This window comes from Lepisosteus platostomus, chromosome 25, assembly GCF_059453375.1.
Source record: "Lepisosteus platostomus isolate fLepPlt1 chromosome 25, fLepPlt1.hap1, whole genome shotgun sequence".
Taxonomy (NCBI): domain Eukaryota; kingdom Metazoa; phylum Chordata; class Actinopteri; order Semionotiformes; family Lepisosteidae; genus Lepisosteus; species Lepisosteus platostomus.
The window spans coordinates 11,605,526-11,749,704 of record NC_142635.1 but is presented as its reverse complement, the minus strand read 5'-3'; the positions used below and the strand labels follow the sequence as shown (position 1 = coordinate 11,749,704).

Sequence of the window (144,179 nt, the reverse complement as noted above, 5' to 3'; positions counted from 1 at the left end):
CACTAATCCATCACACTTTCCAACAACTAATCTGGCGTATTTGCTGACAATTGCTCAAATAAATCATCTTCGTGGCTACACCCTGAGGGTGCATTTTTATGTTTCCCCTAGATTTTGGCTTATCTTTGTTACACTTAATGAAAGGCTCTGCGACATCTGAGTGCCCATTCAGCTCTCGCCTGTTCTTTACCACACAGACAAAATAACTGGACACTCTATTTAAGAAGTCAACAACTGAACAATAAAACAAAAAGAAACAAGGCAGAGAAATGCACTCTGTGTAGCAGTTATTTATAATGCAACACATTTTCAAGATTCTTTTTTTTTCAAATGGGGGACCCGATATTTTGTTCTTCTGTGTTCATACTGTATATCTTTCAGCTGCGATGCAGTTCTGGAGGATGCTTACTCACTCTCATTTCTTCAAAGAGGTAATGTGTTCCTTTTAAAATGAGCTACCAGCAGGTAGGCAGATATTTACTGTACTTGTCTGACACTTTCATCTTAAGCAACTTTGCACTCATTTATACAGCTGGCACCGATTCAGGTGAAGTTCTTTGTCTAAAGTGTCTGTCCTAGCATTTGAACCCATAACCTTCCAATTATAAGTCCAGAACCCCATCTGCGGCCCTAATACGATTGTACTGAACTTTTATGCAGAGGGCCAGGACTATATGTTCAGGTTTTCATGCTAGACTCCCATACAATGTTTATACAGTGCCACTGTACTATTCAGCAAAATCAGCAAGACCATTCTCAAGGAAAATAAAGATTGATCTTTAACTTGAACTGCTGATTGATCCATGTGCCTGAGAAACAGAGTGGAACTCATGTGAATTGTTGTCAGTGAATGCCACCAATCAAAAAATAAACTGATGTGTCTGCTAAGAGGTAGGTGTTACAAATTTGTTTTATTTGGCATAGCCAAATGGGTCACATAATGGCAGAAACTACTAGATGAATACTATGACAAATCTCATGCCATATTTCACTGTTGTTTTAATTATTTTCCTTTCTGGGGACCATGGAACCTGTTCACAGAAGTAAGCTTAAATACATTTATTATGTTTATTGTGCAAAAGATTTGTTTTTCAATCATGTTCTTGTGAAAAAGGAAAAGGAAATGAATTAATCATTTTATTAACTGCTGAATCAACAGACATAGACATTGGATAATTTTCCTATTCTTTTCTAACAAATTCCTTTACAGTTCAATGCTTCACATTTAAAATGATCTAAAGTCATTTGGAAGATAACAGAGATCAGATAAACAGGCATAAACTGACTAAAAAGTAAATGGGTCATTTTTCCAATTACTGTTTCCAACAACAACCAATGACAAAACTCAAGAGTGCTGAGAAATGAATGCTTTAAAGCAGCTAATCCTTTGAGGAAAAAATTCACAGCTCTTACACCCATAGCTATTTCACGCTGCAGCAGAAAGTATCTTATCTTTTTTTGCTTGGCAGCTCAAAATTGACCTTGGTGTTTCTGTCACGCAAGCATGTCTGGAATCTGGTGGGTATGGTTCTACTCTGTGCCAATTCTAGTACAGCCTCTGTCATACAGATGACTGCCAAAGTGTTTCAGGGGGCAACAGGGAGAAGAACAGACTAAAGTTTCTTCCATGGCACACAGACGGAAGACCTCTATTGTAGATTGTGTAGCTTATTCAAGAAAAGGCATTTTTAGGAAAGGACAAAATTGATGATCAAGTACATATTACAAAATACATATATTAAGAAATAAATATAAAGCGTTGAAAGATAAACTTGCAGAATCCCATATTAAAATCTGCATGACACTGAAGTACTATATCTTAGAGTCAAGTTGGTCTCTTGATTTACGATGAGCCTAGACAGAGTACCATGGTTCACACCACAGCGTTTCAGAGGCAAGTGAATGAAAGAGCCGACAGTGCAAAGTGCCCATGTGAGGTTCCCTGTTCGGAATGTCTAGCCTGCTCTTTGTAGGCCTTGTCATTCAGCCATGGACGTTTGACTTTTGCCCTGCAGAAGTTCTGTCTGGCCGCTCTGCTTTATGCCACCACACAGCACTAAAATAACTCGAGAAAACCACGGCAGGCCCTCCTTGCCGAGCTCAGGCTGATAGCATCAGAAAGCACTCTGCAGGCTGAGACATAATCCACTCCTCTTGGGCTTGCGCCAAGATGCAAAGAACACCATCCATTTCACTGCAGTGCACGTGGGATTCCGAGCCTTGGTGGAATTATTTTGCAACAGCACTTTGAACAGTGATAAAAAGATAACATCTTTAAGCTCAGCAGCTGATTAAAGAGCCGTGCCATCCCTTCAATTGCAATTAATTGTATATTGTATTCTCCAATCAGATGAAGGACCCATAAGTCCAGAGTTCATAAATGCCAGGGTCAAACGTACAAAGAACACTATCCCTACTGATGATTAAAGCATACAGAAGAATATACAGTGCACCACAGTGTAACAAACAAAGGCAAAAGCAGGAAACATTTATATTTCAGGTCACAAGACAGGAGAATGAATTGGCTGAAGTGTTCTTTTTATTTACGTTTTTTTTAAATAGAAGTCACACAAAGATTAGTTTCATTTATAAAAATGGAGCCAAAACACCCACCGACACAGGAACTATGTATTCCTCATAAAACAGCCAAAGTTAGGCCCAGTAGATTTGTCTTATTTGTAACTCTATGGCATATGGCATGTTTCTCTGTTTGAAGAGTGGGAGATAAGAGCAGATTGTTCAAGAATATATCCAGACAGAGGACATCATACAGTTTATAACCAAGCCGTAAGTTTATTATTATGTTGCCACAACAAAGGGACTATGAGAAACTAAGATGGAAAAGACTACACAGACAAGCCTACTTTCTGTTCAGCCTAATATAAGACGGAATATTTTTATCAACACTGTCAATCAAGGATGCCTTTCTGCTCTACAAAACTTTTTCTTCAAATCCACTTGTGTGCAAATTGGATTAAACATACAGATCAACAGATTTTGTACTTTAAAAAAAACAGTCTTTTATGACCCTAGGTCACATCTGTTATAGTTTTCCCTGGAGCACTTTTTTTCCTGTCAATACAGTGTGTGAGCAAAGCTGGATACTTCACTGGATATTTTTCTGTCAGTGATGATAACTAATTTTCCCAATTAAATTCAACAGTTTTCATTTTCACCCGGTTCCTTAATTAGGCTCAAAATAGACACTACAAGAAGCAACAGCTCAGAATTAACAAACTAGCAGCAGCATGTAACCAAACGAGAAAATGTATCTACACGTCTGGATGTGAGAAGAAAAAAAAATCAATAAGGGTGCCTCATTTTTATGTAAATTAAACAAGAACACCTGGCCCCAGTCAACCATTGCAAAAGCAGGAAACAATTGTGCGGAAAAAAAATTCTGAATGCATAATCACTATACCTAGCCATAGGGCAGCTGTGTTACCCATTTGTCTTGACTGTCATTCTAAATGAGTGAATGAGCAAATCTGAGTTTACTATTACACCAATGACCAAGATTTTCCACATTGTTTTCCTAAAATGTGACAGCTTGACTGTTTGCAACTTCTTGCATTAATGAAGTTCAACAAAAAAAAAACATTACGTGGGCACAGGGCTCTCTGACAAAATGCAGGTGTATTTACGCACGTACTCACAGACCCAGCTGTAAATGACCTAGAACAAATTAAACCATTTTCTTTACTGTGAAAGGACTAAACATAGGTTTTGTGTGTTACTGCCAGCAGCCATATCACCCTGCAACTCACAACTGGCAACCCACTGAAGCTAAGCAGGTGTGAGCCTGGTCAGTACCTGGATGGGAGACCTCCTGGGAAAAACTAAGGTTGCTGCTGGAAGAGGTGTTAGTGGGGTGAGCAGGGGGTGCTCACCCTGTGGGTCCTAATGCCCCAGTATAGTGACGGGGACACTATACTATAAACAAGCGCCATCTTTCAGATGAGACATAAAACCGAGGTCCTGACTCTCTGTGGTCATTAAAAATCCCAGGGCGTTTCTCGAAAAGAGTAGGGGTGTAACCCCGGCGTCCTGGCCAAATTTCCCATTGGCCCTTACCAATCATGGCCTCCTAATAATCCCCATCTATGAACTGGCTTCATTACTCTGCTCTCCTCCCCACTGATAGCTGGTGTGTGGTGAGCGTTCTGGCACACTATGGCTGCCGTCAAATCATCCAGGTGGATGCTGCACATTGGTGGTGGTGGAGGGGAGTCCCCATTACCTGTAAAGCACTTTGAGTGACGTGCCCAGATTGTAAGCAATTATTATTATTATTATTATTATTATTATTATTATTATTATTATTATTATTATTATTTATTACACAGTGCAGAATTAACCATTTACCATGATACAGCATGTCCAGAGACAAGGTGACCTGTCAGATTTGGACACTCTGGCCCTGACTGTGAATGTATACATTGTGCCTGTTTGTTAGGATTTGCAAATTCAAATAAAATTTTACCTATGAAAGAGAAAACCCAGAATTATTTTAGTTATTTCCTTAGCAGACAAGTTTATCCAAGGTGAATTACAAAATATAATACCTGAAGTATATTTAAAAACAAATTGACTTAGTAAAAATGAAACAAAGAACACACAAATAACAAAAAGATATCCACCGAGTGGTAAACAACATGCAATCATTGATTGTGAGCAGCAGGTTAGTGGTAACAGTTAATGGTGCTGTAAGAGACATCACAGGTTGTCTAAATCGATGAGTCTATGGGAGACATTGAATGGTGGTCAGGACTGAGCAGATCTGAGTTCAATGGTTAATTAATTCCAGCAATTCCAGAAAAAACAAGCAGAGAGGATGGGAGGAGTTACACGGAGAATTGAGGGACTAGATATTGAGAGACTGGGACAAAGTGGTTAAGTACAAAGACAGAAATCCACGGGACCACACACAGAGCCTTAGTGGACACCAGTGCAGAGTAAAGAGATTGGAAAAGTATAAGCAGTGCCAGAGTCCCAGGTCAGCAAGTATGGGCGTAAAGATAGTGTAATCCACAGTGTCAATGAGACTTTTGGAGGAGAAGAATAGAGCAAAGTCATCATCTGAGATAAATATTGAGAAGGAGGGTTGAGAAGGGATGAAAAGATGTAGAGAATCTTCCAAAGATAAAATGTTCAAGACTTCATGACAGATAATGGGAGAATGTGTCAGAGGAGTAACCTAAAAAAGAGATGCAAAAGTGGAGGCAATACAACTCTAATACAATAGAAGGTCTGGAAACAAACTGAGTAGTGAATATGTTTTTTCCATTTCAGAAACCGTAATATATATATATTCTAAATCTTTAATGCAATTCCCAAAACAGGGTTTGATTTTTGGCTTCAAAATATTACTGTGTAAAACAGACCCAGAAAGGGGCATCTGAATAGCCAACTAAAATAACATTTCTTGTGGACTTGCTGCAACAGTGTTGTAGTGTAAAGAATATGTCATTAAAAACAACATTTGACTTGTTCCTAATGGGTGCTTAAATGGTTCTGCCAGGAAGAAAATGTGAGAAATAGTGACATGTGCACACAAAAATAGAATAGATGAAAATAACAAATGATCCATTAAACTCCATTTTGTCATGCTGCTCTGTTTAATCAGTGATCTAGCCAATGCCTCAGAGAGAAGGAGAAAAGAGAAATAATTTTCCTGCAGGTGTGGTACATTTTCAGTTTCACCACAGCTGGCACAACATGACCAGTGCCAGTGTCCAGTGATTGTCACTTTAAATGTATTTATTTTTAACATTGGCGAGACATTCTTCTTTATATTATGTATACAACCTAACCAAATTCCAGTGCCAATATTTAGAAATGTATCATAGGTTGCTGGAATACATTAGCTAGCCCAGAACAAACACCCTTTCTTGAAAACTCACATTTCAGCAGGACACTCTGATATCTTTTTTCTTCTGTGGGGAAATTCCCCACTCCATACCAAATGGCTGAGATGGGCATAGTGCCCAAAGTTTGCCCACAACGGAAAATATGTCCATCTGTATCACAATTATTTTTTTATTTAGATGACAATAACATGGTTCAATGTAGAATATGAATTCATAAGCACAAATACTCTGCTTCTTTACTTAATCAGAAATACAGTACCATAGCCTACTCTCCCCAGAGGACAATTCATAAATTAAGGATATATTCCTCAGCTGGCAGTAAAGGCTGCTCTCTTTCATGTGTAGAATGATCACAAATGATTAAATCCAGCAAATGTTCTACCCTCAATTAAATATTAATGTGCACTGAGTAAAAAAAACATATGGCCTGATTTTTAAATAGCTATTTACCCAATGTTGTAACACTGCATAAAGTTTTATGTCAAACATCAATCCTGACATGTACACTTTATATCCACTGATGTTTAAAAAAAGACAACACTTCAAGAAAGTTTCAGCTACAGCTTATGAATAAAAGACCTGTAATCAAGTGGTCTGAAGCAAAGTCAGCCACTCTTTTCCAATTAAACACAACAGCAATACAAAGGTCTCAGATCAGAACATACTGAAATAATCTTTTTTTGATAGATCTGCTCTTGAGACGCATCTCAGGGGAGTGAAATCTCAGTAACTCAAAGGGCATCAAGTTCTACTACTTCATTAGAAAAATAACTTTTAAGCTCTTAATGTTTTCCACATGCAGATGTAAGCAAAATACACTTGTGCAGTCAAAAACACTTTTGCATAGGGAGTTTCTACAGTATGGGCTGACCATTTTAAATCAATGTATATTAGGATCTCAAGGAGAAAATGAAACTCTGCTGTATTCAAGTCACATTTTTAAAAAGCCAATTCTTTGTCTCAGGAATGACTCCATGCTGGTGCACAATATGCATCCCATCACCTCAGCATAATTGAACCAGATCTGATCAAATTCACCCTGTTAAAACAGAAAGTAAGCCATTAAAATACCCAGAGGCACAAGTCTTCATTTTTACTTTATTTTTTCATTTTCCTTCAGCAAAAACCATTTTCAAGTATTTAGTTATACTGTAGCTAGGCGCTGGACCGCATAAGATCGAACAAACTCATCTGGTCCAGACAGCTCTGTGACGTGGAGGGATTCCAATCTGAGCTGGAGAGAAAATCATCAGGTTTCAAGTAGGTGAGCTTTGCCAGTGTGGTCCACAGCTGCACAAACTGAAAACATCTCAGAAGGAACACCATCAGTTAAAACAAACCCATTATGTCACTGTGGATTAGGTCATTACTGTCCTAGCGCAAAAGTGACTGAGAACATCAGCCAGTGAGCTATACCACACAGCGCACAATATGTCAGCTCACAGGTGCACATTCTATTACGTTACAGCAGCTGCCTAAATAGACCAACCCGTAAACAATGCCGAAGATATTAGTGGTGCCATGGATCACTCTTTTCCAAAGAAAACAGCAGCCCAGCTTCAACATGTTTTACTTTCACTTAATCGTCATCATTTTCCCCAATTGAGCCTCACTGCCTTACTGCAGACTGAAAGAATTCTAAACTTGCGGTCGAGAACGTAATGGCGGGTGAAGGTTTTATTCACACGGAAGGAATATCAAATAGCAGCCGTCGCTTGGCTTGTGGTTTTTAGGAAAGAAAACACAAATTAAAAATTTTGAAATTAAGAAAGTTAAATGGTTCTTTTTTCAGGACAGCACTATCAGGACAGTTCAATATCACAGTAGCGTAGAGTCGTTTCTCTAACTATGAAGCTGCAAGTTTGTCAACATGATCTACAAGGACTGCCCTACCTGAGCTTCATGGAAGTTACTACTGTAGGTACTCAGTTCTTCATTTTGTGTACAAGATTATTATTCAATAAATTCCATAAAATCAGATTCTTGTTTCCCACCATATTTCCCTTAATTGGAAGACCTACATATGGCAAAAGAGCCCTTGTAATTAGTTACTACATTTTCATTTCTTGTCCCTTAAAAAAACTGGCTCAAAGATACCACATTAGGAGAATCTGGCTCTGTGTGTGTCCTCTGACAGGTCCAATAGCTGAACAGAATCACTACCCAATGTGACAATGTGCAGGTTTTTCCTGCTCGCCCTACTGAATTAACAAAGCACCAAAAGAGACTCCTAATCTGATCAATCAGCACTTCTTGTTGTCCTCTCTTAATGTCCCTATAAAATACTGTACATAAATTAAGAGAATTGTTTGTGATAAATGACTCAAAACATGATGTGCCTGAGAAAAACTGTTTCACTGGCACATCCAGTGATAACAGAGATTCACCCTTTTGATCCACAGGTGTGTAGCTATCACAGTGAGATCATTGCTTTGAAGCCTGAGAGCGTGTTTGTCAGTTATGCCTGCCAATGAATGCCATCATTCCTCATAAACCATCCAATGCTTAATGATGTATTGTCTCCGGGTTTGTTTGGCACATTGACTCTGCCTGCAGGAGCTATTCACCCTTGTCAGCATCGCTTATTATAAATCACAAGATTCAGTCTCCTCCAACACAATCACTCATTTATCAGCAGGATAATAACATCTTATACTGTTCGCTGCACACTGAGCAAAAAGGATACAGTGTACAGACATCCTCCCACTTACCATAGCCCAAGGCCTTAGCAGCATATTATTAAACTGGCAGCCAGATCTCTCCTATGGTGTGCAGAAGGGTGTGAAACCTTGCTAAAACATAAGCACCCAAGACAGAAGATGACTAGACTGAACAATTCAACGCACTCCCTCTTCTAGCTACTGTAGATATACTGTAGGAATAGGATTACCGTATAAGACGAATCATCTCTTTTTCATAGACGTTTTTCAGTTCTTACTAGTTAAGATTAAATCGGGCTCCCAAAATCCTGGAAAAGTACCAGGCATTCGGTGAAGAAAATGCAAAGAAAAAAACATTCTTTGTTTCATCAGTACTTTATAAAGCCTCGAATTATAAGATCCAAATTACAAAATAAACATCAATTTTTTCACAATCTACCTTTTACAAAACAATCTGAAGTTCTCTATTCCCTTTGTTTCTCTTGCCACGGGTTTAGTTAGCTAAACCTAAAAAGCAGCTTTCCATTTCTCTGATTTGCTATAAATCTTAGTTTTTTTCCATCTATTATTAAAGATTACATCTGCGTCTTTGCAAATAGAACTAAATGTGTATCTTTTCAAGAAACGTGGAAAATAACTAATCAGACTAAATTAGTTCTATTGATATGGTAATTTAGTTATGTATGGTTCCTTCATTGAATCAATATTGTGTATGTGTATTTTACGTACTACTACTAATTGGAGTATTGTTGTATAATGCACAAAATAACTAAATCCAGGCTGTACAGAAATTTTCTAAAACACTGTTTACACTTCTGTCATCCATTTTTTAAAAATAATAACCCTCTGTCTCCTTAATATTACAAAAAGGTTGTAATTTCATTTCTAAAAGATACGTCCCAAATGCTTTCCTTTGCTACCAGTTTTCATGTCAGATATGCATTTGGTTACAGCACATACTGTATAGCGTAGTAAATCACCATATGTGTTATGTAAAATATAAAGTAGTCAAGAAAAATGAAAAATGGTCAGACCCTGCCTACTTCATTTTCAATACAAAAGAACAGTTCAGCATTCTTGATAACTTATGGTAGAAAAAAAAATAAACCCTAACCACCCATTCAAGAAATGTACAGAATACTAAGAGAGGTCATTGTACACATGCCTTCAATTTGGCATTGTATAATTCTTAAAAAGGGGGAAAAATCCAATAACTGAACATTAGTGATATGGGTTACAGTATGGTTACACATCTGTCCTCTTTGCCCTGCAGGATCAGTGATTTGACTTGTTCTCAGCATTATGCTTGCTCTAAAAAGTAAGGTGAAAGTACAATGAGATCTGTAAAATTCCAATCGGCACTTAAAGACGCTTTTCGTCCATTTCCTGTGTCTCTCTGGGTAACTAGAGAGATGCAAGTGGAGACAAAGGTAAGTTAAGTAAAATTTGACACTTCTGAGTTCCTGACTTCTCTCGTCATCTTTTGGAAAATCTCAAGATTTGCCATGAAAGGAAAACTTCCTCAAACGTACGTTTGTTTTACTGAAAAGAAACACTTTAAATCTCCTTAATGGATGTCTATCAGCACGCTGCCGTTATCATCAACATTAAATGATAAAAATGGGTATTTGATACGGATTTCAAACACGTGTTGGCAGAAGAGTGCACGTCAGCTTCATCTCAACCCTTGGGGAAAAAACAAAACAAAACAAAACCTTCTCTTTAAAAAAGTATGGATTTCAAAGTTCACCATAATGGTGAGAAAAGAGATTGTATCTTTATGAATTCATCTTCTATATTTCCTGTTGGAGATTGATCAGTGTGGTCACAATAAGTTAGGCAGTATTAGAGGAAGAAAAAGATGAAATTGAATACAGTTCATTTAGAGATTTAATGCTCAATCAAATGTGTAGAAATCTATCTCATAAATTGTGTGGACCCACGTTAATCCTTGCTCCACTGCTGTGTTATGTTGAAGATAGATACCATTTGTTTCTCTTACATCTGTCACATTAAACCAAAGAAGTTTCAAAGTCTCCTTTTTATTGCCTATAAGTTTGTCAAATTCCAGCTGAACGATGCTGGAAGGCTTCAGCACTATTGCAGTTCCCTGAAGTTTTGTTTTGTTTATAGGGGCACAATAAACTGCAATATTGGGATAGGCCCTGATGGCAGCTAAGCTTTTGATTTATTTAAAAAACCTCATTTAGACTGAATCTTTATTCTGTACCTCCCTGCTGGTTCAAATTCTCTGTAATTTTTTATCCTTTTTATTATTCCAGTTTTATTGCAACTCTTCCTGTATTGCAGTACGCATTGAATGTAAAGGCTTCGTGGACGTGCCTCTCATGACTCAATGTTTCCTTCAAGAATTTTGTTGAAGAGACAACAATACACACAAGTGCAGCAGCAGTGCTCAGTAAGTCTTGGAGTGGCACCAAGGTCATCTGAACCTTCTTGGATTAGGGGTTTGTCATGAGAAACTTCACAGTCTGCATTTCACACACTGCAACAGCAGTTATGGATATAGGATTACCTTACAAATTCCTCACCCAGTTCTAACCAATGACAAACTGCTGGGTGGTTTACTGTCAAGTCTCTCCTTTAAAAAAACAGAATATGGATAATTGAGGACAAATACAAAAAGACTATAAGACTATATGACTAAATCATGTTAAAATCATACTATATAAAATAATCAATTACCAACTTTAATTCACATCTGAAAAATTTCTTAACTTGCGAAATGTCTGTGCTTTTTTTTTCCGAAAGATTTGTTTCTAGAAAACAGAGATTCCACATCGCAAGAATCGAAAGAACTTTTATTTCATTACATCAACATAGTAGGGTAACGAAGAAAAAAAGCCCAACAGGATGACGAATTCCACATCATCACCGAAATGAGCCAAGGAGTAGAAATTGGCCCCAGGAGAGGAGGCTAAAGCTATCGACTGTGGAAAACAGAAACTGTTCAGCGCACTAAGTAATGAGCCCAAGTTCTCAAGAGGGTGGGGAACTGTAGAGAGAAAACTGTAAACCCGGGGAATGGCTTAGCAAATTCTATAGGCATGCAAAATATATTTTTCAAATACTAAAATGATTTACTTTTGGTTGACTATTGCCATTTAAATTCATTAGCCACATACTACATGATATCATTATTACTATTATGATCATCACAAAAAGCAGCACAAGCAGTGTCATCAGTTCATATCTGTCATTTACATCATAAAACCAAATTTGACTAATAGTATAGATCTCAACTACTTTATACATGTATATCTTTTAGAAAGTACCCCCCAGGTGCAGATAAAAAAAAACTTTATTTGAAGGACTTTGGCTTCTTTAAAGAAAGTTTTCATTAACGGATTGTAAGCCATACTTACATAACTGCTACTGACCTTTAAACCATTCTGTTCCCACAAGACCCTGACAAAATCCGAAAGCATTTTCCCACCACTTGTACTCTGAGAATATTGAGCAGGTGCAGCCGATTTATAAATCCAAATCCACTAAGAATTGCTATTAGAAGGATAACTCTTCACTGCATTAAAGCACCCAGGGTCCCAGTGGGATAATTATCTTTTTCAATTGACATTGGGCTTAGACACTTGAAACTGGGAAAAGTCAGCTGTTTTCTACATTATTGATTGTTAATATCCAAGCCCTTTTCCTGAGCAATACACTTTGAAGGTGCATGTCTCTTAAAATACCTCTTCATTATGTTGCAATGATTTGGTGGAGAGAGAGAGAACAGTTCTGATCTAGAAAACTGAAAAGGTTTTAATGTTTATTTTGAAACAGCCAACAAACCGTGCATTTCATTACATACTTGTAATCTGTTCCACATGGATTCTTTCCAAAGCGTAATATTAATGTTTCTCTGTCTTCTGTCACTCATTCATTATTGAGAAAGTCAACTGTCAAGCATTCCTCATTTAAATGGATTCAATGATACAAGTGTATATCTCTTGATTTACTCTCAGTCTACTTCTGCTTACTGCTCTTACTGCTGTACTAATATATTGCTACCTCCAATGAACAAGTTGCTTGCTTGTGAATAGTAGCATACTTTCTTGTAAGATAAAAATAGCCCTTTGAATTATTAATTGGCTTTTAACATAATTCGTGTTACACTATGTACAAACCGCGCAGGAACTGCCAACAGTTTGCCTGACTTTGTACAATATTCCAGGACTGACTGAGCAATGAGATCATTTACGAGGTGTTAGAATGTCAAGCAGAATGTCATGTATCTAAGTAATTATGTTTTACCAGGCTAGGTCACCTCTTAGCTGAGTGCTGACATGACCTGGCGTACAGTAGTTGCACTAAGATTGACTGAATTTTCTTTTTCTTTGGATATTTGGGTAATATCCAAAATGTGGCAATTTGGGGAACCCAAAATTACAACTTTTTGCCAGTTCAATAAATCCGAGAAACCTCACTGTATGTAACCATGCTCAGCATGTCAACAATACAAAATACGACACGTCTCTTGCCTGCAGTATACTATACTGTCAATGCAGTTTCTAACATGCTTAACAAAGATACACAGGGTGTACAGCAGACTGCTGATTTTAAGATGCTTGTGCTTTTTTTTCTTTAACTTAATGGATATTAACAGACCTTTTTGTTTGAAGAAAAGACTACCTGTCCAGTGGTAACTTGGTTGTCCTGTGCTAGACAAATTCCTTGGTTCAAGACTCAACTCAAAGAATTTTCTTATCACCCCTTGGACTCTTTATGACATTTAGCCTGTTGTTTGTCAGCATCACCTATATAAACCTGTTATTGACATTTAGCTCCCAGAAAGATTATGTAGCACAGCACTGTATTCACTTCAATTACCCACAGAAATAGATGTTCAGGACAAGGAATGCTTAGAATGTGCTTTGCAATTACAGTATCTCTTTCCATTTCCCTTAACCTTTCAAAAAAACATTTGTTTTCCAGCACGGGTTCAATATCACCTTATTCAATATTCAGAATCTTTACTGCTGGGCAACAACCTGAGGGAAAGTAACAAACTTTATCATCCTACACTGACAGCATAATAACAAGAAACAAAAACAGGTGCACTGCAACTACTGTATATAGCAGCACCATTCCTTCGACAATCTCTTACTGTACATGTACTTTCAGCACATACAGTACCTTTCAAGGTCAAATAAAGATCATTAAAAGCTGCCTTTGTCTAAACCAATCTTCACCTCATAAATCCTGTTTGTACATCGATACATTGCCTGGCACTGAATCTCTCAATTGATTGTGGAGACCCTAATATGTTGGCTAGCAAGTGCATATGATCGGTTTTTAACCATAAAGACATTACTGTCGCCCTCTTCTTAATGACACATTTAACTAGACAATTCTGCCTTGAAGAAAACTGAATATTTTGGGATGTGAGGGTAAAACAAAAATTTTGATCAGTGGCTGTAGAAAAAGGAGAATAAAACATTAAGTTGTTGTCTGAGACCTGATGATATCATATCCCGCTGACATAAAAGCACGAAACCACATGCTCACTTAACACTGTCTAATGAGAGCTTTCGGTAATCACTTATTGTTCCCTCTCTGCAGCTTCCTAATCGGAAACACCATCATTATGTATTTACATAAACCGCCATGCACACCTGAACACACAAATGGTGTGGAAAACCTGTGCAGATAAGGAATATAAAATCTATATTTCAAACTATGTTCAATAAATGCACTTCTCGGGCTGACATAATCTGAGTCATGGCATCCTGCCCAATCTTTCTATTTCTATCCTTGATTACTTCGTTCCAAGTGTCTACAGCATGTGTGCCACCAGGCCAGCCTGTCAAAGAAAACGGGAAAACATGAACAGGCCCCGCTGAATCTTAATTCCACCTGACAAGGGCAGTAGAAGAACACTGATAAATGAGCAGTTTGCCACAGTCAGCTGACCACGGACGTAACACAGCTTTTGAACACATTCCCAGTGCTCCTTCATTTTTCACCACACGGTCTATGGCAGTGCTGCAATACAAATCGCCAATCCATGCGTCGTCTTATGCTTGAATTCCTAGCAATGAACTGTTGTTAAAAAAGGAGATCTCGCCTCCCATAAAAAGCCGTCCTTGCAAGAGCATTGTTACGTGATGTCCAGGAGCAACTCTAGTTGAAAGTGCAATGGACTGGCATCCCATCCAGGAATGGGAGTCCTGGGTTCTCTGTTCTGAACAAACCAAATTAATCTCTGGATCAGACTTGTCTCGACCACTGCGTCTCGAAATACAGAAAAACTACAAACTTCACCCTTGGCGATATTTCTCAGCAGCTCCTTGTTAAACCTTTCTGCTTCACAGAATGGAGCAGGTCAGTTTGGAGATGTGTCACTAACATACAGGAACCAAAACAGAGAATCTTGAAAAAAGGGGGTGTAACAAGAAAGGAGAAAATGAGGGATTAAAAACAGTTAGTTATTTTAACAGGAGCACATCTCTAAGTTCCGGTGCAGGAGAAAGGTTAAGAATTGTATTTAGCTTTTGGATTTATATTTATATTAAACACTTGCACACCACTGGTTAAACAAATCAGTGAAAACCACACACCTGTCAATGTTTTACATTACATTACAGTAGCTATGTAAAAAACCCTTTACAATTGTAACCAATTTAAATCCAATGTAAACACTCCATAAACAAGATTTCAAGGACGTGCACGTGATAGTTTCCTTTCCCATGATATCATGCTCCAATACTGGCTAAAGCACAGTTTCCCTCCAAGGGATCTTCAGAGGTTTAAAGTTAGTTCTAGTCAATTTACCAAACACCTGTTGCACTGAAGACAGCTCTACTTTAAAATGTTTTGGTCACAATCCATGGCAGGAACAGTGATAAAAAACAAAGGAAACCATCTGCCTGCATTTTGTGATGATACAACAGTGAAAACAAGTGTCTTGTAATATCATAAACAGCTGATAAAGTAATTGAAAGAGTACACTGAATTGGAATAATACAGTACGTCAAGCAAACATATAGGAGACAACTTGTGGAAAAAGTGCAATTTTAAAGAGCTCCATTGAGCAATGCCCATCGTTAGGTGGTGATGCTGTATTATCGGGCCAAAACTGGTGAATTCGGAAATTCATAAAAGGAGTTTACTCTAAGATTGTTTGTCTGCTCATTTGCATGTCTTATGAACAGATAAGGTGATAGCTGGCATTTGTGATTTATTGACTGAAAAAGCAAATATTATTTAGACTGCGAAATGCATGCATAAATCTTCCCAATGTTACATTTGGAAGCAGAAGGAGAACTTCATGCACTTTAAGTTCCATTACACGAGAGCCATGGCAAGCAACAAGTTCAGATCCTATTTATTCAGGCATCTATCACATAACATGCCTGAACTAAAACACCAGGGGGTAATGACAACATCGTGGGGGAGATTGACATTATATCTGAAGTGATGGTGATGTGGTTGGTGACTCAGTTTATTTTGGAAACTGAGATGTGCACATTTCGAGTGGCAGCAGAGTTTATAAATTATCCATACATTCTAAAAGCTGACACAGAAGTAAGATCTAATTTGAGTAAGATATAATAAGTCCAAAATAATTTGAGGCGTTTTGAAGGAGAGGAAAATATGTAAGGATATCATTTAAAAAAATCATTAACTTAATAGATGTCTAGAATGACAGAGACCTAATCAAATCAGCCTACTGATAATGATGTCAGTCACCTCGATTTCTTTTTATTCTGAAATTGCATTTCAAAATAAGCAATGACAGGACAGGGGTACAGTGAAAATCCCCCAAATCACAGAACCCTTTTCAATCCAGGTTAGGCCTTGCTTTAAGACTGCTTGGACCAAATCCCTTAAGTACTCCCCCCCCAAAAAAAAAAACATCCCTTAAAAATTTCTCTCAAAACCAATTCCCCCAATCTAGCAACAGGTTTAGGAGAATTCAATACCCTAGAAGATGGCTGACAGGAGAAAGAATGAATATTATGCATGTTCACAATTCAATTACACGGGAACACACCATGACAAAAAGCCACACAACTGAGAACACATATTTGGCAACATGGGTCTGTAATGCATCACAGATCCAGCATGAAGGCCCTGAGAAAAATAATATATTTTTTTACAATGTCAAAAATTAAGCTTTCAAAAAATGTCTAAACGGATTAAGTTTAAAGAAAGTAGAGTAAAAGTTCCATGACGTGCTCATAGATATACACAGCGCTCACATACTGTACAAATCTATAGCACATGTCTGCAAAAACCTGTAAACAGCACACAAATACACTGCATGTCTGCAAATGAAATGACAGGTCATTGAACATGCTTGCAGCTCATCTCACTACCACTCATCTATTTCCCCAGCCCGTTTTCCTGAAATATTGCAGCCGAATATTAAATGGAATTTCTACTTCTCGTGAATTGCCATCAAATACATTTACATACATGTACACACAAACACATAATGTAAGTGAATAGTGAATTCTATTTAATTACAATGACAAAAATACAAATTAACTGATAACTACTGCCAGAAACGTCTACATTTCACTGCCACTCTCGTGGCTGCAGCTGAGGTTTTTGAAAAATGTATAAACTTCAGCTGTAGAAAGTAGTGATGAGTCCTCATGTAACTGTTGATTTGAAAACGCTAATATATCATTAAATACTGTGCAGAGAAATACATGTCCGTAACATTGGTCTTAATACTATTTTATCATAAATACATGTTTGGGGCGGGTGATACAGTGGCACAGTGGTTCTTAATGTTCAAAAGATTAAGGTTAAGCTTAGAATTATTTTTTTTGGTCACAAGAATATGAATTAACCTCCCCTCTTACAAAGCAGTGTTTTCAGAGAAAAGCACTATATCAAAAATACGACAGCTGCAATTCTAGATTTCCTTTTTACCAATTACTTTAATTTTTTTTAAGTGGAAAAGATTTTTACAGTTATTTTCCTGATTGAATGCTTGGTATTTAATTCACTATGTGAAAAACACTTAATATCCTCAATAATATACAACACTCTATGCTATATATTGTTACACTCATTAATAATTCATATTTAAGTATAGATAGTATAGGGTGGCATAATTGCACAGTGGTTAGCATTGCTGCAGGGACTCTGGGTGCAATTCTGGACCTGAGGTGCTATCTACGTGGCTGTCTCAGATCCCACCATCCAAAAACATACTGTATTGGTAGGTTGATTGGCTTCTGGATAAACTGTCTCTGATGTGTGTGTGTCTGTATCTCTGATGTGTGGCGTCCTGCCCAGAGTGTAACCTGCCTTGTACAGTATCTGTTCCTTGCTGAGAAAGGCTCCAGCTCCCCCCTGACCCAAAAAGAAGCAGTTAGAAAATGGATATTTAAAATACCTCAGTTCTCTTATTCCACAGCACATTTTTGTTTATTTGTGTGTCCCTGATAAGCGATTTGCACATTTTCCCACAAAAGGCACAAACACTATCCCAGTGTTGTAATTTCATTGCCTCACTGTCCTAAAATGTGGAGCCAGGAGCCACTGTTCTTTGCTTGCAGGAGGTTGCTTCATCCCAGGCAGGAAAGACTGTGAAAGCTGAGGGCCAGCTGTCACCCTGGCTGCAGTACCACCAGTCAGGGAAAGAAGAGAGGAAACAGAGCTGGACTCCTACCTCCCCACTGTAAAGAGAAACACATCCCCTCTGACAGCTGGACTTCAAAACTATGTGCCAACAGAAAACCAGGAGGAGTAATCCAGGCAGCCACAGAGGCTCCACTGCCCAGAGAAGAAGCCGTGATATTGACCTGCATTTTTATTAGACACAAAGACAAAAGTGCAATGGAATGTTAATAAAAGTAAAAAATACTGTACAATAAAAAAATGCAACCTGAATAGGATAGTCAGAGAATGAAATTATTGCAGATGGCTGGCTGTAAGGTATCAAAAACAATTGGTTGATAAGGGAATAGGGCCACATGGCATGACAGCCAGATCTCATTTTCTTGTTTTTTCTCCCAAACACAAGAGATTTGTATACCGACCCTCAAAAATCTGCTCTCGTTGGTCTAATCCCTCAGGAATCACAAGGGTGCTACTGTCAGCCCAAGAATATTTCTTTTCCTCTGCCTCAATAAATCCGGTCTACCAACTAAGAAAGCTAAGAGCGAGTGCCTTGTTTCATTAAAAAGGGGAACAAACAAGCCAAATTAAGGCAAGCAAAACCTGTTTTTTTCCCCCTTCATATCTTGTGGAAAAAACATGTTTCTCTAAACCCTCCAGCCCCGGCTCTGTAATTCAAGGAATAGATGATTCATGCAGTTGCTGTTCAGTTTGTTGTGTTTAGGAAACAGAACATTTGCTGACTGAGCATAAAAAGGCTGAGAAAAGCCTTGTTTGCTGCCTTCAGTCTAAATCACATATATTGGAGACAGAAGGAGGAGGGAAGCACTAGGGGAAACTCAAGACAAGCTTTTCATGGTCCCGGAGGTACTGTGACAAGACCTTGAGACCTGATGGGACTGAAGCACAGAATGTCACAGAACAACATGTAATGTAAGTTACACTGTTCACATGCTCTCATGCTGTCACTATTACAGTAACTGCTTACAATCAGATCATTTGATTACACCAAGGCACTCTGGCCTGATATTCACCCCTGAGAAAACAAACACAAAGAGAAAGGCATTTTAGTAGGTGGTACATGTTAAATTAGAATCCAATAAACACATATCAGTTTCTCCAGATACACGGTTTACCAGATTTCTTCATTTGCACTCCTGTATATGAGGTGAATGTCTGAAATCACTCTTTGAGGAATGCTAGATAAAACAAAATTGATTCAAAACACTTTGCCTGGCATCAAAAACCTCTTCCCAGAACTACGTGCCAGAGGATTAAAGAGTTTCAGTGCAATCAAAACCAGGGGATATGAAAAGTTCCTCCAATTCCCAGTTATTTGTTTTTATTAATTTTAAAAAAATCGAACAGTGTAAACCATCGCAAAATTGCTGCTGCCAAAAAATCACGAATTTAACTTTAATTTTTATTTTTATTTAATCCAGCACTCTCAAAGCAATGAGAATTTCAGTTTAATCACGCAACTGCAAGTCATCAGCACCAACAGGCTATTCTGCTCAAAGCCTCATTTCTTGTATTAGTAAGAGTAGGTCAATAGCCTAATATATACATATGGTGTGCAGATGATTCCTGTAATGGACAAAATTCAACAACTAATATTGCAATTAATTTTTTACATTAAGTATGATCTCAAAGTGCTCTCCATACAGACTTGCGATTTGCATGTAACTGAACTGAGTTTGATCACAGATACAAGTATTTTTAGGTCAAGTTCTTTCTTTAAGCCATATTAACACGTATCAGAACATTATGCATTCAAAAGCAGCACCAGATGAAAATTAAGTCCTTTTTATCACTTGGCTTTGTTTAAATCTAGGAGCATACAGTATCAAAATATTGCTTGCATTTCTCTTCGCTGGCGGGTTATTTAGTAGATGCATCAGGAAAGCAGTTCCAGAATGAATATTTTGTAATCACATGATGATCTACATTTTAATATTAGTTCCGCTTAAAATAAATATCCCACAGTAATTTAGTCTGAGAAAATGGGTAAGCATTAAATAGGTAATGTATAAAGTGCCTAACTTAAAGCAAAATCAAATTAAATCTATTTTGGCTCCCTTAATTATTAATACATTTCTGTTGACTCTGCAGTGTAATAAGGCACTCTTCACCAGTTCTATGGATGTCATTACACCACATCTGCTCCAAATGCAATGTAATGACCACTGGATGTTGATGGCGAGATGTCAAAGCAATCTGAAGAGGGTATCTAAAAGACATGAGCATGACAGCAACTGCTCACAAATTCGCAAACATCACCTACCAAATCACCAGCAACATTTGCCTCTTTCCAGACACAGAATTTTAAAGCCAATCACGCAGCTTCAGTAGATTAAGTCTTTATCCAATTAGAGGGTAGAACAAACCCTGCAAAGGCAACATAGGTAGTGCTGCTGCTCCACCTCTAGAGTTTGATTTCCACCTAGAGTCTCTGTCCACCCTCACCGTGTTCATATGCATCTTCTCCTGGAACTGGACTCTGGTTTCCTCCCACCATTCAAAGACATGCTGGAAAGGTTTGACTTGTGACAACTGTTTGCTTGAATGACCCTGGAACATACCAACCTCAGAATCTTTCCAAGATACGGACAGGTGTTATTACAACATTGTTTTGTTTTCTAATTCCATCTGCTTTTACTAATTGTTTCCCTTTACTAATTGTACTAATTCCCTTTGCTAATTGTTTATATCTCTTTGATCATCACTGAGCTTGTTAATTAAATAGGAATTAAAGGAAATACAGCACTTCTGTAATTTCCAATAAAAAAATTGTCCCACTGTTTCCTGATTCATGATTTAGCTCATTCTCACTGGCTGTCAGATTTTATTAGAAAATGTTGTCCCTTTGAAAACCTCCTCAGAATACAACAATGGACAAACCTGAAAACAATAAATCATTGAACATTTTCTATGACTCTGGAAAGCAGAAGATGGTACAACAAGCACTCCTTTAATAAAGTTTACCTCATCACTGTATGATGCACTTGATGCATGAGGTACTTAAGTTCAATGGAAGTACAAATGACAGATGTTTAACTGTTCTTAGTTTCTGAAGTTAAAATAATGAGGTGGCACAGAAAAACGAGAATAAAACTTGAGGATTTGTTTCTTGTTACTATTGAAAATTATTAGCACAGAAGACAGTCAAATCGTTGAAGTGAATAAAGGATGAATGTTTGTTTCCAGAATGACAATACAAACTTAATATTACGATACCCAAATACTAAAATTAAACTGAATACAATATCGACAACACTTCCTCAAACAATATGTTCTTTCTTCCCTTTTTTTTTTTACTTCAAAGCACAGAATTAACCTTTGCTTGTTCTTTTTCAGCTCACACACTGACATACTGTAGCTCCATGCCGTAAACTCTTCATATTATAAGATGGTGAACACAACAAGACTGTTTCAGTGGAAATGCTGTAGTGAGAATACCAGGTTTTTCTGCCATGTGGTGTTCAGTGCTGTGAACATATCCAATTATAATAACAGACCAAAGTTAAACTGTACTACATCACTGTTTGAGGGTTTTATCTTGAGGACTGGCTTTTCAGCATCAAAATGCTGTAGTGGCACGTTCAAGCATGGATTGGACTCCTGTCCTCTTTTATCCTGACCTCTCTTATTCATTCCATTCTTTATTAATGGAATTGCATAAGGAAAAAGGCTGCCACCTCTCAGAAGACCAGTGACAGATGCCAGGGCTGACCAAGTGCCTACCGTGTTGATGTTGAGATGCCTACTCTGGAAATGATCCTGGCACAGTTCCACGGCTGAAACTGTCAACTTTGTCAGGAGGTGTGAAAGCCCTTTGGAAGACTCACAGTCGCCACAAACCTTCAGCATTTCAAATGTAGCATTCTGAATAAAAAAGGCTGCATTTCCAAAATAAGTTATTTTCCATTATTATTATTATTTCCAATGTTTCTGTTATTTTGTCCATTTCCATATGTAAAAGCAGTGGGTGATGTTTTGATGGAACAGATGAAATGTAATTTGCATTTGCATTGACAGAACAAGGTATTTGGTGAAGGTGATAATTAGTACCTCGCAGTTCATGTGCATTTTTGTAAGGTTTACACAAGCCCTCCCTCCCTACCAAAAACATAAGTAGATACGGTAGGTAGGTAATCGATTTGGAAATAATTCTGCTTGACTTCTTTAACAAGTCATACGATAATACCATATAAAGATTATAATGTATATAATTATGATTTAGTATTAATCCCCTAACCTCTTTGGCTTTGGAGTTCAAAACAATCCATTTTCAGTTTCATGTTGGTCTTTAAAACTTAAACTTAAACAAAAAATATAAACTCTTACATCAACAGAGTAATAACTAAAAACCTGTGTAGTTTTACACACACCATAGGCATCATATTCTAACCCAGATGTCTTTTTAATGCCATTATTAATGACACTTAATTTTCCTTTCATGTTCTTCAGCAGGAATATCTGCTTAAACAGATTCAAATGTTACTACTGCTATTAATACTTATACTGATAACTGTGTTACTTCTTCAGATACTTTGAAAACAAGTAATTAAAGACAGTTTAAACAAATCCATGAACTACTAACTAATCATTTTTTCCAAAACAGTAAAATGCTAAAAATTTACAGACAGAAGTAAATACCAAACCCAATTCCAGTACCAAAAATAAAACATTTTCCAGTCATGGGACAAATCTGTATTTTGGCAATTTCTTCAGACGTTTTGATGCACTCTTCTTAAAAGGGCTTTTCAGAGCCCATATTGTCCTGTGTAAAACATGTTTTTAGAACATCAAGGAATTTAGAAAAAGAAGCAAACTGCATGTATGTTATAACTTGATCAAACTGTTTGTATTATGTACAGCATTAGATGAATTACCAAACCTACAGTATTTATATATCTGAATGCCTGTGACATATTCAAATATACCACTATATCCTTGGTCTTGAGACATTTAGTAACATTTCCATATACAGTTAAATAAAGAGATTTTTTTCCAAACCATATGTGATTCACACGCAAATATCACTTTACAAATTATCACACAATTTTGCTGTTTTGAGTTAATACAGATGTGCAGGCAACTGCAACAGTATTAAAATACGTAACAAAACAGCAACACCTTGTCAGTCAGCACTGTAGTTCAGATGCTCTGAAATACCTTTTTATCTAGATTCCTCTCTAATGATTTATCAATCGGCAAATGGGAATACACACTTCATAGGCAAAGACATATTATGATCTTCCTCTGGTTTTCCATTACTCTTCTTGCAGAAGGAAATTAAATTCTGACTTGTCCTGTGTAATTTATTACAAGGGTAAACACCTTTTGTCATCACAGTTTTATTTATTTAAACAGAAACTGAAGAGCTCATTGCAAGACAAGGCAGACAGAGAAGGTCACACCTGATATTTATTTGCTCGATATCTAAGGATCCAACGTACAAAGGGTGGTTTGTGCCAAATTGTAATTGACTGTATAGGACATAAACACATAAAGAACTTTCACCCACAGCGAGTGACAGAAAATTGGCTAACACACTTACCAAAGCAACACCTTGTAGTAACTGTTGCTGTCAGATTTCTTAAGCTCTATAAAGACACAAAACTCTGCAGCAGATATAATTGCAACATCTAAAATCGAATTCATGTGACAAGTTGTGTACAAGGCTGATTTCAAGATGAACAATTAACTAAATAAACGGGCCAAATGGTAGCAGATCCATTTTTTTGTGGTTATTTCCTCTAAGATCCACCTATTAAACATGAAAGTGACATTGACCTATCAGTAGCAGTTTAGAAGACAGTTAAGTTCCATTCAATGGCTGTTCACAGACATGAGTCATCACAGCAGAAGAGCAGGGAAGACAAACGGAAAATCCGTGACCACAAACCATAGAGGAAGCAACCAAGGAAAAATAAGACTGGGCATCAGACTGGGGAAATAACAAGTGCTGACATATTTCACCCACATTGACCATTGCCTTAATCCTGCTGCAAATCCAAATTCAATACAGCCTGGCCAGTTTCAATTATGAGGTGCTTTCCTTCTAACGAAAGAAATACTGTATTACACATGCAAAAACATCCTTTTTTTGGTACTCGATACAACAATGTGGTGTAAAAGGAGCCAATAATCCATCACAATACCCTCTTCAGAATGATTCAAGAGGTACAAAATGCCAGAGGCGTGCTACAATACTGCCACATTACCTGAGACATCCTTATTCAAGATCGACAGCTAGAAAATGATAATTCAATCAAATTCATTGCAGGCTCAAAGGCCAGGACATTTCATCCAGGTGGGGCTGCACATTGGTGGTGGTGGAGTCCCCGTTACCTGTAAAGCGCTTTGAGTGGAGTGTCCAGAAAAGCCCTATATAAGTGTAAGGAATTATTATTATTATTTCATAGATGTACATGTTTTTTTCTTTTTTTTCCATATTATTGAGCCCGGTACATAATCCCATTAAATAATCTCAGAGGAACATCTAAAGCTACTGGAAACTTCATTGTGAAACACAAAAGCTCACTTCATGAGACTTTAAAAAAAAATGTTGGCATCTTGATTTGTTTAAGGACATCTCATGCACCGATTTGGATGGCCTCTGGTTTTTATCATTGAGTCCTAAAAAAGAAAAGAAAAATCAGACCTGCTTAGCTTCTTCGATGAGCCATAAATTAACCTCTGATAGCGAGATGCAAGTTCTAAAAACAGAAAGCTCCAGGGCGTCGACAGTTGCCTGTAAACACAGGACAGTTATCAAGAAACCAGAATCCCTTGTCAAGACACCGTCTTGCACAAAAGTTTTTTTCCCGCTTCATAACACACATTCATACAAATAAAATGTTTGAGCAGAAACAGATCTGCCACAAAATGTAAGTGGCATGCCACCTAATTTGTGTTTTTCAAGATATTGTATACTGGAAAGAAATCACATCATCAACCCAAGCCATAATGCATAATGTCATATAAAGGATTCCTTCATGAGGACTTTGTGTGTAGTATTTTTCTTCTTTTCTCTAGAGCTGGGAAGTTGTTCTTTTTTATCTTTAAACAGACCCATTATGCATCTGACTCACAGTGAGCTCTTTATGTGTTCACGCAAAGATCTCACAAGTTGACTTATGGAATGCCAGTGCTTCGTACAAGGCACACTGCTAGGACACAATCAAATGTCACAAATGACAGCAACAAATAAATGACTATAATTAAGAACACCCACACAGCGCTGTCCAGAAATATGAAATGCCTGGCTTGTTTGTCCTTTTCTGTAGGACACCCATTTGTATGCTTGGCGATGGTACTGCATCGCCTTGTGGAATGTCCCGAAATTAGAAATCCAATCTATCAGAATGTCTTGGCAGTGATGGCACGGTCACTGGTGTGAGCTTTGAAGCCGCCACACAGTTCAACTGCCAAGCTATTGTAGAGCGAAACAAAAGGGCCAGATTGCTGGAATCATTCTTTGCTCATCCAGCAGGGCTGAACCCTTGCACATCCACCGATGCTACCGCAAGTTCAAAATGCCAGAATGTGCAAATGGGGCGAATAGCATGAATATGATATATTAAGGACAAAGTATGAATGCTTCCCTGCAAAACCAGAAAAAGTAGTAGAATAAAATTAAGTGCTGCTCTCAAACATTCCCCTAAACTGATTTTCCCATGCCATCTTGAAATAATAGGGCTTGATCAGAAACAAATGCAACAGTGAAAGAGTTAGCTTTAAGCTTTCTTTATGTGTTGTTTTGTAAGAGAATTAAAAGGCAACCCACTGAAAGTCTTTCTGGTAAAGTGGTTATAGAAATCTTTGCTTCCATTAACACATTAAATGTGTCGCTATTGCACACTGTCCTCATTTGATTGTCTGGCAGTAATCATTTCTCTTCAACGTGTCTTTATTATAAAGATGTGTAGCACAATGTGGCTACCTGTGTACCCATCCACAAGGGAAAATACTGTACAATGGCATTTTCTGTACAAAATGAATATCACAGCAGCAATTACCAGTTAATGTTTTAGATTGAAACAAACTTGCTCAAGGTCAGTAAGGAGTCTTGGCCTAAAGGAAAAAAAAAAAGGAACACATTTCAGATAAAGAATAAATGTCTTGTGAGTGTACAGTACCTTCTCTCGTATAATGGATTCTTTAATTTTTATAATATAAGAGATGACATTTACCAAACATTCTGTTTCTAAAACATTTACAGTGTCTTTATTATATGCTCCCACAAAATCAGGGGCAATAATGTTTAATAAAATATCCAAATGTTTTATGCTCTCACTACCAAAACAGATCTGTCATCAAATAGTTTCAGAACTGCCTTAAATATAGTGAAAGGCCTTGGACCAACAGAGGGAAAAATAATTCACTTGATCAACCCGCTTCCTAAGGCTGAGCTCACATAAGGTGATATCCTGACATATAATTTGACTAAGAAATACAAGTCCAGAGAACCCCACCAAAAGCACACTATAACTCTATTGTTGGGCGGAGCGGTGGCACTATGACTAAAGATACTGTGGCCTGAAGGTTGCTGGTTCAAATCCCGCAGCAGGCAGAGGAATCCTACTCCGTTGGGCCCCTGAGCAAGGCCCTTAACCCCAACTGCTCCGGGGGTGCTGTACAATGGCTGATCCCTGCGCTCTGACCCCAAGCTTCTCTCCCTGTGTGTGTGTCTCATGGAGAGCAAGTTGGGGCATGTTAAAAGACAAATTCCTAATGCAAGAAATTATATATGGCTAATAAAGTGATCTTAATCTCTTATAATCCCTGTCATTAAAAAGATACCAGTAAGTTACCTGTAATGCTGGTTTGTTCCACTGACCTCTAGTGGTCCTTGCTTTCCCATGAGTTAACCATCAATGGAGAACTGCGAGACACTGGTGGATCACTGTGCATTTTAATTCAGTGGTTCTGCATTTGTTTGTGCCACTGTAAACACCAGTTACTTAAATGCAGCACTAGTATGGTAGTAATTTCAATAATATTAATGACTCTGGTATAATTAAATTTGCAATAAATAGCTAAATGGCAGCTGAACAACTACATCTGAGCTTACACTGCCACACTCTGGGACATTCTCAAACTTCTCCGCTTGGAAACAATATTGCAAAATGAGGTGAGAGCTCCCCCTGCAGATTTAACTACACTTAGAAAAGCCAGGATAACTGAAATCATCCCCGACAAAGAGCTTAAACTGGGGGGGAGAGAATCTATTTCCAAACAAAGGAACCAAGTTAAGAGATTTTTTGAATATTTCTGCTTAAACGCTATTTTACATGAGGCAGATCATTAATGATTCAATAAAGATCACTGCTTCTTGATGGGCAGGAATTATCAGAACCATAAACAGTGATTCCCAAGTCACAAAGCATGGCTGGAAAATGCCCACAATGGGAACACAGTGTTTGATACAGTTTGGCCACTACAGGATGATTCCACTGTTTTGTCGTGTACTTACAACAGAATACCATTAAACAAGAAAAGGAACACACTAGTAGGAATTAAACTACAGCATGAGAAGTGCCCCAAATTACCATATACTTATTTTTTATAAGTGTGCACTTCATAATGCAATTGCACCAAATGGAGCCAATTAACCAGTTTTTCCTACAGAAAAAAAGACATTAAAGAATGTAAATTGCAAAGAAATCTACACTATGCCTACCTACTCCCCACAGTAGTAGGTCATCTATAGGTTTATATAGAGACATCCCAGCAATATATTGCTTACTCAGGCTGTGATATCTCATATATACCTATAGAAGACCTACTGCTGCAGTCAGACAAGCACATTCACTGTAAATATGGATCAATGGATGCATTCTAGTTCGGATGCCATACCTTCAAATAATAATCACTGCTCCAGTCTCTTCAGATGTGACAAACCCAAATGACCCCTTAAACAGCAGGAAAACACTTCATTTCAGCATACAATTCTCTGGTTTAGCAAAATATGAATTCCATGTGCTATAAAAACATGGTCATCTCTACCACGGCCTTTACTATTACAGATAGTAACACATCCTGTATAGATTGATTGATAGGGGGAATGTTAAAAACAGATCATGACTTAGATTTGTTATTACTTGGTTTTGGAAAGCTTTAAAAGAGTTTATTCACATCTACTGGATGAAATAAATCACAGGAGCATGCCGAAAATGAATGAATGGCCAGCAAAAAAAGGTACAGTACAACCATCTGTTTACAGTTCTCCTTCATCATCTTAAATTGAAAAGAAATAAACTGTGAAGCTTTTCACAGCAGTCCCCTTAGATTTGTGCACTGAGGGTTTGATTTCCAGCCAGAACATAGCTGGGCTGTAAATTTCCAAAGACAGACAATTCTATTGCTTGCCTGGAATATACAGTCTTTTTGCACAGGCATGTTTTACACCAAAATCAAATAATGTTGAAAAGCAAGCAAATGGTTTGTTGGTCATGTATCGCAGATGAAGGGATTTTGGAACTCGGAAGCAATGAGAGTTTTCTTTACAAATTATACTGCGCTGACGTCACCGTTTGCTAAAGAAATTAAGACGTATAGGCAGATCATATTACATTTACATGACTCAGTTCAACAGATGTTAAACAGTTGTCCACTTATGCAATAAAAGAAGAAGAGGAGGAGGACATGTTTGCACCAGGATGTTTGAATGATTCAAGTTTTTGGAAATTACTGCATGACCACTCCAAAATGTTCGGGTACTTAGGGTAAACCTCGAAAGTGTGCAAACCAGGAAAAGAGGAAGGAAAAAGAGGTGAAGCAAAATGTTTAGATTTAGGGTTGATGTTTATTGGCTTGTAAAGGAGTGTACATGCCAGTCATTAGAAAAAGCAAAGGGGAGAAGATAAAAAGAAGAGGAAAGCTTTCCATTTCTCTTGCATTTGGGTAGTTAAGTACATGAAACTGCTCTTTAATTGAACCGCATAATTGCTGTACAATAGCTGCACAGCCTAGAGAGCTGCCAATCACTGCACATTCCCAGCAATTTGTACTTGGGCCTGTTAGCACACCAAACACAGCTGTCTTGGCCACATTAAAGCACAGAGGGAGGGCCAGCAGAAGCCACATAGGGCACGGTTTCTACCGCAGCCCAGCTCGAGACTAATTACTACAGTCTGACCGCGGGCCAGGAACCAGGACATCCGCTAAACTGCACTGTAGCGATCGCTGAGCAGGTTCGGAATGCCTCAGGAAAGGGGCTGCAAACTCGACCTATATCACGCTGCATAGTGTGGCAGAGATGCTCCAAACATCCATGACAAGAATTTGAAATAAAACTTCAAAAAAAGGAAGGTTTTCTCACAGAAAGACAAGCAAATTACAAATGCATGGACATCGGCACAGTGGGTCTTTTTCAAATCATGGGTAGCTGGCACATGACCTCCTGCGTTTATTTTCACTGCTTATCTGATAGGAGAGTTCTTTACTCTCAGATACTTTTTACTTGTACTGTATATAATGTTAACGCATGATTGTATCCAATCTCTAAGAGATTTGCACAGCATGTTTGCTTCTGGGTGTCCCAGTGCTCTTCTGAAAATACATTTTAGGTACAATGCAAGGCAGAGATTTCCAATTATGAGAGAAGACTGAACTCTGTTTATCAGCTTAAACATCTGCCACCCACAGCAAAACCCACAGCAAATGAGCACGGTCAAAGAAAGAGTCTTTGAGCTCGGAATGTTTTCCTAAACTGATAAAGAAGCCAAAAAAGACCAATTCACAGCATAATAAAAAAAAACTATGCGACACTTTGGAGCCAATTAAGAAATTAATTGAAACTTAAAAATACTATAATAGGCTGCTTTTTTACTGTACAGAAATAAAGAGAAGGTGGTTAGCCTTTTTGTGATCAAAAACAAACTTGAAAGAAATCTTGCCAGAGATGCTTTAAAAAAAGAACGAAAAGATTTAAACTCGTCTATATAACAACCTATCGTAGCACATTAATAACCCAATTAATTAAATTTAACTTCAGTTAAAACATGGTACCCCATTTTCACATATATTTAGATGCCTTGGCTGTTTTTGAAAGATGACGTTTTGAAGATGGACAAAAACCTGGAAAAATAATAAGCGGACTGCAACTATGCCAATGTAAGTTTTATTTTTTCCCCAAAAAAAGTCACCTTAATATATCCATGTCATAAACTTGAGAATAATGTAATACCAATGGTAATGTACAGCTTGAAGCTGTATTTAATATTTCTGTAAATGGCGAATAAGCAACAGATCATTTCCCTTCCTCTCGGAATACAGCATTTGTATCTGACACGTGTATTACTGTCCTAAAATAAAAACGTGTTTCTCAAGTCTGCCAAAAAAACAAAGTGCGTCTAATGGCTTTAGAGGATCATAGTTTAACGAGTGGTTAACATTGATTGTATAACCGCAGTGGGAACATGTGTTTTCGATGTAAATGAAGACACGAAAGCTTAGGTTCACTGCAAACTGGAACAATACTTTATTACTCTCCTTATCAGTACAGACTCTTTCCTCGCTCATACTAGCTAACACAAAACAGGGAAATACCGTACTATAGAATGATAACTAGTCCAATATATACACATTAGACTTTGATTTATGGCACTACAATACTTGTGGCATTTCAATCTTGCTCATAACATACAAAGTCAATTCTACAGTATAAACAGTCAGAAATAGACTAAACTGTTGCCTACTAAACTTGCTTGATTTTATTAGTACAAAGAGAAAGGTATACAAAACCAAGAACAAATAGCCATATTACAGAAAAACACAAAGGTTTAATCTACTCAAATATAATCCATTACAAACAAACCTAAAACTACTTATCTGTTGTACACTTTTTGTTCCTTACATTTTATCAACAGCACTAACAGAGAATAGACATCTATCAGGAGACTTTCATCGATCAGAACAGAGACTTCTGGACCATCATGTCCAGTCCAGTAGTCCCATGGATACTTTAATCAGAGATTTTGAAAGACACATTTGAGAGATTTTGTCCATTTTAGATATTGACAAAGGGTATTGTTGAAGCGGATTTCATTTTGAAGAGTACTCAGAAAAGCAAAGATAGAAGATAACTGGTTGCTTGCCTCATGTTCTGAAACATACGAAAATATGAAAATACACAGATGCGCATATTGCTATAAAGTAATTTTTTGTCATCTCAGTATTCAGGGAATTCCCATAATTTATGAAAGCAAAGGGATGAAATTAGCACAGATGAGGTAAGAAACAAAGCTAGACAGAAAATGGTTTACCAAGAAGGCTTGTCAGATATATCTGCATGCACATTACTGACAACTATCATTATAAAGAAATCATATGACATCACCTTATGCAATAGATCAATGTAAATTTCATGGTAATTAAAATAGCTTCAGATCCATACAGATTATATTTATTGCTTGTCTAAACAATTATGTGCTGCTAAACAATTCCACTGAGTTGAATTAACGATTAAAAAAAAAGAATTGTTCATGAAAAACAGAGATGGCACTATTGGAGACCTAATAACTAACATTCTTTCAATGCTCTGAGAGATTTGTAAAGAGGGGCATTTTTATGAAGCTGCTGGCCGAAACTAACTGCAATGATTTTTATTATGGGAACTTCTTTTTCAACTTTATTTTGCGTTCTGGGCCATGCGGTTTAGCTGTTCTTCAAATTTCCCTTCTCTGGTCTTGACGTTGGTCAAACTGTTTAATATCACGCATTTCCCAGGAAGCTGACGTTTCTCATCCTCACGGTGCCGAACTAGTAGCCGTGCGTTTTTTTTTCCCACCCATTATTACACCTTCCACTTCATCTTTGAAGAGCGGGAATAAAGACCCCCCCCCTTAACCAGGAGTAAGTCTGTCCCGAAGCCATTCCCCTCCCTCTTTCCGTCTCTCACCCTCTCCCAACTTCATCTGCCTCACTCTCCTTCCCTGTGGAGTTAAAAAGGCCTTTTCGCCCCAGCAACCAAAAGGTTCACGCTGGATATGTGCGCGCTAGATGGTCTTGGCTGCGAGCTGACGTCCTGGGGGGCTAGTTTTCAGTGACATTTTACCTCAGATTAGACATTCAGCTTCAGACAACATAGAGCGGAGACCTCCGCCGTTGCCAAGGTAACCCACTCTTCATAGTCTGCAAGCCTGAGGAGAAGCCTGCCATATCCATGAAACTGACTTTCACTGGGGCTTGAATCGCCACCCAGAGAACACTGACTTCTCTTTTCAGAACGAGGTTAATAATATTCTACATACTGTGTACGGGGGGGAAACCTCGAGGCGAAAGCAATGCTAATGCCCCCTTTCCTTCATTTGTTTGCTGCCTAATCCTAGTTATTTCATTCAACAAACCTCTGCGAAGTCGTTTTCATCACAAATATCCTATTATGGGGTGGACATGGTCAGTACAAAAGACCTTAACGTTCTGTAGCAAAGAACAAAGAACAGCCCCTGTGCTGGAGATGGGGAGTCAGAAACAGAAGTATGAATGCAGCACAGCAGACCTACAAGGTGAAACTTGTGGGTATGGTCCTGAAAGCAAATCCACCACAGCACTTTTGATGGGGCAGGCGAGTCACACAACTCAATGTGCCCGCAACAAAGGCGGAATAAAGGGTATAATTCACAGCTCCTGATGGCATAGCAATCGCTGCATAGAAGTGGTTAGTTTTCACTCCTCAGTCTCTAGACACATATTGTAGCCATCCATATGCAATAAAAGATTGTGAAAGACAGTTGGTTGTCTGTTTCACAGGAAACAGTTTTCATACGGAGAACAAAAGCAAAGACTGTCCCCTCAGCCGAGTTTCAGAGGCTTGAAAGCATGTGGTAGCAGTGTGGAGTAGTAGTCGGGGATCATGGACTCGTAACTAGAAAGCTGCGCATTCAAAGCCCAAGAGGGGATACGGCTGTCAAACCCATGAACAAGGTATTTTATATATATATTATATATATAATAAAAGTTGATTTGGATAAGCCCATCAGCCAAATAAAGAACACATATAATGAGCTCGGAATTTTACTATGCCCAGTTTAGATGCCAGTATTTTTTTATTTCAGAATCACGCACTGTTCTCAGCCTTATGCATGAATCCTGATTTGTTAACAACATTACCGGCGACTGACTGACTGACTGACTGACTGACTGACTGACTGACTGACTGACTGACTGACTGACTGACTGACTGACTGACTGACTGACTGACTGACTGACTGACTGACTGACTGACTGACTGACTGACTGACTGACTGACTGACTGACTGACTGACTGACTGACTGACTGACTGACTGACTGACTGACTGACTGACTGACTGACTGACTGACTGACTGACTGACTGACTGACTGACTGACTGACTGACTGACTGACTGACTGACACACACTGCTGTGTGACAACCCTTATGTGGTTAGATATCCAAGCAGACATCTCCTGGCAATCACTCATTTTTTCATGAACACTTTCACAGACCTCCCTCTACGAGATTAGATGTGCTGGTCCTTCTTAGAAAGTTTACCAGGCTAATCATACACAATGATTTGATACCAGAGACATAAAACTCCAAAATAAATTCTCTAATGTCTGGGATTATCCAACTTAATGAAACACTCCAATGGAATGTATACTAATATTCACATTTTATCCATAGAATGGGACATCTAACAGATTTTTTTATAACTACAGTATAATGCATCACATACAACTGTAATAAGTACTGTATGAGAAACCCACCTTATTTGAGGACCTCAACTTAGTGTTTATACCACATATTCGGGTATATGAGTATAATTAAAAACATGGAATAGCTTTTACTGATTTAAGCCTTTTTAAGTATTCTATGTCCCACATTTAGTGTTCAATTCGATTTATGTACACAGAACATTACAATCAATGACACTCAAACTGCATTTGCCTGAAATATACATGCCAGAGCTATTTCTGAGCAATCTGTAGTTTAAAAAAGCAAACATTGAAACACTTTAATTGAATAAACTTCTCTCCATCCCAACCTAAAAATAATGTCTGCTCTGAAATGCATTCAAGACACAAACAGCAAGTTCAGGATACTATTGGCTCCATCCCAATGTTAATCTGTTCATTAAAAACCCAAGTTGTTTGGCTTCTTTAGAGCAGACAGGCCAGAGCCTAACTGCACCAGATCATAAGTACACAACAGAAATCTTGAAGTGCCTGTTATTTTTGAAGGAGACAAAGATTAATTCTTTACGTCTGGCCCGTTGTAAAAACTCTGCCAATGATAACACTGTCTGCTGAGCAAATAATTAATAATTACTTGTATTTCTATAGTGCTTTTCATCCCAAAGCACTTCACTAATAAGAGGGGGCCTACTTCATCCCCCACACACCTGGGACACACATGGCAGAGATCATGCGCTAACGGCACCTCTCTACACACCATGTCAGGCAGAGAAGAGAGAGAAATTATTTCAACTCAATTAAAGGGAAAATTGAGGATGGCCAGACTAAACAAGCCCAAAAAGGAATGTAGCCATGGGACAGCCTTCATCTTAACAAACACTCCTACGATGTTGTGCCGATTCTTATTATTATAAAACAACAACACATCATGCTTTCAACATAGTACCACTGGTGCCGTAGTACCACTTGTTTGCAGTGTTAGAGAGGAACTGGCAAAAGGCCTCTTAACAAAATCAAAGTCCAAGTCTTTCTATACCTAACTTGTCTGTGTACACTCAGTTTGGACATTGACTGCTTACTTTCTATTCATAGTATTTACACCAGTCAGCAATGGCAATATATTTTTCTACAATTCATAGCCTGTCGCAGTAAAATGGCGGGTGAATAGGAGCAGTGGAAAGTTCAATGACGCTGCTGGGGGACACCTGCCAAGAGTTAATGGTTCAGAAAACTGGCTTTGAAACAACGAGCTCAAAACAGCACAGTCGGGCTAATTTACTTTTTCTTCTACACTTCACACAGCCATTAAGTTACCATTTATTTAAATCAACGCAGTTGGAGTCAAAGGGCACAAAAAAAACAATGGAAACTACATGGAGATGTATTGACATGAAATCTGATACTTCATGGAAACACTGACCAAAAGCTCAGCATAAAAGTTGCTGTGAGACCGAGACATGCAGAAAGAACTATAATGCTGTATGTCTGAACACTTCTAGAAATGTTTTAATCAAGGTAATGAATGGCAATGTCCAGGTATTAATAATCATGTGAAAGTCAATGGGCTGGATTTCCCTTACCTACTACAAAGGAAGGCATAATAGTACATCATATTATGACTTCAATTATTGTCCACACATGAGGAGCCTCAATCTGCTACACACTGGGCCATCACACATGCAGAAGAATTATAATAGCTCCATAATTACAGGACTGTAGGTGCTCCAATTTGTTATGATGATTAACCACCTAGTCTATTACAGGCATAAGAATGCATTTCGTATCAATGTGGAATTTTTCCTTCATATACCTTTTTTCATGCTCATTTGAATTGTATATTATGCAGAGCATAGATCTTGACAATTACTGGTGAATATATTTAGAACCACTTGGAACTCCTTTTCATGTTTTCGTAGCTATACAAATAACACAAAAGATTTGCAACTTTTTGTGAAACATTGTTTGGAATTCAGGCCAACGTTTGCGCGGATTTCTTTCTAGCTGTGCGTATTGAGTGCATCTTAAAGGCCTTAAATTATTTCTTGAAATTAGGCTGACAGTAATCTACTTCTCAGGCTTGTGGGTGCATACGTGTGCATCTGTGCATAAGCCCGAATTATGCTCCAAGCAGGCACTTGTTCGTTTAAAGGTCAAGCCAGCAAGTTAACAAACACCCACAGTGGTGCGCTCACTGCCGGCACTTCACAAAGTCACTGAGAAAGGCCAGTGTTAGACAGAACCGCATTAAGCTGCAGCTTAAAAGGATTACGTTTTAGTTCTCACAAGAAAATAGAAGAAGGAAGGTAAAAGACAAAAAAGTTAAGAAAACACTAAACATCATCAAGAACTCTGGGTCTATTATGAAGACGGAGCGGCAAAGGCATGAGGTTCTGGAGATGGCCAGGCCTTTCAGTCCGGAGTACACTCTCCATCCACTTTTAAATCCTTATTCCTGGTGTAAGGAGAAGCCCATTGTTTTCCTTTTCTGAAAGCCTCCTGAATCTAGCCAGCCTGCCTCTCTCCCTGATAATTGGGAGGCTCTTCTTTCTGATTTATGGTCTCAACTCCATTGAGTTGAAAGTGTCTTCCCTTGAAAGCCTCATTGAGTATTTTCAAGCATCGCATGACATCATGATGGGAACCACACTGAGGCCCTGGGAAATGATGTATAATTGATGGAGATGAATCAGCAAGCAATACATAGCAGTGAAAAAGTAATGGGGTGCACAGAGCTTTCAGAAATAATGGAACTTACTAGGCCTGCTTCTACTTAACCTCCTAGTATTAGAACAGAGTTTGTAAACAAGTAGATCCTAAGATTAAAAATATATGGTTCTATTCCTTCAATAAACTTCTTCACTGTCTAGATATTAGTATACTAGCTTAGCAATTTTTTTTTCATTCAGAAATGAGCTTTGTGTAAGACAAAACATTATTCTTTATTGAGTTCAATTTCAACACTTCAGGCATGGTCTCTGTAAATACTGTCATAATTTCTTGCTAAAGTTTTTTTAAAGTTATTATATCGATTGCCATTTGTGTGCTCTGCGTTCAAAAAATGATTGATTCAGAATATGGCGTTTTAAGATTAGTGTTAGGACTTTATCGTAATCAAGATGCAACAAGTTGTCTCAATAAGGGAATTCCTGTAACTCTCACAATAATTGGTGTTCAAAAGACTGCGTGTGAAAGTGGTACAACTTAGTCCCTCTGAAGGCATGTTTATGAAGGAATTTGAAGTGAGAATCACTTGCAAGGCTGTAAAGCAGAAGTAACATCCTTTCACAAAAGTGATAAGGACAAGGGTTGTCTGCAGTATGTAGTCAAGCTACTAAACAGCTTAGAAGGAAAATCAAACAATGGTATAATGATCCTTAAAATACTGAAGTTGTCCCAGTATGAGGCAAGAATTGACTGCAAAATGCCCCAGTTTGAGACCCATTCCCACATTCTTGTGTTTATCAAAAGAACTGATTTTAAAGTACACACCCTAACTTAAAACCACCCACGTGGGACCTGGGTTCTACCTTTTGCGCTTAGATTTCATGTCAGTTTCAAAATGGTTGTGGCAGGAAGTACAGTCTGAGCTGCTGTTTGTTTGCAATAATAACTTCCATATCAGGGTCACATAGAGTTATATCCCTCAGCTTTTCAGAAAATAAAGCCACAGGTCTTTCTTAGACAAGATTTGGTGGGAAAGCTTTGAAAAACAAATGTACAGCATCAGTATAATCACTGCAGACAGACCTGCAGACAATGTACTGGGTACAAGTTTATTAACATACAATAGACAACTCACACACAAAACATAGAAAGGTGTTTATTCTACTATAGTACAATCAGAAATTACTTTTCAGTCAACTTTACCAATTTCATATGTACCAAGTGAGATTGCAAATCTTACTGACGTGACATTTGTGGATAGCTTTGGTGTTCTTTTATCGCCCTTACATTATTCTTCAAGCAAGCAGTCATTCAGCCAAATCCCCCCCCCCCCCCCACCTCCTCTTTCGTCATACAAACACAAAGAGATTGGACCCAGATTTTGTCTGATGTTAATTATCAGAGGTCTTATAAAAGACATTTCCGTCATTTTGTTGATATTGGATGGGGCCTGTATTTTTTTGGCTCAGAGCTATATGTGGCACTTTTTTTCACAAGTGATCCATATGTTACAGAACACTGAGTGTTTTAGATCACAGTTGCTTACCGTTGCTCACCTTACTGCAGAAAAATCTCAATTTTCAATCTCAAATCTCACTCTCAACAAAGGACAAAATAGAATTGAAAAAACAATACAGACTGATAAAAAGCATACGTAAACAATTAAGTGGAACTGCAAACAAAAATCAATGATAATGAATTATAATACTTTTATTAAAATGATAAAAGCATCACAATTTCTTCCCGTAAAGATACTATAGTTAGATGGAAGGCAACCTTCTTCTGCTGATGGATATGTAAATCATGAGTAAAAACACTTGGGATTAAAGAACATCAAGATTCGGGAAAATCCTGATAATGGAAACTACGTCTAATGCCTAGGACACAAATCCAAATTTTGAACAAAGTGCTCGAAAATGAGCCAATTAAGATGTACTTGATTTAGTCCTTTGTCTAATCACATCTGTTTGGCGACTTCACAACAGAAACACGCTCGCTTGCACGGAGATGAGTCAAGGAGCTGCAGGAAGGAGTATTAAAAACTAATAAAACAAAGCCGGTGTTGCATTAATCATCACCCTCAGCGAGGTACTGCACCAAATCCACTCCCTAATAAAATCTAATGCACACAAACAAATGCTTTTTCTTTTGGTAGGATGCAATGAGAAGCAAATATAGAACCTAAATTTAGTTCCAATTTCTATGCGTCTGTTGATATTTTATCACACATCTTGGCAAGAACCGAATAGAATGGATTTTTTTCACATCATTATGAATACATAATTATGTAATAAGTATTAATTTGTTGCTTCTTGCTTGTAATACATCTCCTTTGCACTTGAACTCCATATAAAAAAAATATTTAAACTGTAAATCATCCTGGATATGGGTTAATGTAGAATCCTGGATATGTAGTCAATGGTAGAATCAGAAACTAAAGATAGAAAATTACACTACAGTATAAGACAAGTTTAGTGCGAAAGAGAACAGACATTTTCCTGGACAGACATGACTCCTGCAGACACAATAACAGAGTTAAGGATAATATAGTAGCATCATCCACCCTCCAGGAGAGACATTTCACGGCAATGTTGTTCTGTTGGGCACCCACAGTGACCAGAAGAAAAAAAAATGAATATCCAAATGCCTCTGAACCCAACACTTTCATGTGGGAAGGCTGAAGCCAAAAAGCACACAAATGGCCAACTTTTCCTAATCCCAGTGTTATCAAGTGGCCAAAATAATCAAATCCCCTGATGTCAGCACCATTCAGATCAAATCAATGTGTTTGGCTGAAAAGACAGTAAAACAATTTTTCTTGTTTTTTTTCCTACTGTTCAGCCAGATTGAGGTGCTGCCCATTAATTGATCATTCCCATGCAAAAATAAAAACATCTTAAATAGGGTGTCAAGGTAGCTACAATTTTTTCTTTATTCCTAACCTTAACAACTGAACCAGGAGCAATAAAGCAAAATCTCAGCAGGAAACCATTCAAATGTATCAGTTACTAAGTTGAGGACAACAATAACTTTACGAAAGAAATGTAAAATGTATCAGGCTGTTTTAACCTTATTAACTTTTTTTGCTTTGCAATAGACTCGTCTTTGCATTTTGTACACACAGTGCTTATATCAATGCAGGTTATGTTTGTACTTTTACATATTTTAAATAAATAAAAGGAATGTAACCTAAAATGACTTGAGGTAAAGATGTTTTATCAAAAAACAGTAGTTTAAAAACAAGGAAAGGGTGGATATGTGGTACTATTTAATGTACTGTATCTACATGCTCTCCATATAACGAGTACTCCCTAAGAAAGCTACAAAATGAAGACAGTTGTTTGCAATTAATAGTCCCCAACTTCTGTACCTTTTTTTATTTTACTTTCCCAACATTACACATGAGGAACACAATTGTATGATTAACACATAAAATAGAACTTTGACCCAAATTCCACAACCTGCACTACGAGCAAAGCAGGGATACAGTCATTAAGCTAGGCACACCCCTCAGTATTCTTTCCCAGGAGCTTAAATTAACTCTAAGCGAGCAATGTTCATATACAGCATTTTCATGACAAGCACAAGGCATTTATGATAGAAAATGCTGACAATCGGCCAAAGATCTGATGACATTGTCATCAGTGTGCAATTTCAAGTGTTACCATTGACCAAGATAAGTTAAAACAAGGTGCGACAAATCCTAACTTACTAGGGCAGCCTCCAGGTCTGCACACACTCATCTCACAATGGCAACAAGAAGAGGAAAGTTTCATTTTTTACCTTTTTAGGCCAAAACCAGCAAACAAAAAGTCAGCACAAGGCAAACAGACCCTGTTTTTGAGCAAACATGAACTTAATTACATCCATGTGAATATGTGCATTCCTAAACCCTTTACCAGCTATCTAATAATTACTTAATTAATCCCCACTGTGGGTATTTAAAAGGAGTTTACAGGCTATGTAGTAGCCTTTAGTAGTAGGTCAGTGGTAATTACTACAACTTTACCACAATTGGCCTGCCACACAAGGTTATAGGGCATTTGACATGAAAGAGTCATATCATTTATATATTTGTAAATACTGAAGCTGATTGCCCAGACAAAGCAATCTTGGCTAACAGCACCCAGTACAAAACACTGAGTGGTGTTCTTCTGCACTTTGTTTATCAAAGTCGCCCCATCATTTACAGCTGTGTTGTTTTTTTCCAAAGAGGCAGGAAATACAGGCCATTTTAAACTATTTAACTAAAGCACAAGACTTTATTGTGATGGTCTTAACTTGGAAGTAGTTATGAAATGTGAAAAAAATGAGGTGAGATTGGTTGCAATTAGTTGACAAGATGAAATCCTAATGTTAATATATGTCACTCTTGTTCTACTGGGCAGGCTCAGTTATGTAGATATGGAGAATGGTACACAAAAACGTACAGGAATTTCAAAAGAAAACATGCAAATCTAGGCCAGTTCTGAGTTTTATATAAACTTAAATATTTAATACTTAAATAAATATTTATATAAAGCCTTAAATAAAAAAAATAAACTATTAAAATGAGAATGAAAATTTAACAATAACATTTAGAAAAATAGTACCCCCCATGACATGAATCATGTTGTTTCTGAAAGTAGGCTATTACAATTCAAATTTCCTCCTTTCAGTGGAACAGTTTGAAGATGTGTTTCCAAACCCCAAGGCACAGTTTCTATTGCCTGTCAATTCAGAAACACAAAAAGGTTTTTAACAGCAATACAATTAAATGTCTAAAACATTCTCTATTACTCTGAAAAGTTTTTGCCAAGATCGTTATGTTCTTCATTGTGGTATGTAATAATTATAGTTTATAGCAAGTAAAGGTTTATCCCATGTTGAAAAGAGAAGAAAAGAAACAAAGTATTGGCTGACACACGGAGGAGTCTCCACACTGAAACATTGTGTTTTTCTTCTCTTTTCAGCATGGAATAAACCTTTACTTGTTCCTTTGCAGCCTACTTACGCTGACGCAGCTCCCTACTTGAAATAATTATAATTAACAGCATTTGGATATAGTTATTCATCCTAAAGCATCCCAAAGCACTTTTACTATATGAAAGAAACCACTTTACCCACCACTGAAGTGCAGTCTTACCCACATACTTGGTAATTCCAGGGTATTCCAATCGCCTGTATCCACACTACACAAAACTACTATGCAGTTTAAATTAAGGAGATTGTTCAAGGAGAGTGTAATTTAGCCAAGACACAGGGGATAACAGCCTTACCCTTGAAATGCCATGGGATTAATTAATCACAGTTGTGAGAAAAATGCTATTAATTTTTGTAAACCTGTCCAACAATCATGAAGAATTCAAGCATCACAAGATTTTTACAAAGGGCAAAATAAATATTACATTACTGTGCCATAAATCTTTTACATTACAAAATCCTTTCCAAATCAAACAGTAATAATAACAAGTTTAATTATTTTGCAATGCCTCACACATTGAAATACATTACATATTCTAGGACATTGAGACAAAAAGAAGCCATTGCAAACTTACAAATCTTACCAGAATTGTGAAATGGTTAATAGAAGCTAACCAATGGTTACAATTTCAGCAACATTGCTTCCTGCAAATCCAGATTTTTTTTATACCTACATTTACTTGAAGTACTCTATTTTATGGAAAAAGGCCAATGCAGTCTGAAAACAGTTGTAGATGTTGCTATATGACTCACCTTTTCATCATATTTTACATGGACAAATCTTTTAACTCTTAAAACATTCTGGCAAAACCCATATACTATAATAATTCTAAAGATGTCAAACAGAGCATAAACATATTTCGCTCTGCATTCACATATATACAACAGAAAATAATATATGGGTCAAAAGAAAAACAATAATAAGGGTTATACAGAGAGAACAAAGACAACTTGTAAAAACAGTATTTATCAGCTGGTGGAAAGGTTGTTTTTTTCTCTTTTGAGAACTACAGGAGTGTTAAGCAGATGTTTAGGAAAAAAGCCTTCAACTTGTCAAAAACATATTCACAGCATCTCAGATCACACCACTCTATCCAGAGGTGATGACAGTTTTATACTACTAATATTGCCGAAGCAGAAATAGCGCCAGTGGCTAATACCATATTGGAATATATCTAAGATGAAATTACCTTTGTCTTATACATAAAAAAAACATTTTTGACAATGTCTTATGAAATGAAATCACAAAAACCTACTTAAATTTAGGTAGCACATTAGCTTTTGCCTAAAATCAATATGTAACATTTTAACTTTGTGCAGTAGGGCAGTTTTTATTTACAGTTGAGGATTTTGAACAATCACTTGTCATTTTATTAGACCATGTGACATACACCTGTCTTATTAGGGCACCGTGTCTCTTCTGCATACATGCTTACATTTCTTCCACTATTCATTAATCTGGGCAAGTTACCTGCTTCAAGGAGTATCACCTCATCATTTCATTGCTCTTGACTTTAGATGAACATGACATCACCTCAAATCTAAGCACTTATTTCACAAGACATTACCAATTCCTAGTAAACCTGATTGCAAAATTTCAGTTGCAATGTAACCAAGGTTTTGCTTTGTGAAAACTAAATGTAAATAAAAAGCAGTATGCACTTCCACTCATGCTTGAGGCTATAATGGTGTAGTCCGGGCCTCCTTCACTCTGTAATTATCACACCGTTGTTGTTGGACTGCTGCGGCACCTGTAAGGCAATGGCATGCAAGCTGCTTTTCCCCTTTAATCTTTAAAATGAGAAGCTTTGGGCCTAATGCAGCCAGAGTGTTTGGCTCCTCTAAAATTGAAAGATATTGTCAATTTGAAAAGGAAAGGCCCAATTATACAAAGACAACGGAAAAACAGCTTCATAACTGTAACATAAAAGGTGACAGAGAGATGTAGATTGAGGTCACAGATAGCAAAAGCTGCTAATACTCTCCCTCACACACACACAGCCAGAACTTAATTCAACAAACGAAGAGTAGGTGCCTTTAACAGAATGTTCTTTATTGTTAGCAAACATTTTGACCACTGCAGGTCTTTATTCTATCTAGATCATGTTACTTCACAAGTCAATTTGGATGGAATGGATTGTTTCAGAGACTCCGAGCACAACCTAACCTGCACAATGAAACTGCATGCATTTTATTAATGTAATATTAAAGACACTTCATTGCGGGAGCAAAACTTCCAATTACAGAAGAGAAGAAACTTCACAAGTGGAAAACACACAACGTTACAGAATGCACGATAATAAAGTGAAAGAATTTGAATGCGTACACAGCTAAGACTTAAAGTGACATACCCGAAGTACCTAAATTAACTGTACTGGAGATACACTTCAATTGCACCGGCTCACACTTTCTTAAAAGGGTTGGCTATGTTAATAATTATCAAGGGACAAAAAAGCCAGAGAAGGTCTGGTTCTGTATAAGTTAACATTTTTAAGTCTAACAATGTTGTTATCCTGTCCATTATCCTGACTTATGCACTAATACCACTGCTACTGTAAGTACTACTACTACTACAAATGGCAGAAAAGTCATGGGCAGCGTTAACATTAAACACCATTCAAGCCTGGGAATGTAGTTACACCAACTAAATACAAGACCACAAAACCAGCAATCCAGAAGAAAAAAAATCAGATTCACATTTTATAACCACGATAGTCATATTCCTGTTCCTATGGAGATGCAGTAGAAGGTTTCACATTTTTTGTGACAAGGAATGGACAGAGGTCATATTGGAGTTTCAGTGTAATACATTGTATCTACAAATTAATATATCTTTATGTTGTAAACTCCCTTACAGTATCATTATTTTTAAATAAAAAGCATTTATAAATCACGTACATATGTATAAAGAAACTAATAAATAAAAATGTACACAACATTACAGTACACAAAACTCTTACTCCATCATATACATAATTCCATCAATCAATACTGTAGTAAATTAGAGGCTCACTATCCACTGTGTTTGTACTATTAAGATGTCTGGTCATTTTTAGATAAGGTAAATACACTGCTTATTGTAAGTATATTACTAGAATATTTGATCTTTTAGCTTTTCTTTTTTTCTTAGTCAATACAGACTTTCAAAATGCATTTTGCCATTTGGTTTTCTTGCATTCTCTTCTCTTCACTCTTTGAGAGTGAATGTCTGATATATTTTGAAGAATTCTCTCTGATGACGGCAACAAAACCTATATATGTCTGGAACGCAATGTATCACATATAACAGAACCAAGGATTCCAAAATGACATGTAGCAAAAGAAACATGCACTTATTACCACACTGATCAAGAACACAGATCATTTCCTCTACATAGCAAAAAGGAATCCCAAAAGCTCAAAGGACGTGTTTTTTTCAGACAGAGAGACAAGATAGGAGAAATACAATATTGGCAGTCTACAAACACTGGACTGTACTTAAAATGCGGTCAAACAGTGGCAGTGAGATTATTAAAGTGCAGTATTTGTCTTTTCAGAAACATGGTGTACCATTTAAGCCACAGGTCCTCAAAACAATTAGCAAATATATAAATATATGACATTCTGCACATTTGTTCTATTGCACATAGTGGAAAAACTTTGGTACAACTGGTAAAAGCTGAGCTCAATCTAAAACATGATCATGTTAAACTGTCATAAACCGCAGCTTAAACTAGAAGGGTACGCTAAAGCAGCAAGATGCAAAGGCAAGAAAGCACAAAACATGCACACACATTGATAAGTGTGGCAAAGAAGTAACAGGAAAGCATGTTTACAAAAGCTGAAAAAAAGCAGATTCACAGATCAAGCATGGGGTGTTGAACAGTGCAAAAACACACTGCAAACTTCCGTGAGACTTACAAACACCAGCTCTCTGTTAGTTCACAGCCAGGCCTTATCAGCATTGCAGACTTCAGTAAATTTTACTATTTCCACAAATGAGGAAATAAAAAAAACAGAAGGGATTATAATTGTGTCATATACATCTGAAAGTAGTTTGACTTAAGTTGGAGAGCAGGATAGGGGTGCTTTTCACAAAATCAGATCCGGTACACAGGGAAATCCAAGAGGTATTCAATAAAACACGAAACAGGTGGCTTTGTAATCAAAGCTCATAAGGACATGTGTATGTGTTGGAAACTGAACACACTAATCTAAATTCAATCCAGATCCAAATTACTTCAGACTGACAGCTCCAGAGGGGTCTTGTGCAACAAGAATGAGACACCAGAACTTTAATCCAAACGCAGAAGGTGAAGGTGGGGACATGATTGTAAACGCCACGCTGGTAAACACAGTTCCTGCATTGTTTTACTAGTGTTTGAATATTCTCACACTGCCGATTTGTCCATGTTCCTAGAAAGGTGGCTGAGGAGACATTTCTGAAAGTCCTGATCTGACGCCTCTGGAACCAGAAACTCCAGCAGGAGATCCCAGACACAGTAAACCAGATGCCTGCACAGAAATAGAAGATATGTCAATCAATACGTCCATGGCTAAGGACCATCGCACAAACACTTCCAACTTCAAAGGCACTTCTGTACACTGAAGGACAGCAATTGCTCAAGTTACACAATAAACCCATCTTCCCCAGAAGTTACGGGATCTATTAAAATTCACTTCTGGCAAACCTCTGAGTTCAAATGTGTTGACTGCTTTCAAATGTGCTTGCCATTCTCTAATACTGCAGGCACAAACACCAAGTTACTGCTTTAAAACGCAATGTATAAAAAGTCAAAACCTCTATTTTTTATCGGAGCGGAGCGGTTGCACTGTGGCTAAGGATCTGCGCCTGTGGCTGGAAGGTTACGGGTTTAAATCCCGCGGCCGGCAGAGGAATCCTACTCTGTTGGGCCCCTGAGCAAGGCCCTTAACTCCAACTGCTCCAGGGGCGCTGTACGATGGCTGACCCTGCACTTCTCTCCCTGTCTGTGTGTCTCATGGAGAGCAAGCTGGGGTATGAGAAAAGATGAATTCCTAATGCAAGAAATTGTATATGGCCAATAAAGTGATCTTATCTCATCTCTTATTATCTTATCTGTGTGTCAATACTTTAAAAAAGAAATGAGAATGTAATATGTTCCCAAAAATATTAAATAAACCAGAGATGCAATATGATAACATCTTTTCCTTAAGTTATTCACTTTAAGCAAATGAGCTTGCCAATGCAGCCAAATGTGCCAAATGTGGCAAATAGAAATGAACAAATAACAATAATTTATGTTTTTTTTTCTTAGGGCAACAGCTGGAACAAACAGGATATGACAAGGACTGATTTTCAAAGAACATACAAACCAAAGGCCACACAACGTGGTCAGACAAGAGATTCGATCTTTCATCAATCAAGAACCTCTGAGTGTGTGACACACGCAGCCCACACAGGCAGCATGCAAGGTCACTGTACCAAGAGCCTGGGATCCCACTGTGTGAGACTTAGGAAGCAACACCACCAACAAGATAAACGGACAGAACCTTTCCTATGTGCTTATATATGTCTCTATAATAGTCTCATTTTACAATCATTTGTCAAAGACTCAAGTGTGATTACATTATGATGTCAATGCTTCACCAGTTCAAGCACAAATATATTCAGCAATTCTGAACATTCCTCCGTCAGGTCAGACCTGATGTCCTTGTCTTTGTTTCAAAAAGAAACAACTGCCCCATATGGGGTTCTCAGTTTTGAAATGTTTTCCAAGGTAAGCAGTAAAGGCAATTTTTATGTAATGTTAAGATTGCTCTTGAATTGTAACATAATGTCAGGATTATATGAAATCAAGTGTATTCGTGCTTTCTGATAAGTAAAAATTAACACATGGGTATATTTTGAGCATAGTACGGAAACATCTGAGAACAGAACAATGTGCTGTGCACTTTCCTCATAGTACTTATGGTTATTTTTGTGAATTAACACTAATCACATTCCAGTCGAAACCTGTTCAAAGAGGATCACTTTGGGTTCTCAGCATAAAAACCTTTTAGCTTTTAACAAAAGAAGAATGATGACCAAAGATGTCAAATCCAACCCCTTTGGTGAATCACACATTTTAAATTATTTCTCAGTTCCTGTTTGTCACAAATTATAAGTTCGTGTGAGATCTGCATAAACAATTTTATGTTTTTGACGCTTTAGACCTATGACAGAGTTAATTTGCCCAGGTGAAAACAACATGCAGAATTAAAATTGTCTAGCTATTTCAAACGTGCCCATTTTCCATCACCTAACAGAAACATGAACTATGAAAAGGTCAAAGACAAGAATTCAATAGAACTAATCTCTGTAAGAAAATTCTCATAAGCAGACTGGTGTTTAATATACAGCTGGGTGACAAAAAATGGGAACATCTGGCTAATTAAGGACACTAATACTGAAAACAAAGGCTTCCACAGATGTTGGGTTCATGCGTTAATTAAGCAAACAACATCCCAGTATGCTTAGTGTATGGAGAACTGTATGGAGAGACTCCAGGGACTTTGAAAATGGGGTGATGGTTGAGTTGCGTTTGGCAGGAGTTTCAGTGATCAGGAAATGTTAGCTGGGTAGGTGAATCATCTTTCATCATGGTCTTGACAAATGAGTACGTGTGTGGTACCAGGCTAAAGAACCTGACATCCTCGAGTGCGCTGAGTGTTTCTGTGGGGCACATATTCCAAGTGTGGTTTAAGTGCGCTTATTTCCATAGAAAGCAAGGTCAGTGCTAATCACCGCTTCATGGTCCTGAGTGATTATCTTCACCCCACATTGCAGCATTTCTTTCCTGCTTTGAGTGGTGTCTCCAAGGATGACAATGGCAACATCCTCCAAGAATGTGTGGGAGCCCAGTGGTTTGATGAGAGTGACGGTAATGTCATCCTTATGTCGTGGTCTTCCCAGTCACCAGGTCTGGAGGCAACCGAGCATTTATGGGATATTCTGGAACAACACCTGAGAAAGCTTCTCCCATCTCCATCAGCCTGAGTTTATGGCTTTCCTCATGAAAAAAGTGTGCCATAACCCTCCTACAATGCCAGACACTGGTACACTATACAGTACGTCACAGTGCATACTGGCCATACTGGCCTTACTTAGTGGCCAAACGCCCCATTAAATGACTTTAATTCCATCTTTTAGTCCACTACTTGCAAATCTTTGCTAGCAGCAGGGAATCATAGGCAGTGCAGCGAATATTATACTACCACCCATTAACTAACAATTAAATATTTTGCAACACCTTATTAATCACTCCATCAGTACAGCTGGAGTAAAAAAAACACAACAAAAATAAAATAATACAAGGTTTTTTGGGCTTGGAATAGTCGTTGACTAAGTGCTGTAGTGTGGGTATGTATGGCAGGCGTCTGGAAAATGTGTCTCCCACCTGTTAATGTAGGGATCCTGCAGCGACTCCAAAACCACTTTCCAGCTCAGTTTGTATTTCTCAGAACCCAGCATATCTGCAGACAAGACAGAGAGCAGCATGAGCAACTGGACACCTTATCCACTCTACGTGCCCTCATTAAATGTTGTAATTTTCCATTAGGGCCCCGGTTATGAACTCTACTTACAGTAGCTGCATTTAATTGTAACACAACAAAATTTGCAGGATACCTTATTGCAAAGGTTTACACCCACCCTACAAAGTAGAAAGAAGAAACACAACATATCAGCTGTGGAGCCTGAGCCCCTAACACCTGAAGGCGGCTCAAGAGCCGATACGAATTGTTGTGTTTTGTTCTTCTACTTCTCAGTAGATGTAACGTGACTTCTTCCTTTGCAGCCAACACATCCTGATGGGGTCTCCTATCATACCATTTTGCAAGGGTGGAATAAACAAAATGACTGCAAAACCTGCAGACTGACATAGTGATATCATATGGGATGTGTGTATCAGGGAGTCAGTTGCTCCAAGGTTCCTACAGCTGTGGTTGCTGAGCAACAGATATCTCTCAGCAACATGAGCTCCGCCCCCCCGACAAACACACCCCATATTATATCTCAATATTATGTCAAAATAACCATTAAAGTAGACCTCCTAATGATCACCATGTAAGGAATTTCTTTAGTATTTTCCAGTGAGCATCATAAAATACTCAACACATCTTTGCAGACTTCATCAATAAAATGTCCAGTGTATAAATCAACCGCATCTGTATATTCTACATTTGTTTTAAAAGAAAGAATGGAGGCAAAAGTTAACTCAAAACCTTTCTGTTTCCCTTTTGCGTCCACTTTGAATCTGATGCATTATTTAGGTCATCATTTCAGTCTGGACTCATTTCAGACCTCCCTCTGTTGTTTCTAAATCTATCAGAAGCTCCAATTTGACTGACCTATTGATCTCTTTACATGACAGTAATGCTATGCAATACACTGAATGGGCAAAGCAGTTTAAGATAGCCATGTGGGTGGCCATTGGAGATAAATGAACCTGGATGAACCAAATGACATCGAACACCTCACTTTCAACATATGCAACAAAGCAGTGGGAAATTCTAGCAGCTTTTAAACGGAAAGATGCTAGCCTGACATTTTTCTACATCTAGTCGAGAGATTCTACACAATTTAAGGAAAGACACAAAACAGTAGCCTAAGACAAATTCCACCGTAAGAATAAAACAAAAGATTGGCCTGACAAACCAAACTGAGCTTGAACAGGAAAATAAGCACACTCCCCAGATGAATGCACTCACCAGGCAGGAGACTCATGAGGCACTGAAGAGACTCCTTCTTCGCCTCCTCCTTCTGCTCTGCGGTGCGGACAGGTCTGGGCCTGACTGGCAGGCAGCCCCCAGGCCAGATAGCTTCCTGCAGAAGTCGGAGGTAGATCACCCAGTACTGGGTGCAGGTGAAGTTGGTGAAATGTACATCCAGCCACCTAAAGACCGCATCAAACAAACAGAAGATGAGAAAAATGAAAGGGCAAACTTATTTCCCCCAGAAATAAAAAAAAGTTTACTAATATTAATATCAAAAGTCATTCACACAATTGTTACACCTTAGCTGTTCCATAAATGCCAGTTAGAAAGAATGCACATCGACAATAAAGAAATGTGAGAATATGTTTATGTATTACACTTGTTTTATTACTGGTATTGATATTATTCCTTACATTACTTCACAGGGAAGATATGTAACAGTTTGCTTATAAAATGGTAAATTTGACTTCAGATTATAGACAGTTCGGAATGTATAAAAAATACAGTTTTAAACCACTTTGAGGTGATTACCAAGAAGTTCTCTAAAAGTTAAAAGAAAAGGTACAGGCTTTCCTTTCAAGAAAATTGTGAAATGTTCCAAAGACATAATTTAAAATAAGGATTGGAGAAGTCAAAGTGAAATACTGCGTGTTTGCGCAGTACCTAACAACTTCAAAATTCAGACAAAATGAATTATAAAGTGCACCTAGTGAAAACAAAGTGACACTGAACGTTGACATATAACGTTAAGTGGCACTAGAAATGCTCAGTTTCTGATCTGATACCTCACAACCTTGGGGAATGTCTGATTTGATCCCTGACAGTTTCCTAATTTAACAGAGGTTATGCATTGGAATCTGAAGGCTGTCAAAACGAGCGTCACAAAACAGCTCTGCAGGATATTCCTGCCGTTCCAGGGTACCCTGTCTGCTTTTAACATTTCAAGCTGTGCCAAGAACATTAAAGCCTCTAAATGGAAGAAAGCATGCACTTATCATCACATGTCAAAATCCATCCCCGAGATCCAAAAACATGTCTGAAAAATAATTTAGAACAGGGAAATAAACCATTGAAAATGTTAATTAAATGTTGATCTTGGATTATAATCTACTATACAGGCATTTGGTGAGCTATTTGTCAACTGTAGCATTACATCTTCAAAGATTTTTGGAAGGCATAAGCACACAGTTTCTTGTTCCTTACTTGCTGCTGCACTAAAGCCAATTCATAGCTATTGCAAATTCAAAAGTCCAATTTCTAACTTGAAATTCACAAATTTAAGTAGACAAGGCATTATTATTGGTTCCTGTTATTGCTTGCTTCAATGTCGAATTTAACCAAAAGCTGACTTAAAAAAAAAATTATCTCCTCGCAAAAGTACATTCTTGTATAAATTCACACACAGACTGCGGTGACCATTTAAAGCATGATGGGAAAGCTGTGGAATTCTCTTGCTAGACCACTACTGGAACTGCACAGCTACATCAGGTTTCCAGTAAGTACGTGGGGAAGTTTCACTGGGCTGCACTGTTCTGGATTACACTGAAACGGTTGTGACAGGAGAGTGTGAACTCCTGTGGATGTCACAAAGATATCAACAGGAGGTGTTAATGGTGCCCTCATATGCACTCACTGTGTGTGTGTGCGTGCGTAACTTCACAGTATAGAGGCATTTAAGCACAGCCTGCATGTGAGATGGACACGAGATGATCAACACCACTGCCAACTGTGAATCTGCTGAATGCAACCGTCCTGTAAACTATTTTAAGAGCAAATGTTTCAAATATGACCCACACAGAGCCTCTAAAATCCAATGTCACCATCATGACACAGATCTTTCTTTAGAACAGCAAAGATCTAGCTGGCTTGCGACTCTTTCTTTAGGACAGCGAATAATGGCTAATATACCGTAAAACAGAGTTGTAACATTAACATATTTTTGGATTAAGTGTTGCATATTCCATTTTTATAACTGGCATTACCTGTAACGTATTTAGAGCAATATCAGAATATAAAGAAGCTGGTTAAACAATGCTGTTCAGCAGCACTACCACCTTGTACCCTTATTAGATCTTGGAAGCTAAAGAAGGCCAGGCCCTGTTCAATACTGAGAAGGGAGACTTCCAAGGAAAATCATGTTACAGGTGGCGCTGGTGGACCAGCAGGCGGCGCTCTTCCCTTCATACTTGTTTTAGGTCCCTTTTCAGGCCATCAAGGCTCATGGGGGAATGGGGGGCAAGGGCCACCATTTCTCTCAACCATCCGACACTGGAGGTGGAGGTGATGTGGTCAGCATCACACTCCGGTAAGCAATGGCTCCACCCAAGTGGATGGGTCCCACCACCCATTTAAAGCTATTATTGTTAACTATTGAAAGTTTTTAATTATTTTAACTTTGAGGTCAAAAAGTGCTAAATATTCAAGAAGTTATTACTTTATTAGTTATTAAAATTAAAGACTTAAGAAAGTAAAGTTCCTTCTCAAGCCCTGAGGCTCACCCAGTCAGAGCTTTCTTTGTTCCAAGATTCTGTGGTGCTAAGCAGACCAAACGTATGATTTGTGCAAAACCTTATTATGCCATAACAAGGATATACGTCATTCTGTTAGTCAGCTTTACTTAGGAGAGCGGTCACAAAGAATACACAATGTTCAACAAAGATAAAGTAGGATAATCGTACACTGAGATGCACTGAGATATTACAAGAAGCTTCATTAACAGTTTTTATCAGTCTTTGATTTCTTTTGAAATGAACAGCCCAGACATGTTCTTCAAAAAGAAAATAATCCACATTTGTAATGTAACCACATTATTATTAAGTAACCACATTATTATAAGTACATCCAATTTGCACAAAAAAATTGTAACTGGTGTTATCAATCTCAGAGTTAAAAAAAGAGTATTTATATGCCAACTATATTTCTGTTAACTATTGACGTCTTTTGGTGTTAAATGTAGCTGCTCGAGGGTTTTTTCTCTATTATTTTAAACCAGTACTTTATTTACATTATATATACTTGCATAAGCAAGATTACATAGGATTTTAGATCCCAAACATGTCATATTTGATAGAAGCTAGACAAAACCTAACAACATGAAAATAACATATTGCAGATGTCGCTACACAATCCCTAAATTCCACAAAAATGATTTAAGAGAAAACACGTATTCTTCAAACACATATTTCCTGATTGTTCTGCCCATTTTGGATTATCTAATCAAATTAGATAGTTCGCTTGTTTTGTCTTCTTGTTCAATGAGATCAACTTTGAGGTTAGTGCATGTGGTGTAATGTCTGCCATGTAACTTTTGTTTTTTCTTAAAATCTTTCATAAAACCATTTTCCAAAAAACAAAAGACAAACCCAGTCATTGGCATTCCCTTGTCTGTATTTACCAGCAGTCTGGAAGTGAAAAATGAGCGCATAATTACAATAGGAAAGGAATCTCCTCTGCAGAGTTTGCATGTTCTTAGAGAAATTGCTAAATAAAAGTAACCTTACATTAACAAAGTAATAGAAAAGGATTTACATGATACAACTTGTGCTTTGTATAGTATATACCATATTATTTAATATGTTAACCAACTGTTTTTTACATTAATAAGGTGGGGTATAGGTACCCTCTACATTTTACAATAAATCTATCAGTAGTCAGGAGATTAAAACAATAATCACATGGTCTTAGATCTCAAAAGTACCCACACAAAGTACTGATGGTTTTACATTGTGTGGTTAACAAGCTACAAATATCAGAAAAACAATTTGGAATCTTGATCCGTAAGAAATACACCTGTTTTGATGGTTATTCCTACCTACGCAACAGAAATGAGCTACGACCCATTCAAGCTTTGTTGGTCTTTTTTTGGAGTTGAGAGTTTTTTTTAGCCACTGCTCAGAACTGTTAAACCACTCAGAGTATGTACTGTGATGTGTGCCCATTCATCACTGTGTTTGAGCAGGAGAGAACTGTTTAAATCACTATTATGTAATACTGCTCACACATGGGACACAAATCGGGTCCCCTCATGCCCACCCCCCAAACGTCTAATACACAAGATATTCTGAGCATTTTGTCTGATTTTACATCCTTGTGTCATGTGTTCTATGTCTACAGAGAAGTAGTGTTTCTCTTAGTGAACTTCTAAGTGCAACTTGCTACACTGCACAGGTTAAGAGCTATGGGCTGGACCGGAAACAATTTGTCATCCTTAGTCCAACCTATAGCAATACCTTGTAACAGCAACTATCTTTTCTTTATTACATATAAAAAGGTTCAGATCAACACATAATAATTTAGGGTTCAAATCATAGGTTTATTCCAGGCTGAAAAGCAAAGAAAGAAAACACATTTTGGCTATGGAGCCTTCTTCGGGTGTCAGGATTTTACATCTTCCACAGCTGAAACGTTGCTGTCTTCTCTTTTCAGCATGGAATAAACCTATGACTTGCTCCTTTGCAGCCTACGCATGCTGACACAGCTCCCCACCTGAACTAAGTCAACAAAATTTAGGGTTCTTTTCAGATATGAGCAGGGCATTCAGTTTCAGGGGTTTGAAAATAAACATGGATATCTCTTACTAGTAAATCATCTTCAAAAACCTTACAATACAGTTCTTTTTCACTTTCTACACTGGGGTATAATGGGCAAAATTCTGATATTTGTAAGACGATGTGTTGTGATCTTTGTAATATGATTACTGGCTGTTTTCCTTCGCATATAAGAGTATGAAAAATATTCACACTATTTTCTGAATGCCATTGTTAATACCTAGACATATAGTTTTCCATGCACTAACCATAGCAGAATCAAGGTGTAACTGTAACTACGTGCAAGTTTTATTTTCTTTATTTTTACTGATGCAAATATACATTATAGGTCTTTACACATTGTATCAGATATTGAAAATATTAACTTTTTAACAGAAAGATGTATTTTTAATACGAAATTCCAGACTGTTTTGCTATAAAAGCAGGTAGCAAAATCCTCCGGAATATAAATTGTTAGGATACTAACCACAATCATTAATAATGATACAAATTCTGTGTATTTTACATTCTACTGTTTTAGTGTAACACCAAAATACATGGGTCAGCCTTAATAACTGCCATCATGATCATTTCATTTTTAATTTGGTAACTTATATTTGATTTCACATGCATTCTGTTTTCCACGTTGGCACTTGGAAAAGAATGAACAGGACCTTTAAAGGGCTCACGAGGGAAAACAGGAACTGTGCCACAAACACAAGAGAGTAATTTTTAAAAATCTGTGTAGCTTTATGTCTACCTCTGTACTTCTAGGACTCCACAATTGAAGAAGTAGACTACACACAGAGGCTCTAGAAAAGGAAACAGCACTATATAGGAACAGGAAACAAAGTTTAAAAACTGTAGCATAGTTTAAAAATATGTTGACAAGAAATGTCTGATTTCCAGAACTGGAATTTATCTCATTACTACATTTTTGCACCTTGGCCATTTCTGAAACCTGGATGGCTTTCCTGAAAGCATAAACTGCTTGAAAAGCTTACCTTTTGTAATTCTATTCATTCTAACAGAATTATTTCTTGTTATTCTGTTTATTGAATCCACATGTTCCCTTTGACTTGCTTGATATCAGCTGCCAGGTTACCATGTGTTTTAATAATCGGTGCATAAACTGTGAGGTTTAAGGATGTCCAGTTCTAGACATTCCTAGTTACATTTGCTTGGTCCATTCCAAGAACGCTACTGTCCATTTCCAACTTCTATCCCGTAATCATGCCAACTCAAGGGGTTAAAAACCAAAATGAAAAAAGAGGCCTCTCCATACTCACAACATGTGACCAATATTGTGCAACAAAGAGCAAACTTTGTGGAAAAAAATCGAGAGTAATTGCAGATCTCCGAGAGACATGAATGTTTTAAATGCTTGGCAGTAAAACACTTCAGTTTACCGTCAGCCGGTAAGGATCAAAACCCGGTACCACAATTAACAGATACAAAGCAGCACTGTCATACACATGAGAAGTTACTGTGATGTGAATCTGCAATTCTCCATTAATGCCTGCTGCCAGTCAAAAACCGACTCATGGGCGGAGCGGTGGCTCTGTGGCTAAGGATCTACGCCTGTGGCTGGAAATTTGCTGGTTCAAATCCCGCAGCCAGCAGAGGAATCCTACTCCGCTGGGCCCCAGAGCAAGGCCCTTAACCCCAACTGCTCCGGGGGTGCTGTAAAATGGCTGACCCTGCGCTCTGACCCCAAGCTTCTCTCTCCCTGTCTGTGTGTCTGTGTCTCATGGAGAGCAAGCTGGGGTATGCACAAAGACAAATTCCTAATGCAAAAAATTATATAGGGCTAATAAAGTGATGTTATGTTATGTTATATTGCCTGAACTTACATTTAGGATCCCTAAATGTGCCACTGTGTAGCCTTTTCATCATTTATGAGATACAACATAAACATTTCAGAACTTCAAATCCAAAGGGAGAAATAATAAATGAGAACAATGAACTAGCACCAAGCAACTGTATTCATCATGCTATGTTTTACTTACAGTATCTAAGTAAATCAACTTCAACAACTTGCTTAAAAATGTTCCACACACCTCAGACCCTCTGGAGTAATAAAGTGCCTCCTTTTTAGTGTCTTAAGAAGACTCACATTCTGCTTTTTCTCACAACAATTCAAATTCTACTTTTTCCAGTCCTAGTTTCTGCATTGGTCTTAAAGAAGCATTGGATTATGATTAATAAAGGAATGTACGTGCCAGAGAGTTCTTTACTTGTGTTTGTTTCAAATGTCATACTTCTTGGTTCTAAATAGGATGTAACAGTCAAAATTCCTTCACACCAGGTTCTGAATTATTTACAGTATTATGACATATGTTTAAATATATGTAAATACATAGATGATGGGTGCTTGTTTGTCACATTTATTTACAAGAATAAAGTAAAGGTACCTTAAATTTTATATTCTCCAGATCAAAAGCCTCTGGAAATAGTGTTCTTGACTGTCTTTTTTATATTTTTAGACCTTTATACAAATATCATATGCTACAGTATATTGTAATAGTTCTACTTTAAATAGATGAAGACGTTTTTGCTGGTTCAAACCATTTAAATTATCTATTTAAGTAAAAAACTAAGTTTAATAATTGTATAACATCAAATATGGGCATTTAATACGCATATTGCTCAAGACTAGTGGTGCAATATTAAAATGTTTTTACTCTAACGATTTCACCTTCATCAAACGTAGCATAAAGCTTAATAAATTCTAACACAACCCAAGTAAACACAGCTACAGAGTACAGCTAATACACGATGATGGAAAAACAACATGTAAATCAACAGTCGTACATTTTATTCCTCTACTGGCGTTGACACAAATTATAAAGCTTAGCACATGTAGACTGGCATGAATTCTGACAGGGATACAGTGCATTTACAGGGAATACAGTTTTCAATATTTTAAGGATGGAAATAAAAGGTGTTACTATGTGTTATTTAAAGCCAGCAAAGCTTAAACAGCCATTTTCAGCTGTGAAAAGAAGCTATGATTTTTCTGACTTCAAAAAATATAAACATGATAACTATATTCCATTTGGATTAAATCCTAATTGGCATCTGAAATTTACTTGGAAAATATTATGTTGCCAAAAAAATGAAGTGGGAGAGGCAGGAGGGACCCTACACAACTTCAGACACGAAGAGGCTGCCAAAGAATTCTCTCTCGAATACTGCAGAGAAAACACATTTCTAGGTATGAGAGGGACAGATAATAACATAACATATCATCAGTAAAGAAAACCTACTTAGGTCCCACTGCCAGTTTATTTGTTCCTTTCATTTTAATCTTGTTTAGCAGTCAGGACCTGGATAGTCCGAAAAATTAATTCTTCCAATGAGAAAATACACAGCATCAATCAAAGCTATTTTAAGCCATTCTAATTGTTAATATTACTAATTGTTAAAAAATACTTTTTTATGATGATCAGATTTTACATGAAATATATCCTCACAATAAAGATTTCCACTCCTACATTATTTTAAATATCAAAATACTTTTATGAGTGACTTATTGTGAGACTAAGAAACAACATATTTTATACCATCATCTCAAACCACGTACAAATTTACATGTGAAGAGAATAATGATGTCCACATAAGAGAAAATCAAGCTGAAAGTGCTTTGGTAGCTCAGATAATCAGTAATCAACATGTACATACTGTAGGTCTTGACTGTTCATGTTTTACCAATCTTTACTGGTTATGACTGAAGCATTATCACTGAGCCAACAAGGACTTAGAACTTATAAGCTTTTTCTTGAAAACAAGCTGACTACTTCCTTTACATGGTCGTTGATGAAAATGCAAGTCACAGGAAAGAAATATTTTTTAAACAAAAGATTTAAACATAAGATATTTTCAAATATTCAAGTAAGAAGAGCTTAAAATCTGTATAAGGTATAAGAGAAAATAAAAAAAACCCTTACCAAGGGCAACCAAACCTTAAAATTTAATTACACATACAATGTTTCAAAACATAAAGCAGGCAAACCCAAAGAAAAAGAAAAATATTTGAACACTTCTATTCTATTTCACTATATGATGTTTTCAAAATGCCTCTTCAAGAATATGGCACTCAAAATAAATTTGGAGATCTAAAATGCTGGAATAATCGGAATGGATGTCCTATGTATAATCTATAAGGATCTATAAAATGCTTTTACAAACATGGACGTTTTCCAATGTGATATAGTCAACAAGCCATCATACTGCCAGTGCAACATTCACCTAAATTTCAGGTATGCAACTGAAAGTAAGTTATGTGGGAAATGTAGCAAACACTACTTTGCATGAACTGGTACATCACATGTTGACCAAAGGTGTATCTGTAACTAACATTTTAGTTAAATGTGCTGTTCTAAAGGTATTCAGAGAATTACACATGCTTACAATAAATCAAATTAGCTTTTTCTTAACATGTTTTCTTCTAGCAACATGTCTAATGATCCAAAAGGCTTTTAAGAATCCTGCAGACAAACAGATGAGGCAAGCAATCAAGGAGGACACTAGGAAGAAAAACTAAAATAGGTCTAATAATATTCCTCTTAGAAGGATGGGTGCCTCCTTCAATAACTCAAACCGTATCCCCAAACTGTCTCCAGATGCCTTTGCAGCCAGTGGCTGATTAATTTAATCCATATAATTAATCTTAATGGTTTTATGATACAAAACAGGAATGTGTGTGTGTGGGGGGGGGCTTCAGCTGGAAGTCATTTCTACTAAGGGGAATCATCCTGGCAGCATCACAAAGCTTTCAACAACAAGCATGCTATCCTCCAGTCTTATCTTTCACGCCAGCCAGTTTCTAATTACAGTGATCTTGTCCTGGACTCCGTTGGAACATTATTCATGGAGGAAAGTCATGAAGTGATTCTGCAATGACCTTTAATACTCCCCCACACCAGGCAAATGGCTATACTGACATACTAGTGTCCCATCCGGGAGTTTTTTCCTAAAGGTGGCTTCAGTGGTATGGCTTCCTGGCTTCTTCCAGACTCCCACAACCTTTTGGTTGGATTCACCTTTTAAACGCCCACCCTCATAGTCTCAATTTTGCCACATCAGACTCTGGTTTAGTACTTCACTGTTGCTTCTAAAAACATCCCCCAAATTGACTTTGTCGAGGTCTTTTTGCATTTTTAAGACTTGGTCTTCCAGTCTCACAGTTTTCTCTGTTCAGAACTGAGAAGAGAAGATGTATTGGGTTGCTCTTCTGTAGAATAACAGAGAATTATCATCACAGCAATACCTTTTTGAAACTGTGCGACAGAAATGGTGCTCAATATTTTAAATGAGAATGCATTGCACAATTTTAGCATTGCATCCCCTGATTTAAATTGTGGACCTTTAATTGTATATCCTAACACTCTGTTACAGCCTGCACCCCTTGGGTTCTCAAAATATTTTATTGCTTCTCATACATCTTAGGTCGGTTCTTTCTATATGTGTGGAACAGGTAAAGGTTTATTGCATGCTGAAAGGAAAAGAAAAGAAAGGTGTGAGACCTGAAGGATACACAGATGGAACATGTTGTCTTTTACCATAAAATGTCTAGGTGTGATGAAAGTAGCTGCACTTGTCTGTGCTTAATTTGTGTTTTCAGTGATTGACCTAAAATACTCAGGCCTGTCTCAAACCTTTGACAGGGCATCACACAGACGCGTAACCCCCCAGAGAAGATGAACCAGTCAGCATAAACACAAATTATTTGTTATAAGTAACTATTTCAGTTCAGTGTTTCCCATCTTACATATACTGTTTGTTATACTAAAAGTCAATTTCCAAGTGCTGTTCCAGTCTTGGATTCTATCTAAATAAATCTCTCTGAATTTCCTTTGCAGTTTCCACAGTGTTTGCTGATCCCCCCTTTTCCAAAAACTAGTTTACGAGCTAATCCATAGTCTAGATCATTGATATAAATTTGAAAAAGTGAGGTCTTAATCCAGACTCCCGAGTTATATAATCCAAATATGAACATTAAAAAAATAATTTGGCACATCATTCATACTGAACTTTTTAAGCTTTAAATTCCACATATAAAGAGTTTTTTTTTATTCAAACCATAGCTCCCCTGGATACTTCTTTTGAAGAAATGCCTATAATTATTAAAAATCTCACAAAATAATATACTATATTTAAAATATTCCAATTTCTATTTGATATGATGTTTTCATTCCTACCTATGCAATAAACTAGAAACAGCTGGGAGAGATTCTCCAGTGCACTGGCTACCAAGTAAGCCAAGTAAGACACATGTGACATATGGCCAATTCTCATTTGTAACCTTTCTCCAAAGAGTTCCACAGAAGATCTATGAACTGTACAAAATGTATGACTGGCATCAGTAGTCTGTCTCATATGCTTACACCCCTGGATGACATTAAGAAAAAAGAAATGCCACAAATGGAAAAAAAAGCCATATCGAGCTCATTTGGTTTAATATGTCTCCACTTTTGGCAGTATTAGGAGCCCCCTCCGCAAAAATGAGTGCCCATTTAACCCACCCACCTCTACCATGATGGGATGATTTAAAATAACTTTTCAAATCTATTAAGCATATCTCTAGGAGGTAAGCCAAGTACCCGCTAAAAAGCCCACTCATACACAGGAGGAAAATCTCACACAGAAATCTAACCACAGCTGAACTCCAACAGTTCCAAGTCACTGGAGCTATAAAGCAGTTGTTCGGTTAGCTGCATCACTAAAAGAACAGATGATGAACAGTGTAGGGAAGTGGACAGGATAGCACAAGGTGTTGCATGTGGTCTTCAAGCACTACTATAAATGTGCTTGCTGTCCAGCAAAATAATAAGCACCTCATCTGGACATCTGGCATCAAACATAGAGCGCATGGCTGAGGAATTAAGTGCTGTACATGACAGGGCTAGCCAGTCTATCAGATTAAAACCCATGAAATAGCAAATACTCGCTGCAGAAAAGTATTAAGAAGAGGATGTGGGTTCAGACAAACTGCTGATCCGTGTGATGCATGTCTCTTAGCAAATGTGTTTTTAATGTCTTGAGTAGTGAATTTGCAATTACTTTCTTCTCAAAACATGAAAAAAACATGATAAAATTAATTTAATGGGAAGATTATTTAAAATATGAAGTTGAGAGCTCATAAAATGCTGCATGCTGCTTTGAAGGCGCCATGTATACTATGGATCTTCGACAATGAAAGTTGAAAAATTGAATTGGTTTGAAAAAATTAAACTACATTTTCTGCAAAGCCTTAAAGAAATCACTCTCTCAACATTTGTATATATGGCTTATTCAGAGCTATACATTCATAGTGCATTAAAGATATATATATATATTTTAAACACCAAATTGACAATGTTTTTAAATCTGGGTTAGTCCTAAAAGCAGCATTTTCCATCCAATGCGTTCTTTTAAGAATTTAAGAAATCCTACAACTTTTCGTTACTAAGAAAATAAGTGAAATGTTTAGCCGACTACTGAAATTGGAACAAAAGCCAGTTTTTGTTTGGATTTTCAGAAGTTAAGCTTGCAACCCCTGGTTTAGAGCTATCCAATTACTAATTTCTTGGGAATTAATAAGATGGAGTTCTTAAACGAAGGTTTGAAAACAAAGAAAACGGGAAAAGGTAAGATGCACATGTGAGCTGTTCAAAACTCTGCAGTGGAGTTAGCCTGACAGTGCTCCAGGTCTCGAACGATCTTTATCTCCAGCTGTCATCATTGCAAATTAAAGATAAAAGCCCTTTATATTCAGACTCAAGCCGAAGAAAAACAAACACGAAGCTGGTGACAAACCCAAACCGAAGAGCTTTTGAGGAGACTTCCTCTTGGTGCTCCTCTTTTCTGTCTGTGTGAAAATGTGAAAAGTCACTTTCACACTCATTGGAAGCCTCCTTTTCCTGGGTCTTTTCCCAACCTGATTTTGGCAAGTCATAATTAAACCTCAGTGAATGCCCAGTCAGAAATTAATATCCGATAGCAGGTGAATAATGGAGTGGTGGAGTTCTGACAATTAAACAGAAGCCTGAGGCACCAGGGGTCTATTGTTGCATGTGACTTTACCTCAGTGGGGCGCACAGCGCGAAGGCATTGGCGACACACTGGGCCGAGCGTTCAATTACAAAGAGTTTGTTGGGAAACATTATGAGTCTCCTCAGGTTCTGACCTCGCCTTGAGACGAGATTCATTCAATTTGCAAGACAAGAGACCGGGGAGCAGCCAAAGAGAGAGAAAAGAAAAAGGTTTTGAAAAAAAAACTTACGTGTGTGGCGGGTAAGCATTTGGGGGTAAGCACACAGATTAACGGAGCGCACAGTAGGGAAAAATCAACAAGAATGATTAATTGGATTTTTCTAAAACAAAAGCAAATCTTTTTCCATTTTACTAAAGCCATTGAGAACCACTGTATTTACTTGTATGCACCAGCCGATCCAAAAATCAGCCAACATCTGGGTGAATTATGAAAATGGGTATATTTAGAACTGGTATATATACTTATTTTCTCTGTGGATTTGATAATCCTGAAAAAAAAAAACTTTTCCTGTATTATAAAAGTTTAATTCAATGTAAATCAATACATCTGCCTGTCTATGATCTATGAATTCCATTGACATTGATTTAAAAAATAAAATGGATTAAAGTCTAAGACTAAGGTCCATTATAAGAGGTCTTTTAAGACATCAGACAATAGAAATATTAGCTCACATTACAGTCTTATTAACAATATTAAGAGACAGCACAAAACAAATTACAATTTACAACAAATTTCAGCTCTTGTTGTGAGCATATTTAGGAAGAAATACACATTGCTCATTAATTCAGAATGAACAGTGGAAGCTAAACAAAAGGGCACAAGAGGAAACTAAGTTGAAAAGCACTTAAAACTGAGAACAGAAGGCACCTCTTTACTCAGTGGGTTGTGGGAGAATGGAACAAGCTACGCAGCCAAGACGATGAGGCCAATACCCTGGTTTCTTTCAAAATACTTAGATCAATTAACTACAAAGTACCAAACTGGCTAGGTGGGCCATGAGGACTCCTCTTGTTAGTCAGATTGTGCTGACAAAAACCTGTGCCAAGAAAAATAATTACAACAATTGTTTCTACTGCCAGTGCTGCTAATGTACATTAGCAATCTTACTTCTACTATTATTTGTGCTGTAACTTACTACAACTATGATGAATAATATCAGCAATAAGTTCATGTAAGTTCAAATAAATCACATTAAAGTCAATAAAAAGTACATTTTAGGTAAAAAGTAACATATAAGCGTGTATATATATATAGACGTGCTCTTTATTCCTAAATATGTTTCCAGCAAGCTGGTGTGAAAGCAATATTATTAGCTCTGCAAAGGGCAAGCTCGCCCTCTGGTGTTGATCGACTTGTTGATATTGCTACTTTTTCTTCATTTTCTTTTTCCTGCCATCCTCACTTTGGTGTTCCTCTGTTTTTGTATATCATGTAGTTACACCCTCTCAGGCCCAGGCTTGTATTTGTTTTTGTATTTAGCATGAACACATCAAGGTAAACACGTAAATGACACGCATTCCCATCCAAACCCTTATCTATATTTACTTGAAGTTATAATTAAAACAACGCCAGACGGGACTGACTGCATTTACCGGAACAGTTTCGAGAAGGACGGGAAAGGTGAGGACCCTTCATGCTCTCACCGAAAAAAAACACCCGCCACTTGTACAGGGCGCTAATCCCCCTAATCCACTTCCACTGGCACGGGACAGGTTCCTGGTACTGCAAATGTGCCGCACTGCAAAAACGTACTTCCACTCAAAGATCCTTCCCCTCACATGAAACCTACTAAGATTACGGGATTGCACGTAGGAGAGGAAACAAACAGGTCTGGCAAAATGAACAGTCTTCATGTCAATCGTATCTTATTTTGAAGTGGATTGGCATTTGTAAATAAGTACCTATTTTGTTTAACAAAATCAGTGTTATTTGTCTGTTCTTTCCACAGACTACAAACTGTTCAGTTATAATCCCTGCCATAGATGTCAATATACTGGAATCTAAAATGTTGTCTCTTACAATCAGAGTTTGGAAATAATTATAATATTATTTATTTATTTACTATTTATTTATCAAGTATGATATTGACACCAGTTTGGCAAGAATTTTAGATTTCTGTTCTTGCTGCATGCACCATGTAGGAGACATATCAGATGCACTCTAGAGATAAAACGCAATCTCTGTGCGCAGGTATATTTGATAATCCCCTGAAACCCCATGCTCATACCACGAGATCAATCTGCTCTTATCAATTTTCAAAACAAATGGGAATAATGCCTTCTGCTTTTAGAGAAGCTCAACACTACCTGCAGCAGGGGAACAAACGTCTTTCATTGAAAAGTCTAAGCTGAAATGCGTATGCCCTGTAAAGACAAAATTGATTACATTTAAATCATATAAATTGATTTAATAAATGAAAAAAACAATCACATATATATATAGAAATCCAATCTTTTTTTCTGAAATGAAACATTTTAGAACAAAAAATACAAGTAGTACCAGTTTATGAAATCCATTCTTACTCAAATCTAACTTAGGAAAGATGTGTTTGCCTAGTATGGCAATGTTGCTTTTGACAAACTGCCCCCCCATCCCACAAAGCAAACGCAAACAAACAGCATCGTTTGCGAAGTAATGCCCAAGCTCACTCCTCAGTCTGGATATTTTCCTCCTCTGCAAAGTGCTGTATTTGCCACGGTGCGTTCCAGAGCTCCAGCGCCACACCAGGCCCCGCCGCCACCCCCTGACTCAGTGTGTGGTGGTTAAATTAGACGGTACCTTCAGGGACTGGAGCAGAACCCGCTTCTAAATAAAGAATGTGTATCCTGGCACAGGGACAGTACATTTCCTCCATGCTGGCTCTCTGAAGGGTGGGTTAGTCTACCTCAAACTCAGGCCAAAAGCTCTCTATGTTCATTTTTATTTATTTTACGAGAAATGAACCTGTTTCTTGCTGCTAGTGGCTATTAGCTAGGCTCTAAACTTTGTCACTCCGGGTATTAAATGAAGTGTTTATTTAAAACTCCTCAGAGGGTAGGATTCTGAGCACACTCTGCTGCTTTAAGGTGATGCCTGCTCTCCATTCTAGGTAGTGGAAAAATATTGCTCTTGCTTCACCAGGTAAGCTGTGCAGCTGGATCCTGAAAATATTTTATTGTAAGAATGGCCTATTGAAAAGACCAAGGAACCCTTTTTTGGTTGCATTTTTCTTTTAAATAAAGACCTCTCTAAGGTGGGGTTAAATGAAACCCTGAGACTTTTTAGGAACCAGAAAATAGAAAGCATAGCTCAAATTGCAGTCTAACTGGCAGTCAGATTACTTTAGCAAGATGAAACAAGATGTAGTACCTTTTTTAATGTCCCTAAAGGCCACAGAATTCTCTTTACTCGAGGGTACAGTAACCCATACTGATTGGTGCAATTCACTTCAAGAGGTGCTAGAAACATGCACAAAATAGAACAATCTAATAAGATAGTAATGTGGTTCTTTTGTCCGTTCTTATAAAAATACATTAGAAATGTTGGCATACATAATTAATTACAGAAAAACGAAACTTCTAAAAATGCAGCCATCTATGTCACAGACGACAGTGACTTGCTGTTGCTTCTCTCGAACCACACACAATGGTGAGTCCGGGTGTGGGAAAAAGGAAAACTCTAAGCCAACAAGTGACAGTAGGTATCCTTAAGGGATGTGACAACAACACAAGCAGGACTTTTCTTCAGCTTTTATTGCACTTGACAGAAAAATAGTGTGGGTGCCAGATCCAGCAAGAATGTTAACCGAAACTAGGAAAAAGGCATGCTTTTAAAGTAAGGGGTAGACCACAAGTCTAATGATGTTAAAAATACTTTCTCTCATCTGCCGATGGAGTTGTCCAAAGCTACTGAAATGTCCAGTCTAATAAAGCCTAGTGCAGATATCAATCAGGCTATATGACAGCTTTAAAGCTACCATTAAGCTGTCAACCTAAATGATAAATGACTTTGTAATTATCAAAATAACTGACATTGGTAGTACTACTGATATTTTTATACCCTCCCCCCACAACATCACCACCACACACACTTTTTTTTTTCTTTTCCCCTGCCTGACTTCTCCCAGATGCTCTGTGGCCATAAACCTCTTACCATAAACATACAATGACATCGCCACTCTAAGAGCATGAAATCAAGAATATAGTCAAAAACATCAAGAGAAGACAAGACAAGAATAATTATTTCCTATGTAATATATTTGGCAATCCACAAAATAAATTAAATACTTCAAAGGTTTCTTCATCATGGTACTGCAGGGAAGAGGCAACGTAACTTGACATATCCAAGACTGCATTGAAATCTCAAAACAGCTCTTGCAATTCAACCTTTGGATTTAAGATTACTTCTTATATCACAGCTTTACAAATGCATCTTTTACAAGTTTCTGGAAATATAAAATGCACAGACACAAAAAATATTCTGCACAGTCAGAAAAAGAGCACTGCGTTTCTAATAAATCTTTTGTTTCAATAGTGTGCATGTTGGATATTAAATTACCCTTTCTTTAAACCTGTCCATAAAAATAAGTATGCCAGAGTTTGGCATAAAGTTTAACAAAAACATTTTTTTTTACTTGGCGAGTATAATATCTGACATAAATGTGTGAGCCTCAAAAAAACAGATGTCAAGCACATTTAATTCATTTAAAAAGAAAAAAAAAACAAGTGTACTACCCAGAATGGCCCCAATCTCTTTTTTTTGCCCTCCCAGTATTTTTCTCATTAAAATACAGGTCATAAGAACAAGAAATGGATTAAATTCTTGGCGTGGCATCAAGAATCCTTTTACTAAGTACTGATAAGTCATTATATGCAGAAAACAATGTCTAGCTGGACTAAAACAGCTAGACATGATCCAACTGTTGACACTAAGCCTCACTACTTTTGTAGCAGAACGATACCATTTTCGGTCAAAGAGTTATCACCAGGCCCCTCTTTGAACTAAAATTACCCTGTAACTTTATGGAAGCTAGCGGTCAGGGCAGAAATATGCCTACTGTTTGGGGGGGATGAAGCAATGTCAATTAAGCTCGGGATCCAGGTATAGGATGAAAAAGATATCTACCGTGTTAAAAGGGGTAGAGCTGGAGCATATTAACCAGTGACATCATCTCAGTTAACGTTTATGACAAGCGCATTTATCACATATCGTGCTAATATTACACACAGGATCGTGTTGCTGGTCATGCAGTTTTTGGGATCTAACAATATCCTCCTCGGACCTTGTGGTCCGACAGAAATGACCTGCATTTTACATCTCACGTCTTGTTTGCTTCCTGCAGCGTGGACAGACGGGAAAAAAAAGAGCCAGATTGTTATTTCAATAAAGAGGCCGTGGTCTGACTGCAAATGAACGAAGACCATCAGTCAGATTAAATTTCTAGTGGAAAATCTAATCACTGCAGTTTATACATCCTTTGGCAAAACAGATAAAAAACATGTCATAAGACTGATGTGGGATGTGAGGTTTGCATCAGAACTGTGACACACACTCAGCTGGAATCTAACATATTAAGTCTGCATGAGATTTTCACTGGTTTTAAACTAAAACCAGATACACACCACTGGCTGCACAACTATCTTCTTTAGTTACCAAAACCAAACATTGCCCTTGATGGCTGTGAAAATAGAAAGTCTAACCAACAGCACTAGTTAGCAGGACAGCTCTGCCAGTCTGTCATTCCCTTGTCACTGACAACCACTGATCTGGCTGGTATGTCAAGACTGTGTCTGGGAGACAGGACAGAAGTGTTGTTTTGACAGTAGTTGCAGGCCGCCAGCTTTACAGTCGACCGTCATGAAGTTATCCCATCAACACTTAACTCTGAAAATCTGGTATTCACCATTTACTTTATCAACTTCCTTAAGTCAAAGTACTCCTACTAAACATAAAGATTTTTTTTTTTTAAGGGTCACATTGTTCATTATAAGACGCAATTCAACAGAGCCTTACATAAGGACTAAAGGCATACACCTGCGAAATAAAAATCATGTTTATGAAAAAGAGTTTTGCATTTATTCACAATTACGTACATGTTAGCCTGTGTATTTGGGGGTGAATTAAACAAAAATGCTCTTACAAAAGATCAGGAAGATTCTTAAAATTCTGTTCCAGGTTCTTTTCAAAAACCCTACCAATGAAATGCATTTCATAAAACATTTGGATAGAAAAGGGGTTAAGAAGAATCAGGTACTAAATGATAAACTGAAAAACCTGAACCCCAAAAAGCATATTAAAACATTGTGCATTTTCACTTGCCATGCAAGGGTCTGGTTGTAATTAGTTTTGGGGTTGAGTAGGTGTAGATTAATCTCAGTTGTGAAAACATAGGAAAGGGCAACTCTTTGGTCTTGTAGATACAGAAATTCAAGACATAATGGAATAATATGAGTGTGAAGTATGGTTTCCCACTCTAGGTCTGCAAATACAGAAAACTGATTTCCCTTCAAGTCAGAAACATAAATGTAGCCTACACAAACTGATCAAACATTTTGAATATATTGTATGAATGCTAATTTCATCAGTTATTAAAGACAAAAGACTTTTTTTTAATCTCATAAAATGAATTTAAGGAGACTGCAGAAAAAATTGTACTGATTCTGTCATTTTATTTTACAGAAAAGCTCTGTAGAGTGTTTCGTAGAATAGCTTATTTTAACAACACCACAACAGTCCATTTAAATTGATCAAAGATTGAAAAAGAGACCCAATTCCACCCTATAGCCTGTCAATAGGATAGGGTCAATACTTGTTAACAGGGTAATGTTTTCACCTTGCCTGGTGTGTGATTGCCAAAATTTCATATGTCTGAACCAGAACAGCTTAAAAAAATGTACACTAAACAAATAGCACAATAAGCACAATAAGCACAATAGCACAATAATCCTTTTAAAAGGGCCTTATGTATTTCCTATTAAAATAACCCAGTCACAGTTTGATTGATATTTTGGTAAGATGTCAAGGGCTCGACAAGAAATAATACCGTCAACATATTTTAAAAAAAATATATTCCAACTCATAGATTCATTTAACTAGACAACAGATCGGAATTCTGAGATTTTTTCATATGTGAAGAACATATTTAAAGCTTGTTTCTCCTCTTGTATAAAAAGTCAAAAGAAGGAAAAAGGTTTTATTATTCCACTTGGACAGCTCAGGCATGTATGTGAATGTGTTGATTCAGAGAGATACAAGGGGTTAAGATAAAACATTAAGCACTTTAAAACATGTTTCCCCGCAAGAAATCTAGTCTCGTAAGAAATTTCTCATTCAAGCCCATATTAAAACTTCCGCAAATAGACCAGACAGAATCCATTTTAACTGAGTCTAATCATCTGCTTTCACAATAGCAGAAACTCCGTCAGTCCAATGCAGAAATTAGCACTTGGGGACTTGGGAATAAAGAACAGGCTCATGTTGACAGCTTTAAAATCCAGATCTTTTGCTTACTTCATCAAGCTGTCATCAACCCGTGCAGTTCACCTCATTCTTTATAAAAGTATTAATACCCTCTTTAAAGAAATAAAAATAAATAATCTACCAACACAACAGGTGCAGTGCAGTAGCAAGAGGGACGCCAAACAGGCTTTAGAAACAAATTGCTGAACCAGTGCGGCTCAGACAGCGGGACTTTACTAGAAAGCACGTCTGTCAAACTAGATTTAGTTAACGTAACGTTGGCGACGCAATGAAACAGACAAAACTAAAGTTCCTGGAAATACAGGTGGATCGATATACTGAATCAAATGAATCTAAAGCTGTGAGAAAGAAACCATAAATTATAAAAGAAAACAAAAACGCCTATTTCTGTGCAGAACGCATAAAACGGTAGTGTAGTAGTGGTTTTAGGAGGCAACATTTCTGGAAAGACAATGTTATAGGTAATGACAAGGCGAAAATGAGAAAACCAGACAGGAGGATCACAATTCAAACAGATTAAATGATCAGCTGCTTCTCGGTTTTGTTGTTGTTGATGTGCTCAGCAGTCCAAAGCTGCCTTTCTACAAACTGCACTTGCAAGGAAAGCATGATGAAAATTAAAAATGTAGCCGAAGGCACTCTGGGGAGCTCTCTCCTGCCACACATCTGAACTCACACTGACAGATCTGACATGTATATTTAGCTACAAGAGATCATCCACTTTCAAGCATTGTGAAGGTCAAAGATTGCGTGCATTTACAAAACAAACAAAAATAAAGTCTACTTCATCAATATCAAGTTCAAGAAGCTACAGGCTGGGAGGCTGGGACACATACTGTACAGCAGGCACAATGGTACACACGTGGCAGAAGCAGTCCGGCTGGATGGCATCTCTTCAGCACTTCATTCCTCAACATACAAATTGTTACAGGAAATGAGTAGTATTAAATGCATGTCATTGATTAAATAAAAACTAAAAATGTCTTTACAGACTCCTAAATCGGGAACATTACACATTTCACATATTTTACATATTTACACATACCTTGAAAATGAAACAAATGGTATGGTAAACATCTAATTCCTTTCAGCAGAAATCAAGAGAGAAACAATTTACTAATTGTTTATAATTTATCTCAGAAAAAACATTTTTCTCTACAAAGAGAAAAAGTTGAGGTCTAACTATCAGAGATCTCTAATTACATAATGGTTTGCTTATAATAGGACTAAATCACTAAATCATTCTTGGCTCTGAAACTGAAATGGTGCTTTTCTTATTCTATATTAGAATTATCAGTCACAATTTTAAATTTGTTCTATGTACAGAGTGCTTTGGTTAAATAAGACCGGACTTCTAAGTTAAAACGGGTAATATAGCCTGTGTTACATGCTGCATTAAAAAAAATGCTGGAAAAACACATTCGGAGCCAGACCTATGTCTAGTAAAAGAGTGGTTATTTTTTCTTAAACTGTCCCTCTTTGCATGCAAAGGATCCAGTCAGTAACATTAAGCATCTCAAAAAGCCAAGCCAAAACCTTTGACCCTATTTATGAGCACCAACGTGAAGCCAAATACATAACACAGATGCAAAAATGTTTCTTGGATGATGCCTTTTCCTTTTTCGACTCAAACAGCACTGATATGCTTGTCTTTCAAGCGATCTGCCTTTGTATCAGGTTTCCTCAGTTAAACTGCGCCCCTCAAAAACACCATATGTAAACACTCCACAGGCAGAGTATAAATAATATTATTTGTTATAAATAGAATGGGGTGTAAATAATGAAATTGTTCACTTGAAGACACTTCATTTTTAAAAAAAGACAGGATGAGATCCTTGGCAAATAGCTACTAACTAGAAAATGGATTATATGGGTCAAAAGGCCTCCTCTCATTTGTAACTGGTCTTATTGTTCTTATTTTTTTAAATGTCTTCCACTGAAACAGTGACGCACTTTTGTGTCATGTAATGTGCAACACGAATATGAAGACTAACTTTATTCAGATTTTATCACATTAAAAAAAAAACATTTGCTGATAGAAAATCTGAAAATCTCCCAGAACAAATTAACATAAAGGTCAAAAAGGCCTTTCTGTCTGCCCTCCTTGTTCCTGCTTTTTCCCCCCCAAATGAAAATACTGAGAAGAGCTGAATTCAAACTAAAATAGCATTAAAATAATTCAAGTAATTAATTAAATCACATTTACTATGATTTTTTAAACATTTTCCGTGAAAATACTGTTGTTTGAGAGTTGATATTTTTTTATTGGTTGCACAAAATCAAAGCTAACATGCACCATGTGTGCTGGAGATGGTGACGACTAAAAGTGCCAACATCAAGTTTTCTGAAGGCGCCTCAAGACAATTCACTTTTTTTTATTGTACTCATAGAAGGAGCACGTCTTTCTCCAATAAATAAAATTTTATGAACCGTTAGAAAAAGAAACGTTAAAAAAAGAGATATATAAAAAAGTTCCAGTATTTAGCGGCAAGAGATTTGAAAAACACGCAAACAGTCAGTTGTGTGTCCCAGACTTTGGATGTTCTGCCCACTACGATAATGCTCTACATTGTTACAGCTCCTGCCATACTAAATGTAAGAATGTGCCAGCTGGAAAGCATTCTTTGTCCAAGCTCAGCTTTATGATGTTTAAAAGATTTTCCTCTACGCACTTGCGCATTCAGATGGAAAAGAAAGTGCTTGCTTCTTTTTTATTGCTAAATGCCACCTAAAATAGTTCATCAAAAAAAACTTAGTTACACAAAACACCACCTACAACCACAAATAAGGATGGGGATTTTTAAAAGCACATACTAAAGTGTTCATTAACCAAATGACACCAAAGCAAGCAGAGCATTAAAAAAACATGTTTTATTGTATAAAATGTCATGACTTCCAAACAAGTCTGATACTATACAGCATGTAATGAGGCGAGAAACTCCGGTGCTGCATAAGAAACTAAACTAAAGAATGCTGATCAAACTAATTCTTTCTAGAAAATGTAACATTGAAACAAATACCTACTGACTTTTAACATAGTAGAACTACTATATCCTATAATGCATCACGATCCATTTCTTATTATTTTCCAGAATCAACAACCCTGAATCAAGAACACAAAGACCCAAGAACAAGTTCCGGGTGTGTTCAACAGTAAATGTGAGTTAACCACATATAACCCCAAATTAACTAACAATTGATACAGTAAGGACAGCCACCCTCCACCTCCAGTGATGCTATTTAAATATTGTTTGGTAAACTGTACATGTTTCATTCTCTGCTCTTTAACCTAGCAAGCAGGAGTGAATTAACTCAAACTAACACACGGGATGTGAACAATTAGATCTATAGTTCAGTTAATGCAACTTCTCATGCTTTTGGTGAATTGCCACTTGTTAAGATGTATGGGTTTTCAGTAAAAGGAAGTCAACTGAAATGTGGCATTGCAGAACTCCCCCCAATGCCTCACATCAGCCTTACAGTTTGATTGACAGCACATTGTTAAAAAAAACTCATTTAGCTGCCGAATACCAACCAGACAAACACTGTCCATATTGTCTAGTGCTATCCTGTATACAGGGCATAAAGAAGAGAGGTACGTGTTCTCTACAGGGTTGTATGTAATGATATGAAACCAAGTGGGAGCAATCTGGAAAAAACAATCAAACCTAACATGCATGTCTTTGGATGGCGGGAAGGAAACCTGAAAAAATCTACAAACATAATCTACATAGATAAACATGGAAAGGACATGCAGAGCTCACACAGACACAAATATGTCATTAATATAATGAATATTATTAAAGACATCTAGAACTACCCAGCAAAGAAGTGTAACATTCTCAAATTTTACTAGACGTTTGTGGTTAAGTAATTGGATACTACTTCTAAAATATTACTAGAAGGATGCAGTTTGGTTATGTTGAGACAAAGTTATAGGTACATCACAAAAAGCATAAAGACGACAGAATGTTGCAAAACACCAAAGTGACAAGTGAACACTGCAGCTGCATTTATACTTATCCTTTTTATTTTGGGGAAAATTTTGTAAATAAATGTTTCAACAGCATCCTTGGACGTCTACAAATCTGGGGAAAAAACAGTAATCTAGAAAGGGGAAAAATGCTATGAAAGGTAGTCCCATTTTTTTCCTGGTATAGTTTTTTTTCCATAAAAAACTGATAAATACACAGCACATCTTGAAGAAGTTAGATTTCTGATGTGAGCTTCCGTGTTGCAGAACAATTATAGAACTGACTGAATCAGTATTTTTTGTCATTTTAATTCAATTGTATATAGGTTTAATAGAAATCATTTGTCAGCTGGTGTTCATTAACACAGCAGGCTCATTATGTATGACACTTTGTATTTAAAGCTATTACAGCATCAGAAACATTTTATTTGAAAAAAGTAGGTCAACTATTGCTTTCCACACTATACCCATAAAAGAATCAACTGCAATGTGCCTACCTTTTTCAAAGTGATAGAGCCAAAACTCTTGCAAAAGCCTCAAGGGCATTGCGTGACTATGGAAATAAGAACACAAATGCAACTAAGATACAAATATAATATATATAAATACAACTCATTTAATACAAAAAGCTTCTCATATTATGAATAAACATGACCATAAACAAAAATTTGTAATACTCAAACTACTAAAGTCAATTTTAGCATCCCTAAAATTTGTCATAAAGATATATAAAAAGTGAGCTATACTCACGTCCTTTGTTTTTTACATGTATTTTATGTTTTTTTATTATCACATTCAGTAATTTCACAGCTAAAATTCTTTTTTCATACACCACCATTATTACTACATTGAAAGTTAAAAAATTAAGTTTGTGGAAATATTTTTTTTTCCTTAAATTTGAATGTTTTGCTCACATGTGTATTGTAAAGAATTAATGAAACACATACATCAGTTAAAAATAAAGCACAACTTTTTCCACAGGACAGCTATAAATTAAATGACTGGCAATGCCAACAGTTAAGTCGGTATCAGGTCATATTCTAACCTAAAATGAATCACTGAAAAAAAAAAAAACAATTATGAAAGACAAGTTTGTGGAATGGTGGAAAACAAATGCAATTTAGAAAAGCTTGGAAAAAGGCCTTCAGTCATTCCAAAAACTGCACATAAAGCAGGAGATTAAAAAAATATTTTTGCTAAACAGTTGTAATCTTGTGCTGCCAAATAAAAGATTGGAACTCAAAATCGTGAACACATCTGGCTTTGAGCCTCAAAAAAATAAAATCACATTTCACCTTCTGAAGCTCCTGACAGACTAGTAAAACTGTTAAAGGAACACAAAAGTTACATTTTTTTACAGTTGTTCTCAGCTGAGACTGACGCTTTTTTTTCCGGTGTAGACATGCAAAGAGTAATGAGATTAGTAACTGGGGGATTCGAAAGGAATACTCCTCTCAACTCAAACTACAATATCGGTCTTACAAACAATACAATAACAGACCAGCTGTACAACCTAGGTACAATTATCACCAGATGTGCAAAACATACTTCACCCACATGCACATCTATGATTGACTGAATATAATTGTTATTGCAATTGCTTTTAAAGCACAAGCATGGCTGAACAGATTGCAGCAATCGGAACAGAAGAATGTTGACAATAATCGGGAAAATATTTTATGCATCCTGTTGGGTTTCTCGACTAAAATACTCTACAACTCCCAATTGGAAAATGAAGCTTGCGAGGAATTTTCTTATTTGTTTCACATTGAGGGAAAAAAAAAGTCTGGTGCCATAAAAAATCTCAAAAATGGAAATGACACCTATGCCGACCGCCTGTTTCAGTCCCCATAAACAGATCATGTTATACCACTGAGATGAGGGCACTGAGAAAACCAGATTCTGCAGCTTACCCAGGCTGCTGAAATAAAGATGGCCCAACAGGTAAAAGGCAGGGCTTTTGCATTTTGATGCAAGGATGATGGAAAGGTATTTAATGGCACATATGCAGAACACTGATACCGGACCTTCCCTTCTGAATCAAAAAAACCTACATTTGCTTAATAACCAGGCACCTCTTTCCTCTAATCATCTGCAATACATTCAGCAATCCCAATCTTTCTGTAAGGAGTCAATATCTGTGCCAAGTAGCACTCAAGGCAGTGTGAATCAAGCTAAACTTCTTTATGCAAAAAAGGTAAAAGGTGAAAAAGAATATTACACAGCACAATAATTACTGGTTCAATTTTTAACTATAATCCTATTACATTTAACTATCTTACGTCAAGCATTTAATTTTGGCTAACAGTTACATTTATTATCTGAAGGTAAACATTTGGAAGGCCTTAAAGTTTGTTTTCCTTTCATTGCTTTTTGGGCAGCATACAAATTTTAATTATGCTTTGTCCAAATCTGAATGCTTAAGTAGGAATTTGCCATGTAGCCTCTCCTGAAGGACTTCACTTAAGTAAGAATTGATTTATTTGATCTAAGAAATTATGAATTAATCCATGCTTCATGGATTAATTTAGATGAAGGGTTGTTACACGTTACCTGTGTAACACAACAAAGCACATACATTAAATACCGATGAGAGTCAGTACTAATTACATGTTAGTTAAATATGCAAACAAATACTGGTCTAAGCTTACTTGGTAAAATTAGTGGACCACAGAACATTCTGTGCCTGCTTATCCTTGCAAGCACACATTTATTTTGTGATCCTTTCAAAGCTCAGTTTTTGATGTTCCTTTTTCATTGTCACTCACCTTTAAATTCTAAACACTTTAAAGACACACAGTGTGGTGTATTTTTCAGCAATATTTACAACAAGGTGCATTGGAGACTCGTTTGTCAAGAAATTAATCACAGACCTAATAAACCCCACACACTGCTGCAATGGGAGTGTTACACAGCCAGACAATTGTGCCATAATACAAGGTTTGTTTTTTTTTTTACCAGCAAAGACATTCTGATTTGTGTTACGATGCAAATTTCATTTGAGTTATAGCAACTACAATTAGGTTACATTAACCATGTAATCGTAATTTGTTTAAACAATTGCTCTTTACGCTTTGATGAGAATTTAAATCCTTAAATACTGCTCTTAACATCCCGATGATATTCATGCAGCCCACCTTCTCTTTGCTGAATTGGAACTGTCATTTTGATTTTGTAAAACACGTGATAAACACTATTTTTACTGCAGTTACTTACCGCAAATATCTGCATACCTGCAAACTGTTTCAACAACTCGGAAGCTTTGACCCATGTAAAGAACATAAAGGAGGAATCATCACTTCTTAACATGTTTTTTCAAGTAACTCAATTACCCATAATCAAAACAAAACAATGTGTGTTTTTGATTTCTTTATATTGTTTTCTGTCTGTTAAAATATATTTATTACTGTGTACAGAACGCTCTATAACAATCTAAGGGTTGAGCATGAAATTCCTTATCGTTCAAACAGGTCCTCTGCTAAGAGTGGTATGAATGTTGAGACACCTACCTGTCGATTAGCGTCCCAAAAAACTGCCTGATTGTCTTCTGGATGTTCTCAGAACAAAGCCAGCTCCACTCGTCTTTCATAAGCAAGCAAACGATATTGAGGGCTACGTCTGCTAAGGCCATTTCATCAGCTGAAACAATGACACATGGAGGTCCTAGTTACTGATGAGTTCAAGAAAAGGTAAAACTCCAATTCACTGCCTACCTAACAGAGTAGCTGCTCTTTGTTGTCTTCAATATAGTAGATCCTCCAGGCACCACCAAAAGTGGATAATATTTCACATAGGCACCCTACCTTATCAAAATTAGTAAAGGCCAAAACAACAAATTAATTTTTGTTAACAGTTTTATTATTTTAATGTTAATGCTTTTTGTAAAACTACTTGCTTGAACAACCCTCTGTTAAACACTGCAATGACGTGCCACCAGTTTTTTCATGTAGGAGTAATTTTTATTAATGGGAAAGATCCAGGGCTGGGGTAGAACGGGCCACGAGATCTTCACCCACTGTACGAAACACTTTAAAAACACAATCAAAATTCTGGAGCACTCCCAGCTTTATTCCAAATAAAAGAACACAACAGCACTCAACCTGGAATTCCCCTAACTTGGCTCTAAACTTACCTCTCTGTGCCTTTTCTCCCTCATCTTTTTCTCTCCACCTCTCTGGCTTTGTCACGTCACACCCCTGTATACAATTCAAACCTGCACGAGACTCCCACATTCCAGGTAATCAACTAGTGATGTCTTCACACAGGTGTACTACGTACAAGTCTTTGAAGCCGTCTCTCAAGCAGCCTCTAGTGGTGACTCCATAATCACTACAACCTTTTCAAGGGGGCCCTGTTATATTATGTAGCCATCTAAATAGGAATCTCCCTACTTGGCTTATAATAATAATAATGATAATGATAATGATAATGATAATCTATGACTACAATTTCTGTATTGCAGATGTGTTCCTATGACTTATCCAGCTGTCGAAACTATTCAAATTCTGGTATTCTATAAGCATCTGGTAAATTTCTTCTTGTGATGCTTAGCTTTCAAAATAACTAAAATACATTTTGAATCTACGTAGGTACTTCTATGAAGACTTCTGTTCACAGAAAAAAAAAAACTTTTTTTAATTTTAACACAAAGATAAGATGCAAGGGCACCAGGTCATCAATTGCTTATTTTATTATTCTGAAAGTATTTTTAAAATCCAGCACATTGCAAGCATAACAGAGGAAAAAAATCAATAAAATAAGCTTATTTTCGCAGACAAGACAGCTATGGAAAATGAGCCAGTGCTTCTGTAGAGTAGGAATGAAATAGGGCAACTGTGCTCCTCGGCACAAATATCTGACAGTGGAAAATGAACAATGAAAAAGTTCTTAATCTGAAGACGATAAATCAGCTCTTATTCAATTCATAAAGTGTCACATTGTATGAAATGGTCATAATTCAGTTGAACTGCGGTTCAGACTAACGCAAGTGGATCTGGGCCAATAAAAAACAACATTAAGGGTTAGGAATATTCTAAAAGCTAATTGTACATAAAAATTTTAAGTGAACATTGAGGGCACCTCAGGCCATGACAAGAGATCTCACGTACAAACAGCTCTGTGTCCAATAGCCACTATTCTTTGAATTTGTAATCTAATGCTGCCATCTTGTGTTAAAAGAATAATGATGCAGCTCTCTCATGTGGAAGATGGACATTCTGTCCAGAATTTTACAAGCTGAACTAGCTCATCTATCTTTTATATAACCTAAAGGGTACAGTACATACAGAAAATACAGACAGGACCCACTATTGATCATCCCCTGAATCCTTGCTGCTTTTCATTGGAGAATTAAACAAAAAAACAACAGATAATAAAACAGTTTGCTATGCAATCATGATACTGATAAAGTGTAAAACGGTGTAAAAAATGTTTCCTTTAAGGTAAGGTCATTCCATGGCAAGCCACTTCTCACACCTTAAGAATAATATATAGAAAATGGCCCTTCATATCTGCTTGTGTAATATTCTCTTCTGTAACTGTGTTCCAGTGGCACTGTTAGTCTGGAACAGGTATAGTGACCACTGGCTCTTTCATTACATGCCACTACAGGGCTTTGATCATTCCAATAAATTAATAACTGAATTGGGTGGTTAATTAGCCCATATCAGTAACACCAAGCCAAACCCCTGATCTAAAACGCAGCCTTTGTAGTTACAATTCAGCCATGATGTTGGTTTATAAAAACTGTACTGCACTTGAAGTGCCAGAGTGGTATTACTCCATGCTTGATAAACGTTGTACTAACCCTGGCAAAGAAAATGACAGGGAGGTATGACAAAGCCTGAGGTCGCTCCCAACAAGATTTCGCAGTATTGAAGTCTCTAACTTTATCTTCCATAAACGTACAAGCTTATGGATCAGTATCTTTTCTCTTAAGTCAGGGGTTGTTCAAATACACTACTGCAACCAATAAATAAAAGGGAGACTTCAAAAAGCATCTGTATTATGTAGATTCTAATAGCATTATATCTTCACAAAAACATATAATACTGCATTTTATTACAGCCCTTGTAAGTTGCCTAGAATAATTCTAGTGACAATAACATAATAATGTGCATAAACACTTTAGATTAGGTGCATCATCGACTCAAATAAAAAAGAAAACATGTAAATACACATTACCCCATTTTAAGTCTGAAACCATGGAAATGGCACAAACCGCATTTCAAAGCTTTAAAGCACAATCCTGAATACTGAAGAATGTTTTGGCTTCACCAAAGGCCTTGAAAAAAATGGCCCTCTAATTGCCTTTGAAATGCAGTTTTTCACAACTTAAAAATGAAGGGAATGCAAGTGAGGAAACTAATTAACTTCAAGCGATGATTCAGGAGTAGGAGTTTCATGTCAGAGCGCAACGTAGGAGGAATCGACTGGTTTAGATCAAATATTCCCTTGTGTGATTCCTGAGAAAGAGGCACTCATTTTTACACTGGGAGGAAAGCCCTGGCTTTTTCTTGGGAGTAAAAATCCAGAGCATTGCTGCCAAGCCTTACGTCAGAAATTCCAAGAGTTCAGTTAAGCGATTCTCCTGGCCTTCGCTGTGGGGTTTTTTTTCTGTAAGGCTAAAACTAATGCCAATGGCATTTATCTTCTCCTAAGCAATTAACTGCATTTTCGAAAAACTGTTACACCGAATCATTCTTTTTGTCCTGATGACAACTATTTCAGAGTTGAATGCCAGCAATGCCTGTCCTGATCTAAAGCAGTACTTTTCATATCGTAAGTCACATGCTTCTATTATATTATCTTTTACTTCAGATGTGTTTTATAGAGGGGAAAAGCAATTAATTTGACAAATCTGCAAAACTGTAAAATGGAATGTGGTTTTCGTTAATTTGGTCTGATGCGCTTTGAGACAGGTTCATGCAAGTTTGCATCATGATCAGCAAATGTTCCATAAACTTGACTTTATTCAAATTGAGTTAAAAAACACAACTGTATGCTAAAAAAAACAGCCATGGAGTGAAAATGTCATGGATAACCAAAGGGCAAGTCTACAAAATAAAACAATAATCTTTTATGATGCAGTTCAAAAAAAAAATTAAAATGGCAATAATGACAGAAATAATATTTTAAAAAGAGTATAAACTGGTATAAAATAAACTGTAATTTGTAGACTGAATATCCTATACATATACTGACCGAAAATGTAAGGGGATATCACAGCTGTGTACTGACTACTGAGAATTAGTGTTGAGAAAGTTCAACACCCAATGTCTGGTTTACAACAGTTCTACATTTACAGGCAAAACAAGTATTCCAAAAATTGTACTTGCTGGGAGTATGGTATCCAGGCATAAAAAAATGAATAAATGAATAATAATTGTAAATAATTTATGGAAAAAATGAAAAATGTTATTTTATATTGTGGGTCGTCAACACGTTGCATTCAGTAGTTCCAGTACATATTAGTTCACCTCCTATACAAATACTAGGTTCATCCCCTAAAAGCTATACTGGGCAGTGCGGTGGCTCTGTGGCTAAGGATCTGCGCCTGTGGCTGGAAGGTTGCCGTTTGTATCCAGCGACCGTCAGAGGAATCCTACTCCGTTGGGCCCCTGAGCAAGGCCCTTAACCCCAACTGCTCCAGGGGTGCCGTATAAATGGCTGACCCTGCGCTCTGACACCAAGCTTCTTTCCCTGTCTGTGTGTCTTATGGAGAGCAAGTTGGGATATGTGAAAAGACAAATTCCTAATACAAGAAATTGTATATGGCAAATAAAGTGGTCTTATCTTATGTTATCTACTGAAGTGCTCTGTTACTGCAGCAAACATGAACCGAACAAGGATTTTACCAGGTTCACTGGAAGAGAACTTGAGTCTTACCAGAGCTCGGCTTGACTGCGTTGTGCAGATCCTCCTCCCAAGCTTCAGTGCTGCTGTCTTCCTCCTTATCTCTCTCTTCCTTCACATCATCTTCTTGTTCTGACGGTTGGCTCAGGCCCCTCTCCTGCTCCTGAATGAAGTCTTCAAGGTCAGTCAAGGAGAAGCCATTGAACACCTGGACAGTACAAGACACCAGCTAACATGAGTTCCAACCTAATGAAATGCGGGTGCTCATCATGACAGGTCACGTCCCTTTGTTATGCAGCCGATTTCCATGTCTGAGCCATGTCGGCTCAACGGGCCAGAGTTAAGTTTTCCTTGACATTCAGTAGAGAAGAGAGCATGTGATCCCCCTCCCCACGCTGGTTAAAATGCTAGTCCGCTGCAGGGATTCTCCCCCCAGCAAAGCTGGTTCCCATTTATACAGCTGGGTGGACTGGTGAAACTACAGTACCTCACTCACGTCACAACTGCAGTTTCTGCACAGGGGACTTGAGCTCACAAACCACCTGTTATGATTCCAGACTTACCCACTACATTAACCTGCCCCCACTGTCCCTTAATAGTTTTGCCCTAGTGTAGAATTTTCTCTGTCTTTTCTATCTCCAAATAGATCCCCATTCAAATCCTCAAAACATGCTGAAGTGAACGTATTTTCACACTTCTCAGACCTATGTTATTGATAACACAGCTGGCATTATAGTTACTTTCTACAAAAAAAAGGAGAAGACACTTCTCTGAGTGAAACAAATCTTTAAACCAATCCTGTAAACAGCAAGGGCTGAGATTTCTGAGCAGATTAATTATTATGTTAAAGGAAAACTGAAATCGGTAATGGCAAGTGTTACAGCTGGGATATATTCCTTGATTTCTACACAGATTTCTGATTTATTACATGATCCTATACTAAGAGCAATAATTATGGATATACAGCAATGTTGAGTTAGATTCTTCTAACAAATGACCAAATTTATGTTTAAGAAATAAAAATGGAGTCAATTTTACAAAGACTGCATTAGCTAAGTGTATTTTGCTATTATAAAATGTAAAAAGCTTCTACAGTCCCTATGTCACCAAACTACAGATGCTAGTCAAAGAGTTGTTGGACTATGGAAAACAGTACCCAGCCATATTGAAATTGATACACAGGTTTCTTTCAAGGAATGGCTAAATGGCCCCTTGGAATCAATTAGCTGCTAGCCAACAAACTGAGCTGAAAAATAATTGAGACTTAAGTTCCTGTGAGAAGATGTATGAAATTGTGATTTACTTACTGTGCTCCTATCATCAAAGGAATACAGCACTTTAGGCTGCATATCAGACACACTGAGAACAGGGGCGATTTTACTGGAGAACCTCAGTCGAGACCTAGCATGAGAAACATTGACATAAACACTATACCTTTCCTGCAAATATTAAGAAAAAATAAGATCTGGGGGGAAAGAAAATAGAATTCAACACAAAGTCGGTATCGAAAAAGCCAAAAGACACTACTAGGCTTTAAACAAATGCAATGATGACTTAGCCGACTTTTCTATTAGTTACGGCCAACCATTTTCTAACTGCTTCATCCAATTCAGGGCTGCAAGGGAGCCAACAAAAATATTTTTAAAATATCTCTTTTTTTAATTAAAAAGATATATTATATCGACAAGTAATTTAGAATCTACAACTGAATGTAGTGATATAACTAGTGATATTAGACCTCATACAGCTCAACCTACACTCCAAACAGAGTACACACTGGAACAAGTGAAAGTCTGCATTCTGGCTCTACAAAGACCCTCCTTGCCATTACATTTCTTCTATGCATGATATAGTGCACAGTTAAAGATTTCTATGTCCCACTGATAGCAAGTAGTCAAATATTATGCCGATTTGTGATCTCTGTGTAGTAAGCGATGGATATGACCATCCAACCTGCAGTCTGACGTACTTGGTTTTCTTACTGTCACTTTGGGCCTTCCCATCGGGCTCACTCTCGCCCATGTCCTCTGTTGGGCTCTGCGGCTCTGAGCGTGGAAAGGCAGTTTTTAGAGTGTCCACAATTGCATTCACCACAATCTGCAGAAAAAGGTAAATGCCTTGAAATCAGCGCTATGAACTGATAACGGGATGCTCAGTGGCATATTAATAACTACTGAGACATTCCTGGATCTGGAATTATGTGCAACTGTTTAGATTTTTTAATATGCTTTAAATTTTCAGTATTACCTTGTCTATCCTCGATACGATGAAAGGCTTTTTCACAAATGCTATTCTTGCATCTGTATTTAGGGCGAGAAACTCCTGCATCTCCTCACTGTTAGCTGCTTCAGGAATTGCACAAAGTTGCTGGAAAACAACATTTTCACTTTAGGCAACTTCACCTTTGCATTCCAACTTTGTGACTTTCTATAAAGAAAGGGCTATGCATTGAGTGCAAGACAGCATTTGCAGATGGCTTAGTAAATACAAACAAATGGTTCACTACACCTTATGAAGCTCAAAACATTCATACAAGAAAAATACAAATTCCTACCTTAAGGAAAGATTCCAGAAGGCTTTTTCTAGCTTCAACTTTGTCACTGTCCATGTTTCCAAAAGGAAGGTCTGGGAAAAGCTTCTTTGGTCCTTTGACATCTAAGCATTCAAGTAAGAAAAAAGGGAAAGACCAACTGAAATTCTCTTACGTTTTAGCTTTTGAGAAGGTAAAAAAAATATTACTTGTATTCTCTGTGAATTGGCAAGAAAGAAAGGAGATAAAAATTAAAATACGTATTCTCTTGGATATTTCTGAATCACGTGAGGTGAAAAATCATCTTTTTTTGCAAATGTGATGCCTTGCAATTGAGATCAAAACCACCACCAAGCAATATTTTCCAATAAAGTTATTAAAAGGGCATCTTTATTAAGCCAACATACAAACATTTTAACCAGTTCATCTAATTCAGGGGTGCGGGCGAGCCAGAGCCTATCCCAGTAAGCAATGGGTGCAAGACAGGATACACCCTGGGCAGGACACCAGTCCATCGCAGGGAATACTGAGACCCAAACACAGCCACGCACACACCTCACAGTTGTTTTTTTTCTCAGAGCCAATTTTCCCAGAAGCCAATTAACCGACCAGTGTCTCTTTGGGGAAAATTGGCTCTGGGGAAAAAAGTCCACTTTGGATTGTGGGAGGAAACCCATGAGAACATAGGTAGAACACACAACCGCCACACAGACAGCACTGCAGGCCCCAGCACTGTTGGCAGTAACCCAACACATTCGATATAATTCAGGCCTGTCCGCCCAAGGGGGACAAGCTGGGTCTTACTTTTGATGAGTTTTCGCAGCTCAGGTTTCTCCTCCAGCCGGGTCTGAAGGTTAAGGAACTCACTGTAGCGCCGGTTCACCATATGATAGGCCACTGGCTGAAGAGAGCCTGGGTTCTCCATGTCAACTGCAGTCTCATACTACAGCACATACACAAACAGCAGAGGTTTTAACACTCGCACTGGAGCAGCCCGCTACAACACAGTCCAAAGATGGAAGTGAATGTCTGTCATAGCAGGTCTGGAGTACTTCTCTGAAGAGCATTTATGACAAGTAAAGATGTAAACGATGTCTCTTTTACTTCTTGAGAAAAAGATAATCAATTATTTAACTGATGCCTAAATTGTTCAATAGTGTATTTACTGCGTCCTCTCATTTTGACAGACATTTCTATATACCTATCTCGTAGTCAAAGGTATTATTTAAACAAGGACAGAAGATCTATTTTAGAACAGGGAATATTGTCATTCTGTCTATTAATTAATGAGTCTTGCCTTATGTTGTCTCTGTGCTTCTACAACCTTATTATGTCCAAAACTCCACAAAGTGTGTGAAGGCATCTTAGAACAAATCAGTATAAGAAATGCTTTTTTATATTTTAAAGGAAGACTTTTGTGGCTCGGGAAGCTACACGCAGATTAGTGATTTTTAGAATGTGCAGTGTGCCATTAGTTTTGGAGCACACAGTTATCATTCAATGTTGTAATAGCTTCTGAACAAAATGTTGCCACAGTTAACGTTTAATTTTGCACCAGAATCCCTCTTTGAAAGTGTAAAAGAACGCAGTATAGTTTGCCAACGAGAGCAGGTTATTCAGCCCCTTTTACCCATTTGGTGATCCCTAAAGTACTGTCAAATCTTTATATATCACCATCTTTTACAATGTTTTTAAATCAATTTTAATATGGGTATATGGGTACCATCTTTCACACGAAAAATTGAATTAATCTACTACTCTTTCTCTACCAATATTAGGGCACTGTTGTAAAGCATAGTATTCATCTTACTTTCAAAGAACACGACAAGAAGCAAAACCTGTCACAAAACAAAAGAGAAGACAGCTGATTACCTTGACAGTGTACAGAGTGTAGGGGTGGGACCCTGTGCCTCTGTGCTCTTTGGCTGTTATGGTTCCTGTGATTCTCAAGTTCTGGATGATAACGGGACCATCTGGACTGCTGAGCGGCTCAAAGCTGAAAGGAGCCAGGGAAACCACTCCTATCACAGGTGATGAGGTCTGCACAGGTACTGCCACTGAGAGCTCATGAGGGTTAGCGGCTCCTGCCAGCTCCGAGATCAAGGATTCTTTCTCCTGGCTAGAGCTGTGCTTTCCTGGCTCTTGGAAAATGACACTGCCAAGACCCACAAAGCTGGTTGGCCTTTCCTCTTTAGGTTCCACTATCGGGACCACGGGATCGATCACTGTTTTGAGGGTCAGACCATCTGGAGCAAGCACTTTTTGGGAAGTGGCCTCTCCTAAACCCCTGTCACTTTGAAACTCTTCTTCAGGGTCCAACATGCTGCTAGTCTCTATGGGAGTAACGCAGTCTCTGGGTCTATCAGACATTGTTTCATCAGCTCCAATCAGATCTAAAGACTCCACTGAGCTTTTTCGGAAATCAGACAGAGGAGACTCAAGTTCAGAGTCCTCACAATAGAACGGGTTGAAGGGTTCCGGGCTCAGGTAATCCATTTCAGTACATCCACCAGTCTTAATGGTGGAGAAGGGGTTAACACTCCCATCATGCTTGGAGTCCTCTTCTTCAATGTCCTGGAAGCTGGAAAGCTCAGATTCCTCAATTATATGAAATGCATTGATCTCCGGCGTGGGAGCTTCGCTGATGCTGGGAGTTTCCAGCTGGACTTTCAGAGGTAAAGAACTTGGGATTTCCAGATCCCTTCGTTGCTCATCCGGCTGCTGCGGAGCCGGAGGAAGTGTCGGCGAAGGCGCCAGCAGATCTCTCTCTTCCGGAGCTGGCGTGCCGGCCTTTGTGAAAATGTTCACGATCATGACATTCAGCCAGTCGGGATCCGACATCTTTGTGATGAGAGGGAGAAGAACGTTACAGGTTATTAGCTCCCCGACCACGTATCTTCCTGTTCTGGTTTCCAAATGGGGAGGTGGCACTAACACATGTAGGAGCAGGTCCACCATAGCCCTTGCGTAGTTTACCTCCACAGCAGAGCTTCTGAGAGCAGGGTGGGGATCGCTACCTTTACAATACAGCTTCCAGAGGCTCCCCTCCGGATACCGGTTATCACCCTCCGGCTGCTTCTCCGGCTCTCCAATGATCTCTTTTGCTCTCATGTAACTTTGCAAGTGGGAGTCACAAAGCTGCAAGGCTCTTTGTGCAAGAGCTTTTCTGTCCACCCTCCTGGCTCTCTTCTTCAGCTCCATGGCCATGGACAGCATAGCATTCTGCACTTCTATCTCAAACTCCGGCTCCCTGGACACAGTCCTGTACCAGGACGACACAAAGTCCCGGATGATCTTCCTGACTGTGTCGTGAATTTCTTTGTCCAGCAGCGCCTCAGCCTCCGGGGAGTGTGGCATCTTCTCCAGCGTGACAAACCGCTCCAAGTGGACGACGCTTTTCATGTGAAGGATAGCCCGAGACCCCAGCCAACCGCCCAGGACAACCAGAAGGCTGGTAAAAATGCACAGCAGCCACACATTCACCAGCAGGTGGAATAACAGCAGCCAAGCCAGTAGAACACCAAAGCCCAATAGTTTCTTCTGCCCCGTCAGCTCTGAGGGCATCCAGGAACTGGGACAAAGAACCTCGGGCTGAGACATGTTTTTTTCTCGAAAGATTAGAACCTGCAAAAAATCAAATCAGGGAATCGGTCAATAAATTAACAGCTGTGCATTCATTTTCAGTACTAGCCATTTTTAATACACTTGACACTGAAACAACGGCTTACTTATAAGGTGCACAATTACATCGTCTTACAAAATATTAACAAAGATTAAAGGAAGTTTGAAACACAATGGTAAAGTACAAAAAACAATTCAACTTTGTAACAAGATTTAAAACAACAGCAAAAAAAAACATGATACGTTTGCTAGAATCAAATACGAGATTTACTGGTTTTAATTACGTGTCATTTTGCAAGTTTCACAAATCCTTCAAAAGGAGGAAATGTACCGTCATTTGTTCTATGGGGAAGATTTATTGTTTATAATGAAATTCCGTAGCTGACCAATATGTGGTGTACAATATTTTACATTTCAAAAAGTTCATTTGCAGTGCTGCTTGTTTTAAAAGCAAATAAGTAAGAATTAACTGAAAACATTTGGGGTGTTTCAGCTATGTCTTGTCTTACACTACATAAGGTCTAGAAATATTCTCAAAGACGATCATTTGGAATCCAAAAAACGCAGGCTAAGCAGCACTTGTTCAATGGTATTTAGAAAATACTTAATTTATTAAGTTAATTTTTTTATTTAAAAAAAAATAATTTATAGCTTAACAACATTAGACAGACTGACAACGATTCGATAGTGAATGTTTAAAACAGCCATGCCCATTTACCACAATACAATTACATCAGTTCAGTTATTCTTAAACGTAAAACAATTTTACTGTTTACATTTTATTTTACCATCGATCTAAGTGACATAGAATCAAACGATGAGTAAAATTAATAAAATTCGTACTCCACCTTTTGAATAACAGCAATTGCAATACTGAAATGAAAAGGTCCCAGTTATAATGTTACAGGACTTGCAAAATAATCTTAGAGCAGACTTTACATTTCAGACTTTGAGACTTGAGTAACCCAGTATAAGGCAATTGTGGGTGAGCATCTTCATTAATGTGCGTAAAAGGCATGCACGGGTATAAAAGAACTGCAAATTAAATCATCACCAAAAAAACAGAAACTTCCAACGCAGTTTATCTTCAATGCAGTTTAGCTCAAATGCACCAGACAATTCGCTTCAAAACCAAAACCAGGAGATACATACAACAGTTACAGTAAATGAAACAGGTCAAACCCACATAAATCAGATCAGACTACGCCATCTTGCTCGCCTGTTTGTTTACTTCCTCTGAAAGAGAGTGATGCGCACAAAGAGGAGAGAGGGGTTATCAAGGCTCTCGATTTCTAAGTATGCCCCCTGCTGGTGGGGATGTACTGCTGCACATGCAATTCTAAAACGCGCTTGCTCAGAAAATTACCAGCTCGTTGTCAATAGCAAGGAAGTTTGGGGCTCTCATGTTTGAAAGTTTTGTGCAATTAAAGTGATGATTTAAAAGAACTTTCACAAATTAGAAAAGACCGCTTTACAATAAGTATATATATGGTATATGAAATACCGCGGATGATCTGCATATGAAACAAAAGCATATTAATGAATATTTGTAATATTATTACGTAGCCGGCAGGTGACGCTAAAAGACAAATTAAACAGCGCAGTTACAGGTTATCGTGTTGGCATAGTTTTTCGTTACATCGTGGGTACAATGCGCTGTTTTTAAAAAGTATGGTATTTACACGCGTTTCACATACTTTTGAAAAAAAGCAGTTAAATGTCACATCAGGGAAAATTATGTTACAATTATGCAAATGCATCGTTATGGCATGTTTTAGTATATAATGTACTATTTTGGTCACCGAAATACAGATCAAATATTATTGTTTTGGGATCCATCCGGAGAAGAGCGACCAGATACAGTCCCAAAACTCAACGTTTATCGACTCATAGACTCCCAGGCTAAAATAACTGACTTATTTTGGTCTTAAATAGAAACGACTGTCAGGTGAGACCAGATTCGTGTAAAAAAAAAGACATTGACAAAGCCAACTCTATGTTCTCCTTCAGAACTACAGTAGTGAAGCACAAAAATGAGGACACGTGTAGAATCAGGTGCCTTTAGTTCCAGTTAGTTGACTATAGAAAACATTATCAACTCCTAAAACCTAATGAGCCAAGCCCGAGCCCAGGGGGAAATGAAGCAAGGCCTTTTCGTATTGAGGAAAAAAAAAAAGAATAGACCATAATTAACTCTGAAATAAATATAAAAACACGATTGTCCTGGTAACATAAGAGGTAACTACAGAACCTGCAAACACACTACACTACAGCAGTGCGTTTAATACTCATTTTCTTCTTTCTTTGGTCGTGTACTTGTTCTCAGGACAGGAATTCACGTATAAATGAATGTGCCACCTTCATGTAATAGCTAGTGTGACACCCTGCACAGTCAATTCGTTGTCAGTACGATGAGGATTCGCTGTTATCCCGATAGAAGAAGTGCTGTATAGTGCCCAGTTGAGATTGCACGCCCTACTGGGAGCTCAGTGGTCAAAATCTCCCAATTCCCCTCATTCTCTTCTCGGACTTTAATAGCATCGTCTGTCCCTGGTCCCTCCGGGTACAGTACGCATTGAAAAACGTCTGATTGTGTAAGTTAGAAATCCACCTATAGACCAATTTTACGTAACTTCTGAGTGTAGGTATTAAATTACCGAAGACATTACGACAATTTTAAATTTAAAGTTTTATTTTTGGCTAACGGAATTGGTTTTAGGTTTTGTTTTGTGTCGTCATCTTTCATTTCGTTTTTAGATTATTACAGTGTTTTAATTATTATGCTTCACTAAAACTCTTAATTATCTGCTATTAGTATTGGAATGTCGTTCGATGAATCTTGTATTTAAAAAAAAATTGCTTTCACAAGCATGTGTAATCCTTCGTGAATGGATTTATTTTCAAATTCTCTTCTCGGACTTTTAAATGTCGTTATCTCTCTGTGGTCTCCTTCTGCCTTTTAATGAGACGGTCGTGTAAAAGAATTAACGGTGTCAGTGAGGTTAAGACTATGAAGCATGTTTTCAGATTAAGTCATGTCAAATAAAGGAGTTGATATGTACAGTATAGGATATGTCATGGGTATACACAGTCTATATGAGCCCAAAAGGAATGCGTATATTGCTTCATGTACAACGTTATCGATTACACTGGATTTATTCATTTTATTCTGTAATAGCGCACACTGACGACTTGTTTTCTGCGTGGGGTGTCATTAGTGGCTTGCTGTAGAGTATTAAAATGAAATAAATATCTACAGCACCACCCTCAACAGTTTCCTTAGTGCGCCTTCCGCGGGTACTGAACTGAACAGAACAACTGTTAACTTACAGAGAGATGTTGAAAGACAAAGTGCAACTTGTAGCTTTTAGCGAGATGTTGAAAGAGACAATTGGCCAGTTTGCCGGAACCTTAAATTTTATATTTTATCTTGCTCTCTAGCCTGCTTTCCTCTAATGCCTCCAGTTAGTTGTGCTAACACCGAGTGGTTTGTTTTTTTTTAACCTCAAATGGGACCCTAAACATTCTGGATCTGCTCGTTTCCTGTGTTTCTCACAGGACTTGATACTTGATACCCCGGGATGTGGAAGGAAAACACATGGAACCTGAACGGGTTAGTAATCAGGATTGCTCGCTTGAAAACAAAAATGAGGCCCAACATTTGCAATCACTTGGAAATGTCTGCCTCAATGCTGTTCTTAATATTTTCCCACGGCTCGGAAACGACAGGACAATGGCATGTATCGTTTTTTTTATTAAAAAACCAGGCGTTGTATACCTTTCGGCTTTCTGACGTTTAAGATTGCGTGCCTGCTGATCTCTCTAAAGACCAGAAAGTCCCTCAAAGACCAATCATGATACTGCACCCCTGTTTAATGACCTTGCAGACCCATCTGGTTTAAATAAAGAGAGATTACACTGTGCAAACCCTGGAATCTTTCCATTACAACAAAGGCTGGGTATTTGTTTTAAATCTATATATTGCAGATGTTTTGCAATAAAAAAAAAAGTTTTGCTTCAATGCCCAGTACACACCAATATTTAGGAATTTTATGTGTAAGAAAACATACTGTACATTGGTACATTTAACAGAAGTTCCACTAATAAATTCTTGTTGAACCAGCTCTACCTGTTAGAACACACTGGATGTGTGGACAAATGTATCTGCTGGCATTATTGTGGCCTTGTAATTCTTCTTTTTCTCCTGGTCCTCACAACATTGTACATCGTTGGGGTTTTTTTGTGCAAAAAGAAAGGAAAATCAATTTTGCATTAAAGCAAAATTGTAAGGAATACTTAAAAAAGGTTCATCACTTAATAGAACAGGATTGTTTTTATGGAGGCAGTACCTTACAAAGGGAAAGCACGATGATGTTGTCAAATTCTTCCTTCGGATGAGATGTAAAACCGAGGTCCTGACTCTCTGTGGTCATTAAAAATCCCAGGGCATTTCTTGAAAAACCACTGGGGAGTTAGCCCAGTGTCCTGGCCAAATTTTCCCCTGGCCTTTACCAATCATGACCTCCTAATAATCCCCATCTATGAGCTGGCTTCATCACTCTATTCTCCTCCCCACTGAAAGCTGGTGTATGGGGAGCGTACTGGTGCACTATGGCTGCCGGCACATCATCAATGGGGAGTCCCCATTACCTGTAAAGCGCTTTGAGTGAAGTGTCCAGAAATATATATATATTATATATAAGTATAATATACTTATATAAATATAATATATTTAGTGTAAGGAATTATTGTCATCGTCTGGGGCAAAAATAACTCAAATTGCAAAGATTTTTTACATAAAAAAAAGAAAAAAGGTACTAAAATGAAATTCTAATTCAGTATGAGGTTCTGGCAACACACAAATGCAGCTCCTTAAAAGTTCTGACAAAGTATTCCCCACACACAGCGTGAATGAACTCACCTTCCAGTTAGTTCAGTGACACTAGTGTTAGATGGCTGCTATTCAGCCGTTAGTCTGTTTCATTCAATTTCTTAGCTGAATTCAACCAGTCTGACTCTTGAAGAAAGATTTGCCTCTAATTTAAGGCTCTTAGCTCGGTTTAGTGTAGAGATTGCTTAACATGTAAGCAGACAGGGGTCGGGTAACATATGGCGATGGCATGGAGCCTTATTTTTTATAAGTGGGGGGGAGCGTCTAGTTTCTTGGGCTGAGGGTGGTCCGGATATTGTGGGGGATATCTTGACTTATTTCTGGACATCTAGCTGAAGTTCTGTCTTTTATTATATCATACATTTCTTCATATGAACTGTTACCTATCGATCGTTTTAGAATAGTCATGTTTCAAAAGTCATTTAGACAGTCTTTTTAAAAGAACATGCAAAATTACCAAGACAACACAATGGATACAAAAATGCTAATTTTATACTCTTCTACCCTTTTTTTTTCTGTTTGCAGATGTGCATCAAACAACCATATCACCTCTATTTTTTCGCCCATGAACTAAAACAACTTATTTTGTAATAACCACGAAAATACTTCATACTTTAGACAGTTAAACTACAGTATGTGACTGCCACACAGGCGCCGGTCTGTACTGGTTTATATCATTACGCAGCAGTACTCACATCACCTGGGAACTACAATTAACCTATTCAACACGGCACCTCCCAGCAAAGCCAGACGGGACCCATTCCCCTCCGTTCGGCACAAACGGAAGGTACCAGCTTGTCCTCCCGGCCAAAGCGCCAGTCATTTATATAGTGCTATTTACTGTACGTTATACGAGCTATATTGATTGTATTTACTTTCAACTTGAGTTTCATTTTAAAGTTTGTGTATCCACAATTCGTGGCGCCAAGCATGGTATTATTAAAGAACGGAAGTGCGGCAGAGCGTGCAAAAACGGTCCAATTTAGACAAATGAGTCGGATCTTTTCCCTTCTCGGAGGTGCCCTGCAGAGATGTGCGTGTGTGCGGGTTGAGGGGGAGGGTAGTGGGTGGGAGAAATTCTGTCCATTCACATTGTTACGATACCTTTCTTTAAAAAAAAGAAAATTAAAAACTCCTGTTCTTTTAATTGTATGGACCGGATTTTTTTACGTAATTTGCCCGTGTTGCTACAGATTAGCTACAGCTGTTATCGTTGCAGGAAAGCGTGTCAAATGAGTGTTGTATATTTTTTTTTATGTATAGATGACTGCTTTGCCGTTCTGTATTACTGTTATTTATATTTCACAGCTCTTTCGTACACTGTTGAAAAGGTAAGCTAACAATTAAATAAGTTGTTTTATTATGGAAAGAGGGAAAATATACTCCGGTTACCCAAATTATGCAAACAGAACACAAAATGTGTGAAAACACGATTTATATTTATCTTTAAAAAAGTTTCTGCAAAGATTAACAGAAATTGACAGCAACACAGAGAAGCAAGACGCCTTCCGACACCATAACATCCCCTATCCTAACCCCCCCAGTACATACAGCCTAACCCCACCTAGAAGCAACCGATATCCACGTACAGTAGGTGGAGAATTGTAAGCAGACATTTAGCTGTTAAACGTTTTCAACATCACGGTAGCATTTACGTTCCAGAGGCAATACAAATGAAATTTAGTAAGAAAGTCCAAAGTCACAAGTATTCGAAGGCGCTGGACAATGTGGTCGTCGACCTTTTCACTGAACATGCTTATAAGCGACAAAAGACAGAGCCACAACAATAATTATTAAAATAATTCCGCACACAAATCCAATTATGTTGAGAATCTTTGCCGTCCGCGACGCCTCCTGAGCTCTTGCGGTGTCTCCAGATGCATTGGCATTTTCCACCTGTAATAAAGCATACCATTTTAACGAGTTAAACCTACATAAATGAAAGCGATTGCTTTTTTGGGAAGGGGTAGGGGGCGTGGGGGGGGTCAATATGCAGGAGTTCGTGTGATCTGTTTTTCACGAAACAATTTCTTCACTACAGAGTTTGCTTGTCTTTTGCGTCTCAGTATCATTTTCGCATCAACATGAGTTTCTTCAAAATTCCGTATTCATTTTGTAAAAAGTAGATTCCGCAACACCCAATTGATAAAAACGAATGGCGATATACTGTACATCGAACAGAACTAGAAATGCAACAAGAACTTTGATTTTGCTTGAAGATTTGAAGAAGGATGTTGTAACTCAATGTTCACCCACCCCTCGAGGAATTCTGTAGGAAAACAGCTTTAGACTAAATTTCAAGCAAAATCTAATGGATTGGAATTTTAAGGGGAACAGTTTACCATTTTATTTTATCCGCGTTCTAAAAAAAAAAAACTTAAAGCATATGCTTCTTAGAAAGGTGAATTTCTTCTCACCGAGAAACTCTTTCTAGGCTAAGACTGAAGTATTTAGTTTAAGCAGTAACTTACCTTCCAAGAACAGATAACAGCAGCGATTCCAAGGGGCAAGCAACAACATATCAGGTTGAAAATGGACCACACCAAGTGGGAAGGGACGGTGGAATGACCCTGGGATCTCTGCATTTTTGGTGCGTGATCTACACTGCTTCCAGTCCAATGCTTCCTGCCGTTCGGAGCGAAAGTCTAAACTGATGTCAAATTCATTGGTTATAAAATGTGGCGCTTCAAGTGGTGCCCGCAGAGGAGGAGACAAGCCTCTCTTTTGGTTTTTTTTTCTGGGAGGGGTGAAAACATCTGTTGCGTTTTGGAAGTGTTCCTGATCTTCTGAAGAAGCGTAGGAGCGCTTGTCACTTGAATACCTAAACCCGCGTACTCGAACAAAAGAACAGTTTCGCGGATTCTCACAAACCTAACGCTAGTGCTGTTATTGAATGGGCATTGAACGCTTTGCTTATTATGTTCAGGAGATGATAAATGTAGTCATCATACTGTAAATGAGAATTCCCGTTAAACGGCTCTGACATCTTTGACGAGATGCGAGATCATAGCAAAGGGGCACTGTGGAGTGTGGAACTAGGGAACTTGAGGGTGTACGAAGTACTCAGGTTTCAGGCGAGATTTTTAGTCTGGCTCTTATTAAAGACCTCAAGGCCGTTTGAAAAGTAAAAAAAACTTTAGCTGCACTTGATGAGGATTTAAGTGATTAAAACTAAAAAAAAAAGTTTACACTAATCCCGATGGCCAGGACAGCATTCCCTTGTTCCCACGTCTCTTCAAAACGTCTTTGTTTAAAAACTTAAATATTTGCATCTGAATTGCACGCCAATATTTCAAACAGTTCAACAAGCTGATCACTCCCGATTGATGCAGTAAATCCAGGCTTTACAAACCTAAGTAAAAACAGACCTGGTGTTACTTGTGTAAAGAGTGTTTGGAAATGCATCCTTCAAAAAAGAAAACATTGTGTCTGGTTATATCGAGTGGATACTTAAAAGGTGTATAATCCCCACATATACTGTAACACCCTAAAATGTAAAACTCACCATAAACCCAAAGCTTCTACCCGCAAATGTGAAAACATCTGTCAAAAAATGCACACATCTCCCCCCTCAGCACAAAAATTTATAGTATATGATGAATCACAGCTAAAACATTTCTAATGCTGTTCTTCAGAATGAAAAGTGAAATGTAATCTAGTTTTATTCCATTTCCAACTTTTGATATCCAATTTAGAGTTTCAAGGCCTTTTTTATTCTATAATTCTTTACTAGAGAATACTTTACACTATGACTGTATATACATACTGTATATGCACACATCTAGGGAACAAAAGAGAAAAGTATGTTCTACTCAGGCCAATTCTATCATTCCCTAATATCTAGAAGGTTATTCTAAATGTTAGAACCCAAACCCTTTCGCCTTCTGCTTCATCTCACCCCAGTTGCCATATATCTCAAAAGCTAGTCAGTTTTTTTAAAACGTTTTGCTGGCTGGGCCGAGATGGGCTGTCCAAATGCAGAGCGTGCCAATTAAAATGACTTTCCTGTTTCAGTGGCGACTTTTTTCTCTGCACCCACTGTAGAAGCAAAGCGACCGACAGACTCAAACGGCATCACCCCCACAACGCACCGGTGTTCTGTAGCAACACGGCATTCATTCATCATGGGTGAAGAAAAAACCACCGAAGTTTCTAAAACCTACCTGGCCTGGTCAATATTCAACACCCTGTGCTGCTGTTTCCCACTTGGATTTATTGCTGTAATCTGTTCCCTGCGGGTAAGTGTTTCCTATTGGGAAGCATCTGCGCTATTCTACTACACACACTTAAATGAGGAAACAGTGAATGTAGTTATCTGCCTGATACTTGTAGCACAAATTTGTTGTTTTGGACTTGTATAGCATAGTATTTTACTGGAGCAATTTGGATCAAGTACCATGCTCAAGGGCAGTAGCATAGCTGGGGTTTGAACCCATCAACTCATAGTTTAGAGCCCAAAACCGTAACCACTCTTTTCCAAAAACTTATACCATATAGCGTCAAACCTGATCATTTTAGTCTTAATTGAAAACAGCTTTCATCTCAATCCTTTTAAATGTTTTGTTTTCTTCAAAAAACATCATTTTGGGAGATTTTGGTTTTCAGTGAGAAAACCCCCTTGCAAATTCATTCACGTGTAGACGTTTTTATTTATTGGTTTGATAGGAATGCTGTGAAATTAAATACAGTATTGTATTCAAACTTGTACTCTGGGGTCTAGTCTTAACAGATGAAATATTAAGAACTGATAGATGAAGTAATATAGTACATTAATGTACAGTACACAGGGTTGGCATTAAAAATGTAAAGTCACTGCATGTTAGATTTTGAATATAAAAGAAATCACATGGCCCCACCCAGGCAGATTTCAAACATTTGGGAGTGAAGAGTATTCCGAAAATTTCTGGCTGCCAGAATGTTTGTCCCAGTGGCTCATCTGGAGCCTCCTCACAACAGTGATTGTAGCATGATTTGTAGCTCATTTGTGATGCCTTTCAAATACCAGACAGAAGCTGGACAATGGAAGTTAGAGGCAGCTAATTCACAGCTGCTTTCTTGCCAGCATATCGTAGCAGAACAAGTACAAATAGTCCTGAGGGACATACAGTAGGTTACCCAATGCCACAGGACAGCTTCTGCTAGAGTAGACTAAGCACCTCACACGGATTGCTTTTCCGGGTGTTGAAAGAAAAGTATATCGATTAGTTTCAGGAATTATATTCCTGAGGAAATTGAGTGATAGACAGGATGGATACATTGAATGCACTAAATGAAGTTAGTCACTCATGAGGTCGGTCAAAGGCATTTTGCACCTTACCAGAATTGACTGCCTTTTGTCCCACTTAGAGATTAAAATTTGTCATTCTAATTTTGTGTTCAATTGTTTTTATAGAAATCAAACTTGGTTTTATACAACTGTGCAATGTGCTAACTCAACAGCTAATGAATCAAAAATAAGGGTGTAGAGCAATCTCAGCATATAACTTAGTCACTAACAGGACAAAAAGGTCTGAAATGGTTGAGTTTATTTTCACTCTAGCATTCATGCACAAACCCTTGAATAACCCATCTTTTGTAAATATACTTTAGCTTGAATTCTTTGAGAAATGAACCTGCTCTTGGTTTAATAACCCGTGTGGTTTACTCTAGGTTGAGAATGCCATCGCGGTTGGAGATACTACGCGTGCAAGAGTGGCTTCTCGCCATGCCAAGATCTTGAACATCACTGGGATTATCATGGGAGCCATTTTACTCATCGCCATTATTGCTTTCTACGTGGTCATTTTTTCAGCTTACTAAAACAGACTAAACACCGCGCAATGTCTTACCTTTCAGTAACAAAAAAACAAGGTTCCTATTTTTTATGCTTTTCTTCCTTATTTTATCTTCCATGCTTAAGACACATGCTTACAGACTACAATGCTTCCATAGTCTAAGCCACTGTAGATTTGTTTCATAGAATGTATTAGGAACTACAGTATACTGGTGGGAACTTAATACATGAAAAAGTAAGCAATTGGTACAAACCATAGAGAAAAAGATATGTAACATTTATTTGGGTGCCTTTGTTCATTACACTGCATTGTACCTGCTTAAGAGATAGACCAGGACATTAAAATTAAACAATTTTAACACTTTCAGTCAAATTCTGAAAGTTAGACAGTAGATTGCTACTTCACTTTTTTTTTTAGATTTTTAGGCTGTAGAACCATTTCAAGGCTTTATAAAACCCTGTTGCAACCAAGTTTAATATATAAATGCATTAAAGAAATTAAATTATAGCCTATTGATGGTTTAAAATGATTAAAAAAACTTGACAAGATCAAAATTACAAGAGGAACTAAGAGCACAGACCAGAAGGAGGCAGCTATCAAAGATCATGGCAGAAAGCTGGGAAATCCAGATCGATCCAGATTAATTGCAAAACTTTCAACAAGGATTAAGCGTCTCGGCCTGTAGCTGGCGTAGTACCAAGATAAGGCATCATTTTGGCATGTGTAGAAATAATTTTAAAAGGATAGACAAAAATGCAAAAAGCAAACTTTAAAACAGCTAACGGCAAGTCTGGCAAGACAGATATCCTGATGCGTTATAACGAAAGTTAAGTTTACGGGAAATCAAGATGTTTTCACTTGACCCCAGCCTAACGGAAACGTTAGGAGTCTTTCTAGAAGTGATAGAGCTGGAGAAAAATCCCTGTGACAATTACACCAGATATGCTTAATTTTTTCTGCAGGGTCAGAATAGCAGTGCTCTATTGTATACATTCAGAAGGTTAAGAAAAACCCATCACTATGAGAAAATAGAAGATGAGATAGCAATATACTGTATGACAATCCATTTATTGTTTAAATTTCTGAATACAAAAGCTCAATAAGGGTAACAAAAGCACAATCTCTCCTTATAAGTTCTATCCACTTTCATCATGGTTTTATCAAGTCAAAACTTGCTTTCCAATGTAGAATCAAGGTTTTGGATTTAAATGATGAAATCTGATACCATTTAGGGCTTTTATCTAGCAGTAAAATAACTTGAGTAAAATGTATTCACTGAATCACAGTACATTATAGAGATGGTTAATTACTTAAGCAATATTAATGGGGTGTGCTGTAGTCGGTTATCTTGAGGCAAAGAAAACAGCATAAAGACACCTCTTAAATTCTCAAAGTAAAAAGGTCAATTTCATTTTAAAACCCCTCAACAAGTGACAAATTATACAAAACATTTTCTATAATACTTTAATGTATAAAAAAGTATTAACAGTCACAATGTAAATTAGTAAGCCAATTACTTCACTTGGCTTCCCATTACATCATGGAAGACATTTTGTATCTCTGGATTTGTCATCATTAGCCTTTTTACAAAACCTCATTTTGATGAAGACAAAGTAGACTACATTCAACTTTAGCAGGATTCTTGCAACTTAAATCTTCCTTTATATCAAACAATTTAAATGGAATTCATGATAAGTGTGATTCCTTAACCAAATTGAAACTTGTTTTGGTTACCTTTGGAAATGAAATTGTTGACTGGTGAGCTGAAAAGAGAAGCCCAGGTAATGAAACTACCCAAACAGTTTCTCCTCATTTCATGGCTTTTATTTGGTTTTCTTAAACATCTTCCTGTCACACACCAATTTTGTACACCATGTTCAAAGCAAATCCACATCCGGATGCTTGACTTGTAGTGCGATGAACTTGTACTGCAGCTTCTCTCATTCCCAGCAGTGCTTTGAAAGCAGTCTCATTTTTGCCTTATCAGACTAGAAGCTATATTTATATATATACACACACAGTATACAGCTCCATGCTCATTCCACAATTAGAGGCTTGTATATTGGTCTATGTCCAATGGCCTCCTTGGCTGTTTACACATCATTCAAGTGCTTATGAGCAGATGTAGCAGATCATGCAATAGGTTCTTGGTCATTAACTTCCACTTGTGGCAACCTCTTGGCCAACTCAGCCTTACAGGAACATTCTCACAACTCTGGGTAGAATTCTGGTTATATTTTTTCCATCTTTGATTTACAAGCTTAATAATCTGTCATGTTGGTAAAAATAAGTGGCTGGTGGCTCACTTTTATTCTGATTTCATTATACAGTATTGTGAAAATTGATTTGATCTCCAAATATTACATTTTATATTTGGTATAGTAATGTATGTTGTTCTAAATCATTCTTAGGATAAAGGATTTTCATATTTTTACCATACTTTCTTTGCCTGATAAACACCCACCCCAATCATTAAACTAAGTAAAGCCTTCTTTCATAATATACAGAAATTAAATGAGAAAACGTTTCCTCTTGTGGATTGAAGCCAATGGATTTTATCATGAAAAGGAACTTTACTTCAACTGAATACCTTCATAGTTTACTTAAAATTTAGTCTTTGAATATAGCAAAAAAAACTACAAAATGTACAATTGTCTCTTGTTTGCAGTTTTTCTTATGTTCTTAATTATATATAAATATGCAGGCTATGTTTGTTAGGGATTGAACTCAGAAGTAGGCAGTTTGACCTCACAACTGTCACGCCACCATTCCTACCCATTAAGTCATACATGGGTCAGAGTTTTACATCAGTATGCTGAGCACAGCCTTCAAGTATGCAAGCCAGCTGTTTGCTTCAGGACAATATTCAATTGATGTGTGAAGAACAGAAACCTTATTTGTATTTTCAGAACACAGAAACTGACTATGACAGATTCCCTGCTTCTTGGAAAAGGGAGTGTTTTTCAAAAAACACAATATGAAATATTTACTTCAAAAATCCAACTTAACATCTCTAAAATGTAAAACCTTGACTTAAGTTACACATTTTCTGTGGGATGCTGGTCTAGGTTAAGAGAAAACAGCTGTTTTTTGTTAAAATTAAAGCCTATATTCATTTATATAATTTTAGCCAGCGCTGTGTAATTGTGTCCCACAGGGACACAATTACAGCAGAGAAACATGAATTCCAAATTCAAAACAGCACAGTTTATTTGTTCCAATATGAACTACACTCAAGATTCTTCCATGAGAAGAAAGGCATTTGCACTGTTAAACAGCTACACAGCAAGAAAACATAAGCCATCCAAATCTTGAATAAAAGTAGTAAACGCTGTAAAGAAATTAAGTTGGTCAATCAAATTAAAGACGTGCATATCATTTGACAGAAGTATTGATTTGATTATGACCTTGATCAAGGGCATCTAATTGATAATGTATAAACTGTACAGTGCCTTGCAAAAGTATTCAGACCCTTAACCATTTCGCTAATTTTACAGAATTACAAATCCAACACTGAAATGTAGTCCTGTGATTTTATTTCTAAGCACTGAAACTCAATTAAATTTTAATGTTACATTGTTGTATGTTAAGAATAAACTGCAATATGCTGCTTGCATCAATCTCTGTCACGGAAGCTTTAAGTTTCCACAGGTGAAAAGTAATTGCTCTAACAAGGACACATTTCTTAGACTTGGCCTCTACCTGTGGATCATTAAAACTTGCCACAGTTAAGGCATTGTTATTCAGGTTGTGAAACTGAAGGACAGCTGTGAAAATGAAGACTAAAGAGCATTCCAAAGCAGTTGGAGATAAAGTAAAAAATACTGTATTTGGATGTCCCAGTGGGCACTCTTGGTTCAATCATCAGGAAGTGAAAGCTACATATCACTTCCAGCAGCCATATCACCCTGCAACTCACAACTGGCAACCTGCTGAAGCTAAGCAGGTGTGAGCCTGGCCAGTACCTGGATGGGAGACCTCCTGGGAAAAACTAAGGTTGCTGCTGGAAGAGGTGTTAGTGGGGCCAGCAGGGGGCGCTCACCCTGCGGTCCACGTGGGTCCTAATGCCCCAGTATAGTGATGGGGACACTATACTGTAAACAGGTGCCGTCCTTCGGATGAGACGTAAAACCGAGGTCCTGACTCTCTGTGGTCATTAAAAATCCCAGGGCGTTTCTCGAAAAGAGTAGGGGTATAACCCCGACGTCCTGGCCAAATTTCCCATTGGCCCTAACCAATCATGGCCTCCTAATAATCCCCACCTATGAATTGGCTTCATTACTCTGCTCTCCTCCCCACTGATAGCTGATGTGTGGTGAGCGTTTTGGCGCACTATGGCTGCCGTCGCATCATCCAGGTGGATGCTGCACATTGGTGGTGGTGGAGGGGAGACCCCATTACCTGTAAAGCGCTTTGAGTGGAGTGTCCAGAAAAGCGCTATATAAGTGTAAGCAATTATTAATTATTATTACATCAACCACCCAGACACCAGACAGGAATTGGCTTCTAAAAAAATGGCCCTGCTGCACATATTTGTGCTTCTGCTTTGCAATGGACTCCAGTACCCCACCTAGCCCCTACTTGCTGCTGGGATAGGCTACTGCTGCCTTGAGACCCCAGATTGGAAGAAACCATTTGAAAACAGATGGGGTGGGGAGAAGATTGTTTCAGAAAAACAAGTTGATTTCAAAGAGGCATTTCTGTGCAAAACTACTGGATTTTGTCAAGAAGCCGCAAAAACCAAGGGCATAATTTTTACAACATTGAGTATCTGGATTTCCAGAATGCCTTTGACAAGGCCACCCATGAGAAACTCATTATGAAACTTCAAGGACTACGCAAAAGTATTCACAACTGGCTTCAGCGCAGGGTACCGAGTGTAATAAGAGGGGGAATGTTTGGCTGGAGTATAGGAGGAGTCCAACAGGATTCAGTGCCAAGTCCTCCGCTCTTCCTCATGAAGAATCTCACAGAAATGAGTAGCGCACCTTACAAATTAGAAAAACCGCAACAACCAGGTTACAATTAGGACAAAAGGATTCAGAAGGAATACAGAAATTGGTAGATGGATAGCAAACTGCATTTAACATTGGAAAATGTGAAATGTTACTTATACAGTAGCCATCATAGAAGATGCTACAAACACAAAAGTAGGAAGAGAACTTTTGAGCTGTGGTAGATTCATCAGTCAGTATCCAGCCAATCCAAAACAAACCAGAATAGTTGGTTACACAAAATGTAGAATACAGGTCAAGATGGATTATGGCACACCTGTGGAATACAACTTGAACAAAATTGAACACTGCTAAAACATCTGAAGGCCTGCATAATTTTGATGGCCAGTTTACAAAAGGGATAAGGAAGTCTGGGACAAAATCCAGAGGATTGCAACAAGACATTGCAGAGCTTAAGATAACATGCATATGAAGTAGCTTAATCTCTTCCATCTGGGATAAGGGGGATGAGCGGAAATTTAATTTTAAAGAAATGAATGCAGTTCCCAATATTACAGCAGGCCAAAAGGACAGTTTTGAACTTGTTAAAAGCCCGTTGTGCACAAATACTAGAAAAAGGCTTCAAGAAGTTATCGATGTATACACATAGGATTACCAGATCACTAGAGTGAGGGTAGAGTCACTGGAAACACTTAAATCCTGATACTGCAATAAGAACACTTGGTCTTTAGAAAAATGAAAACTAATGACCCATTGGGCCATCTTATATTCTATACTAAATTACATTGGATTGCAGCACAAAAACCACAAAACTCAACTTGACTACATTACACAAATCAAATTCAGAATAATTGTAATGCAAACCTTTTCACTGCAAATTGCAATGCACAGCAACTTCTAATGGAAACACAGGAAATGGAAAAAGAGGAAAAGCGATTTCTGCTCCTCCAGAAGTGTGGGATTTTCCACTCCGGCAAAACAATGTACTTTGAAAGCCCTATAAATTACCCACTTTGCAGTTAAAACAGATCACAATAAGATGTCTACATTTAGAATAAAAGCATACTAAAAATAAAAATACTTATCTTGCTGCAAATGCTGCTCTCCTCTCAGAGAACTAATCTCAACTAGCTCTTGAGTTATATTTATAGCTGCTTAGGCTTTTAAGTAATTATATCTAATCAGCACACAGGACACAAACTTTTCTATGACACCCTATCTATGAGACATACCTATTGAAAACTGATACCACAGAATGAAAGCATTTACTTTCTCAGTATTGGTTGACTGAAACTTGTACACAGCTTCAACTCCCAGAAACAGCACCTACAGTACAACCAGCTGTGTTCTCCAAGTCAACCAACAGAGACTTTGGGGGGGGTGGGACCTAAAAAGAGCTTTATACTCTGAAATTTTACACTGCCCAATAAAGTACACAAGCTGTAAAAACAATTGAAGGGAAGCAGCAGTTTAAATTGAGTCTAGAGAGACCAGGCTTTCTTCAAGAGCAAAAAAAAAAGTAAACAGACCTAAACTCCCTGCAGATGCAGTATTTCATTTGGGAGAACTGAAAATTTAATTTGGTTGCTTCCTTTTTGAATGAACTTAGAAATTCTAGTACACAATGTTCTAACGGGGCAGGAGGAGGGTTCATAGAACCAAAACAAATTCACACAAGGAAGCACCGTCATTTGTATTGTGAAGACAAAAGTCAGACATGAAATAGGGGAAAATGTTTGATACCAGTTCAGTATTGCAATTTTTTAAACTGTGCAGAAGCAATTTGCAATAATTTTAGTTGTACCACTAGCAGAAGCAAACAGACAGTCTATTTTTCTCTTGCAGGCAACTTAAGAGTGTGCAGACTTGGATCAGTTATTTTGCTTACAACTCTGAAGCTCAAGGAATGTACCAAGGGGGCAAAGGCTCTTCAAAGAATGAGTGTAACATCCATCCATATTCTAATTGTTTTTCCCCAATCACAAGTCACTGGGGAGCCGGACCCTACTCTGACAAGTAGCAGGTGCAGGGATACCAGTCCATTACAAGGAATAATAGTAACTCATAACATTGTTCCACATGATTCATTCATCATATCCAAACATTTACAACTGAACTTTAAAAGTTACAAAAAAGATGAACGGTAGGGCACAATTTTAAACGAAAGATTTATTCATCAGGAAATTACTTTTAGATTTCCCCCTCCCACACAGGTCAGCATTAAGGCAAGGTCTTTATGTCTCTTATGACAGGAAGAGGCACCACTGTTAAAGTAGTGATATGCCAGAGGTTACCAATAATATTGTCTTACTAATTTTGTAAACATACTTAAATGTTATTTCTAATCAGACATTCTGTACTTGATGTCGTTAAATACTTCTGTATTGTTAAAATAGTTGAATATGGACAGGAAAGGTTGTTCTCCGGAGAGAAAGCATTACAGAGTTTTTACATTGTTAATTCCTTTTGCCAATTTGTGAACTTCTTTAATTCAACGGTGGATTTTAAAATAACTATAGAAATACTCTTAATGCATTGCCACGCTCAATCGCAATTTGTATTTATCAAGCACCGCTTTCTTCTTCCCCCCCAAGTACATTGTTTATAAAATTAAAAATCATTGCGTCAACCTGCGCCTTTCTGGCATTACTCAATACTGTAACGCTTACGGCCGACAAGCAGTGTGTGTAAGAGCCGGCGTACCAGAGCGGGTGACGTCACCGCCCTTCCCTGTGATAGCAGGACCACAGCTACTGGGCTGTGGAGAGATCTTTCTTTAGCTCACGGGGCTAGGTCGCTGCAGAGAGACGCGGAAGTCCCGGGTTCGAGCCTCCAGTCGGGATGGGGCCGACCAGATGCGGCAAGGGCGCCCGCCAGAGCCCCCGTTGCGTTACATTGGTGTCAGAAGCGGGGTGGGATAGCCCTTCGCCGGGGACGGCGATTTAAGCGGGGGAGAGTGTAACGCTTACGGCCGACAAGCAGTGTGTGTAAGAGCCGGCGTACCAGAGCGGGTGACGTCACCGCCCTTCCCTGTGATAGCAGGACCACAGCTACTGGGCTGTGGAGAGATCTTTCTTTAGCTCACGGGGCTAGGTCGCTGCAGAGAGACGCGGAAGTCCCGGGTTCGAGCCTCCAGTCGGGATGGGGCCGACCAGATGCGGCAAGGGCGCCCGCCAGAGCCCCCGTTGCGTTACAATACGAAGAAATAATTTAAAGGATATTTACATTTGTGCTGTGGATTCAGTATGAAAACGTCATTAGAGCTCTTGAATTTGAGTAATTTAGGAGGTAAAAGACCGCTTTGTTCATTCATATTGGATTACAAAGAGTTTGTTTCATGGCAGAATGAAGCAGCTCATGCATTTCGGTAAAACTATTGCAGACACCGATATTTATAGCACAATTTCCCCTCTCGTTAATTAGACAAGCCTCTTTTCAAACAGGCTGACAGTGAAAAGTTGCATTCAGATTGCCGACAGAAACGCAGCAAAAACTTTCCGCTCACTGAGCTGGCCTTTTTAACCAGCATAAAATGCATCAATTACACAATCAGCTGTGCAGCTGTGCACATTCTTTACTGTCACTTGTAAGGTACATTTCTTAAGGAAAAATTAAAAAGGATTCTTCACTTTCTTCCACATGCAGAAAGTACCGTACGGAACGATTTGGATGTAACACCTCAACTTAATCACATTTTAAGTTTCCTATACAGAAACTTATAGTAAGATTCTTCACATCGAGTCAGAATTGAATATGCCTCTAATCGGTTAGCGTAGCAGGGACATTTGCTCCCAAACCGTGGTTTTTCAAAGGAGCCTAGAGAGCAAACGATAACCCCAAAGTTATGATCCCTTCCCAATTTTAACAGAGCCCAAATGAAAGTGTTCATAGTTTCGCTTTTAACCCAATAATAAAAATGAAAATCTCACTCGGCCGAACCTGTGGGGTCAGTCCACGCAATGACCATCTTCCTTCTTACCGGCAGCTGGCACAGCTACTGTATGAGTGATCCTGGCACTCAGAACTACCAACTACTTTAACACTAACCCCGCACTATTAAAGACTTCCTCCCAATAGTGCAAGCAAACGTAGCACCTCACTACCAGAGAGACATGGAAAGGTTTGTGCAAACAGAGCCTTCGCCCCCCAGTACGCCTTTTATACAGATTGGTGTCCACAGGTACAGCCAATTCCTTCATTTCATCGTGGGAATGCTGCCTTTGGAATGTCTCATCACCGCCCTCTAGCGGCTCCATTGACCATTGACAAAATTTGGCTGCTCTGTTAGTGCCCTATCGATTTCCGAAGGTCTTTGTCCTTTACGCTAAAGACACATGAAGGATTACTGCTATTCATATAACTGTTGTTCCAATTATAAGCTTTAGATCAAAGCAAAAATTTCTTTAATTAACTGACGTAACTTAATATCTCCCAGCGTGTAATTAGTAGTACAGTAGTGTTGATTTCAATGATCTGAGAGTCAGGCTTTTAGGTGGCATAATAATCTCCACAAGGCAGTAATGAAACCCATTGCGCTCAGAAATCAACTGCTGTATCTGTCATACTTGATTCAGCGAAGCGTGTTTCTACACCTTTGCTCATCATTGTAATTTATGCATCTCTGTAATTAGAAGAAGAAAAAACAGTCTAGGGGAACTTTTTTGTTATAAGATCCCAATAACTCAGCATACTGATAACTTGGAAACACCGAGAAAAAATAGTTCTCAACAATGTCCAGATTGTATTCCAGACATGGGAAAGGAAATATCTGCGGATTCATTTTGGCAGACTGTAGTTCCACCTGAAACAACAAAGTACCATCCATGGGTATACATTAATTCAAGTATTGTTGGAGTACTTGTGTGGTACACAATTGTTTGTCGATTTTAATTAATTCCTCGTGTTATAAATCAACAAGGAAATCTCAATAACACCGAGTGAAATCGTCTCAGTAATGGAGCAGTAACTGTGCAAACAGGGTCCTACCTATACTGTATTTCACTTTTTATGAAGTTCAGCAGTCAAAGGTTTAAACTGTTCTGTGGTTACCTTTGTACATATTCAATTGTTTTCATTTTCTTCTCACACATTTCAAAAGGGGGTTGCACTCTTAAGTCTGCCTTGCTTGTATAATTCTCGTGTTGTTTTATTCTGTCTCAAAAAATGACAGATTCTGTAGTCTGACGATATTGCTGAATAAGTGAAACCAAGCCAGTATTAAAACCGAAATTTGAACCAAAAAAAGGAAATGAAAAATTAGCAGTCCAGACACGTTTTCACTTTTTTTTTCTTCACATTTCATAAAAGAAAAAACTCTTAGGTCCAGGGTCTCTTTTTGCTGCTCCATCTAGTGTCTGGTTTACAGTATGTACGGAATCGGAGACTCTCTAATTTTAAATCTGGCCGATACGGTGCTTTCAAAGAAACTTTTATAATAATGAATTGATTGCATTTGTATAAACCTTATCATCTCAAACAATACGTACCAGATTCACGGCTACTTTTTATACTACTGAAGAATTGCATTAATCTACGTTACCGCATGCAGTGAAAAAGTGAGATTTATTTTCACCAGTTTAGTTAAGGGGGAACTGTAGGGAGGCCAGATTATGCGGGCACAGAATGTAATATAGCCATGTACGCAGTTTCGAAAAATTGTCCCCCTTACGAACAGCACAGAAACTATTCAGTCGTTTGCGCTTCTTTGGTTTGTTTTATTTAGAAAAGACTGATGACGTCACAGACTGCGTGACGTCATTCTCCGAAAAAGATTCCTTAATATCTCAGAATGAAAAGTTACTGAAGGGCTGGTTCGAACGGCGATAAGCGCAATAAATGAATAATTCGCTGACATTCTGCTGTTTATGAGGGGGTACCTCAGCGCTACTATAAGAACTATGTGGCCACACACGCTAACAAAGATAATAATAAAGTTTAATGTATAATTCGTTGCGATATTTTTTTATAAAGGTAGACGTATTGAAACTGAACCTAAGTCACGCGTCATCTGCCTGGCTTTCTTTAAACCTTGATATTAAAACACATTGAATATGTTATCTCATTATGAGTTATATGTTGCGTGAACACTCACGCAAAGTCAGTTATTGTGGCGTCCTTGTCGACGATGCCTATGCGGTGCCTATATAAGCCGTGAAAGCGTGAGGTTATGGGTATTCAGAGCTTTGGTGCGATACTATTTCGCATTTGGACTGAATACATGATGGACCCACACATTAACGATATACTGGACTATGTTAGGTACTACGAGGTACGTGCTTTTCTTTACTTTTTGATGCATAGCCTGTTGAGGACTACTACTGATATTTTGCAAAGTAGCCCGACTTTTTTTTTAACTGAATCTAATTAAGTTAATTTTTAAGGCATTTTTAATTGCTTTTTTCATCGCAAGTCTTTTCAGATGTTTTGAATAAGGGTGACAGCTTGCCAGGTGTTTGACAAATGACAAGCCGTGTATTGTGATCATTTTGCGTAGTTGTGTCACTAGCGTTTCAGTGTAGAAATGTGTCAGCTGCAGTATCTTCTTCCACCTTGTGACACTTCTTTCAAACGCAGCCGCTCACGGTGGAGAATCTCCGTCCTCTGGAGGAGCTGCTGTCCTCGGAGGAGGACGAGGACGACGATTTCTCCGTCGGGGAGGCCGAGCTTGTCTTGGAACAAGCGGACGTCTTCCTGAAGGATGCCAAGGCCTTCGTGGGTGAAGCGCGTTCCTTCATCGGGGAAGCCGATGCTATCTTGGTAAATGTGTACATTTCACTCTTTTCTATCGAAACTGGAGTAACTAAGAGTTCAAAAGCGTCATAAATATAATGCAAAGAAATGGAAAGGGTTCATATTCCTCACATTTCTTGAAAATAATACACATCGACCATTTAACTTCTAGATTAAATTAAGTGCTTTCATACACCACATATTGCCTTCTGTTTCTTGGATTTATCGTCTGACAGAGTTTCTGGATTTCTGGATGAGCTCTTGCATGAGTTTCTGTAGTTATCTTTTTTTTCTTTCAATAAAATAGACTGTTAATCATGACAAATACACAAGACTGTGTAACACAACAGTGTATATCCTGAATACTGACAGTTAATCCTAACCTACTACAGTATGTTGTTGTCAATTGTTCCACAAGGAGTTACTGTGATTCATTCATCTGCTTTAGAATCTACATTTTACTTCAAAGGTAAGCATTTTCCATTGGTTTTGCTATCATATAGGATAAAAGGAATACAACCAAAGGCAATGAAGTTAAGAGAAGCCTCCACAACAATGTGGCCAGGGACAACTTGGCTGGTGATGATTTCTCCAAAGAACTGGACCAGCTCTCGGATGAGTCAAAAGGGAAGGTCAGAGATAAGTCAAAAGGGAAGGCCAGAGATAAGTCAAAAGGGATGGTCAGAGATAAGGCCAGGGACAACTTGGTTGGAGATGATGTCTCCAAAGAGCTGGACCAGCTCTTAGATGAGCCAGAAGAGATGGTGAAAGATAAATCCAATGACAACATGGCTGATGATGATTTCCTCAAAGAACTGGAACAAATCTTGAATGAACCAGAAGAGATGGAGGATGACAAGCCCAAAGACTGTTTAGTTGTTAATGATTTCTCCAAAGAACTGGACCAGCTCTCGGGTGAGTCAAAAGAGATGGGCAGAGATAAGGCCAGGGACAACTTGGTTGGAGATGACTTCTCCAAAGAGCTGGACCAGCTCTTAGATGAGGCAGAAGAAATGTTGGGCATGACCCCTCAGAAGCCCAACCTCACAAATGTCAGTCTCCACAACAGTGATTTGGAACCTAAGAGTCACAGCTCAGCAGTCTCCAAGACGAAGTCCTTGAGCCGTCCTGGTTTCCCAATAACTGAGAAAGTCCCCCTTCCTAGTGAAAAAAGGTAACAATCACTTTCCAAGACATGTATAATTGACATTGGGTTTGCACAGAATACTGTCATTACAATACATTACAATAATCAGATTGTCCTACTGCATCTCTTAGCTTCCGCAAAGAAATGGAAGACTGCGACAGCTTAATCAGGGAGCTGGACCAGATGCTCGACGAGCCCGAAACGCATCGCCGCGGGTCACGAGCCCGCACGCAGGCCGCGAGTTCTCTTTCAGAAGATTGTGGCAGCAGCTATGGGGGCCCCCAGAAGCCGAGGTCATGCAGGAGGAAGGCTGAGACTATTGGGTCCCCCAAAGTCTCAGTCACCCCGAACTCAACAAAAGTGGAGACAACTATAGAAGCAGAGACATTGACTGAGAAGAGCCATGAGGAAAATTTCACCATTCCTGCTGTGGCTGAAACAGATGTCAGGTATGTTCAGAGTGTACTGCAACACAGAGGTTTCTCACTATTTCACTGTGAATATGATTTCTGAATCAAAGTGTGCACACCGTCAGAACCCTGTAGAGCCAGTCCCTTAGCGATCCGTGATCCCATGGTGTTTGGAGTGGCAGTAATTCTGATGCATCTTTAAATCACTTCCAGCCTCCAAAGAGCCAGGAGTCCTCATTGCTGGAATAGGTGGTGGGCGAGGTTCTGGAGGAAGGATCACAGATCTGTGGAGAGTGAGGTCAGATTACTAATTAAAAGTGCAACCCAGACATGCTCTCAGCAACAGACGGTTTGTTTATCAGCGTTGCAGGGCTTGATGAAGTCAATTTGAAACCAAGCATTAACATTTCTACTGTGCCTCTCTGTAACATGCACAGCGCAGTCTGGAGCTGTTGATGGAAGTGTGTCCTGTAATAAGCGATGTGGCTGCGCAGTGCAAAAACCTTTCAGGTCTCTGTTCTGGCACTCACAGTCACTCTCTTCTCCACAGATATCGGTCAACAGGAAGAGCAACACAGTGGTCTGCACCGACAGGACTACTGAAGCGCCAGGCTGCTGTTCCTTCTGCCTTCCTTTATTTCAAATATTCAAGGCAAACCGGAGATGAAGTCACACTTACTGAAATAAAGATATATTTTTTCCTTCTCAGTCTGCCTATTTATTGGATTGTTGTCAATAAAGATCAATAGGTGAATGCATCAGATGAGAACACCATCACAGTTACACTGGAGGGACTCTAGTCCTTGTCTACAGACTGGCCATTTCATGCACCTGTGCGTGTAGTGTCCACCGTGGAGGCTGAAGAAGTCCACATTATTCATCGGTGAGAAGGCCACTGAGTTCACTTTGTTCATGCTTTTGTGGATTGTCAGACAGTTTCCTCTGTGCAAGATGAAAAAGACCTCATTCCTTTAGCCTGTTAGCCGTTCCTTTCAGCACTAACATCTTCTATGGTTTGAATCCAGATCAGCAATAAGAGTCTAGTGGTATCCCAAACTGTAAACAATTGTCTAGATTGGGTCTTTTTACTGTTTTGAATATTTTTTAACGTAACACCCCTTGTTTAATTCTACACTTTTAACTATATTCTAACACTGTTTGTCTTTTTTTTGGGCTTTCCCCACCTTAGCTAGAACATGGAAATTATGTTCTGACAGCCTGAACAGCCCTTCATGTTCATCTCATACAGTTTATCCATTACACTCTATCCAGAGACCTTTACTGTTGTTATTACACACACAAAAAAACAGTATTTAATGTTACCTCAATTGCAATATTCTCTTATATCTTTTTTTATCCTGTGTGGGCTACTTTTATGAACTCAGGGAGTACAACGTCAACTATTTGAAAGATAGTTAAGCTTTTAATATTAGGAAAGACATGGTTACACAGTAAAATATCCAGTTACAGTGAGGTATGATTATGTTAAAAAATTGTATCATATTTTTTTCAAGATTTAAAGTAACTGTGTTAACACACCCACTCTCACCTTCTACAGCACACTGTCTGCTGCCAACATACAGTACATTTCCCCTGGTGCGGTTTCAAGGGACCAATTTAAAATCCAGTGTTCCTTTTACAGCTCCTCATACTAATTCATGTAAATCTTAATCCAATCTTCCCACACACACTTAAATTTTTCTACTTTTGATTTTCATTTTGCAAACTATTCAAACGATGCAACTTTTCAGCTCTGCTGTAGTTAGAAGACGAGCTTTGAAGTTACCCGACGTACAGTAACAAAGTGTGGATTTCCGCTCCTTCCATATGCTTGCGACCGAACAAAAAAGTTCCACAGGACAGCTTTCTCAACTAAAAGAGGAACCATTACTTGTAAGCTTACGGTAATAGTTGCAAAACGTATCTGTGTCATGAAACGTAAATGTTTGAAAGTCTCGCAATACAGCAGACATTCATGAGTTACTGATTCTGCCGAGACGGAGGGGTCTGATCTGTTAGGTGCGGGCGACTTTGCTTGTCCTGAACGATCCAACATGCAGGGAAGCTCCAAAAATGCACCTCTACAGTCTTTCACAGAAGGGGAATTTTACCAGGAAAACTTTGATTCCAGAGTGTATGTTAATTCCTACTATTCCAGACCAACTGGCCATTCAGACGAGAGCCAGCTGCTGCCGTTTGTGCTTCGAAGCCTCAGTAAAACGTTTTCGTCAGGTAACTTTCATTTTCGTTTTCAGCCCTTCTTTGTGCTGTATATTCCTTGTAAATAACAGCTTTAATACTTGATACTACCATCATGTCATGAGGCTTGGAATGGTAACTTAGAAAATAGCATGACTAGCAGCATAACTGTATGAAGCATGCCTTTTTTTCGTATTTTTTGTTAGGCAGATACAAAGGACAGAGACTCTATGATGTTGGAAGCGGACCTTCTGTTCACACCTTGATTAGCGCCTGCGAGTATTTTGACGAAATCGTCGTCTCCGATTTTACCGACAGCAATCGACAGGAAATGAAAAAATGGTTGAAAAAAGAGAAGGGGTGTTTTGACTGGAGTTATGTAATACAATTCGTTTGCGAAATGGAAGGCAAAAGGTACAGTGTATGTTTCCTTGTATTGGTGTGAGTTGTTTCGTTGTAAAATTAAAAAAATCTGGGGGCACGCATAATCTACTCAAAACAGCCTACGTTCTTTTAATTTATCGCGATTTGTCTCATGTCGCAGCACAAGACACGCGACCTAGCGAAAGGGGAAGTTACATTTGTAGCACAAAATCAAAAACAAAGTATAGTTAAGTAAATATTTACATATGTACATGTAAATGTTTTTTTTCACAAGCAAAACGTATACCTATACTTTCCCTTAAAAAAAAAGAACAACTACATTCAATTTACTGTCACTTTTACGGTGTTGTGCAATGTGATGGTCTAACAGGACTCCCGAAGAAGCGGAGGAGAATTTGAGAAGTCGAGTGACGCAAGTCCTGAAGTGTGACGTCAGGCTGGAGAACCCGTTTCAGCCCGTGGTCCTGGAACCCGCTGACTGCGTGCTGACCTCTCTGTGTCTTGAGGCAGCCTGCAAGGACCAGGATACCTACCGGCAGGCGCTGAAAAACGTCGCCTCGCTGCTCAGACCCGGGGGAGTGTTGGTTATGATTGGCGTTCTCAATGAAACCTTTTACGTTGTGGGGGAGCACAGGCTGTCGTGTCTGCCTCTAACCCAGTCCTTCGTTAAAGATGAAGTCGGCGCTCTGGGTTTTTCCATCAAGACGTTTGACACCATACCCGGGCCTGACAAGGAGGAAAATCAGGTTTCAGATTTCGAAGCTGTATTTTTCCTCACAGCTGAGAAAACCACCCAAAAAATGTAGTGCTGCCTAGCCACGGGCCTTGTGTCCACCAAAAACAAAATACAGTGTAACCTTCAACTTGAGATGTTTTAAGTTGCATTTTAAGTATAGACTAGATTTTTATTTTACACAGATTCTTTGTTCGCCTAAATCTAACTACAGTAAAAAGTAAATGCTTAGTTCATTTGTAAACTTGTTCATCAAGGTTTGTTTGTCAAAGCTCCAATAAAATAGCTAATAACATTTTCTCTGCAGCATGCTGAAATTAGTTGGAGTTCTGCATCCTCCATTAATGTTTATAGTTTAAGACATGACCTGTACAAAATGTCTTCTGAACACCCGTCCATATGTTTTGAACATCTCATTCTAATTGCCCTATCCAATACAAGCAACAGGCGCAAGGCAGGCTAATCCTTGTATGAGACTCCAGTCCTTCAGAGGCCACACACAGACACATACACACACTCACACCAGGGCCCACTTTCCCAGAAGCCAGTTTACCTACCAGCAGGACTGTGGGAGGAAACCAGTGCACCCAGTGGAAAACCCTCAACAACACGTGGAGAATATTCCAACTACCTACAGATGGCACCCCTGAACTGCACCCAGGACCAAAGCAGCAACCTTTGTGCCACTGTGCCACTGTTTTTAAGAACATTGAGTTGGTAAACTGCGCATTATATCTTGTCTTCCTACTCTCCCAGCTAAACAGCAGCAAAGAGCAGCTGGCAGGTAATCACAGGAACTGTGAAGACATACAGTACAGTACCACATGGTAGATCAAGTAGGTCAGTCATGGTAGATCCCCCCCAAAATTGCTTCTATGCAGTATATATCTACCATGACTCCTTGTAATTGGTGATAATACAATTTTTAGAGACAGTGTAATTTTAGATCAAAATCATAAAACAGATTTGTGTTGTTGGTGTGCAGCACTCTTGTTTTTCATTTTGTCAAGACACACAAGGTGGCAGTGTTTCTCTGCAATGCGTTTCAGCTGTGCGCCATGAAGAATCTCGAGTCTGGTAGCATTAAGACATCATAAGGGCACTTGCTGTTCCATGCAGACGTCTTTGTTGGAAAACAATCATTAATATTAAAATCATGAGTCACTGTTGAAAGAGCGTCTATGTACAAGAGAAAGAGTGGGACACATCTTCTGACTTTTAATAATATTGGTGCATAAATAATCCTAGTACACATTCATGTGTATGGTACAGTTTACCAGCAGCTCAAAACACCTTCAAACTCACTGTGCTGTAACATGGAATAAAATATGCAGTATATACTCACATAGCCCCAAATAACTTAACAGACACATTACATTTTCCTGTATTTCATGCATTTCGATGACACAAAATGTAATGCTTGAAGAGTTTAAGACATTTGGAAAATGAAGACTTGCCATCTGTTACTTAAAACTATTATTATAGCACGCTCCTGAAATTAGAACAGCTTTTTGAAGATGCCCTCAGGTGCAAATTTGTTTTTTTTTAATTGGATTATTATAGTGTAATGTCACTTCCAGTAGTGCCAGACTGCTCAGACATACAGTACTGTACATTCAAATTAATGAGTTCCTTTAATGTACAGTATTTAATGAATAACAAAGTAAAGCCGGAGGAACATTATCCAATTTTTGGAACAAATGTACCTCATTCTCTCAAATATCTATGGAGGAAGAAATAAGCAGCAGACACATTTCATTAGACAAGAGCATGAACATGAAGAGTAATACAGTCTGTTTTTTTTTTTCATTGGTAGTACAGTATTTGAGAAACAAAAGCTCAATTTTGAATTGAACAATAAGGGGAAGGATCAGCTCTTCCTCACATAGTCTGATAGGCCACCTTTTGGTAACATTTTGGGGACACCTGTTAAGTTATGGATGAATTTATCAAGTGTTTGATTCACTATATGATCTGTTCAAATCTGAAGGGTGCTCAGTTTTTGGTCTGAAAACACATATCACCTGCTTTCTGATCACAAAGCAATTGTTGACACCTTTATAAACGTGTAATTTATTAGTATCTTACAGTATGAAACCTGTCGGACTAGGGCTCTTAAAGACTACAGCTGAAGACCTCTGGTCTTAACAACCGTATTAGAAGTAGCTACTGACAGACATCACTAGCTGTACTTTACAACCGGCATTAAGTCAGAGGACACTTGGGTTATAATGGACACTTAAATTATATTTATTTTAGATTTAACAAAGGTTAAGTGAAAGATCTAATTTAGCAGAGTGTGAGGAAGACACCTCTAGGGAAAGAAAGACTTTCTGTTGTTTGCATATTCAGTATTTATGACACTGCCAGAGCTTAATTGCTTTCTGGGTCACTTGGGTTCAAAAACAACAAACAGGCATCTTTAAGATTTCACTGTCTTGTTATCTTCCCTGTGCTCAATTATGCCCGTGGAGTCTAGAAGGATTACACACAGTTCATTTGTCAGTTTACTTGTCAAACATTTCGGAGTTCCATTTTGAAAGCGCAACAACATGCTCTCACCTTTTCTGAAGTTCTTACTTACAAAGACTGTGGTGCAGCACTAAAAAAACTATTTGTACATTCAGAACTAGTGGCTTTGCAGTGGGAAATATTGTACCTATTTTGTATTCCATGTGTTCAGTGTCTATTTTCTCTCATGTGACAACTTTTGGAAAAGGACCTTTAATAGATTCTAATTCCCAGGTAAAAGACTAAAATGTTACTAATTATGTTGCCTGACAAGCTGCTTTTCATTTAACATCACAGCTGCTGAACCATCCCCCTTCTCAGTCTCTCCAGAACAGTTTTACAGGCAGCACTGATCACTAATCCCAGAGCCTGTTTAATCATGATATACAGTATACAGGTTACTTTGTAAAACATCTGATGTGCCTGCTTTTTCTGTTACAAAGTTAAAGGTTCAACTTTCATTTCAAGATAAGAATGGTTACAAATTAATTTTGGCCCATGAAGTCCATTTGGTAGCTAGTAACTAATTAATCCAAACATGTCATTCAGTTGTTCCTTGAAAGAAGCCAATATTATGATTGGGTAAACGTGTTCCATACTCTACACCCCTTAAATTAATCATATCATTTAAATTAAATATCTGAAAGAAGTGGCTGAAAATTAGTCATTAGTCCCCTAAACATATGCATTTTGCGAAAAATATTATATTATGAGCCCATTGCAGGAATTCTCTTGTTGTTGCAAATCTTAGCTTAAAAGGTAGCAAACAGTTTTATTCAATAATGAAAACTTTGTACAAAGCAAGTGTGAGATCTTGTGGTATAATAGCTTTCCTGAAACGTTGGATATAGTATTCTGTCACAAATTCTGTCACAAAGTTGATCAGAGAAGTAAATTAGATCATGCAAGTACGGTATTTTTGAGAACACTATCTGTAAAGAGTATTCATAAGGTAATAAATTGAATATTCATATATGTTGTGAACCGAGATATCATTTTTTTTACTCAATGGTTTGTATATTGTGAAGATGAAAACAAACACAAAAAGCAAAGGAAAAGAGAAATATGCATTGGAGAGCTGTAGAATGATAAATGAACCCTCTTACACACTGGCTTGGAACAAAAACTGAGATAAGAGTAAACTGAAGAGTGGATGATTTATTACCACAAAAGTACGACTCTGTCTAAACCCACTGTTCTTCCTGAGTACACCATAGTAGTCCTTGTAGTGAAAATGATTACACTGTAAACAGATTCTGATTTCTGATCATTCTTCCATTTTTAATAACATTATTTTATGTTTCAGTTGTTGGAATAAAACGAGCAAAAGGAATGTTTGAAAAAAAAAAAACAGAGTTCACATCTAGGAATTCTGCAAAGTAACAGACTCCCTGTTCGATAGTTTAAATTGATTTTTTGTGATCAAGCTTTTAGACATCCTGATCAATGTCAATTAAAATAGACAAATTACAAGCTTGGTTTCTTCTCGCTCAAACTATGCTATCAATGTCAAAGGTGTTCTAATAGTTCATCATGCTTTGAGTGAATTGTTGATTATCACAAAATACAGTATTGTAACTCCTGATTTGTATGAGGCTAATAAGACATTTAGTGTTTATACAAGTTAATTGCAGTTGTCATTTGTTTAATCGAATTTTCTTAAGACAACACACATGCAGGCTAAATAGTCTGATTATTGTGTTGTGGGCAAAATTCACAAAGAATACTTTTAGGTCTTAATTATAATATGACAGAGGGTGTTGTCTTAAAACATTGCAATTATTTTCCTTGTGTACATGTGGAAATATCACATTGCATATACCAAGGCTTGAATTACACCTGAATCACAGATCTTAACCCATTTCAGTTGGTTTCAGTTTCACCACTAATAACTTCAGTTCTATCCACAATCTACAAGTAATTAATCCTAACAAGACGTAAGTAATACCCTTTTCAGAATATTCCTGCATTTTAGATTATTTAGAATATTCCTGCATTAGTTTTTCCCGCCACAGAGAAAAGGTTTCAGAGTATCATTTTTTTATTTGCTGACACCTCAGAAAGACATCACTCATTTGTCACCAGCGCCATCTCTGCATGCTGGCATTTGGGTGCTCCATTCATTTATTGTGTCACGTGAAGTTTCACTGGTTCAAAATTTGAACGTTTTTTTCCCCCAGTGATGAATAAGCCACCTGCTGTTTGACTTTTACAATTGGGTACTGAGACAGAAAACATGGAATCCATTATATGTGCACAGAAATATCAGTCTTTGCCTATTCATTGCTCTTTAGAGTGGTTTGTTTTATCCTGGAAATTAAAAAAAAAAGAGAAAGGGGTGATTTTGTTTATTCTTCAGTAAATTGAACATGCCCAGAAAAACTCTTGCAAATGCCAACAAAACATTCCTTCAGTCAATACTTATTCTGCTGTGTTTGCTGTGGGATTTGAGGAAAAAAACATCACAACAGCCTGTGATAGTGCAGGTCTCTGTGTGACAATTCCGAAACTGGGAGGTACAAAAGAAAACAGGGATTTTTTTTTATTGTGGATTCCTCATAATGGAGACTAAAATGCCCTTCAGTAGTTTCTGAAATAATGATATTTGGCAAACATTCAGTAAATCAAACGAAAAGCTGGATTACATTTAAATTTCGACCTACAGTACATGGCAATCTCAAACTAACAAACCTAGGAATATATGGCAAACATGAGGGTTTCTAGGCCTCTGTGGCTTGGAATAAAGAAACAGCTTCTTGCAAAAACACGACTGCAAGTACTTTTATGATCTATAATCAAGTGAGTTCAAGATATCAGGTGAAAATGAGGCCAGGGCTAATCATCATTCCTCAGATTTTAAACGAAAATGTATACTTTTTCTTGTCACATTTAATTGATCAGTAGTTTTTCAAAGCAAAACTTCTATGTTGATAGCATGATATGCTAACAAAATTCGGTTCACAAAAAAAAACCACGTCTATTACTATATTAGAAATCCGTCTGCTACTATAGTAGAGTCTAACAACAGCAGCAGATGGCAGTATATCAACTGCGAAAGCTGAGCAATCATTTTATCATTTACAACCTTGACGCATTTTGATATTCTACTTACGAGCACAGGTTTAATCTTAATTAAAAGTTTGTGTTCTACTTCCAAAGAAACAGTGACTTTTTTAAAACAGAAATTTCCACATGCATTGATCCATGTATTGACTCAGACTCACTGAAATAAAAACCCACATAGTGGTCGTATTATTACGCCGGGATATTTATGCGCGACGTGGTAGCAAGGCATAGAGTTTGCATCATACTGTATGTAGGTTGTAACAAGGGATTCAAATCTAGTGACTTTTTTTTTTTAATTTATTCACCGAGACAACCATTTCGGTCAATACCACCGAAGCACAATTTCTATTTGCTGGACAAGAACATATATTTTTTTTTTAAAAATCAATGAACAGTTTTTACTTTATCGCAACAACATCTCATTTTTTTCATTGTACAAGGCCAGAGATTCTCGGAACTGATGAGGAAAATAAGACAATCGATTTTTATCACAATAGCATGCATGATAGTTAGTGAATCTTTAAACATGTATACATTAAAACACGTCCTTGGTAAAATCTATAAGATACGGTACATTTATATATCCAGCAGGCAGAAAAACAGAAAGTGAAATAGAAAGCACGAGAACATACATCCCATGAAGGATGACGATAATTGTCGTCGCAAATACATTACGAGAATGCACGCAGTGACCATCGACTGTAGAATCTGGTGTTTCTTTCGGAAATGCAGTTAAATTAATCAGAAAACAGCACGAAGGAAAACCCGAGGCAGCGAAAAAAATCTTAAATGGCTTGCGTTTGATGATGTTTGTTTGTGAGCGCCTTAAACGTAAAAACAATTAAAAAAGTAAGAAAACAATTTGGTTGGTGAATATATCGGATATTGACAACAAGACAAATTAAATAAGCAGGGTAGACTGCATACTGCAACAATATTAAAAACAACAACAATACTAATAACAACAATAATAATTTAGATACAATAAGAATGCTGTTCATGGCATTAGTGCTATTTTGAAAAAAAACAAAATAAGTGCTACAGTAACAGAACAAAAAACAAAACAGGATGCATGATAACTCATATTTGCAAAACGTTCAAGTTTATTCAAAGCATTCATTATTCTTTGGCTGTTAGCGATATATTTCGCTCATCTTTATTGTGGGGGGGGCGATATCGCCGTTGCTACGGTAACATATCCCAACAGAAAGTTCTGGCTTCAACGACGCTTGTGATTGGCTCCCTGCTACTGTACTTCCTGCTTTCCCCAATAACTGCAAACTGTGGAAATTGAACTGAGAAGTCCCTTTCCTTTTAACTCACATTTTTTATTCAGTTTTGTAACTCTTAACCTGGTTCAAAACATGCTGAAGGAAGATGAAGATCTTGACAGGTTTCTTAAGCGCGTTGATGAGATAAGTATGTACCAAAGTCACACAACTGGCTAATGGAATTTTGTTTTAGTTTTTTTTTTGTGGGGTTTGCTTACCGTTTGTGCAATATGAGATATCTTGTTCTTGCATATGATTTTTTTAATTAGATTTTTTTTGCTTTATCCTCTATCTTTTTATTTCTAGGATAACTAACGTCCGTCAAGTATATGGGTGCAATTCTCAGATCAATCAGTTACTAACAACTCAACGGCTGCTAGCTTAGCCATCTCTTCTCAGTTGCAAACTCTATTATTTACCGTATAAATGTTTCTAGAAGTAATGATTGATTTGCATATATTTTGCAGATTTGCACCAGGTTTCTAAGTGCACTCTCTTACAGCATTCCACATCCTTTTTATTAAATGTAATCCCTTAATTATTCATTCAAACTGTTATTATTGCCTCCTATTTTATGAATTACCTTTGATGCACGTTTTCATCATAAAGAGTTTCGCAATGAGTCCAGTGCTAAGAAAGCATTGAAAAAATACATCAGAATATTATACGTATTATCAATGATAATAAGTGAAAACGTAGGCATTATAGTTAATGTATTTTAAATGAAGCTTTTTTAACAAATACATATTATATAATATAAAGAATAAATGTTTCTGCCATAATATGACATCAGGTTCAATAACCATAGCTTACAGTAAGATAATAAAATAATAATATACATGTAAAAGCTGGGCAAAGTATTCTGAGGTTCAGTACTGCTGGAGAGAGCATCACATTCCCCCGGTTTCCTTTTCTCCTCATGTCTCTGACCCTTTTGCTCCACAAGGTGGGCTGGTTAAAGAGCTGAACTCGTCTGATCCTGTGAGCCAGGAGAAGGCTGTGGTGAAAGCAGATGAGCTCATATCTGCCTTCGAAGAGCAAGGCGGCGCCGAGGAGCCCTGTAAGACCAGAATCAGTCGGACGGTGATTAACACACGCCCGCCACCGCGCCTGACATCTCCTCAAGTAAGGTCCCAGGAGTCTCTTCCCTACCGAGTCGTACATCTCTGTCCACAAAGAACGTAAGCGTTTGTATTTAACGTCGCGCAAACTCAACAGACCTTTCCTGCACAAGAAGGCAATATCAGCAAGAGCAGACGTGTAGTAGTGGAGTTTATTGCCAATGTAGACATACACTGGAATTCGTAGACAACAGGAACAATCAATTTGTTGTGGAACAATAAATATGTAGTAGTGAGACTAAACAAATAAAATAAAATAAACATAGCAGACCATGCAAAAAGTGCAGACTGCAGATGTGTGTATAGACACTGCAGTTAGCTGTTGAGGATGCCTGCTGCAGTGGGATAGAAGCTGTTCTTGAGTCTAGTGCTCCTTGCTTTAATGCTGCGGTACCGCTTGCCAGAGGGTAGGGGGTGAACAGTTTGTGGCCTAGGATGGTTGGGATCCTAAATGTCTAAAGCTAAGGAAGTCTTGTCATTTAATACTGCAGTGGCACTATTCTGCAGGGTGGGAGCTTGTCTTTCATATTACAGTGCTTCTAAATACAAAATGCATGGTACAGTATCAATGTAATAAAATGCATTTTCTAAAATTTAGCAATTAGGTTGTTTCACCATCTTCCAAAGCTTGTGTGTTTTTTCTTCCTTTGTGAAATGCCCATTGTTTTACATAGGTTAAGCATATAAGAAAGGTTATAAATGACAGCAGGCCACTCTAATATGGTTGCTAATAGCTAGGTTATTCAAGGAAACACATCCAGCCAGGATGTAAGTTTCCATGGCTGACAGGCTCGTAGGCGATGTTAATGGAGCACATTGACTTTGTTCTAATAATTTTTTCTTATGTTTTTCAGGGTTTACCGAATGATTCCCAAATTAGCCAAGGTACACTCAAATGTGTTCATCATATTCGTATTAAAAATTGTTGAATATGAAGTTGACATTCAATTCACAGTCTATTATTTGTCATAGAGGTACACAAAACAGTCCTTTAAATATTGCTCAATGGTTCATGGATTTATTTCTCTCGTCTTAATCCGAGTTAATTTCCAGATAAAGTACTTACTTTTTTATTTTTAGAACAATACATCTTAAAGCCTTACACGTTCTTGGTGTGCTCAGTATCATCAGTATGAGCAATGCCTGAACACAATGAGAATAAAAAAGTAATTTGAACATTACATATCTGTGTTAATGACTTCATGTTCTCCACGAAACATTATCATTCACTGCATGTTGTAAGCACTTGGTGTCAAAATGGTTTAAAACTCATCAGCCTGGAATCGTAAATGGCAGTGCTACTGCTCATGGTCTCAGAGCAGTCTTCCTGGACCTTTATATGATGATAAAAATATTCTGGTGCGTATATGTCTACCTTTTAATATCTCCTTTTTTCTAGAACATTTCTTGAAGATTTTAGAAAAGGATGCAGAAGACAGAAGGAAGAGGAGAAAGGAGAATGAAACTTTAGCAAACGGTGTGCATTTATTAGATAACACACATTCATTTTTACAGGAGACGAAAGTAACTGCAGTAGCACAAAATTCCAACCGTGAAATGTTCAAATCTGAACTTCTAAGGCAATAACTTTAAAACATTACGGCACATATTTCTGAGGACTCTCGGTTGTATTTGAATCCATTTTGTAAATGTATATAACAGCATAGTTGTGCTCTGCACAGAACTGAAGATGTGGCTTCAGAAACTATTGCCAGCTTTATGAGTTAGCTTTTGGCTTTATAACCACTTTAAGGAGGTTTATAACTATAAATGGAAAAATACACTGTACTATAGTTTCTCTTTCCAAAAATGCCATTAACACATCGTCACTTTTTTTACTGGGATTCATGATGTATTTTATATTGCTTTTCAGCACTAAAAGAAATGGGGAATGAAGCGTTTGCCCAGGGCGACTATGAGACTGCTGTCCAATGCTACAGTGAGGGGCTTGAAAAGCTACGTGACATGCATGTCCTCTACACCAACAGGGCACAGGTCTGAAATGGGACACTGAAAAACATCCCATAATCCACTTACATTCTTTCTCTCGCCACTGTACACCAGCTGCAGGTAGTCAAAAAACCCCAGGAGGCTTCAGAAGCCAAATAGTAGAGAGACTGTTTATCTCTGTGTTCACCAGGACAGAAACAGGGTGAAGTTTTAAAACTGCCCTTAACTTGTAAATCGTTAATTTGTAAATCAAGCATTACACGTTTGCAGAGATAAAAATTAGTGACTAATACCCCAGCTCAGTAAATGTGTAAGGTCTAGTGAACAGGTGATCAGTATTTCATGTTTACTTCATGATGACATTAAGACCTAAGTTCCATCTTTACAAAACTAGAATGCTTAATTGGCAAAATAATGCCTTTCAAGTAGAGGGCCATTTTATGTCCTGTCCCGGTAAGCATTGAGTTATGTGGTCACCCTGCCCAATAAATTCGAGGAGTCTGTCCAGGAGTGTGATTAAACCAAAGGGAAAAGTGCTTATAAGAGTATCTTATTATGGTTCTTGCAGCAAAAAAGTCTAAAATAATCATCCACATTGTCTGTATAATTATCACCATGTGTTTTTTTTTTCTGTTTCTTTCTGTTGTAGGCCTATATTAAGCTGAAGAAATACAAGGAGGCTATCAGTGATTGTGACTGGGCCTTGAGGGTATGTTTGAAATATAACAGAGCTCTGGCTGTCCAGACCTTAAAGCTGCCTGTCATCTAAACAAATGTCATGAAAGCAATTCAGATCAGACACTGATGTACCAAAGGACTTTACATCTAGGTCTAGTGGGATGCTTAATTTCTCTTTGCCCTTTGCATGTATGTTTGTTTTGCACTGATTCAGAACTCTGGTAGAAATGAGGAATTTGCTTCTGTGATGAAATAACACAACACGCTCTAAACATGACTGTGAAAGCTGTGAAAATGATTTGATTATTATTACAATCATTTTGAGTGGTTCAGTGGTGCAGTGGTTACCATTGCTACCTCCCTGCCCTGGGGCTCTGGGTTCAACTCTGGATCTGGGTTTCTATCTGTTTGGAGTTTGCATGTTCTCCTCAGATCTGTGTGGGTTTCCTCCAGATACTTCAGTTTCCTCCTACCGTTCAAAGACTTACTGGTAGCTTAATTGGCTTCTGGTTAAATTGGCTTTGGTGTGACGTGTGTGTGTCTGTGTGTCTGTCCTCCGATGGACTGGTTTTCCTTTCAGGGTGTGCCCTGCCTTGTGCTCATTGCTTGCTATAATTAGCTCCAGCTCCCCACAACCCTGAACTGCAAAATGTGGTTAGAAAATTGATAGTTGGAAGTACAATTTGTTTTAAAAGCCCTGCTATGTACAATCTTTGAAAAGGTTAAGAAGTCATGAAAAACTCCCTATTTCCAAGCAAGTTTCAATCAGTGCTTTTAAAATTCACAAATATCCCAAAACCTTTTTTATTCTTCACGCAGCTATTAATATTAGTAGCAGTGGTATTACAGTTTACCTTTAATACAAACTGCAAAGTGGTCAAATTGATCATTAGGGCTCTAAGAAGTAACAGAAAGTTTCTTTTCATGCGCTAAACAAAAGCCCGATCACATTTTAAAGAAAGTTATGAAAAAGTCAAAAAGGTGTTTTTCAGGTGAGATGACATTGCAGCATTCAACACAAATGCAGTGTCAAATATAGACGTGCAAATTAAACACATCTTTTCAATAGTTTTTTTTTCTGTTCATCCTGTTGATCATTTGGTTAGGATCTTTTAGAATACAGGATGAATCAGCTTTACACTACAGAATTCAGTTCTTCATGAGGAGCCTGTTTTTCACTTGATATGTGCTGAAGATTGTCCTGTTTCAGTGGCATGCATTATTGCCATAAATAAAATGCTGGCTTCACAAAAATGGTTAATGTCGGTTTTCTCTGTCGTTTTTCCTTATTGTTTTATTCTTTGTGATCTCCTGCAGTGCAGTGCCAATTGTATAAAGGCCTACGTTCATATGGGAAAAGCTAACCTGGCCCTAAACAATTATGAAGAGGTAAGAATGTTATAATTTCATTTCAATCCAAAATTGAAATCAAGTCCATGCTTTTGGTTAGTGGCATATTCTATTCATTATTATGTTGGGGAATTGAAATGTTGAACTTCTCCAGATTTGGATTTAATTTAATAATGGATCATGGTTGGCTTTCGTGCATGATGGAATTGAATTCTGGGGGAAATGTAGGAAGGTCAGATGGTGCGTACCCAAACTGGAATTTTATCTAGAACACTAAGGATAAAGCCCATACTGGGAAAATGGGATCTTAAATGACCAGGTGATTGAGACCTTGGCACTGCTAATGAATAATATCTGTATGAAAATATCGTAACAAGTGTCCATCAAAAATACATATAGTACTTTTACCCTATTTTCAGTATCTTTGGTTTTAAAGAGTTCTCAGTAAAGTTTTGTTAGTGACTGAATCATTATTTTCATTGGAATGCTAACAGCTGTTGCACAGTACAGCTTCCTAAAGTGAAATATTTCTGTGTGACGCTTCAGTGAATTGTGAACCTCCAGTGACCACGTCTGACACCTTTCTAAGTAACACAAATAAGAATTCTTTGCTGTTTTGCTTTTTTCGATGTTGCAAAAAGATCTCGTTTTCATATGCCATTTTTAGGCTCGAAAAAGTTATAAGAAGATACTGGACATTGAGCCTAAAAGAGCTAACTTAGTTAAGGGTAAGTTTTGCATTTGTAAGATTTTAAGTCTTGTGTGTTCAGTCAACAGAGACACGTTTCACTCCTGAATAGTCAAGTTCAAGTTCAAGCACACAACCAGTTTGTTTTATTCTCACAGCATGTATAGTTTTGCCCATGCTGCAGTATCTGTTCGTACACATCTGTGTTTATATTTAGTGCTGCCAGCATACCAAGGGTATGAATCTCATGCTAAAGAGAAATCAGTTAAACTAGAGCTCATTCTGTATTCTTTCACCCATAAAACATACTGAAATCTTGGGCTGTGGTCGTTTTGGAAAGCTAAAAAGGTATGCAACATCTTTCTTTCGAACTTCCACAATCAAATATTATATTGTAATGATTTGTTGGCATTTCTTTTACAAAGCCAAGGCTACTTTTTAAAATAAAGGCAATTTCTTCTTTAAAAAGGCTTCACTTTTTAAAGGGAATAAGGAATTTGTTCATTCTCTGTGCAAAACACTGTGTGTATTCATGGAGGATTACATTTCCGTGTATAGAGCTCAAAGGATTTAGAAATCCAAGTTTAAGTTTGCCAATGTTTACTTCAGCAGCTTGTTATTCAGAGCTAAAAAACGAATTCAATCCTAAAACAATTTTTGGCATCATTTAATTCTGTGTGCTTGTTTTTATGGGTAGGTACTCTCTGGGGTTGAAAACCTAGCGACTGAAACTTCATCAAATGTCCTACAGATCAAGTTATGATACAGAAAATGTATTCGCTTTCATTCCTATATATAGCAAAACAAGGTATCTGCTCTGCATTTATTAACATACATCTTAAAAGGTTAGGCAGACAAAAGCACACATTTTGACAGCTCTATTTTACTAATTTAAAAACTGCAGGTGGTACTCTGTATGACTCAAAAAAATATACCATACCCCCCAGCAACAAAACAACTTACTGCAAAGACTAGATTTTTCCAAAGAAACTTATTCCAACAAACACCATTTGTAGAATGTGTTAGAATTTGTCGAATTTGTTGTAAATGCTGCTTAATTCTATTATATATTACAGTACATTTCTGTTTATTTCGGAAGTATTTTGTTGTGCCAGAGTTAATATACAGTAGTTTTTTCCAAATGTATTCATATAGGTCAAATAACAGAAAGATTTACAGATTGGAAATGTCTCTTTAATTTTTTTTAAAAAAAATGTACAATGTCTATATTTTAGTAAATATAGTAGCCATATTCGCAATGCAAAGAACACAGGCAGAAAACATGAGGGTCACATTTATTGACTTTGTGAATATTTTAATAGTGTCAGAGAGGCTGTGTTTTTTGGAGGAGTAGTTTGTTCCGGAAAGTGTTTTGAAAGAGACTGTTTTCTTGCTGGTAAATAGCTTAGGTGTCTGGCCACCGATAGAGGACATGAGGAAGACTAGTTGGAGCTCAAGGAGTTTAAATTGTAACTTTTACATTGTTTCCCTGCAATGTGAAATAAAAGAGCACTGTTTTTTTTTTTACATTATGGCTGTTTTTGTATCTGTTTTTACTGAGATTTGCCTATTTTAAAGATTCTGTTATAGCACCCTGATTCTAGGTATGTCACAGAAAATCTGTGTTTTTAAAGTCATTAGGTTATGTTTATTCCTGGGTGGGATACATTCGGAAGGCATATGTTAATATCCACTGTACATCAGATGATAATATATGAATCTGTAAAAGAGCAGTAATAGAGTAAAACATTCAAAACTCCACCATTGGAAAGGAGTCATTACTTGTGGACAAGAGTAACTGTAAATGCTCTGGGATTGGTACTCTCTCTTTAGTTTTTTGTATAGACAAGATATCTGCATAGAAAAAAAAGATGAATGAAAATATTGTGAGCACAGAGTACTTTCCCTGAGCATTTTACATGGCCTTGGACTGACTTTTACGACTCCAAACTCATGGAGGGGGGCAACATTAAAATCTACAAGGCTACACGAAAAGCTTTTAATGCCCTTGTGCGCAGAGTTAATTTTGGCAACAAAAAAATATTTACATTCTTTATGCTTCACTGAAGAGTGAAATTAAACTGCTGAAAGATGCAGGACTGGAAGTCTGAAAATCACGTTTGTGTTCAAACAATCAAGTGATTTGGGTGGTATCTTTATGTGTGTACGCGTGCACAGCAATTTGCCAGTATCTTTGCGGCTTCAACAAATCTGAAAAACACCCAGGGTGCACCACATGAAGAGCAATATGTACAAGTATAACTGCACACAGATAATCAAAAGACTCCTGCTATTTTTCCTACATTCATTTTAAGGCACATCAGGGGGCATCAGGCATTAGAAGCTCTGATCCTAATATTTCAGTGAAGAAGCTATTACCGAGGAGTGAGGAAGCCCAAAAGCACTGTGCTGCTCAGCTGAGAACTAAAGAGGGTAGCAAGGGGAGGGAAATCTTTGTTTCCAGCTGCTTGTGGTGCATGTGTTAAAGAATCATAGAACCTAAAGGTTTTTATATTTTCTGTAGTTATTTTGGTCATCATCAAGGATTTTTTAAAAAAAATCATTTTTATTAAAATAAGGCGCCTAAAAGACTATAAGGTAAAGAGGAACTGGAAGATGAAATGGTGTGGTCCGTGGTGTCATTTTATTTATTGTATTTTTAATTCTCAATTAAACCTGTTGTGTTAATTGTGCCAGCAGAAGACAATACATTCTCGCAGCAGCTATTCTGTTGGGATCCAAGACTGTGTTTTACAATTAATCTTTAGACCCAGTAGAAACTATGTGAGTTTTGTTTCTGCTTCAATTAAATGCATTTTTTAGATGATTCTGGCCAGTTGACAGTTTTTACTGCTCTTCTGCTATTTGGTTTGTCTCTCCCCCTTTTTGTAGAGTATTTGAACGAAGTGGATTTAGAAGAAAAGAAGGAATCCCAGGAAAAGGAAGCACAGGAAGAGTTTGAACAAGGAAAAGAAAATGCAATGTCGGTGCTCGAGCTCCTTCAGAAGCTAGAAAAGCCTGATCAGATCAGTCTGTACTATGCTGGCGGCATACGCCTTTTATCAGAAACAATTCGACATTGTAAGTACAGCCATTCTCTTAATTTCATCTTTTTTTCCAGCAGACCATTGAAGGCAAAGTGTCGTATTCTTTTAATGAGGCTTAATGGTAAACAATAAGCTTGACATGGCCATGTTTTATAGAAGGATCTCGTGATAAACACTTATTCCCACTTATTGATATTTGCTAGTGTAGTGTGAAGTCTCTGGACTCATGACTGGTGAGCTGTGTGTTGAAATCCCTGAAGACACTGCTGTGTACCCTAAGGGAACTGCTGTGCCCTGATTCTCCTGTCCAACCAGCTGTATGAATGGGGACCGGTACTGTGTGTGCTGGGGGTACGCTCTGTGATGGACCAGCATCCTCCTCAGTGGTAGAGTCACATGCTCTCTGTTTGTTTGACTCCATGGAAACCAGAATAAGACTAATGAACTGTCTGTGGCTCAAATAGAATCCACCTACCTTGCTATTTGCACATACTGTAATTTGAAATGGACAATTGGTAGACATTGGTGGAAAAGTCTTAGTAATACTCAGAAGACTTAAAGTGAAAAGATGACATTTTTAGTTTCAGGCTTTCTATTAGAGGCACAACCCATTGTGCCTAAGATCCAAACAACTTGGCGAAAAAGAGTTTCAACCATTTGACTTATATTGGGTTTTCAAGTTCACTGGTCATACAGTTTTGTGCTTTATATTGCTTTGTAAGCACACACCATAGCAACAAACAGTTTTGATAAACCGGCAGCACTGTTTGGGTCAGGTTTTATTTTTTCCGACTGCAGAGAGGTCTGCAGAAACAACAACAACAGAAAAAAAAAACTGCGGACAAATCAGTTCCTTTTTTATGTCCAATGTTTGTTTCACACATTGAGTTTGACCCAGAGTGAGGGTCCTTGGGATTTCTCTGCTTTCACTGGAGACCATGTCGATTGTCAGATCCCATCAAGCAGCAGGCTGCCCAGATCTGAGGGAAGTTCATCCTTTGGCCAAACTGGGGTAAAGTCAGTCAGAGTCAGAGTCCCATGGCAGCAAAAGCAGTCTGGAGAGAAGAGCAGCCATTAAAAGAAACTCAGTGGCATATTTTTATTCCTCTCTCCCATCGTTCCCTTATTATTAGTATTTCCAGCACCTGTTGCAAAAATATTAATTGAAGACACCATGCGGGAAACCTAAATAAGATTCAATATTCAGCCCCCAACCTAAAGCGCAGCAGTAGACGAATGGGAATGATCCTTTTGAGGAAATCTAGTGTGTCCACAAAATAAAAAGTGTCTAGAATAGCATTTGCACCCCTGTATAAGGTGGTATTTTGTATTCTTTTAATACAAAAGGGCATTTTGTGTCCTTTTTGGAAAAAAACGCAGAAAGCTCTAGTTATGCCTTTTTTAAATCATTGACAAATAATACTGATTGCTCTGGTAACAACACTGTGCATGTGCTGTGTGCATAACTGTCAACGTTTTTTTGATTCCTCAGAGGAGAATCAGATAGTTTATGCAAAAGGTTCTCAGGCTTAATCTAATTAAAAAGACCACTGATTGCTGTCTAAAAAAAAAACCAAGAAAAGCTACTTTATTCAGTATTTAAATTAGGAAAACCGTCTATACTGTATATTGTTTACAGATACACTTCATTAATTTTATCTGTTGTGGTCTCTTTTGACCTTGACATTAGGTATTCAGTTTCTAAAACTCACCAGGTATCTTCTGTAATGACACACCTGCCAAATGCTTGCAAAGCTGTATCACTGGCTTGACGTTATCTTGTATTTATCACAGGCACGGAGCAGACTCTTTTCCGAATAAACAATGGGTTCAGTATCATCAACGGCAATAACATTGTAAGAAGGTAAGGAGACTTGTAAGCAGAGCATGACAATCCTCTAAAAACACAACCCTGACAGTACCAGCTAAGACAGCGGAGAGGACAAAACAAAACTATCACTGCCAAAACACCTGGTGTTCTTCAAAGTCTCTTTGTGCAGGACTCCTGCCTTGCGCTCAGCAAAAAAGGAGTTACTTGTTTCATTTTTCAAAAACACACCTCTGAAAATAAGCTCCTGTGTAAGTCAGCTTTACTTTGCTAAACACTGTTCTTTTTGTTCTTTTTGGCTGAGTCGGAGCACCATAAACACAGAGATTATTTTTATTTGTGGATTGTTAAATAGTAGATGCAATTACTTCTCACCTGCTGACGATAACCTGACATTCTATTCTCATTCATCGTCATCATTCTTTACTACAGAGTTTTTAGTATTTACACAAACTGCAACTCAATTTGGAGCATCAAGCTGAAGCATTTTATTTCAAAGACAAACCAGAACAAGTAGACAGTAGTCAGCAACCCTAGCCTTTTCCCAATTACAAAGTGTTGTAAACTTTTAATTGTTTCCTTATATTAAATTTGTGTGATAATAATTTTAGTGGATTATTATCACAATATGCTGGTATGTATTTACAGCAGTCAAGTTAAAATGACTAATTAAAAAGGTTTTATTTGAAAAATGTAATTGGTATGATGTAGGAGTTTACTCTATAATGTCTTCTAAAGTAAACATTAGACAAAATGGCAGAAATGTTTTTGACAGTGCCTCTCAGTGGATGGTGCTTTGTGAATATGGTTTCCATTCAAATTCTGATTTAATATGATCTTGAAAAATGACCTAATAGACCCAGAGACTTTTCCTGGAAAAGGTAAATTGTCCTTAAAAATGTCACAGTTGTTTAGATAAATCTTAAATGGCCTCAGTACAGCATGCCCCTGTGTTTTCTTGTTTTGTAATCACTGTAAATGTTATAGTTCTGAAAGTGTCAGTAATCCAAAGAGTATACTATCTGAATGAGTATATGGTATAAAAAATACACAAAATATGAATCATAAAATCATGGAGGAAAGGAGTTATCCATTTTACATTTGTTAATTATGTCATCACCGGTATGTGCCATCCTAGAAATAATCATTTAGTGGAACTTTTAAAAAGATTTGTTCAGTGTATTTTTTAAAATTTCATTTCATTAATACTTCTTCTTTGAAAATAATGGCCATCTAAAAACTGAAGTCTCAGCTAGGCTTTGCATTCTGGCTCATTGCTTCCACGATGAACTTAACACAAATAAATGGACATTCGCATCTGGGTTATTTTCAGGAGCCTTGCGATGCAATCTGCAGAGCCACATTGTGATGAATTGTGCATGTCTGTCCTCGAGCTCTGGAAGGCCGTTTGCAAAGGAAATGGTATGCAGACTAGTTTCCAATTCAGTACTTCTCAGTCTGTCTTTTTTTATGAAAAATGTTTGAAATATAATCTAATAAGGAGGTTACACACAATGTTGATGTTTTATGCATTTTTGGAGTGAGATGTGTACCATTTCTAAGAGAATGGGATATCAGAAGTCTATCTTGTTAATATCATTTGCAGAAGAAAACCAGCAGCTGTTGATACACTATTCTGGCAAGCACCTGGTCAGCTTGTTACCATCACGAACCTGTAGAATACGGACAGAGTGCATGAATTTGCTTGGCCTTTATACACAGACCCAATATGGAAGGAGATTGGTTCTTCAAAATCTTGACCTGTACAAGTAAGTTTTGCAATTTTCATCACTCTGACATATTACTTTTACTTTGCTACAGCAGTTTCATTCAGTTCTAAAGAACACTTCTGTACTGGATAATGTGATTGTAAAAATTAAATTGGCTTTTGTATACCACTAATGGTACTAGTAATCGGTAGGGATCGGCAATTTCTCTTTCTATGGAAAGTCAGATCCCCGAGAATGGGTTTGAAACAGCTTTAAAATTATGAAGAGCTCGTAATTTTCCTATTGCCTTCTGCAATAAGTCCAATACTGTAAAGAACAGAAATACACTACAACTGATCTATAACCCCTTTTAACTGTAAGATTCTAAAGGATATCAATATGGATTTAGAAAAGTTTGGATGCTTAAGTAACTAGAGTAATTGGCAGCAAATGTAATAGATACATACAGATACAATGTACTTAGATTTGAGAAAGTCTTGATAAAGTTTTTAAAAAATCAAGATTTGCAGGGTGTAGACATTAATTTTATTATAAGTACTTGGATTTAAATTTGATTAATGGAAAGGAAAAAATACAGCTAATGGGTGAATTCTCAAAACAGGATAATCTGATTAGTAGAGTACTACATACAGTAGATCTGTATCACAGATGGATGGAAAAAGACTGTATTAACACTATCGTATTGGTAGCAATGGTCTGTGAACTAGTGAAAAAGAAAAGAATTAGTAAGCAATTGAGAACCTGCAAAAGAAATTCAAAAAGACTTAGGACTGGGCAAATCTCTGACATATGGCATTTAATGTTGATATGTGTAGAGTATTGTGCACAGGTAGTAAAAACGCCCATTATAAAAATAAGATTGGAATTGTTATGCTTGATGAGGCTACTACTGAAAAAAACTGGTAATCAACTGTACATTCTTTGGAGAAGCATGTAATGGTATTTTGTTTAAAACAAGAGATGTTACATTAAAGCTGTCCAATGCACTAGTTATATGTGTATCCAGTTTAGTCACCATATTCCAAAAAATATAGTTCACAAATAAATCAGTCTATAGAAGAGCAATCAAGTACATTTGCATATTCAGAAGAATGGCCCATCTTTGAGAACCGAACAGAGAAGGCTGTGGAGAGACCCACTTGAAGCATACTGTACCAAATCGACAGCGAAACATGAAAAAGAACACAGTTAGAAACTATAAGGAACGACATCTGAAACTGAGAACAGGAGGCACTTTTTTGCTGGAAGAGTTTCACATGAAGGGAACAAGCTCATTTGGCCATGCTGTTGAAGTACATACAGTGGCTTTCAAGAGCGATCGGAGCAGATGCTCAGATCAAAAAGCTATAAGTAACCAAATGAGCTATAGGGGCCATTCGGCCTCCTTGAAGAAGCACTTGAAAGAGTTTCTCACTGTGAAATGCATGATAAAAATGGTTCATGGGAATTTTAGCAAATGGCTGGTGCTATAGTGCAAGAATGCGGGTGGTCTTTAAAATGATCAAAGCCCGTCTTTGATGCACTGATATTTTTTAAGTTTTGATTATGAATATTTGCAAGACATATGTGTACAGCTTGGCTTTCTTGTGAGGCTTCTTTTCCCCTTGCTTAGATGTAACTATTTTTTTTGCACAGTGCTTATCTCTATACTGTATTTCAGGATTGATAAGAAGACCAAGATTTATGCTCAGTGTACTACTGGTCTGTTACCAGTCACTGACACAGCTTGGAGGCCAAAGGGGAAACTATTTACTGGCTCAGGATTTTAAGTAACAGACATGATAAAAAATGAATCAAATGAGGAGTTTGCTTCGTGTGCATAAAAAAAACTGAGTTATTAAGATGCTTCCAGAGAAATGCTTTTTTTCATTTTTGATGTAGGTTAATATAAGTCTTTTAACCCTCCTGTAAACTTTTAAGTAATGAGAATGATGGAGTGAAATTATGATTTAATGCAGTTGCTAGAAAGTGCAGGAATGTTCACAGTTCAATGAACATGTTATGAATGATGCAAATGCATCATTTCTTATTCATGTTTTTTTTTTAATTCAGCCATATTAGCATATGACACAAAGTTCATTGACTTTGACAAGGTCCTTCAGATTCCACATTGCTGCTAACTGGAAACACTCTGTAATCTCATTTTACAGCTTTGGGTAGCTTGTGTTATTTTTCTTTAAAATATCTGCTCAATTCTTATCATTTTTAGGTTGGTGGAAAACCTGTTGGGGTTTATACGTGATAAAGATACCACTGCAATATGTGCCATGACTATTTTGGGCCACTTGGCAGCTGAAAATAAGTAAGTACTTTAGTACATTTGCCAAAATGTGCAAGCTGGCCATATCTACAAGAGCCTTGCACTGCATTACCAACACAGTCTTGTTTCAATTCCAGCACTTTAAAGCATAACAATATTTTTGCTTGTACTGTATGTGCTGAGTGACCAAACACAAGAGAAAAAACACATTCATCTCAGAGTCAGATTGCAATTTGCCAGTATCAACATGAAGTTTCGCAAACCTAAAAATTAATTCTGTCAGACAAGAAATATGGGAGATGCTCTGTTGTTCCAGATCGGAATGCCAGCTGAATAAGATACTTCTAACAGATGTATCAACTCTGTATCTTACGTGAAGAAGTAAATACAAATATTTCATATAGACAAGATGTGGAATTGAACATGAGCAATATGTAGGGAATGTCAGCATTACAAGGTGTGAAGCTTAATATCATCCTTCTATTTAGTCACTGGTGTAATACACCCACTTTTTCATGTTTAAGTGTTTTCTTTCCACATTAAATTCAAGTCCTTTATGAGTTTGCTGAAGCAATAAGTTACTAACCAAAAAAGAAATCTTTATCAAGCTGTTCTGTCCCATGGATTAGAAATTAATGGTGTTTTGAACTAAAGTTTGAGTGGGATGACAGCAACAAAGTTCTCTTTCACCACTGTTACTCTCACACTTAATCCTCCTTGACATCACTTCCTAAAAAGCTATAAATATCACAGTAAAGACACGCTCTTCCTTGCATTTGTCTGTCTGAGAAATGAATTTGTCATAAAAAAAATATTCTTAAATGACAGGAGGTAGGCGTTCAGGGAAACACGAGTATATGAATTGAGAATTGATAAATAAAAAGGAAAAAGAGTGTGCTCTTAAGAGCTGAGAGCTCTAACTGGGGTGATGTAATTAATGGAGTACCACAGGTATCTGTAGGTCCATTGCTCTTTGAAATTTATGTCAAAGATCTAGATTATGTTATAGGCGATAAACTAGCAGCTGGGGTTAAGGGCCTCGCTCAGGAGCCCAACAGAGTAGGAATCCTCTAACAGCCGCGGGATTTGAGCCGGTAGCCTTCCAGCCACAGGCGCAGATCCTTAGCCACAGAGCCACCGCTCTGCCCACTTTAATCCTCTTTTCAGATTCCTCTCTAGAATTGAGGAACTCTATATCAATACACATCATCATCGCTGCACTTCGTGTGATTTGTGTGAAAAATCAGTCACATTATAAATAAAGGTTACTTGAAATCTCCACATATGAAGACCCAGTTCACAATCTGTGCTGCTCATATTTCTAGTTACTCAAACCAAGTTGCCAACTCATTGTATTATTTACTGTATTACACTGTATTGTATTTTTCTTAAATCTTAATTCTTAGTTTTGATTTGGGTTCCCACTGGGTTCTTTTGGGAGTTTTAACTTCCTTATCCTAGGGCTAGGTTGTTAACTCTGTCAGGTGGGTTAAACCGAAACTTCTCATGTCTAATTTCTCAATAAACATTCCTAAACCTTTCTTATTGGGTTTTATTATTCTTTGTTAAAAGAAACTGCTGTAACTCTAAAACAGCACAGTTAACTCCACTGTAGCAAGAACAAGCCACAACAATTTTATATTGTTTTATATTGTAGTTTTCAGATAACAGTTCCTCATTCTGTCTCAGTTTAGAAGTCCACATTGTCCACTGGGAGTCAAACAACTAATTAGGCTTGGCTATAGATTAATTGCCAGTTCTATTATTTTAATTCTCTTGAGGATATGAAAAAAAGCTGTCCTTTACTTGAATTTGTTATAATTATGCTGGTTAATTAGAAGTTAATATATTATATTTGTCATACTTTCACCTTCTAATCATTTTCATTACAATTACATACAGTAAACACTGGATCTGTTGATGTATTATAAGAATGTACAGTGCCCCAAAGATTTAAAGTGGTAATCCAGTAAAGTGCATGTAAAAAGTATTTAGATATGACAAATTTATTGGAAGACTTGTAATATAAAATTGATTTGCTTTGAGATGACTGATGAGGAGTTGCTGGTAGGGATTAATATTATTATATGACAGACAAAGCCATCATTGTTAGTTTTATCCTGCTAATGAATGCATCAAGTGTAACAGAGTTCAATCACACAGATGTTCCTCTGCATTGTTCTTCTGGGAATAGCACAATAAACCAGTTTGGCTGTAGTGTACTTATATAAATCTTTATGGTGCACTTTGCTTATAATATGATACTGTTCTAATTTTATGAATGCATTTCAATTGATTTGATTAAAACTGAATGTATATGCAAATATGTTTTCTCCTGTGTTATTCTCTCCTGTAAGATTTAGAGTTCTTTTCAGAGAAAACTTCACTACAATGTTCGTGCCTCCATTTGCAGACTTGCTGGTAAGATTTTTTGTGTCAGACTCAAATAAACAGAGGGTGTTTAATATTATGACCTTCAAGTCAAGTCAAGTTTATTGTCATTATACTCATATACAGGTATATGGTATAATGAAATGCTATTTAGCTAGCCATCAGACAATAAGTAGTACAAAAAAACAATACAATTATATAATAAAAGAAAGACAGAGACAACAGGCAGTGTGCAAAACAACAACAGGCAATGTGCAAAACAACATCAGATGTGAAAAAACATACATCAACAGAATGAAATAAAGGATAGAAAATTATGGGTAGTGAGGTTTTTGACATGTGAGGTAGAGGTAGATTTCAATGTGTGTTTGAGTTTTTGGTAAGAAAGAAGGCACTGTGAGGTTCAGGTCATAGGTGAGAGAGGCTGGGAGTTTAATAGTTTGATAGTGCGGGGGTAAAAACTGTCTCTGAGTCTGGTAGTCTGGGCCCGAATGCTCCGATGGTAGAGGGTCATACAGTCTGTACCTGGGGTGTGTGGGGTCTTTGATGATGCTTTCCTCAAGACCTTGCTCGGTTAAGTGGACATTGTTCTGTTCCCTTTTTTTATTTAAGTTTATTAGTATCTTAATTGCAATTTCACGTTTTAATTTTTTTAAATTAATACTCCTGTAATGCGATTGAAAACTTGGTTTTAATTAGAAATGTGATTACTTACACTGAATGTACAGAAACAAATCTTGTTCCCAATTAAATCATATTGTATTTGAACAAACTGTCCTGACCCAGAGACCTACAGTACGTTATGCTTTCTGCTCTTTTCTGCCAGCAGCAAAATATCTCCTCAGTGGACGAGACGATGCTTCCACTGTGCATTTCAATGATGAACAGTATGACAGAAGATAATGTCATTCGAGGAAAGATAGCCAGCTGCCAGGAATTCTGGGATGTCTGTCTCATCACCATGGTAAAAAGTCCACTAAAAATACACAATGGGAGTGTGTCTGGAATGCTGGTTCTCCTGTGCGGTTTGCTTAACAGAAACAATGTTACATGACAGTACATCACATGTAAAGCCTCCTGTGTAAAACCATCATCATAAATATGTTTTTTTTTTCCTTCAGGATGATTGTGCACTCTGTTCCCCTGACAAATCCTCTAAGCACCGCGATCTGTTATTTGCATTGCTGGGGTTTATGATGAACCTCTCCATGGAAATCACTCTGGCAGTTGAAGTAAGATAATGTCCCGCATTGTCTGGTTTGCTACTGTACCTTGTATTTGACTCACTGAATTGTGTGATACGGATCGGTCCTTAAGCTAGTTATATTCCATTTTTGCTCACTTAATAAGCCGAGGTTAAGAGTGACATCCTAGATTCTCCTCAAGTTGGCTTTCTCCATTTACAAAATTTTCTTGTAATATCAAAGGTGTCTTTTGAAGGTGGGTTTCAATAATGCTATCTTATTTTCCCCACTGTTCAATTCCTTTCAATTTAAAAAATTTCAATTTTAAATTTCAGGAAAAAGCGGTTCACATCACTGCCAGATGTTTAACACAGCTATGCGGTTCAGATGGGGGGATTATCACAGTGAGTAGAATAAAATGTTGACAGAAATGGTTTATCTGTTACAGTAGGTATTATTAGGTAAAACTGGTCAAACCTTGGGTTTTTTTTCCAAAAACTAGCAGCAGGTGTTCTCTTCTTTGTACGTGTCCTCTTCACTGCCACAAGTGCTCCTGCAACATTCCAAGATCCGAAATGAAATGTATTTTATTGCCAAGTCTGAATACACAAAGATTAAATGAACTCCATCCATCCATCTATTTTCTAACCTCTTCATCTGATTGAGGGTTGTGGGGGAGTCCATCCCTGAAAAGACACACACTCCCAGCAGGACTAAACTAACATCCTTGAGGGAATTCAGTTAATCTTTAATTCCACCATTCTGTTTGATCTTTCTGTCTATATATTCCCGTGATGAGTTTTACAAATGGAGGCAAAGTTTAATTTACCGTACATCTGTTTGTTCAAAATAAAGTCATTTTTGTTCTCTGAAACAGAGACAATATTCACCGTACCATACTCCAAGAAACAAACGCAATCAGTATTTTTCACTGTCAATGTTTTGCTGAAACTTGTGAGAGCAATACATCATGGTTTTTACACCAAACAGCCGACGTGCGGGTGCTGTTTTTATTTTCTGTCACTGTTTCAATGTCTGTCCTGGAACGACTTGATTTGTTTGGTGTCTGTCTACATTTCATATTTTCACACTTCAGTTTCCTATTTTCGTCTAATAGAGAACAATGGGCCTTCTGAGTCACATTCTCCCACACTCCCCTGCTGCTGCAGAAGAGGCTGTTCAGAAAGGAATTGTGAAGAAAATATTCAGACTTGTTAAGGTACTATCGATAAGGTCTCTGATAAAGAATTTATAAAGATGTTTTTCTGTGTTTTTTGCTTATTCTCCATATAAGAATACGTTTAACTGTTTGAAGAGGGAGTAGTTCCCAACCCTGGTCCTGGAGGCATGTTAGTTTTCAATCCAGCTCATCTCTAAACCTCCAGCGCTAACTGCTGACTTAAACAACTGTTTAACTTTTATTTAACTTGTCTATTTGGTCAGTCCTGAGTGTGAAAAATACTGTTTGCAATTTCAGCAACTTTGTTCTCAACATTCTCGCCATTATTTCTGACAAAACAACACTTTATTATGATGAACAGACACAGGTGGGAATGGCGGTGTGTCAGAGGCTCTTACAACAAATGTTTTTTTCTTCCCTATGAAGAAGTCCATTCTGTACCCCTGAATGAGGGCAGTTCTGAAAAACTGGTACAAGGTAGATACCAATTACAAACTCCATTTCACTTTTTAAGAGAAGGGAAATTTACAAATATGACCCAAATATAAAACTGAAGTGGTCCTCAGGGACCATCTGGGAACCACTGAAATAGTGTGGCACAGATGTTCTTATTTACAAATTCATTAGAAATATAAGAACAGCATCAAGTTTGAAAGGTAAGGCACCTATACACGCTAATATGTTCACCAGTATCTTATTTATCTGAGGATCTAGCTGATTTTATATTGACATTTATATAGTTACTTGTCTATATATATAACACTATAGAACACTTCTAAATTCAGGTTAGAATACTGTGTCAGTTTCACCTCACATTGCTGAAGCTTTCTTGCATTTTTGTTAACCTCAAGTGTTCTTATTTTTGTATCCACCTGTTTCTTTGTATAATTTTATTTCAGGCTGGAGGGAAGATTACCACTCATTTTTCAGTCAGGACACTCTCAGCCTGTACCAAAGTCAGTCAACAAGCTCGGGAGGACATAGTGAGAGTTGATAAGAGTAAGCTGGGAGTTTTCACCTCTTTCTTTGACTGTTGTTCAAAATGGCTTTTCATTGACATTGGAGACTTGATCTTCATGGATGATTCCTGGCAGTGTCTCCAAATAAAGAGACTGTTTATTGAATCACTTCACTTAATACAGAATTTGTAATGGAAAAAAAAATGTTTAGTTTGTTTTACTACCATATGTTGCATTGTATTTCATAGTCATTATAAAATGAATTTGGAAAATTTTATAAATTGCTAGTTACTGTACACCAGCCGTATTAATTCAAAGAAAAAAAAATCGAATATTGGAAATGTAATGCATTGAGTTTGTTATTGCATGTTGTTGCATGGACCAAAGAAACCAATAAAAATTAAACATTTCCTAAAATTCCCCAAAACAATTCTGTATCATGCACGGTACTGAAGAACTGAAGTTACACCATTTTTATGGTCATATTCTCATTTTCTTTTTTTGGCGGGGGAATATGGACACTTGCAGGTAGATTGTATGGACTGAAGTCTGTATCACCACAAAGTCCTTTTGTATGTACAGTATATCAGCATATAGCATGTGTATGTGGTGAGATCAGCAACTCCTGCATTGGAGTCAAAATTAGTTTCTCAGCCACCTTCCAGCTCCAAACTATAAACTGCCTCCTTAGACAGTGATGGGTTTCGCTATTTTAAAAATGCAGAATTTAAGGCTGTCAAATTCAATTGATTTGCATGAATGTGCAATAAATGTATTTGACAGTGGTCTTTACTTTCAAAGTGAATGCTTCATGTATTCAACTTGTATTTTAAAGAGTTACTGTAGATACCCTGATTGTGAAGTCACACAGTCTTCTTCCCCTTAGAGCTTGAAATCCGTTTTTGAAAGAAAAAGCAATTTTACCCTCATCTTTTTTTTACTTGCAACCATTAACAACATTGGTGGAATATGTTGCCAGCGGACTTTATAGTTGCATTTCCAAAAGGGATTTGGTAGCATGTTTGTTCTACACCAGATTTGGCAAGAGTCTCTTTTGTGGTTCCAAGTCTTTGATTCTATGTACACTATGATCATATTACCCCAGATTCTCATACATCTCTCTTAGTTCAAGAATCCAAAGCCAAATCAGATACTACAGCTTCTGGTCCACTGTAAATATGCTGCCTCAGATAATGCACAACCAGTCCTCTATTGAAATCAGTTTCATGCTTTGCTTCACAGTAACATTGCAAGTGTCCACTCCTTCTCAGTGATTTGCTTTATCTCTCGTTCTGCAGAATTCTCCTCCTTGATGAAACTCCTGAGTATGGATGAGGAGTTGATTGTTGGAAATGCGGCACTGTGCTTGGGTCACTGCCTGGAGGTCCCAGGAGCTGCTTCCTCTCTCCTGGGCTCCAACATAGTGAAAATTCTACTGAAGCACGCTGGAGGGGATGCCAGCAAACCAGCAGTTCAACAGAACTGTGCCGTAGCTCTAGGCAAGCTCTGCACAGAAGAACCAAGGCATGTTTAAACTATTTAATCTTTAACATTGTTGTCTTTCAGTCCTAAAATTTAGGATTGCATATTGTGACAGTCCTCTGG

General features: G+C 37.7%; 4 protein-coding genes and 1 long non-coding RNA gene across 6 annotated transcripts in view; 4 read left to right on the top strand and 1 right to left on the bottom strand.

The window, feature by feature from the left end:
* Nucleotides 1-43,455: 43,455 nt before the first annotated feature.
* snx19b (sorting nexin 19b) lies at nt 43,456-89,576 on the bottom strand. 2 transcript variants are annotated; one of them, XM_088619122.1, is made up of 13 exons: nt 89,505-89,576; nt 89,277-89,374; nt 86,390-88,125; nt 85,322-85,460; nt 84,542-84,642; nt 84,235-84,354; nt 83,957-84,084; nt 83,295-83,388; nt 82,021-82,195; nt 77,643-77,772; nt 50,133-50,317; nt 48,821-48,896; nt 43,456-45,917 (listed from the first exon to the last, which is right to left on the bottom strand). In XM_088619122.1, the coding sequence occupies exons 3-13, from the start codon at nt 88,115-88,117 to the stop codon at nt 45,794-45,796; spliced, it is 3,000 nt and encodes a 999-aa protein (XP_088475248.1). In that variant the 5' UTR covers nt 88,118-88,125; nt 89,277-89,374; nt 89,505-89,576; the 3' UTR covers nt 43,456-45,793. The 2 variants fall into 2 exon arrangements, with proteins under 2 accessions (XP_088475248.1, XP_088475249.1); XM_088619123.1 differs by lacking the exons at nt 43,456-45,917; nt 48,821-48,896 and adding an exon at nt 74,631-74,686 and having other exon boundaries at nt 50,139-50,317; nt 89,277-89,547.
* A 7,366-nt stretch (nt 89,577-96,942) lies between these two features.
* Nucleotides 96,943-99,310, top strand: LOC148641081 (uncharacterized). The gene is made up of 2 exons (XR_015930056.1): nt 96,943-97,267; nt 98,679-99,310. It is a non-coding gene; the product is annotated as an uncharacterized LOC148641081 (long non-coding RNA).
* A 10,582-nt stretch (nt 99,311-109,892) lies between these two features.
* Nucleotides 109,893-112,733, top strand: LOC148641080 (uncharacterized). The gene is made up of 6 exons (XM_088619353.1): nt 109,893-110,026; nt 110,332-110,514; nt 110,991-111,661; nt 111,766-112,083; nt 112,258-112,342; nt 112,595-112,733. Exons 1-6 carry the CDS (start codon nt 109,925-109,927, stop codon nt 112,709-112,711), a joined length of 1,476 nt encoding a protein of 491 aa, XP_088475479.1. The 5' UTR covers nt 109,893-109,924; the 3' UTR covers nt 112,712-112,733.
* A 1,220-nt stretch (nt 112,734-113,953) lies between these two features.
* LOC148641079 (nicotinamide N-methyltransferase) lies at nt 113,954-115,680 on the top strand. The gene is made up of 3 exons (XM_088619431.1): nt 113,954-114,276; nt 114,450-114,657; nt 114,998-115,680. The coding sequence occupies exons 1-3, from the start codon at nt 114,099-114,101 to the stop codon at nt 115,431-115,433; spliced, it is 822 nt and encodes a 273-aa protein (XP_088475557.1). The 5' UTR covers nt 113,954-114,098; the 3' UTR covers nt 115,434-115,680.
* Nucleotides 115,681-122,141: 6,461 nt separating this feature from the next.
* ttc12 (tetratricopeptide repeat domain 12) overlaps nt 122,142-144,179 on the top strand; it is a 23,169-nt gene continuing 1,131 nt past the window's right edge. Inside the window, exons 1-20 of the mRNA XM_088619296.1 lie at nt 122,142-122,356; nt 123,155-123,333; nt 124,184-124,214; nt 124,729-124,806; nt 125,203-125,324; nt 125,929-125,988; nt 127,275-127,346; nt 127,975-128,035; nt 130,888-131,076; nt 132,837-132,906; nt 134,204-134,292; nt 134,477-134,639; nt 136,810-136,902; nt 139,218-139,281; nt 140,081-140,215; nt 140,373-140,483; nt 140,771-140,839; nt 141,553-141,654; nt 142,515-142,614; nt 143,873-144,098. Coding sequence (XP_088475422.1) covers nt 122,302-122,356; nt 123,155-123,333; nt 124,184-124,214; nt 124,729-124,806; nt 125,203-125,324; nt 125,929-125,988; nt 127,275-127,346; nt 127,975-128,035; nt 130,888-131,076; nt 132,837-132,906; nt 134,204-134,292; nt 134,477-134,639; nt 136,810-136,902; nt 139,218-139,281; nt 140,081-140,215; nt 140,373-140,483; nt 140,771-140,839; nt 141,553-141,654; nt 142,515-142,614; nt 143,873-144,098 — 2,069 coding nt within the window. The 5' untranslated portion in view covers nt 122,142-122,301. The remainder of the gene's footprint in view (nt 122,357-123,154; nt 123,334-124,183; nt 124,215-124,728; nt 124,807-125,202; nt 125,325-125,928; nt 125,989-127,274; nt 127,347-127,974; nt 128,036-130,887; nt 131,077-132,836; nt 132,907-134,203; nt 134,293-134,476; nt 134,640-136,809; nt 136,903-139,217; nt 139,282-140,080; nt 140,216-140,372; nt 140,484-140,770; nt 140,840-141,552; nt 141,655-142,514; nt 142,615-143,872; nt 144,099-144,179) is intronic.

Coding starts and splice junctions, on each gene's coding strand:
- snx19b (XM_088619122.1), bottom strand. CDS start 88,117: ATGTCTCAGCCCGAGGTTCTTTGTCCCAGTTCCTGGATGCCCTCAGAG. Junction 85,461..86,389: donor ACACTCTGTACACTGTCAAG/GTAATCAGCTGT, acceptor TATGTGCTGTAG/TATGAGACTGCAGTTGACAT. Junction 45,918..48,820: donor CAGGATCCCTACATTAACAG/GTGGGAGACACA, acceptor ATTTCTGTGCAG/GCATCTGGTTTACTGTGTCT.
- LOC148641080 (XM_088619353.1), top strand. CDS start 109,925: ATGGGTATTCAGAGCTTTGGTGCGATACTATTTCGCATTTGGACTGAA. Junction 111,662..111,765: donor CCCCTTCCTAGTGAAAAAAG/GTAACAATCACT, acceptor TGCATCTCTTAG/CTTCCGCAAAGAAATGGAAG. Junction 112,343..112,594: donor ACAGATCTGTGGAGAGTGAG/GTCAGATTACTA, acceptor TCTTCTCCACAG/ATATCGGTCAACAGGAAGAG.
- LOC148641079 (XM_088619431.1), top strand. CDS start 114,099: ATGCAGGGAAGCTCCAAAAATGCACCTCTACAGTCTTTCACAGAAGGG. Junction 114,277..114,449: donor CAGTAAAACGTTTTCGTCAG/GTAACTTTCATT, acceptor ATTTTTTGTTAG/GCAGATACAAAGGACAGAGA. Junction 114,658..114,997: donor TGCGAAATGGAAGGCAAAAG/GTACAGTGTATG, acceptor ATGGTCTAACAG/GACTCCCGAAGAAGCGGAGG.